Here is a 138,121-nt window from a genome sequence, read left to right on the forward strand (position 1 = left end):
AACGCAGAATATTTAACGGTGCAAGAATAAGTATGTCGTGTAAGACTAGAGATGATCTTCACGACCATAATTACGTCTTTATAAATAAGGATCAAGGATGTGCGGGAGTAGTTAGGATAAAACGTGCCTCGAGGAGTGGTAAAAGATGCTTATACTTGAGAAACGATGCGTTTTTCGCAATAAACTTTCAGTTCATTTACTTAAGCAACAAAGACGCTAAGTTAAGTGCCAGGTGTTTGTCATCAAATGATCAAAGGATCAGACCTTTTAAAGCCAGCTGTTAACATTGGCGTTTAAATACTTGATATTGCATGTTGTGCATCTTAGCCGAAAAGCTCTTTAACTTCTATTTTTAGTTTATTCAATATATATATAAGTAAGGGAAAACAAATAAGTTAAATGCATGGGCTTCACCCACAACTGCATGCATGAATAAGTGCAAATACAAATGACTGCATGCATGAATTTATATATATATTTTTCACTGGAAATTTTTTAAATCATACATAGTATGATTGAAATATAATACATCCAGTACTTTTTCCGTACTATAACCGTGGAAATTAGCCGGTATAGATATTGCATGTGGCTAAACTTTTATCATGATTATTTTCAGCTATCATCCATATGCTATTTTCGTAATATGAATTTAAAAAAAAATATTTCAAAAAAGTAGTTCCGAATCCTTCGTCTACCGCTCTCTTTTGTATCTAGCACGGTAGCCCAATCGCAGTCATGCACGCCGTAAAATACTGATGCAATATGAAAACTACAGTATAAACAAAAATACAACACTGCGGCTGCGGTTCGGTTGAGGTTAGGTCTTGCATGGTTTGGTCGCGGTCGACCGATAGAGACCGCAGATGACCGGAAGGGGGAATCGAAATAGGTACGTACAGCGCAAATGTTGCATGGCAAATGAAAATTTGTGACATGCATGGCAGTCAGGAGCGTAACTAGAGCGATAATTGGGGGGGGGGTGAATATTCATATATTCAGTTATGCCCGACGGATTTCTATTGTAAGCTATTGCAATTACAAAAGAAATCCGTAGGGCGGAACTGGATATATGAATATTCACCCGCCCCCCAATTATCGTTCTAGTTGCGCGACTGATGCCAGTGCTTATTGGTGATCTATGAAGATTTTGGTACGACTGTCTTAAAGTTGTTTTATGCCTTCATGTTACGTCATGATGTTAGCGAAGATCTTGCGTACATCCAGGCTCATTGCTTATTCAGGTGGTGTTGCTGCTATATGTGTGTAGTTTGAGTTTTACTGACAGAAAATGATGACAATTACTACATTTATGAAAAATTAAGTAAATATATCAAAAGACATCCTTGAATCCAGCATTTTATGACACTACAAAGATTTGAGAGAGACTAAGATAAACAGAGTAGAAATTATACCAGAAGCCTTACTCTGTGCATTTTCTTACTACGCCATTCTACGCCATCCTGGTGTGTGCAGGAACTTTGTACCCCCGTATGAAAAAGTTCCTGCACACACCAGGATTGCATGAGAAAGACACAAATTGGATACTAAGCGCCATAGTGTCTGCGTGTGCTCGCGTATTTGGCTTGCGTTAGGCCTGTCTCAGACGTGAAACTTTTCATGTGGCCGCGAATCAAATGCAACTGCCAGGGTGATGCTGTTCGATTTTAAAAAAGGCTTTTGACTTGATTGACCCTCACTTATTACTCCAGAAATTAAAAACGTACGATCTACCCCAATGCAATGGACAATTGACTGGATTAAAGATTTCTTGAGCTGCAGAAAACAGCGGGTCAAATTCAATCAAGATTGTTATTCTGAATGGGAACCAGTTACAGCAGGTGTCCCCCAAGGAACGAAACTCGGCCATTACTATTCACAAATTAATGATATTATTGAAGTTATATATTTTTATTTAACTTAGCTACATAGCTATATGTTCAAAACAAACATACTGAAATTTTTAAACATTTATCACGGTATAATCCAAATGGTTAACTGAAATTGTTTAAATTCCTTTCATCTTTATGATAATCATCTTTTCCGGCACCAAGGATTCAAACTAATTCCTGTAATGCGCCACGCAGCGGCCTCCAACTTTCCTGCAAAACACCTTCTCGCTCTCCTTCAAGTGTGACTTGACGCTCCGGATGACGCACATCGTATCATCATAAGAATCAGCAGTGCATAATGTATACGCACGTTTTTGAAGTACAAAATCTCTGTTGAAATATGTACATTGTATAATATTTTTTTTTTACTATGCACTTGTCAAATTGCTTAAATTGCAAAAGGCAATATTTAAATTTTAAATTTATACACATTTATATTTCATAGGTACAGTAATAATTATAGTGGCTAAAATATAGTGCTCTAATCAAGTCAATTATGAAAATCGATGACTACGAACAATGTCAAAAACACTATTCAGGGGGAGATTAAGTAGATGATAATATACGAGCATACCCGTTTCCGACACCATTCCCATCGTCAGCATTCAAAAACCTTTCATAGACTCGGTTTTCAGCATCTGTGAGTAGAATGATGCAGGTGACAACAAGCAGACTGATCTAAAATAAACATGAAAAACCATTTAAATGTTTTAAATTTCCTTTTGCTTAAGTTATAACCTTCCATCATTTTTTTCTGTAAGACCGATATTAAATTTTATTTGGAGGCACTCCATGCACTGATAAATTACCAGATGAATGAACAATAATGTTTAAGCTGAAATTCGTACACATATATGGCATTAAAATCTGTATGCAGCAATCATGAGCGTTTCGGTAGAGGAATTCATCCTGACCTGTAAACGTTTTTGAAACATTAATTTGATACGCGCGTGCTATTTGTTAATTGAGTTCCACCAAAAAGCAATGACAAGCAGATATATTCAGACTTATCGCAAACCTCAAAATGACTTCTTAATACGATTATATTCGGCACTAAATAATTATACCATGCAAAACAAATCAATTAACGGTAAATACCTTGAACATCTTTTAGATTTTGTATTGAATGTCTTCTCCTTTTCTTAGCGTGAAGTGAGCAGCAGTCTTCGTTGAAATGAAACTAATGGATGAGACGTGCTCTTTTATGATCCGAAAGATGTGTGGTTGCACCTGCAGACGTCAAATTCCACGGCAATTGCGCAAATAAAGCAAGAGATCCTTGTGTGCCATCACTATTTTATGAAGTGTTCTGTCAATGTGCACCAGAAAACGTCAAAAATGCACTTTGAGGAAAACAGGGTGCACGTGCGCATGTAAATAATTAATACATTATGAAGCTGAAAAGAACAAAATTATATGTGGGATCCTACCTCTTCCAGAGAATATATTATGTCATAATTATATCCGGCACAAAGGGAATGCCTCCCCCCCCGGCTCCGCCGTTCCTGGCACAATGGCGAGGTTTAATTTAAATACGTGGTCTTTAACGGCTAATAGCCTTAATCAATAACCAGTGCGACTGTGCGAGCACAATGGCTCCGTTTCAGGCTCCATTTCGAGTATTAAATTGAGTTTTTTGATAGGGTATTAATTGGGGGTAAGAATACATTTAATACATGTAGATTCTGATTCTATTTTTATAACAGCATCGCTGCTATTTCGCCGTTTAAAGATGTCAGTGGTCGTGTATGGTGCGTTGACACGTCGCACACGATTGAAGAATACGACCAAACACAGCGCGAATCATTTACATTAATTCGTGAGCACATTACACATATTACACGCTGATATGAGCTTTATAAGGTTATCATAATTTATATGAACAAAAGCTTTTAGTATAAGCGCGAATTCCAAAATGCAAGAATTCCAAACTGCGATGTGCTTCTGAATGTCGGACAACATTTAGGTTCACAACGCTCAGTCTGTACTTATAAAGCACAGCGTGCTCAGTGGCAGTGCTGTCTGAATACCGAACAACATTTAGGTTCCCAAGGCTTCTAAATGAGTTTGAACTGTAGTGTTTATGAACTGTAGTGTTCAATGGTTTATTTTAATATGTAGTTTTGTCACTTCTGTGAACATTGCTGGATGATCTTCTTCAGAGTACTGCTAACCCCCCCTCAAATAAAATCAGGAAGTTCCCTGCTACCTGTTAGCCCTCAAAAAATCAGGTCTGCACTCAACATTGAGGCCACGTTTACACTGTACCGTTTTCATAGAGTCCTCACGTTGTTTTCAATTCTCTGAAGAAAGGAAAACAAGACTAATCCTACTGAACAATATGAAAACGGTACAGTGAAAACGAGGCCTGAGATGTGGCGGAAATATAGTCCTGTGTGTACAGTAACCAACATTAGATTGATTTTTGAATTCGTTGTGCATCAATTCTTTAAATACCGTAAACTGATTTGATATGTACATTTAGGGTTGGCGTCGCCAATGTATGTTATGTATATGTTTAATACCCCAGAAGTTTCCTCGTGTATAGACATACAATCTGCGCTTTGATTTTTCAAAACATAAATCGACTTAACAGTAAGTTGAGTTTGGTAGTACAACCTGTTCGAAGTACAATACAGTAACGTGTAGATTCATATTTTCCAGAGAGAAAATTCAGTGTATTAAAAAGACAATGAAAAATGGCCAAATTTGGCGTTTCGGAAATACAAAGTCAACATTCAATTAGCAGGGGACTGCCGTGGTAGCAATGAGCATTTTGGGATACCTATCCCTAAAAAAACACAAGTAGCCAGAAAAATATCCATAAGTTGTCCTGTAGTTATCTATATCTTATCCATAGATGGACATGTCTCGTACCCTGAGATCCCATGGCGAAAACTGTGTTTTGTGTCGACGAAAAAAAATATTAGCAATTTAAGACACTGGCCCTATCGGCCAGTGTAATAAAACGGGCGTTAAAACGTACAAAATAAAAATAGTCATCATAATTCTATTTTTTGCAATTTTTTATGATTGTGAAAAGGTCTAATAACTATTACACGATAATCTAAAATTTACTAAGAGTGTTTAATTACATTCTACACTTCATTCGCGATTATATCATCATTTTTCATCATCAATAACGGAAGGAGAGAAACCAGCCTCAAGAATTGTGGAATTCTGGAATGCATCTTTTATTTTTAGTATTTTTTATACATCTCAACTTTAATGTCTTCCCAAGACCATTGTCATTATTGTATTTATTAATACCCACCAAATAGCTTTGAAATAGGTTTGTAAGGTTACTGCAGTCTGGCTTGCAGATTGGAAGATATCCCCGCTTATGTAGTGCATCAACTCTGCAAAAATGTTGATAAAGGTTAATCCATAAACAATTCCACAGAAAGATTTATCACATCAAAGCATTGTCATTGCAAACGCATGAGAGTGATTAGACACCAAAGTTGTTCACTGTTGCGTAATGGAGGTTCAGTATATACGCGGGAAAAGCATATTAAGAGAAATTAACTATATATATAGGCATAGAAGAATATAGGAATATGGTCCCCCTCAATTAACGTTCGATTGACGCCACTGCCAACTACAAGCGACATCATCAGACTAAATTCAGTTTAGCTATTTTATCTATTATTCTATCTATTAGTACATTTAAATTTAAGCATAAACAATAAACTATACAATTACAAACAGTTAAGAGTTAAGAGTTAAAATTAGCTATATATAAATTTCATGGTACACTAAACGTCTATTTAACAAGTAGATAACATCATGGATAATAACTATCCATGATAACATTGAAGCGTTGTCTGCATGTTCAATTATAGATACACGGATGGCGTCATTTGTGATAAGAAGAAAACTCAGTGGCCACGAGCCACCTGGGCGAGTAAAAAAATTAGAAAAATTCCGAAATTAAAAAGGCCAATAGTTTCCCCAATACTTGGAAAATGGTCAAAGTAGAAATTTCGCAAATATCACGCGCACATGATCTGTAGGATTGACGAAATGCTATTGGCTAGCTTAATGTGATTGGCTGATAAAATAAAACAAGATATTACTGATCAAATTCGCTAAAATTTTCTGTGACGTCATTCCGTGCGTCTGTCCTCTTATAGATCATGGCTCTCGACCAAAGAAATTGCTTGAATTCTTAACGTTATTATACAAATAATTATATACAAGTCCCTACTTCTTTATATACGCCCCTATATACTTATATCTCGTGTTTGCATAGCCGGACAAAATCGCAAGGTTTTCATATGGGGATTATTCTTGACAGGCACATCATATTATTCTTGAGTGCACATCAAGTAGCTATACTATAGTGATACATGTACAATTCTTCGCCATGGCAAACTAAACAAAGTAATCTCATGAGCTGGAGAGACCTAAGTCTTTATTCAATACTTTAAATGTTTAAATGGGTCAACACCTTATTATCCCCAAGCCGGCGCGGAGCGCCGTGCGAGGGTACAAATCCCGCCCGGAGATTAGGGGTTACACCCGGGTATTGTGACAGAACATAGCGAAATCCAAAGTTGTCCAAATTCTATGTCATGGACCGTAAAACATCAGCAACTTAAATGTCATTTTTTGCAGACTACTTTTTTTAAAAAAATGTTTCGTAAACACAATATGAAATGCAGATCAAATAAAATAATATAAAAACTGGAAAAAGATTAAAATATGATCAGAACTGGGGGAGGTTAAGCCGTGGACAACTCGTACTAATGGTCAGGTAAGAATGCATTTTATGAGCTTGGTATGTCGTTTTGCAAAGATCGACTGCAATCTCTGCATGATTTCAATAATCGAAAAACAGCATTCGACGTTTAGGGTTTGGAGATTTGAATTATTTTTGCTGTTTTGAAGGTTTAGCTATAGTGAAGTATAAAAACGAAGTCTATATGACAATAATTTCATGCAACGTAATGCAGTAGGTAAACGGTGATTTTATTTCACCTTCACGACTGTGTTTGTTTCCGAAAAATGTGAAGCATCAGCTATTATATTGAGGTTTGGCCTGCTCAGGAAAAAATCTGCTTCGTTTGAAGCAGATTTTGGGGGGCTGCTGCATTTTGGGGGGATTTGAGGGGCTGCTGCATGCATGTATTTCTATCAGGTGTCCCAGAAAAAAGTACTCCGGTTTGATTCATAACAGCTTCTAGCTAAACTAGCTAAGCTATTAAACTGAAATAACTTTCACTAGATAGAGGGAAGACTAACTTAGATTTTGATTTATTACAGTTGTGTTTTACTTAAAAATTTACGGAGATATCAATGTTCAATGGTAGCATATTAATTTTCTGGATGTGTCTAAATTATGCAAAAAACGCCGTATCAAATATTAATCAAGCTTTTCTCAACTGAAACGTGCACTATTAGCAGTAAATAAATGACACTTGACAAATTGTTTATTATATGAAACGAAGTATTATTATTTAATGAAGAAAAGATTACAGCCTTTTTGTAATTACACATAATTTATAACAGTATCAGCGCTATTGTTTTCGTTACGTTTTGTTCAAAAAATGTTGGATGCATGTCCCTGGGGAGTTGCATGTTGTGCCTTATGGAATTATGGTTTGAATGTGTTTTATTTGAGTTTATCCTGAATATGCGAAGATTAAGTAAAGATCAAAGAGTACGGGTGTGTTTATTTACTGCTAATAGTGCATGCTTCAGTTGAGAAAAGTTTGATTAATATTTGACACGGCGTTTTTTGCATAATTCAGTCACGCGCATGCGCAAACGTAACAATCGTCCAAAATGTGACAACATTGGAAGTAGCGAGTACCGTTTTGGAGTTGAAATTGGAAGTGGATAGGTAGGCGAAGTACCGAATTATATTTACTGTGTTATTATCATTTTCTGCAGTAGTTTTCTAATAATATTATTTAGTTTTTAGTTGTATAATGTTTCTGCTTTGTTTGGTGAGAGTTAAGGATTGTGATTAGAGTTTTTGATGTGAATATAGCCGCTATACTCCGCCATGTTTATTTACTTCTTACGAAAGTCACAATCTTAACGCTTTAAAATTTCCACCCTGCCAAACTGTAATACGTCATGTATTTTCGTATCGGTACTGGTAGTGGAAGTAGATCTTAACCTCCCTATTATTATGACTGGCCGCGGCAATCAGCAATATCGATGTCATTGTTTTTGAACTACTCGAGTAAGGTTTCAGCTAGACTAGTGCTTTTGCGCCGTGTCCTCGTATGTCAAGGAGGGTTAAAAATCGTTCGACAAGACCAGAGGGCAAAACATATATATCGAAAAATGCATGGCAGTTGGTCAACGTGGGAAATATCAGGGATATAGAGTCTACAGGCAACAGAGGCAGAGAAATACTTCTCAGCCTTAACCTCTGTAAAGATATGCTATACACGGGTTGCCATTAGGTGGATGAATTCCTCACAGATGTTCTTTTAAAGGTAGGATGTGTTACCCTTCCCCTTGTTTGCGTTACGGTTGATGGGTTGCGCTAGAAATGTATGGGCCAGGGATAGTTCTAATATTCCTAAAAGTAATTGCCGTTTTTTAGCGATCCAAACGATCTCATCAGAACCACGAGTTTACAAGCTACGACGCGTTAGCTCGACGTCGCTATAGTCAATTATTTCGCTAGAAATAAGCTACGGGCAATTAATTATGCTACCAGGACTATGACATAAACATACAACGTACTAATAACCTCCGATATCTAGCTGATATTGCAATTTCATATAAGCTATCAAACAGCTATCACAATGTCGCACCTTTCATGTCATCTGGAGAGGCCGTGAAAATGGCTCATTTGAAAGCGTCGTGGGACCACGAATTATGCATACCTATTGTCTCGCTTGTGGAGTTTCTCTGTTTTGCGATCTGGCTGCGTCGTGAATCGTAAACTCCTTAATTATTAACAGCATTACGGTTCGCTGAAAAACCGAGCCCATTTAGCTACCTACGGTAGCTCGAGTAATTAGAATTTTTCAAAATGACCACAAAATGAAGAGGTCGAAAGACGAAACATGTATAGTCGCATAGTTTATATTTTATTTCTTTAACTAAGATTTTAATTAATTCAAACATTCACTAACTAACATTATAATTTTTCATCAATCATTTCAAATGTAGAAAGCTAAACATACAGAATCGAACATGAAAATGAAAATATGGTTTGATATTTGCCGATTAATATTAAAATTGTACGACAAAACTCGCTTTTATTCAACATTATATGTTTAAGTGAGTCGATAGCTTTATATCATAATTATTATTCAAAAACAAATAATCACATGAAAGTGCATGAAAGAACCTTGCTTTCGATGACTTTGGACTCCGCTATATGTTCTGTCACAATTTTCGTGTGTAACTGCTGATCTCAGCATGGACGGAATATATTAGTATAATAATATATGCTGCAACTCTGCTTTTCTGCGCCATAATAATATAAATTATAATATACCTGTACATCATAGTATTCTCGTTGTTGTAATTCCAAAAGGATTTATGGAACTTTCTTGGATACGTAAACGCATGCAATTGTAGGCATACAATTGCGGCAACAATTACACAGAGCTAAAAAATGCATAACATAAAAGTTAATTCTAATATTCAAACTTAAGCAAAATAAATATATTCATCCGGCACATGCAACAGTGGTAGCTATATACTAAAGCGTATTCTCCATTGTGATGCCAAATACAAATTGTTGAAACATGTTTCTCTTAGCTTTGAGTAGTTTAAAACCTCCCTATTCAATATAAAGGAAAATCTTTTGACATCTTGAGAAACGGCCTTGTTTTCTGCCTTTTAACTACAGCATGCACATGCAATTGTCGCGTTTAGCAGAACGCTATATGATGCTAAATTTAATAAGCATAAATTTCAGTCCGTCCTAACTCGAAATACGAACAAGTTGAAAAAAAATTAAACACGCAAGGGTCCATAAGATGTATAAAAAATGAAGTGATATACATATCTATTTGCCCTCGTAAAATCTATTGTCTTTCAACTTTCCATCATGCACTTTCAACCACTCTAGTTTTATCGACATAATATCTATAACCTTGTTCTATCGTAAAAATCCTAAAAACTCTAGAGAATTACTTGATTAAAATTAAGCACAGCTTTTCAATTAGACGAAATTTTCGTTTGATTCTATTTTATTTCATTTTTTTACTCAGTATAGATGAAATTTACAAACACGAGACTCCGGAAAAACTAAACATATGTAGCTACTTTTTGGACGCATATATAAAAATACTTTGCTTTACGAAGGCTCATTCGACCATAAGCAGTTAAGCACGTAAAGCAGGTAGCTATACCTTAAACATCTCTTATCTTCTTCAGCAATTGTCTTTATCTCTTTCAACCGCGGCGATGTGCATGAAGAGGGAAAGAGAAAGTGAGCTGCTATTTTATATTGTCGCAGTTTGAAATTTTTTTAAAGAAGCACGCACGGTTGCAGCTGTAAACTTTTAAACTAAGAGCACTCGAGCATAACTACAGGGCTTTACGCTCACACTTACCTAAAAATGCTCTTATAATTATACATAGGCGACTGAAATGCTCTTATACATAGGTTTAAAGCGAGTAGTCCACGTGGGCAGTAAATAATTAATAGGCTATTATGGACAAAAACCTAGAGCTCATTGGGTGAACAAAGAAACTATTGTCAATTCCTTAGCAAAAATTTAGTTTAGTTAAATTAACCTTGTATTCCCTTTCAAAGACTAATATTCTCATAAGTATAACAGCAGAATTATTGAAGTTTTTCCATGCAGTTTCGTCGTAGAAGCTATTGCCATTAACACAATTCTCGTAGAATGTGCCGCTTTTTGTCTTTATATTATATATAGTATCCATGCACAAATGTATGTTTACAGAAAATCGGTAAACAAGAAAAGTCCAAATCGAGTGAACTTCACTCACGAGAAAAACTCGCAAAACACTATCAATGTGTTTTCAAATCCAATGATGAAGTGAGGAGCGAGCTGTGGTCAGCTATACGTACTTTACCGGTTAAATCATCACGCAAATTTAGCATTGCATCCAGCTATTCCATTTCCCTAGAATTAGTCATACCTCTTAATTTAAATGGGCCTTAATAATTGCAAACCGACAACGGTAACACAATGTTTAAAAAAGATTGGTCATAAAAGTGAACTTCTCTCATTGTCTCGCCAAAGCCTTAAAATATCATCACTAAACATGCAAGCTGCAAATTATGTATTTGAATGGATATAGTGGCACTACTATACACTTACTTCAGTGCCGTTATATATACATTAATACTTTAATTGCAGAACTGTTCAGAAATATATTCTGAAATTCAGAATATATTTGATTACCAGAAACTATAGTAATCTAATAAAAAATTATTCGCCAAATATTATTCGCTGGCAATGTGAATTTATTATATACATGCACAAGCGCCAGATATGAGGTATGCTGCAATTTCATTGGTTGGCTACTAGACAGATATTAGCTCATATATCTGTCTAGTAGAGACAGGCCCGGAGCTACGGGGGAGGGGGTTTAGGGGGGTGTCACACCCCCCCAGAAAGTTTATTCTTAGGTTTAGTCGGTAAAATTGCTATTTTAGTCGGCAGACAAACATACTGTTGACACTATAGACCGATCCAATATAAACTTGACAAAGTTTCATCTAGAGTGTAATCGGTACAAGTCCGTCGATCAGTCGGTTTAGATTACCTTACACCCTTCCCTGTAAAATATCCTGAGGACGGCCCTGAGTAGAGAAAGTAAACAAAATGGCTGAAAGATTTGGGGAGTTGAGTAAAATAGAAATCCAAGCTTTAGTTGATAATAGCGCACCAAAATGCACCGAAAGGGCGACAAAGTTTGTGTATATATCATAAAACAGTTCACTCTCGTCGTATATGGCAGCTCATATACGACTCGAGTTCGCAGAATAACTGTTAAATATATCGTTAATTAAATTAGTCAGTTCAACGACAATGATATTTCGGCTATTCATTTCAATTTTATACACATGGAAATATTTTTAAAGCATTTTAAATTATTTTTTTCGTAGTTTTCGGTAAGATATTTTCTTAAAAATGAGTGGCCGTTTAACATTTTACACTTAGCATTTGAAGTTTAAAATGAAAATTCGTTTATTTGTAAAATTCATGAAGGCATGTTTTTAAAACGACGTTATATGGGAATGGAAAAGAATGGACGATATGAATCGTACATTTGAAGTTCGATATCTTGCCAAAAAATAACCTGTGTCATTTAATGCTCTATATAACAACCGCCTAAAATATGTTCAGTAATATCACATTTATATATACTAAAAAAGCATTTGCTAGTGTTGGCAAGACAAACCCGACGCAAAAAGATAGAGCAATTAACATTGGATTATAATTTGATCATGATTGTCACGCCATGGGGCATTTTTCAACTCAATTTCAAGGCAATTTTCAAAGCAATAATATGGCCACTGAAATATTCTTAGACATACTGACTTCTCATTAAATAATTATGCAGATGTCAAATATCCAACGCCGGTAAAACAACGAGTCGTATTATACAAAATTCTTCTAATGATTTTTAGTAAAATTAAATTGAGGAATTTTTTATTAAATAACGCATCTGAAGCACTGCATGAATCGATATTCTTGCATGAACGCTCATCGCCTCGTTAAAGAACGCTGATCGCCTCCTCGTGAGATCAGAAACTTCATGCAACGTCAGCGAGCACCTGCTGACAAAGGAAAGTCTGTTTTATTGTATTGAAACAATATTTATAGTTGAAGACGCTTTATTAAATTGCCGACAAGCATAAATTAATAAACTAAAATATAGATATATGCATGGCTAGTGTTTTAAGCTTTGTAAAGTAACTTAAATCAGTCTGGTAATTAACAGACTGACGCGTGTGCACTCCATTCGCGCAATGTTAAGATATAATTATGTGAAAGCGCCTAGTCCTATAGCAAGGCGTCCTACGTCTCTCCAAGTATATTCATTACACATGCATGCATGCATTTAAACACGAGAACTGAAGAAAGCGAGTGTTATCAAAGCGAGTGTCGCCGGGTATCAATAAGTCATTTTGACCGATAAGAAATACTGATATGTCGGGAAATTGTCTTTATCGATACGGCATGTTTACAACTACTATAATCAGGGACTAATATTCAAGTTGACTCATTCAAGAGAGACGTAAAAGTGTTATTTTATGCTTGATACAAACGGCTCCTGACATTAATCTTCTCTGAGTCTAAGACCCGATGCAAGCATGAAGCATGCAGTGCGAAACTCGCGCACACACACTAAAAAATAACTTCTTATTTAGTTAGTAACTAACACAAGGTTTGTTCAATGAAATATCGGTTATAGATCTTTACAATAGGCCGATCGGTGATATTCCTTTGCAAGGTTGAGAAACTTGAGAGAAAGTGGTTTATTATGCAATACGGCACTTTGTTTAACAAAATATTCAACAGAAAGGGTTTTTTGTTCATGCCCATGCACGCTATAGTGGGGGCTTGGCTGCATCCTTCTGCCGGGAAACTCTTAAGGTCTGTTCACGCGATCCAATTTTGTTGGATCCAATTCACTTCTGACGTATGGAATATAGTCGGTTATCGATGAAGCAGTAGTGCTTTGGCTTCGGTGGATTTGCTGCTCATATACATTTCAAGACAACAGACTATAAAACATCCATCAGAAGTGAATTGGATCCAACAAAATTCGATGGTGTGAACAGACCTTTGGAATTCATAAGGCGAATATTGTTTGTTGTCGCTGAGTATATTTTCCACCTTTTCTACATTTTAGAAATAATTTCTTATAACAATAATACTTCATTTCCATTCCGTGGCATATCGGTGGAAGGGTTGAATAAATTATTACAACTTCAATCAGTCCCATCGCATTGTTGCATTGGTATAGGTTTGTATTCGAAAATATTATTTCGAGATCCATAACTGAAAGCGCGTTGTTAATGTGCTTTGCACTTTGATCTTGTAAACTTTCAAAACGGAAAAAAATGTATTAATACATTTCGAATGAAAATATAGTCATCATCAAGGAGACTCTTTATTAACTTTGCGAACCGATTATCGTAAATTAGCGACAATTTAATTAAATGGGTGTCGCTTGCGCACTAATTTCAATTCCACGCCCACCCACATAATTATATAGCGGCCTTTTAGTTTTTACAATACATATAGAGTGAAAATATAAAACGTTAAACAGCTATTGTATTGCTCAACGTTTTAGCCGCGTTTTCTCGACGAACTTATAAAGTCGCGCACATTCATGCATGCGAACATTTCGGTAGTTGATGAATTGACGTGTATAATAATTATACGAAACAAAAATAAGTAATTTCGCGTCTAAAGCCGGTTTTCCACTAGCCATATTTTTCGCGCGAATCGACATTTTACTTTTGTTCCAGAGCTCTCAACTGCGACCATCTGGAACAAATTGCTCAAATACAAAGGAATAACGTCGCTTTGCGCGAAAAATATTGCTAGTGGAAAACCGGCGGCTTAACATCTGTGCATGTCGTTGATTCACCGTGTATACCACTGTAAAAACTGAGCGGCCAACAGCTCAACTTTGCGTTTCCTTTCAAATACGTACTGGTCTTTTCACTAGCTTTGATATAAGCTGTCGAATAAAAACCGCCGCACACGAGAGCTATCAGCTGAGCTAACATATATAATTGAAAATACCCAAGTTTAGTGACATGCAATTCATGCTGTACTTGAAATCATGTGACCTTCTGCCTTCACTTATTCAAAGCATGCAATGATAAACAAATTATTAGATATTTAGGCCTTTGCGTTCGTGCGTGCCGGTACGTACGTGTATATGTATGAAAAACGCGACAGTGTAGATACTGAGAAGCTTACAAAAAAAGAAAATGATTAAATAGAATGCACGAGTTTATATAATAGAAGTGAATACATGTAAACAAGAAGGCTTGTTGTTTTTATCGAATCGGTGAATTTGATTACATTTTTCAGTCTTCAGCTCGGAATTTGTAATAAGCGCAGCGGCGCTTAATCGATCATTTACGGTAATTCAATTTCTGATTGTGTCCAAGTTCGTATGATAGAACTGCCTCGTGAGACTGATAATATTATTTAAAGTGACTGCTGAAAAAATTAGGAGCGTTCAGGAAAATTTATATGTGGAGTCAAAAAGACAAGATCTTGAACAAACCCTTAATCTCAGCTGAGCTAACGACCTCGCAAGGCAGTTGGCTCAGCCCGAAAAACATCCGCACACGTGAGAAACTTACCTCTCGAGGCGAATTTCTTGCGGAAAACTATCCGCACTCGAGAGTAACATGCTGAGCTAACAGCAACGCCGGCCCGCGTGTGGTCTTCTACTGAGTTAATAATACTCACGTGCATGTGCGGCGGGTTTTAGAGAAAGAAATTTAAACTATTAGAACTGTAATATGATATGCGACAATAAAACTTTAATGTTATATACTGGCTGTGATGAAATTCTCAATAGTTTTAATGTAACTGTTAACGTTTATTCGATCATTTACGTGCGCTGTATACAGGGTGTCTCAAAAAAAACGCAACACTTAAATATGCAAGAACATTAATACAGCTCTAAAGTGCACCTCTGGGAATTGAAAATGGCTCTTAATCCTTCATTTAAAATGCTAAAAGTCATTTTAACTGAAATGTGGTGCAAACCCGAACAATATTAATATTCTTGCATATTTAAGTGGTTGCGTGTTTTTTTTAGACACCCTGTATATATTTGAACAAAAAAGAAATACCCAAGGGAAGTAATTTCGATCATCAAAACGTTGCGAAAAGGCTGTTTCATTGATCCAGAGGTCGGCGCTTCAAACTGTGGCCAATGTGCAGGACAATGGAGATTTATAGTCGACATTGTTGAAGGCCATTATGACGTAAAATTTAGTAGACTATATGAGTGAGAGTTTGAATAAAAAGTCAAGATACCCAACTTATGTATTCACGAATATAACTTTTTTTTAAAGTAGGATTGAAATCTAGTCGAAATATCTGGATAAAACGTCGTTGAACGGAGGTCGTGGCGAATCGATCGCGGACACAGTTTAAGCAGATTGCCTTAACTAACCCTCTTACATCTCTCTTGGATGAGACAATTTTTATATTATGCACTAAATAGTTTTTTAAAATACCTTAAACTTAATGGATATATTAAAAATCCGCAACCATGGTATTCATTTCGCCAACATTATGTTGATGGCGTCTCGATGGAGTTAATTGCTCTGAACAGCGATATGGCATATTGTGTTTAAATTCGTAATGTGTTTGTTCAAGCAATTTGTTAATGTCAACGCAAAGTTGAATTGAAAACGTGTTTCAGGCTAAGGGGCTGTTTACATGAGCCCGGTTACCCGAGATTCAACGAACCGTGAGATGATTTTGAGGTATTGAAATAACAGATAACATGATCCTGGCAGTCATATAATCACCACAACAATAGCATGTGCTTGTTTGGTGTCATAAAGACTTATTTCAACACCTCAAAGTCCTCTAGCTCATGCTTCGTCGAATCTCGCGGGTAACCGGGCTTATGTAAACAGCCCCTAATAAGAATTTATAGGGTATTAGAATATAATCAGTTGGGATATTTGATATTGTGGTCGATTATATGAAAAGTTTTTAACTCTTCTCTTCAGGTTTTTGTTTGACTGAAATGTTAGAAAAGGATATAAAGCGAAAGGCATTTTAAAAACAATCTCCAAAAAGTTTTGTGGAAAAGCTTTATTGAGGCCCAGTTCTTCGATATGCAGCTTGGCTCACTGACTAGTGCGGTGTTGCTGTGTATTGTGAACATTTTCTTCATGATTTTTGGAACGCTTTTAAATTGTATGGTTATAATATCTCTATGGAAGACATCACAACTTCGAAAGAAATTATGCTACTATATGATCTTTGTGTTATCGTGCTTCGATCTGGCAGTCATCGTCATTACTCATCCGTGCTTGATAACATCTGTCATAGTTTTATCGTTGGCAAACTACAATAAGGAGTTCACGTTAACAGTTGGGTTTCTATGCATGCTTTTGTATAGTTTTTCACTGTTTGCACTGTTAACGATGAACATTGAACGGTTTTTTGGTATAGTTTACCCGATCTTTCATCGAACATCCATCACAAAGAGACGGCTCCTATACGTTTTAACATGTCAGATTATTATAGGGGCTACTTATTCCATATTAGCTTCGCACGAATTGGTGATAAGCTATCAATATTTGCCGACTATTGCCCTATCGCTCTTCTTCCTTGCGTTTGCTTGTTTGAACTGTAAGATGCTAGCAATTGTGCACTCACTACGGAGCAGCAGTTCAGATACTAGCGAAAAACTACTGTGTCTGCTTAAAAAGGCTTCAACATGTTCTTTAACAGTTCTGTGTTTATTTATATGCACTTCTCCAAACATTCTGTTGGGTATTTTATGCGTCTATTGGAAGAAGAGTCTTTACGACGAAGAAATACTGCCAATCAGTCATTGGACAGTCACCTTGATGTCCACAAATTCTACATTTAACTGTCTGATATTTTTTTGGAAAAATGCAATTCTTCGTCGAGAAGGAGTGAAGATATTAAAAGTGCATGTATATGCCTTCCGTTGAAGGTATATTTAATGCGTAACGTTGACAGTATACAACTTTGCGACAAAAAAACTATTTAAACAGAGACTGATAATGCATGATAATGATCGACTTTATTTAAACACGGTATATATATATATATATATATATATATATATATATATATATATATATATATATATATATATATATATATATACACCCGTTTGCAAAAACGTTGGCCGCAGATAGATATATAGATAGATACCCGAAATCTAATTAGAATTGCATATGTTGTGTAATTTGATTGAGATCCCATGCAAATGTATTCATATGCAATTCTACTTAGACTTCGAGTACTTATCTATCTATCTATCTGCGGCCAACGTTTTTGCAAATGGGTGTATATATATATGCATGAATAAGCAAATAGCTATCCACACCTTACAAGGTCTCGACCACAAACCACGATATAGCGTGTGCTGCAACGCACTGCATGTATTGCGTAGGGGAAATGACTTATAGTTTTAGTTCTTCCCCTAGCCAAAAGTATAAAGCCTGAGCACAGCTAGACAATGGTAGCACACAAATACTGAAGAAAGATAAGAAGGCTAAATCTATATATAGAGCCATACACCTGACGATCGATGCTAATTTAAGCTGACAGCACACATCAACATGGTGTTCCAACTACAGAGCTATTCGCTGTCCAAGTTACCAGTCAACCTATCCAACTATGTTACTCAGACGAGATAAGTTATTATAGTGGATAATGTCAATATACTTCGTTAAGTTTAAATTAATTACTATAGTTCATTAAAAGTTTGAAATTGCTCAACACTGTTCACATTAATTTTTTGGTTCGTTCTCACTGGCGAACGTAACAGTTTGTTTCCTGCGGAACTGTTCGTCTTACGTGTACAGATATGTATATTTACAATTTTTCAAGTGGAAGCTATATAGGCTCGCTCTGCGCATTCGGTTCTGCTCAAAACAATCTGAGTACTCTCTGGGTAAAACGCATGCAACTTTTGTTTGCACACAACACTGATGCCCCCGATTTCGGCTGAAAGGTTAACCTTTTCATACCATCATCCACATGCATGCAGGTAAATCAGCCTTAGGTCAGTAAAATCAATAAATTTAATATTTTTGAATTTGAGTAGCTAATTATCCTTTTAGCAACGGCAAACCTTCCGATGAGTATATAAAAAGGGCAAAGCAGGTGGCAAAGGAAGAATAAGGAAACATGCTTTAGTGGTGAAATTTAGGTCCAAATTATAATTTCGCAAAACATGCTCTTTGTGGTGACATTGTCGCATGAACTCATTTAATCAGTCGTCTACAGTTTTGTCTCAATCGATAGCCTAATGCAACACAATGTCATCATCATATATGTTTCATTGATTGAAATATATTTTTCATTTATTCCTCTCGACATTAGCCAGTTTTATCATTTCTTTGTTATAATTTATTTTTCATTTTACACAAAACTGTAATTTCATATTATCCCAAATTAACACTTGAGAAGTTTCACATGGACTTTGCCAGTTTCGTCCTGTGTATATTCAAATGATTGCAATAATCAATACATAAACCATCAAAGGCACTTGAAAACTCACTTCGAAAGGTATTAGACTATAAATCCAAGATTCGGCAGGCATAAATGTAATCTTTGTCTGACAAAACGTAATATATACTTTTGGCACAAAAAGTTGGGAACACTGTATCAAATTAATTTCCCTTTCTTTCTTCAATATTAACCACGATATTACTAGCAGTGCTATTGAAACACTGTTACAGCCATACGAACGATTCTGTTGCCCTTTTTTGACACCGTTTAGTTCTAGGTCTACCTGATACTCCTCTCTACGTCTCATCTACACTGGCAATCTAAATATGGCGTAGCTCTTAAAACATTTTATTGGTGGCCCCCTTAAGCCCATGTTACACGGTCAATTTTGCAACTTGCAATGCAATTCTAGAGATGATATGTAAATTAGGCAACCGCGAAACAATTCTAGAGATGAGAGATGTAAATTAGGCAACCGCGAAACTTTAATGTTTATTAGCTCCATGTACGCTAACATTTGAATACTCTGTACTAAATTAAATCTCTTAAAAGTAAGATTGCATTGCAAGTTGCAAGAAAAATTGCACCGTGTAACATAGCCTTTACTTTCGCGATTTTTGGTGATGGACTTCATCAACGTTGGATCAACTTTTGGACCAATTATTGAAAGAGTGTATTGATTGAGCTCAGATAGAGAAAAATTATTTGCCCGTGTACCAAACCGCGAAATTGAGACATCTGTACCTGTCTTTTTTTCCGAGAACTAACAAAAATAGCGGAGTGCTTTTTTCATTTTTTTTTTTATTGAACATTTCCGCTCTTCCTGAGTTGAGATTTCAACGGAATGGAATCATATACAATCGCCTGTTTCACACTGAATTGCGGACCCACTAAAGTTGCAATATCGATGTGAAATCATTTTCTACGGTACGCGGTGATGACAACGGACTGGGTGTCATAAATACCTCAGAGTCATTTTACTCAGACTCTCTATAAAGGTACACAAGGTGACCGCCTTAGGTGATAAAACTGAGCAATTGATTGTTAGTCATGTAGGTGTAGAGTTCTTGTTTTCGTCTGTGGGGGGGAGTCAAACTTTAGATACATGATATTTAGGTAGCAACACCTGACATTAGATACAATAATAAATAGGAATTTTCCTCTTGACATATAATTGCATCGGCAGTCATGGTTTATTGGTCAATAGGCGGATATAATATTTACCAATGATGATGACTATGTGGTTAGAAAAGCTAGTGAAAGGTAAAATAAACAAGCTGCCATGTATTTTATGATTTATGTTATCAATTTTTGTTATGATTTATGTTGTGTATTAGACCTTTTTATTACAAAGTTACAAACAAGCTATAAGTGTTCCAAACCGCATGCTTTAATTAGATAATATAAAAGTGTGAAAACATAATTGCATTTCTTTAATTAATAATACAAAATCAATAAGGATACAGAATGTGGTAGCTGCAGATCGAAATTTCGTATTTTGCAATTGCTTTTCCGAGTTGTTTGATATATTATTATATTCACTAATGATATCGTTTTATGTGTATATAAGGATGCCTTTTCAAAGATAAGGATGTCTTTTCATTGCTCTGATGCAATAATTACCTTCTGGAAAATTTTAGACCCCCCCCAGTAAGATATCTCGTGGGCAGCACTTTATAGCAAAAGTAACTTCCAGTAACTAGGACATAATAGAACAAATGGGGATAGACCATTATTTATGAAACACGAGAGCTATGATCAAACATGGATCCGTGTTGTTCTTTTATTATCCTTTTATAGATTTTTAACTTCGTGGCGAAATTTATCACATCTTTTACAATGTAAATGGACAATTATTCAAGGCTGTGAAAAAAGGTATCCGAGCTAAGAGTATGAGGCGACTCGTCAGTGAATTGAGACAGTGGAAACAACTCAAAGTAATACAAGATTTGGATGCATCTCCTAAGGTGCCAGAAAGTTATCAAAAGACCACAGCTAGTGGCGGAACAGGTTGTAATTCTATAATGGAATATTAAACTTTACACTTCCCTGCCAAATTAAACAGATCTTCGCTATAGATCTCTGTTTAGTCTGTTAGTTGGCCAAAATGGTTTCGCGGTTTTACGTGTAACCTACTCATTTTTGTGGAGCAATGGTACATGCTCTTGTTCATAAAAAAATGGCTCATGTTCAGCCGTTCAGCATAATGCACCTTGAACAATTAGGTTTCATCATTTAAATTAATGGCTGCTGAAGACTTGACCTTCTAAAATCATTATCTGATTGACCACATGGTGGGGTGGACTAGCATAATATACAGGATTTACCAGGAAAACTCTAGGGGGGGGGGCATACAGGGTGCCATTTACAGCTGAAACATGAGCAACAATCAATCATCAAGAAAACTGGGGTCCCAATCACCATAAACATGAGGGGAGCACTGGGAAATTCCACAAGCAAGGTTATAGAAACGTGTTTACAGAATTTACCAGAAAAACTCGTGGGGATCGAGGGGAAATACGGGGTAGAAAGAAAGTGACAAAGTGAAATATGGAAAAACTTATTTCAATGCTAAAAGATGAATCCACAGCACAAACGCTTACTCTGAAGGAGTTAAAACTATTGTAGAGATCCGGCAACTACCTCGTGTTTGAATAGGAAAGAAAAAAATTCCCTAAAATATAAAAGAAACTTTTCGAACTTTTTAGAAAACGTTTTTATTCCCAACCAAAACAAACGTGTCGAAAACGCGTTATAGCTAATAGCTTAATTTTATGCATAAAATGCAGCACAGACTAAGCTGAAATACAAACGAGTGAAAAACTGAAACTCATTGTTTAATCAACTCGTTTATATTTAGTCTCTCAACTTAGTTATTAACATGATACTTATCATCAGAGTTTGACATGCTCAAAAGTAGTAAAAATGCACAACATAGACATTATGCATAATGACGTATCTAGCCGTGGCACGGCGAAAAATTCAAACTTCAAAATTTCCCGTCGTGACTACTAAGACCAGAATTCCCTGCAGGAGTCACGTCTTGTTACGTCATTATGCATAAGGTCTATTGGCTTCCAGAGAGGTATGTACTAAATTAAAAAGATGGGCTTTAAAGAAAGGCAAACTTTTCTCAAAGAGAAAGCCTTTTAGTCAGAGCTTCCACTTGTCAGGAAATTTCCTGGGAAAAGAAAATATTGGCCTTTGGCAGGAAACATGCAAGGAAACATTTTTGAAAGGAAATTTGAAGGAAATTCAAGCTGGTTGCATTTAAGTCAATTTTAAAATAGTCAGGATGTAATTTCACTAGTTTGTCTTTATTTCTGCATATATTTCACTCCTTAGTTGACTACTGCACTATGCTGTAACTTGTCTTTCGCCCAATTTACAGTATAATTTCTGTTTTGAGGGGAACTGTTACCCTATTTGTTTTACGTGTGCCGCAATTTAGTATTCTCCCCCCGAGTCATAAAAGGAGATACTAGAAATACAGATATTTATGGATAAAACTGGCAGGAAAATTACAAGGAAATATCAAAGAAATTGGAAGGAATATGAAGGAAAAAGAGAGAAAAAGGAAATTCAGATTAACAGTAAGTGGAAGCACTGCTTTTAGTTTTTCCGAATGTGAATCCCATGAATACTGTAAAACGTGTGACAATGGAATTTAGCAATATGCGTCTATTTCCAGGAATTAGGTAGGAGTTCAGTCAAAAGTTTAAAAAGCATACGAATTTCAGCACAATATATTGCATATAGGGCTAAATATCGTACACACTTGTCAACCATGAAATAATCTCTATTATCTTAATAAAACGGGTGTTAAAACGTACAAAATAAAAAAAGTCATCGTAATTCTATTTTTTTGCAAACTTTTATGATCGTGAAAAGGTCTAACTACAGGGCCGTAGCTAGACCGCTTAATTGGGGGGGTGTATATTCATATATTCATGTTTATATACCATAGGAACAATAGCATACAAAAGAAATCATTCGGGCATAAGACGAATATATGAATATTCACCCCCCCCCCCAATTAAGCTTCTAGCTACGGCCCTGTCTAACTATTACACGTTTAATAATCTAAAATTTACTAAGAGTGTTTAATTACGTTCTACACGTCTATCGCCATTATATCATTATTGTTCACCACCAACGGAAGGAGAGAAACCAGCCTCAAATGTTTTTGAATTCTGGAATGCATATATTATTCTTAGTGTCTTTACGACATCTCACCTTTAATGACTTCTGAAGACCAGCCATGCTATTTTCATTAATATCCGACAAATAGTTATGAAATAGGTTTGTAGGACTACTGCAGTCTATCTTGCAGATTGGAAGATATATCCGCTTATGTTGTGCATCAACTCTGCAAAAATGTTGATAACGGTTAATCCATGAACAATTCCACAGGAGAATTTATTACACCGAAGCATTGCCATTTTAAACGCATGAAAGTTGTTCACCGTTGAGTAATGGAGGTTCAGTATATACGCGGGAAAGGCATATTAAAATTGAGCAACGTTTTGTGTCACTACCGTGGGCGTCATCGAAGTTAATTGAGGGAGGGATACCATATAAATTCACATATTCTGTTAACGTTCGATTGACGCCACTGCCCACTACAAGCGACATCATCAGACTAAATTCAGTTAAGCTATTTTATCTATTATACGTATAGTAAACCGAAAGTAAACAAATAGTTTGCCTATAACTTGGAAAATTGTCAAAGTAAAAATTTTGCAGATATCACGCGTACATGATCTATATGATTGTCGAAATGCTAGTGGCTAGCTTAAGACACGTGCTAAAATGTGATTGGCTGATAAAATAAAAAAAGATATTACTGATCAAATTCGCTAAAATTTTCTGTGACATCCATCTTTCCGTGCTTCCGTCCTCTTATAAATCATGGCTCTGGACCAAAGAAATTGCTTGAATTCTTAACGTTAGTATATATAAATTATATACGTACAAGCCCCTACTTCTTTATAATTATACGCCCCTATATACTTATATCTCGTGTTTGCATAGCCGGACAAAATCGCCATGTTTTCATATGAGGGGATTATTCTTGAGTGCACATCAAGTAGCTATAGTGATACATGCACAATCCTTCGCCATTGAAAACTAAACAATGTAATTTCATGAGCTGGAGAGACCCAAGTCTTTATTAAACACTTTAAATGTTTAAATGGGTCAACAGCTTATTATCCCCGAGCCAGCGCGGAGCGCCGTGTGAGGGTACAAATTCCGCCCGGTGATTAGGAGTTACGCCCGGGTATTGTAACAGAACATAACGGAATCCAAAGTTGTCCAAATTCTATGTCATGGACCGTGGACATTCAATGGTCATAGCACTTCTGCGCACGCGCAAAATTTGGACGAGCAAGGTCTGGTGATTAGCAACTTGCTGATTGACTCAGACAAAATGTTTGTATTTCAATGTAAAACATCAGCAACTTAAATATCATTTTTTGAAGACTACTTTTTTAAAAAAATGTTTCGTAAACACAATATGAAATGCGGATCAAATAAATTAAATGATATAAACACTCGGAAAGATTAAAATATGATCAGAACTGGGTAGGTTAAGCGGTGAACAACTCGTACTTTATAATCTTTGAAATGGTATAGGTAAGAATGCATTTTTTGAGCTTGGTATGTCGTTTTGCGAAGATCGACTGCAATCTCTGCATGATTTCAATAATCGAAAAACAGCATTCGACGTTTAGGGTTTGGAGATTTGAATTATTTTTGCTGTTTTGAAGGTTTAGCTATAGTGAAGTATAAAAACGAAGTCTATATGACAATAATTTCATGCAACGTAATGCAGCAGGTAAACGGTAATTTAATTTCATCTTTACGACTGTGTTTGTTTCCGAAAAATGTGAAGCATCAGCTATTATGTCTGGCTAGCTCAGGAAAAAATCTGCTTCGTTTGAAATGGCGAGGGGTTGCTGGATGCATGTCATTGTGTTTCCACCGTAGTCATAATTATTATTCGGAAACAAGTGGGAAACAATATATATCGAAAAATGCATGGCAGTTGGTCAACGTGGGAAATATCAGGGATATGGAGTCTACAGGCAACAGAGGCAGAGAAATACTTCTCAGCCTTAACCTGTGTAAAGATATGCTATACACGGGTTGCCATTAGGTGGATGAATTCCTCACAAAGTGTTCTTTTAAAGTGCCTATATCACTTGTGGGATCTTTACGGATTTGAATAGGGCTTGAAAAATTTGTTTATAAGTTCTACAACCTTTTTTGATATTATTAAATAGTTTCGAAAAAACGTCGGTTGGGGGGACTGGGACTCAGGAATGATTTGCAAACACGCCGTCTTCTAAAATGTAAACATGAAGAGTTTCACTGGCGATATAGTTTGCACTTTTCAAGAAAAAAATGCGGGAACGGTGCGTTGTGTATGGCTGTAGCAACTGGGCGAGTTTTTCTCAAAATATTTTACGCTATTGGAAGGTCGAAGTAAAATTCCAATATAGGCACTTTAAAGGTAGGATGTACCCTTCCCCTTGTTTGCGTTACGGTTGATGGGTTGCGCTAGAAATGGATGGGACAGGGATAGTTCTTATGTTCCTAAAGGTAGTTGCCGTTTTTTAGCGATCCAAACGATCGCATCAGAACCACGAGTTTACAATTTACGACGCGGTTAGCTCGACGTCGCTATAGTCAATTATTTCGCTAGAAATAAGCTACGGGCAATTAATTATGCTACCAGGACTTTGACATAAACATACAACGTACTAATAACCTCCGAAATCTAGCTGATATTGCAATTTCATATAAGCTATCAAACAGCTATCACAATGTCGCAGCTTTCATGTCATCGAGAGACCGTGAAAATGGCTCATTTGAAAGCGTCGTCAAGAATCACAACGCTGTCGTGGGACCACGAATTATGCATACCTATTGTCTCGCTTGTGGAGTTTCTTTGTTTTGCGATCTGGCTGCGTCGTGAATCGTAAACTCCTTAATTATTAACAGCATTACGGTTCGCTGAAAAACCGAGCCCATTTACGGTAACTGGAATTTTTCAAAATGACCACAAAATGAAGAGGTCGAAAGACGAAACATGTATAGTCGCATAGTTTATATTTATTTCCTTAACTAGGATTTTAATCAATTCAAACATTCACTAACTATAACGTTATAATTTTTCATCAATCATTTCAAATGTAGAAAGCTAAACATACATGCAGAATCGAACATAAAAATGAAAATATAGTTTGATATTTGCCGATTAATATTAAAATTGTACGACAAAACTCGCTTTTATTCAACATTATAATTTATGTTTAAGTGAGTCAATAACTTCATATCATAATTATTATTCAAAAACATATAATCACATGAAAGTGCATGAAAGAACCTTACTTTGGACGACTTTGGACTCCGCTATATGTTCTGTCACAATTTCCGTGTGTAACTACTGATCTCTGCATGGACGGAATTTATTAGTATAATAATAATATATGCTGCAACTGTGCTTTTCTACGCCATAATAATATACATTATAATATACCTGTACATCACAGTATTCTCGTTGTTGTAATTCCAAAAGGATTTATGGAGCTTTCTTGGATATGTAAACGCATGCAATTGTAGGCATACAATTGCGGCAACAATTACACGGAGCTAAAAAATGCATAACATAAAAGTTAATTCTAATATTCAAACTTAAGCAAAATAAATATATTCATCCGGCACATGCAACAGTGGTAGCTATATACTAAAGCGTATTCTCCATTGTGATGCCAAATAAAAATTGTTGAAACATGTTTTTTTTAGCTTTGAGTAGTTTAAAAACTCCCTATTCAATATAAAGGAAAATCTTTTGATATCTTGAGAAACGGCCTTGTTTTCTGCCTTTTAGCTACAGCATGCACAATTGTCGCGTTTAGCAGAACGCTATGTATGATGCTAAATTTAATAAGCATAAATTTCAGTCCGCGCTAACTCGAAATACGAACAAGTACAAAAAAAATTAAACACGCAAGGGTCCATAAGATGTATAAAAAATGAAGTGATATACATATCTATTTGCCCTCGTAAAATCTATTGTCTTTCAACTTTCCATCATGCACTTTCAACCACTCTAGTTTTATCGACATAATATCTATAACCTTGTTCTATCGTAAAAATCCTAAAAACTCTAGAGAATTACTTGATTAAAATTAAGTACAGCTTTTCAATTAAACGAAATTTTCGTTTGCTTCTATTTTATTTCATTTTTTTATTCAGTATAGATGAAATTTACAAACACGAGACTCCGAAAAAACTAAACATATGTAGCTACTTTTTGGACGCATATATAAAAATACTTTGCTTTACGAAGGCTTATTCGACCATAAGCAGTTATGCACGTAAAGCAGGTAGCTATACCTTAAACATCTCTTATCTTCTTCAGCAATTGTCTTTATCTCTTTCAACCGCGGCGATGTGCATGAAGAGGGAGAGAGAAAGAGAGCTGCTATTTTATATTGTCGCAGTTTGAAATTTTTTTAAAGAAGCACGCACGGTTGCAGCTGTAAACTTTTAAACTAAGAGCACTCGAGCATAACTACAGGGCTTTACGCTCACACTTACCTAAAAATGCTCTTATAATTATACATATAGGCGACTGAAATGCTCTTATACATAGGTTCAAAGCGAGTAGTCCACGTGGGCAGTAAATAATTAATAGGCTATTATGGACAAAAACCTAGAGCTCATTGGGTGAACAAAGAAACTATTGTCAATTCCTTAGCAAAAATTTAGTTTAGTTAAATTAACCTAGCTTGTATTCCCTTTCAAAGACTAATATTCTCATAAGTATAACAGCAGAATTATTTAAGCTTTTCCATGCAGCTTCGTCGTAGAAGCTATTGCCATTAAAACAATTCTCGCAAAAATGTGCTGCTTTTTGTCTTTATATTATATATAGTATCCATGCACAAATGTATATGTTTACAAAAAATCGGTAAACAAGGAAAGTCCAAATCCAATGATGAATTGAGGAGCGAGCTGTGGTCAGCTATACGTACTATACCGGTTAAATCATCACGCAAATTTAGCATTGCATCTAGCTATTCCATTTCCCTAGAATTAGTCATACCTCTTAATTTAAATGGGCCTTAATAATTGCAAACCAACAGCGGTAACACAATGTTAAAAAAGATTGGTCATAAAAGTGAACTTCTCTCATTGTCTCGCCAAACCGTCAAAATATCATCACTAAATATGCAAGCTGCAAATTATATATTTGAATGGATATCAGTGGCACTACTATACACTTACTTCAGTGCCGTTATATATACATTGATACTTTAATTGCAGAACTGTTCAGAAATATATTCTGAAATTCAGAATATATTTGATTACCAGAAACGATAGTAATCTAATAAAAAATCATTCGCCAAATATTATTCGCTGGCAATGTGAATTTATTATATTATATATATACACAAGCGCCAGATATGAGGTATGCTGGAATTTCATTGGTTGGCTACTAGACAGATATTAATATTAGCTCATATATCTGTCTACTAGAGAAAGTAAACAAAAAGGCTGAAAGATTTGGGGAGTTGAGTGAAATAGAAATCCAAGCTTTAGTTGATAATAGCACACCAAAATGCACCGAAAGGGCGACAAAGTTTGTGTATATAATAAAACAGTTCACTCTCCTTGTATATGGCAGCTCATGCATATACGACTCGAGTTCGCAGAATAACTGTTAAATATATCGTTAATTAAATTAGTCAGTTCAACGACAACGATATTTTGGCTATTCATTTCAATTTCATGCACATGGAAATATTTTTAAAGCATTTTAAATGATTTTTTTTCGTATTTTTCGGTAAGATACTTTCTTAAAAATGAGTGGCCGTTTAACATTTTACACTTAGCATTTGACGTTTAAAATGAAAATTCGTTTATTTGTAAAATTCATGAAGGCATGTTTTTAAAACGACGTTATATGGGAATGGAAAAGAATGGACGATATGAATCGTACATTTGAAGTTCGATATCTTGCCAAAAAATAACCTGTGTCACTTAATGCTGTATATAACAACCGCCTAAAATATGTTCAGTAATATCACATTTATATATACTAAAAAAACATTTGCTAGTGTTGGCAAGACAAACCCGACGCAAAAAGATAGAGCAATTAAAATTGGATTATAATTTGATCATGATTGTCACGCCATGGGGCATTTTTCAACTCAATTTCAAGGCAATTTTCAAAGCAATAATATGGCCACTGAAATATTGTTAGACATACTGACTTCTCATTAAATAATTATGCAGATGTCAAATATCCAAAGCCGGTAAAACAACGAGTCGTATTATACAAAATTCTTCTAATGATTTTTAGTAAAATTGAATTGAGGAATTTTTTATTAAATAACGCATCAGAAGCACTGCATGAATCGATATTCTTGCATGAACGCTCATCGCCTCGTTAAAGAACGCTGATCGCCTCCTCGTGAGATCAGAAACTTCATGCATCGTCAGCGAGCACCTGCTGACAAAGGAAAGTCTGTTTTATTGTATTGAAACAGTATTTATAGTTGAAGACGCTTTATTAAATTGCCAACAAGCATAAACTAATAAACTAAAATATAGATATATGCCTAGTGTTTTAAGCTTTGTAAAGTAACTTAAATCAGTCTGGTAATTAACAGACTGACGCGTGTGCACTCCATTCGCGCAATGTTAAGATATAATTATGTGAAAGCGCCTAGTCCTATAGCTAGGCGTCCTACGTCTCTCCAAGTATATTCATTACACATGCATGCATGCATTTAAACACGAGAACTGAAGAAAGCGAGTGTTATCAAAGCGAGTGTCGCCGGGTATCAATAAGTCATTTTGACCGATAAGAAATACTGATATGTCGGGAAATTATCTTTATCGATACGGCATGTTTACAACTACTGTAATCAGGGGCTAATATTCAAGTTGACTCATTCAAGAGAGACGTAAAAGTGTTATTTTATGCTTGATACAAACGGCTTCCGACATTAATCTTCTCTGAGTCTAAGACGCCATGCAAGCATGAAGTGCGAAACTCGCACACACACACTAAAAAATAACTTCTTATTTAGTAACTAACACTATAATTATAGGTTTGTTCAATGAAATATTGGACTATAGATCTTTACAATAGGCCGATCGGTGATATTCCTCTGCAAGGTTGAGAAACTTGAGAGAAAGTGGTTTATTATGCAATACGGCACTTTGTTTAACAAAATATTCAACAGAAAGGGTTTTTGTTCATGCCCATGCACGCTATAGTGGAAGCTTGGCTGCATCCTTCTGCCGGGAAACTCTTAAGGTCTGTTCACGCGATCCAATTTTGTTGGATCCAATTCACTTCTGACGTATGGAATATAGTCGGTTATCGATGAAGCAGTAGTGCTTTGACTTCGGTGGATTTTCTGCTCATATACATTACAAGACAACAGACTATAAAACATCCATCAGAAGTGAATTGAATCCAACAAAATTCGATGGTGTGAACAGACCTTTGGAATTCATAAGGCGAATATCGTTTGTTGTCGCTGAGTATATTTTCCAGCTGAGTATATTATTCTACATTTTAGAAATAATTTCTTATAACAATAATACTTCATTTCCATTCCGTGGCATATCGGTGGAAGGGCTGAATAAATTATTACAACTTCAATCAGTCCCATCGCATTGTTGCATTGGTAGGTTTGTATTCGAAAATATTATTTCGAGATCCGGCATAACTGAAAGCGCGTTGTTAATGTGCTTTGCACTTTGATCTTGTAAACTTTCAAAACGGAAAAAAATGTATTAATACATTTCGAATGAAAATATAGTCATCATCAAGGAGACTCTATTAACTTTGCGAACCGATTATCGTAAATTAGCGACAATTTAATTAAATGGGTGTCGCTTGCGCACTAATTTCAATTCCACGCCCACCCACATAATTATATAGCGGCCTTTTAGTTTTTACAATACATATAGAGTGAAAATATAAAACTTTAAGCAGCTATTGTATTGCTCAACGTTTTAGCCGCGTTTTCTCGACGAACTTATAAAGTCGCGCACATGAGTAAGCAAATAGCAATCCACACCTTACAATTAAGGTCTCGACCACAAACCACGATAGCGAGTGCTACAATGCATTAAGCACTGTACTGCGTACAGGAAAATAACTTAGTTTTAGTTCTTCCCTTAGCCAAGTGTAGTCTGAGCACAGCTAGACGGCAATGATAGCACACAAATACTGAAGAGAGACAAGAAGGATAAATCTATATAGAGCAATACACCTGACAATCAATGCTAATTTAAGCTGACAAGACACATCAACATGGTGTTCCAACTACAGAGCTATTTGGCGTATTCGCTGTCCAAGTTACCAGTGAACCTATCGAACTATGTTACTCAGAAAAGATAAGTTATTATAGTGGATAATGCGGTCAATATACTTCGTTAAGTTTAAATTACTATAGTTCATTAAAAGTCCAAAATTGCTCAACACTGTTCTCATTAATTTTTTTGGGTCGTTTTACCGGCGAACGTAGCAGTTTGTTGTTTCCTGCGGAATTTTGTCCATCGGTTCTGCTCATAATAATCTGAGGACTATCTGGTGTAAAAACACAACTTTAGTTTGCATAAGAAGGTGGCAAAGCAGGTAGCAAAGAAATCATAGCGAAACATTCTTTAGTGGTTAAATTTAGGTCCGAATTATAATTTCGTAAAACATGCTCTTTGTGGTGACATGGTCGCATGAACTCACTTAATCAGTCGTCATTGTTTTGTCCCAATATAGCCTTATGTCATCATCAATGCAATGTCATCATCATATAATGTTTCATTGATTGAAATATATATTTTCATTTATTCCTCTAAATATTAGCTTTTATCATTTCTTTTGGATAATTTATTTTTCATTTTATACACAACTGTAATTTATATTATCCCAAATTAACACTTGAGAAGATTCACTTAGACTTGGCAAGTTTTGTCGTCTGTACAAATGATTGCAAAAATCAATGCATAAACCATCAAAAGCACTTGAAAACGCACTTCGAAAGGTATTAGACTAAAGTTCCAAGATTCGGCAGGCATAAATGTAATCTTTATCTGACAAAACGTAATATATATTTATAGTTATTTTATATTTATACACTTAGGCCCAGTCCATGCACCAATATTAAGCTACTAGCTTTTCCTAACAGGGTTAAAAAGTTGGGAACACTGTATCAAAATTCTGTATCAAATTCATTTCCTTTTCTTTCTTCAATATTCACCACGATATTACTAGCAGTGCTAATGAAACACTGTTACAGGCATGCCAACGATTCTGTTGCCCTATTTTTTGATACCGCTTATTTCTACCCTTAAGCCCATGTTGCACGGTCATTTTTTCTTCCAACTTGCAATGCAATTCTACTTTTGAGAGAGGTAAATCAGGCAACCGCGAAACTTTAATGTTTATTACGCTCCATGTACGCTTACATTTGAATACTCTGTACAAATTTAAATCTTCTAAAAGTTGGATTGCATTGCAAGTTGCAAGAAAAATTGCACCGTGTAACATGGCCTTTACTTTCGCGATTTTTGGTGATGGACTTCATCAACGTTGGATCAACTTTTGGACCAATTATTCCAAGAGAATATTGATTGAGCTCAAATAGAGAAAAATTCTTTGCCCGTGTACCAAACCGTGAAATTGAGACATCTGTCCCTGTCTTTTTTTCCGATAACTAACAAAAATAGCGGAGTGCTTTTTTGATGATTTTTTTTATTGAACATTTTACGCTCTTTCTGAGGTGGGATTTCAAAGGGAATGGAATCATATATAATTGCCTGTTTCACACTCAATTGTGGACCCACTAAAGTTGCAATATCGACGTGAAATCATTTTCTACGGTATGCGGTGATTACAACGGACTGGGTGTCATAAATACCTCAGAGTCATTTTACTCAGACTCCCTATAAACGTACACAAGGTGACCGCCTTAGTTGATAAAACTGAGCAATTGATTGTTAGTCACGTAGGTGTAGAGTTTTTGTTTTCGTCTGGGTGTGTGTGTGTGGGGGGGGGGGTTGGTTAAACTTTAGATACATGATATTTAGGTAGCAAAACCTTCTGACATTAGATACAATAATAAATAGGAATTTTCGTCTTGATATATAGTTGCATCGGTAGTCATGGTTTATATGGTCGATAGGCGGAGATAGTATTTACAAATGATTATGACTATGTGGTTAGAAAAGCTAGTGAAAGGTTACCTTAAAGGTAAAATAAACCTCAAAGGTAAAATAAACAAGCTGGCATGCATTTTATGATTTATGTTATCAGTTTATGTTATGATTTATGTTGTGTGTTAGACCTTTTTATTACAAAGTTACAAACAAGCTATAAGTGTTTCAAACCGCATGCTTTAATTAGATAATATAAAAGTGTGAAAACATAATTGCATTTCTTTAATTAATAAATCTCTTCTTGATACGAAAGTGTTGAAGAGCAATAAATGTAGATGTAAATAAAAAAAATCGATAAGGATACAGAATGTGGTAGCATGCAGATCGAAATTTCGTATTTTGCAATTGCTTTTCCGAGTTGTTTGATATATTATTATATTCACCAATGATACCGTTTCATGTTTATATAAGGATGCCTTTTCAAAGATAAGGATGTCTTTTCATAGCTCTGATGCAATAATTACCTTCTGGAAAATTTTAGTACCCCCCCCCAGTAAGATATCTCGTCGGCAGCACTTTATAGCAAAAGTAACTTCCAGTACGAGGACATAATAGAACAAATGGGGATAGATCCATTATTTATGAAACACGAGCTGAATTAATCAAACATGGATATCGATCCGTGTTGTTCTTTTATTATCTTTTTATAGATTTTTAACTTTTTGGCGAAATTTATCACATCTTTCACAATGTAAATGGACAATTATTTAACGCTGTAAAAAAAGGTATCCGAGCTAAGAGTATGAGGCGACTCGGCAGTGAATTGAGACAGAGGAAACATCTCAAAGTAATACAAGATTTGGATGCATTTCCCAAGGTGCCAGAAAGTTATCAAAAGACCACAGCTAGTGGCGGAACAGGTTGTAATGCTCTAATGGAATATTAAACTTTACACTTCCCTGCCAAATTAGGCAGATCTTTGTTATAGATCTCTATTTAGTCTGTTAGTTGGCTAAAATAGTTTCGGAACTCTGAAGATGCAAACGTTGACTCATCATTACCCTGACCAAATCCATATCTTCTGATCTTCAGTTTATAAAGACCCGTTTACGTGTAACCTACTCATTTTTGTGGAGCAATGGTTCATGCTCAGCCTTTGTGATTTACTTGTGTGTTTAACTGGAATTTATATCCAGTTTCACCGAGTTCCAAAATAGCCATGGAGCAGCTGGCAGCATCTTGCAATAACTTATCAAAAATGTACTTGAAGATAAAATGTGGTATATTACTAATGACTAGGGAGAAAACTTTTAAAAAATTTAGTATAACACATAGTAACACTTCTGGTTTAAGCAATTAGGTTTTCTGTCTATGCTACTGAAATTTTCCTCATAGCTGGGGATAAATTTTATAAGGGTACCAGCTGTTTTTACACTACCAATTTATAAAAAATATGTATACCTCACACTGTAACACCACACTGAGGACATAGATGCATAATGCACCTTGGACAATTAGGTTTCATAATTTGAATTAATGGCTGCTGAAGACTTGACCTTGTAAAATCATTATCTGATTGTATGAACACATGGTGGACTAGCATAATATGGAGCATTTACCAGGAAAACTCAAATACGGGGTGCCATTTAAAGCTCAAACATGAGCAACAACCAATGATCAATGAAAATGGGGTCCCAATCAGCATAAATACGAGGGGTGCATTGGGAAATTCCCTGGTGTCACTGTGGGCCAATCTGCCTGAAGAGCAATTAGGCAAGATTTTAGAAACCTGTATATACAAATAATGTCAAAGTTTATTGACCTTCAATCTAATACTTGGTCTGTGACAATAAACAAATGTTTCCTCCTTGATCACCAATTGTTATACATTTATTTATTAAACTTATCTAAATTGTAATTCATCCGACCACTACGTACAGAATCCCTGAGAATTGAGTATGGTTGTGAATACTGTTTAATGAATATCCAATTCATGATGTAATGGTAATTAATAAAATGTGTATTTAACAAGTTCCTTTGCACAATCCCTTTCTAGTTTCTATCCTGACATTTCTCTTCATTGGGATATTGATCATCTCTGAGTTTCAATATTACCGGGCTACAGATATTCAATATAACTATGAAGTCGATGCTGATGCAGACAGGTATGTATTTTTTAACTTGTGTTGATTGCAAACTAAGTTGTTAATTTGCTTCCAAAAAGCAGATATTTGTATCTAAATAATATACCACTTGGCCGGTACTGTAGATATCTTAGCACAAAGCAATACTGGATATACACTATACTACACTATATATATAAACAGTCTTTTAAAAACATTTTGTTTTTATTTATGTAATTGTTATATTATATCTTGTTTTTGAATTAAAAACAGTATATCTGGTGGGTACCATATACCTATTATCTTTTAGTCGGTACAATGTGTAAAGTTGGCATGTTCATGCAGACTGAGCTTTTACTAATCATGCATGCACATGTAGAGAGGGTCAGCATGCAAATATTAAAGATTTAAATACATACAGTATGCCATGTTCAATGTGTAAAACTATTTTTTAAATTTATTTTACAGTAAACTACAGATCAATGTTGACATTACTATTGCTATGCAATGCCAAGGTACATATATGATAACTGTATAGGGCTGTGTACGGGTATCTTAAATATATATAACTAGTTATCTGAGAAGATAGGACTTGGTCCACCGATTTGGTTGGTTTAATTTTTTGTACTAGTGATGCCAAAAAAGCCATTTTGATCATGCTTTGCTAAAGTTGACTGGTCATTTTGCTTGCTGATATTTCAGGGTTTATTTTAATCCTTGCAATACATGGAACAGCACAGCTGTAGTGATGAATCTAGGGAAAGTCTACTGTGTGTCAAAAACCCTAAAGTTGGTTTAGAAAATGCTAAAATCTAAACAGAGCCCCGTGAAGGTCACTAATTTGCAATTTTTAAAATGCATTTGTTTTACAAAAAACAAGTATATAAGTAATCTTACTTGCAAAAAAAAGGTTTTCTTGTGTGGCTAAGACAAAGCTTTTTGTTCTTGATGAAAGTACCTATTTGGAAAATAATACTACCATGTTTTACACCAACAAAACGTCATTTCTAGTATTAGGTATCACTCAGACTTAGCCAGTACAGTAAGATCAAAGTTAAGAGTTATATGTACATGACTTAAATTTGCTGTAATTATCCATTTTTATGTACGAATGCTGAGAGAGAATATTGTTCCTGAACTGATGGTCCTTTTAGAAATCTTGTTAACCTTACTGCCAGTAGCTACACAATGTTAAAGTTAGAATTGGATATAAAAGATGATGTACAGTATGTTGTATACTGTAAGTATGTAATGAATAATTGACGATATTTTTCATAGATATTGGCGCTGACATCCTGGATTTATCAGGAGCAACAATTGAAGGGGAGAATATAAAAGAAGAAGCTGTAAGAAAATAATAACTTTGGATTGATTTTTTAGTTATTTCTCCCTATTCCTATGTTCTCCACTAGGCGAATTTTTTCGCGCGATCAGTTGAAGAGTAGGAAGCGATTCTACTTTTAGCGGCGAATTTTTTCGCAAACCAATCACCTCACGGGATTTCGGATATCGCTTCGTTGCGCGAATAAATTCGGCTAGGGGAGAACGGGCTTTAGATTACTCCGACACGTGCAGCACTTCATTTCACCACGAAGCTCTTCTTCTTTTCTTCTCCTATCAATCAACAGGCTGCTTTCCAGTTACACGTTTCTCGTATCCGCAATTCGTTCCTTTAGAATGACGGTTTTAGACGACACAAATTCATAAGCGTGCTCAATACGCGTGAAACAATACTCGTCGGTTTTGATCTGACAATTCTTGCCTGTTTCGTGTGTTCGCATCCCTGAAATTGTGAGGTTATATAGCTAACATGGACGCCGGAACGATCCGAGGGCAAAGTGGGCAGATTTTTGTGAAAGGGCACTCCTGTAGCAGCGCATTAATAATAAAGAGTGTTTGCAAAACATCGTCAGTTGAACTTCGTAACGACGTGTTTTCTCTTTCCAAGATAATTTCTGTGTCTTAGACGATTGCGTTATTCTTGATGCTCGTTTGTTGCACTTCTACTTCGGATATAGAATGTAATTAATCCTTTACTTGAAAGGGCATTTTTGCCCCCCTTGCACCTGCTGGTAAAAGGCAAGGGGGGCAGCTGCTCCTGCTTCCCCCCCTGTTCGGCGTCCCTGGAGGTTAATGGTATATATTGACAAGGGATAACAAATAATTACTATATGTTTACTCATTTCAGACTTTCTTTGAACTCGCAGAAAATCAAAAGGAATGGCTAAGGTTAGTTTATTTATTGAAACAGTTCAAAATATTATAGAATATAACCGTAAATTGCCGTCTACTGTACATGCATACAAGACGTACGTCATTTCGAAATGCTCTCCACAAAGAAAGCGGTTTGCTACCTCAAAGCCTAGTTGCAAGTTCACTGCGAGTTCTTGCATAAACGTTTTCATTGAATGAAGACCTTCGCTGCGAGATGGTCACTGCAATGCATACCTGAAGACGCTATACTTGCGCCTAAAGAGAGTCGTTGTTTTTCCGATCGTATACTGTTTGCACATGCATTTTTTGACTTTATAATTACTGCCAAATATTAGGAAATTCCAAGAGATGAAGTCAACGAAGGAAGGTTACAGAACAATCAACGAAATTGAACTGTTTGAAAGAAACATTCCCACAGCGATGCCACAGCGGTAAGACAGTTCTATATGCCTACCTGCAGACCTGTACCTAGTAGCTATATAGGGCTGCAGCGATCGACACCAATATTTGCCCCCGTTTATAAACCGTCATAAGAATGCTTTGCATGCCTGAAAATGTCGGAAAAAAGCTTTAGCAAGATGACTAAAGACGGTGTTACACTATGCAACTTTCCTTGCAACTTGCAATGCAATTCCACTCCTGAGGCATTTAGCTAAAGTTGACAAATACGAACATTTTTTAGGATCTGCTAACGCTTTCATCACATTTCGAACACTCTTTACAAAATTAACATTCCTCAAAATTTTAGCTAATTGCATTGCAAGTTGCAAGTAAAATTGCATAGTGTAACAGCGCCTTAACTGCAGGTTTTTATCAACGTTACCCGAACCTTACGAAACGTTAGTTTGTTTTCTGTCCTGCGCGGGCTGCGCCTGGTCGTGAATTGTATTTTTCGCAACATTCACGGTTTGATCGTTAAATTCGATTTCTAAAGGAATCATTTATGAATAGAACGATTGAGAAATCAAAGGAATGCATATTGAGGTTATGATGAACCTTACACTATATCTAACGTTTATCGGATGTTTTGTTGTGTAGGGATGATTTGTTGCAGAAATCTTCAAGTCAACCGGATAGTTGTCGATTTTTTGGTTCTTTCGCCGTGAATAAAGTGGCGGGAAACTTTCATGTAACTGTTGGGAAGTAAGTATACAATCAAAATGTTTTTCTGCATACCCCAAGAGATTCTCGGTTTTAGCTATATCAGTGCTAATATCATTAGCTTTATAGCGAATGCACAAGGACTTAGCAGGTTGATTGCATATATGGGGTGCCTCCTTTTGACTTATACCAGATTATCTCAGGAGAATTAACGACTACTCACACTAGCTTTCCTGAGTCCTGACGAAGGTCAGGGGCCGGTTGTTCGTACGGCGTTTAGCTTAAACGGTGGATAAGTTAAAAATGGAAAACCAAATTATCTATTTATTAAACAACTGAGATCAAAGATTTCGATGTAAATAGTGTAATTGTCATTGGAAGTACATATTAACTGCATAAAATGCAGGTTCGGTCATACAAAAGAGGCACGAGAGTATTTTTAAACTTCGGCTTATCCACCACTAAACGCCTTTCGAACAACCGGCCCCTGAACACCGCTGTCTAACTACTCTAGGCAGTTGTAATACCGTTTTAATTCGGCTGTTTTAATACATTCATAAAAGTAAATGTATGTATAAAATTGATTAACGTGCAGTTTAAAAAGAAACTTACCTGGCTACAGTGGAAGAATTTGAATATACTTCGGCGATATTGTACGATCTACACCTATATATTTCTTTTCATTTTGGAATAAATTAAAAAAAAAATCAATCGTCACCAATGGCTCAAATTTTGATTCGATTTTATGCCTCTATATAATGGAACAACAGGAAATATTATCAACTAGGCTACTTGTGACATAGCTAAATTTAAGGCTGCGTGGAAGTTATTTTTATCAGACGGAAAATGTCTTTACATTTTTGCTCAAAGACATACTTTGTCACTCCGTGACACTCTCTCTGGTCCTTTTTGAAACTATACTTATAAGCGATTAGTGATTAGTTTTGAAATCGGATTCAATTTGGCTTGAATGGTTTTATCGATTTAGTTATATAGAGTTTACTGCATGGTTGTCGCTATACTATATAATAATTATACTGAAAATCCAACTTCGTTTTTTTTTCATTCTATGCAGGTCCATACCACATCCAAGAGGTCACGCTCATTTAAGTGCCTTTGTACCTTCCAATGGTAAGTGCAGGGTTTCTTATCATTTTGCGTTTGCGAGGAATGTTTCTTGTTAACTGCACGTCTGCGTTTACCCAGGCTGAGCGAATTTACACGCATTTAACCGGCCAAAATTCGTTCTTTTTTATTTTCTCACCCAAATCTGTGATTCGTTCTGCAGGTTTTCGACGTTGCTATATATAACTTTTCCTGTTAAGAGATCCAAGGCCGAAACGGACGAAATTGATATATAATTTCCAAATTCATGTAACGAGGGTCTTCGCGGTTTGTTTGGAAGTGTTGAAGAAACTTTTTAGCGCAAGTTAGGTTTATTTTTACAGCTAGTTTATTTTGCGTAGGTCTGAGTAAGTATATTTACCCCACAAACGAGGCTTTGTATGTATAATATTTCCGTCACGCGACTGCTAATGATGCATAAAATTCGTTGGTAACGCGTTAAGCCCGCCGCACACGAGAGCTATCAGCTGAGCTAACGACCTCACGAGACCGTTAGCTCAGTTCGAAAACCATCCGCACACGAGAATCTTGCTTCCTGAGGCGGATTTCGCATGAAAACTATTCGCACACGAGAGAAACTTGCTTAGCTAACAGCCTCGCAAGGTATACTATAGCTCTCGTGCACGGCGGGCTTTACATTTCACTTTAACCTCGTTCGAAATCTGTGCTGAACTTCCCAGTTTTTGATCACAAAATTTACCAGCTTATTTTGTGTTTTAGAGTATAATTTTACACATCGTATTGATCACCTTTCTTTTGGACCTCGTGTGCCTGGAGTTATTAGCGCTCTGGATGGTGATATTCAAGTTACCCATAACAGTAAGTTTTTACCAATCGCATTATCTTGCATGCCTGACATGAAGGCACAGGCCAAACTGATAACAAACAGCTAGTTTTCTAAGCATTAACATTCGGGTCACCCACAATTATTCAGTGGTGATCTAAGTAAGGCAATAAAATATAGCAGGACGAATTATATTTTACGATCCCTTTAGCAATCTTAGTGACTAGGCGCCAGCTTTGTAAAACCGTTTACACTTTACAGTGGCTACATTTTGCATTGTTAAATTCTAGTTAACTCAGAAATAGATAACTCTGATTGGCCAATTCTGTCCTTAATTACAGTTATAAGTTAACTACACTTTTATACAACTGGCAGCGGCAGGTTCGCAGAGGCGCGAACCTTTGTATGCCTGCTATAAATCTAGCCCATCATTATCATGTGGTGTTCATTCAATGGTATTGCGTAAGCGATCGGCATGTGCAGAGTTTTCCAATGCAGTCTTTGTTCTTATGACTTGCTACAAAAATCAATTATTTATTTTTTTGAATTTAGATCTTCACACTTATCATTATTATATTAAGGTAAATTTGTGTTGTTTATTTTTTATGATATCGATTACAGTAAAAACGTCCTATATAGCTATATACGCCTGAGACGCCGTTTCCTTGCGCCATATGCAGTGCCAGTTAGTCTGTGACCAGAACAAACGGTTTTCTTCTTCGAGACTAATGCTGGTGTTTTAATAAATATTTTATAAAAGAGCATTCCTTAAAGTATTGTTTATTGAGTCAATATATGAAAACGAAAACAAGGGTATTGCATGTAAAAACAACTTGCATGCAGTATGTATCTTGTTAATTAATGTACATGTTGTCCATCTGCTTCAAATAGATCGTTCCTACAAGTATCAAAATGCTAAGTTGGCGAAATGAATTAAAGACAAACCAATACTCTGTAACACAGAGGGTGAGTAATGTATTTCCCACTATTTTCCACTGTTCTTCCTTTCTACCATTTGATGGCATAAAAGAATCAGCATGCATGTACTGAAATATAAGCAAGCGCGGGGAGAAGTAAACTGGTGAATTTACTCAATAACATACACCAGGAGAAGACGGTCGCTGTCGAAAATTGCCCGTGTGGCCAAGGTTTGATTTAAGCTCACATGAATAAAGAACCCTATTGTATCGCTCACCCGCTGTCTATAACCTTGCGTTAGTCGATATAATGTAGTTTATACTACATGAGAAGTGGCTATTGCTGTAAATGTCCAAAGACGTTGTGTTTAATCTTTAAAACTGTTGTAATCTGATCTCATTTTTTTAGTCTCGAAAAATTAATCATGCAGGAGGAAGCCACGGTGTTTCAGGTAAGGTTATTTTGATATTTCTGCAAATACTGTACAACTGTACCTAAAATCACTTTCCATACTTAAATAAGTGCATTTGGACATGTAGTTACTCTCATACATGTTCAATACTCCCGCAAGGATACCGACGGAAAAGATTATTCACTATCGGTAATTAGTATTTTTCGTTTCATGCATGAACTCCAACCTGAGCATGGACATTCACGCTCACTGAAAACATATCAATTCTTCCTCGTAAAAACTAAAAAGCTGCAGTATATTGTGAAATCATATCAATTCTTCGTTCTCGTAAAAGCCGCAGTATATAATTATTGTGAGATCATATCAATTCTTCGTTCTCGTAAAAGCTGCAGTATATTGTGAGATCATATCAATTCTTCGTTCTCGTAAAAGCCGCAGTATATAATTATTGTGAGATCATATCAATTCTTCGTTCTCGTAAAAGCTGCAGTATATTGTAAAATAATATCAAACAGTATTGGACAAACCTCTAAACTCTACATACAATACTCCCTGGCAGAATATCCTAGAAGACACCAGCCCATATATAGATGTAGTATGCAGTCTTGCACATTTATAAATGCAGTATAATTACTCTGAAAATGTAGTTGTTGGCAGTATCTTTGTATAAAGATGAAAATATTTAGTTCGCTTGTTGAATAAAACGATAGACTTGATTTCTATTTTGAACTTAACCACCGCTTATGGTAAACGGGCTTGATATAACGGCCCCTGATCGTGAAGTCCATGATAAGGACACACATGTTTAAAATTTAACTTGTTGAGGTTCGTGTGGTGGATAATTATATCATTCTTTTTTTTGTACAGGAGTGTTTTTTAAGTACGATCTTTCATCAATTTTGGTTCGGGTGAGGGAAGTTCATCGACCATTTTGGCAGTTCTTGGTCAGACTTTGTGGAATCGTCGGTGGAATTTTCGCAACATCTGGTAAGATGACATTATATTATTTGTTATTGCCATATCATTTTCGTATGTGTATAGCTATATTTTAAAGCTTCCATAAAATGTTACTCTTTCTTGCATCCAAGCAATCTCACATCGCGTAAAAGCGATCAATTCGAAATCGTAAATTGTTGAAAATGAAGCTATTATTTACTTCATTTGCATCACCTGTGTATTGGTTATTCATCGAATTTCCGAGATAATTATAGGAAGAAGCCTGGCAAATAGAATATGGTGTCAAATTCGGATAGCGTGTCAGTCAAGTGTAGTTCAGAAACGTTCTTCAATATACAAGAAAACTTCTTGATTACAACTCGACTATTGCGGAGATTTTCAATCGTTACTTTATCGACATACCCACAAAAACTCTCCTTGCCCGGTAAATATCAGGGATCAGCACGTGCATGTCTCCTCTGCAGCGAGTACCAATTTTGTAATTCCCCCCGTCATTGAAAAATTCCACCAATTAATTGAAATGGTGCACAAAAAAATGCTTTCACCCAATATCAGGATACTCCCAATTCTATTGGAACTGTTAGAAAAACTAATATATATCGTGCAATGAACAAATTTCTCGGTGATTTTTCTTTATAGGGTAGAAATGATATACTTTTATTCCTATAGCTACTAGTGATATAGGTCAAAATATCGCAGTGTTTTTGTATTTTCTAAAATTTTAAAATGAAATATCATTGATGGGTGAATTTCTTATAATTTCAGGCATGCTTCATTCACTTGTTGGATTTTTTGTGGAAAAGCTTTATTGCCAGTTTAGCAAAAACAAGGTAGCGTTTATTTTTTACGAATAATATGATGTTAATTTAATAACTCGGGTGGGTATCAAATAAGCCCATTTCGTTAAATATTCTATACACATTGTCTTGGAAATGCATGAAATATAAAAACTTTGCTGTTTACTAACTATATGAAATTGTAAATGGCATAACTATTTCCATATAAATTATACAAGGTATCAAACTTCATGAAGGTATATTTCTGTATGAAAACGGCTTTCAACTTTTCATACATTTCTTGATACCCATGATTCTACAGGGTGTATCAAAAAAATGTCCCAAATGTGAAATTTCAGTTTTTCAGGATATTTTGCAAAATTTGGCAAATTTTTGTGTTCCTAGAGATAGTTAAGACTTATCTGGTATGCCTAGGCCAAGTTTTGTTTTTCATTAACAAAATTACGTTACCGGGGGGGGGGTGGTTCCTTTCCACTGATATTGAGAGGGTTTGCGCGCGAAAATGTGAAGCTGAAATTGAGATATTATTTAGCTGTCTAAAAGTAGGAAAGCTTTTTAATAAACTGTCAAAGTTTCAGGAAAAATAATGCATACTGGAAGCAACGCGCGACCCCTAAAGGTGACAAATATTTCATTGCGCGCAGTGGATTAAATGCATCGTTGATTTTAGCGTGACCGATCTCATGCAAGACTTGGCAAATAAATAAATTAAAGCGAGAAACTGAACACAAAAACAAAGAGATTTATTCGTGATGTTAATCCTCAGCATGTCCACCATTTCATTCTAAGCAAACTGCGGCTTGTCTGAGCATACTGAAACACGGAACAGCGAACCATTTGTCTGTCCATTCGCCTAGATTTGCCGGTGGTAGCGTAGGTGATTTGCAAGAAAAAATTTCGAACGAAATGGATAATAGGAGGCAGGACAGACAAATGTGGTTCGCCGTTCAGTGTTTACCATGCTCAGACGAGCCGCAGTTTGCCTTAGAAATAAATGGTGGAAATGTTGAGGATTAACATCAAGAATAAAAATCTTGTTATTAAATCGCTTCGTCTTCTTGTTCAGTTTCTTGCTTTAATTTATTCATTTGCATGAGATCGGTCACGCTAAAATCAACGATGCATTTAATCCACTGCGCGCAATGAAATATTTGTCACTTTTAGGGGTCGCGCGTTGCTCCCAGTTTGCATTATTTTTCCTGAAACTTTGACAGTTTATTAAAAAGCTCTCCTACTTTTAGACAGCGAAATAATATCCCAATTTCAGCTTCACATTTTCGCGCGCAAGTCCTTTCAATATCAGTGGAAAGGAACCACCCCCCCCGGTAACATAATTTTGTTAATGAAAAACCAAACTTGGCCTAGGTATACCAGATAAGTCTTAACTATCTCTAGGAACACAAAAATTTGCCAAATTCTGCAAAATATCCTCAAAAACGGAAATTTTACATTTGGGACATTTTTTTTATACACCCTGTAGTTCAGAAGCTAAACATGCAGACATTACTGAATTAGTGCATCAAAGACTCATGTTTGTTTTTATTTTGGAAAAAGCGTATAATCATTCTTTTAATGACTCGGGGCCGGTTAAACTCTTCACATTTGGCATATAACTAGGGTTCAGCGTATGGCAGCGTCTTCAAATAACTTAGCATCAAATGTGGTATATACAACTGCCTAAAATAGACAAAACACTTCTCGACGTTTCTACCTGAGGCCTTCGACAGGAGAGTTCTCCTGCATGACGAAGGCCCTCAGGTCGAAATGTGGAGAAGTGTTTACACGACTCTTATTGGCCACTTCTGTCTTTAGCTACTGTTAAAAGTTAACTAGTCTCTTATACAACTGGCTCCTGACTGAAATTAGTAAAATTGCAAAATTGCATTGATATATACTCTCTCCTGTCAGAAGTGATTATCAGCATTTCTCATTGATTGTGTTATTAATTTTTGGATCTATAGGACTCAAAGTCAGCTCTTGCTGAAGATACTAAAGAATCGCCAATTTCCAGTCACCATATTGCAAATTCCAATGGCCTTAGTCACCAACCAGTAGTTTCGTAGCAAATTAACTCACATGCATCCATGCCCGATGCACAGCGCTGTATACGTTGAAATACGCAATCTCTTTGCTAAAGGAAATTAAGCTTATTCCAAAAGTCAAGCTTATTCTAGCGTGGTTATCGATGTTTTTATTAATATGGCATTCATGATCGCTTTTTTAATTACGATAAATAGAACAGTCTTCCTTGGAATACAACTGTTTGGTTAAACCATGTCTTTAGTTAAAATTGTCTTTGCGTGAAACGAGACCATAGCACGCAGGGCTCACTTTCGTGATAAATGTTTGATAAATGTCATTTCTGCATAGTCATCAAAATGTTGTTCACTCTTGCAGGAGGTTGTCCTGCAAGATGTACACATGCACCCGTGAGAAAAACAAACTAGACTTTCCGGATAGATCTGTTTCAATATTATCCATGCATCTGTTTCAATATTATTTAAATAATTTAATCAATAAATCTTTGTGCACAACGCCGTTTTATGACGAAATTTTCCGTAGTTCGTCCCTTCTCGTATTTATACGACCAGACGGATGATGCGTCTCGACGAAGTACCCATTCAAATTCGTCTTAATAGACGAGCTATCCGGATAACTTGTGTTGACGGCGCGGATTCGTCCGTTTGCCCGTGTTTACAAGCAGACAAACTAGAGACTTGCCCAAGGCCAAGTTCGTCTAGACTGTCACGGATGATCCGTCTCTGGTATAATTGGAGCCAATGTATTTCACAGGGTGCAGCACAACATTGTTCACTCTTGTTTTCAACAATTTACATCAACATAATGATTTTTCGCGTGTATTTTGGGTTAATTCTGTGCGTGATTTAGAATGTCATACTTAGGTATAAGTTATTAAAAATGACAGAAGGTTTAAAAATGTAAAGTCCTATTAGATTGCTCTTCCTCTCGTGCAGATGTATTCTTTTATGCTAGGGCGGAGGAAGGGGTCGGCAGTCTGGCGAGATCTGGTCATTTTTATTACTCGATCGGATGCACATAAACATCCCCACCTGATTTATATATAATAATTATCACATTTATACCAAGAGGAGGCAGCTAATTAGTTTTTTTGCAGCTTTGGTTATAAATATGTTATGTTATGTTTTTATTTGTCGTCGTCAAAAGTGTGTTTGGCGCGAAATATACTAGTATTTTAATACTCAGTGCTATATTTATAGTACTGCTATATATGTAGTATATTACACCAAGTATCATTAACATTTCCTGAATCAAAATGGCGTCGATGTATTGTGAAACATGCAAATTCAGTTATTTTTCGAAGATGAAATGCTCGAAAACTGCAGGTTTGTGAAGGTGAAAAGAAGTGAATTTAGACTTTATTTATCCTAATTTTCTATGGTGTTTTCAAGTGGTGCCTGAAGGGGGGCAACGAAAATCGTTTTTCTAAGTGACTTCGTGCCAGAGAATACGGCCTTAGCCTTAGGCCCTTAGGCTTAGTCGCAGTTTGCACAGGATTGAAGATTTAATATAACTATATAAGCGTGAATTCCAAAGGCAAAGTCTAAGACAAAGTGAACGTATCCTGCGGTTTATTTACATTTTGATCAATTGAACTGCTATAAAGTCTATATATACTTTTTAAAGTGCGATGTGCTTCTGAATTTCGCGATCGAACAACATTTAGGTTCGCAAGGCATCTAAATGAGTATGAACTGTATTGTTTATGTTCCGAAGCTTTATTTTGAAGACTGGCACATGCACGTCTTGTTGAAAATACGTTCTCCCGTGGATTTGCAATTAATGTACTTGTAAAGAGAAACATCCACTTATGTTCGCATGTAATTATAAATTTGAGTTTCCTCTTCGTGTCGCTGCTAAGATAAAATGAAATACAAATGCCCTCGCCGCTCTAAACTTCTTCCGGCGCCCCTGGAAATATTGAATTTATTTTATAATGACCGATATTTTCAAGCATTTTACTTGGATTTCCTCGTCAAAAAAGGAAGATTTCAACCGCAAAGAATTAAGACTATACTATTCGACTGGCAGTATAATGGATAGCAATTCCAATGAAGACAATAATTTATCGTAAATTACTGTCTTCATTGGCATTGCTATCTTACGAAAATCTTACGAAGACGGGGCCAGTTAAAACGTTCGAAAACCAGAGACAGTAGCACGAAAAAAGATAACATAGTATCTTCTAGTAGTTCCGATGAAGATACTAGTTCTGAGAGAGTGAAGACAGAAAAAATCTTTAGTTCTAAAAGACCCAAGATTGAAGACAGTGATTCTAACGATATGAGTCTGATAGATTTAATACAAAGACAAAGCAAGTTTAAAAAGTTGAAAGATGATCACTGTTCCAACAGGAAGCGCAAATATTTACTCATTACGATCCAGGTCTTCAAATAGGACAACAACTAAAAAAAAAGGTTGAATCTGAAGGAGACAATTGTAGTCCAAATGTTAAAGGAGATTACATTCAGTGCTAGTAGTTTTAAAAACTTCGATCTTTAAAAATAAATTTCAAAAGATCAAGTTTTTAAAACTACTGGCCATGACTGATTCAGAAGGGGATGGATGGTCATACAGAGCTGAATAGAAAGTACATCTACTTGAAAAGATCACAGATAATAAATCTAGGCAGAGCAAGCAACAGACTTGGTGCTGGAGCGGATAGTATAGTGGAACTTCGGATTCTAGAAGATCAAAAGCATCAGAACTAGAAACAACTGACATGGAATCTAACTCAGAAAGTAGTAACTTGGACAACAAACAAAAATGCTCAAAAACTTTTTTCAGGATCTGGATCAATTGTTGCTTCTTGAAGCTACAAGAAGAAATAATTGACCCTGATTCAGAAGAGGAAACATGCACCCCATCAAAACAACACAGAAAGACAACCGACAAACGTGATTGTAATGATTTAGCTCGTCTTTCATCAGTCACATCTCAAGATCGTGATCATAACCTCGTACCCAGAGTCTTTGATCGTGATAACAGCTCAGATGATGAAATGTCTGAAGTGTTTGATGTTCTTGGAAATGATAAAGAAATTAAACAAGCTGAAACGGAAATAAACAATAATGTTTATTCTAGATCTGTGCAAGTTGAAACTACCAGTGTTTCATTGTATAACGAAAAGACAGTTGAAAAAGACAGTGTTTCATTGGATAATGAATATAGCCAGAAGTGACCTACTTTAGTATTTTACTCTGTCTAATGTCACATGATTTTACTCATCAGTGGTAGAGTACTGTCAGTTAATAAGTTAACCTAACTATCTGTCCCGTGTCTTTTGTTAACCCATTAGCTTGCAATGCACCCGCGCTGAAGACAGCGCTGACCGCGAGATTCATGTCAGAGGTTAAACAGCTTGGAGCATTAGGCCCCGGCGATATCAAGTAAGAACTGCTGTCATTACAAGGTTCAACTTGAACAGTTTTGAGCAGTTCTGTAATAACTACTACAACGAAAAAAAAATTTTCAACGAACGTGTCTTGAAACAGAATCAGGCGTTTAGAAAGTGCACGGGAATTGGGAAATTATTTTCCTGGTAAGAAGAGTGCAGAAATGAAATGTAATGTGACCCTAGTTTATAATTGTGTATTATTTTTGCGGAATATTGATAAGTGAATTTATTGCTAAGAATAACGATGCTCTACATACATAGTGATCTTGAAGTAATTCTAGGCAACAGTAAAGACAGTTTTCTTAAAAGTCTTTTTCCCAACAAACAAGAAGCTAATAACTTTTTAGCAGCAGCAAAACTTGCATTTGATAGCATTGAAAGTAAATTCAAGGTAAACGATAAACATATCAGTTCTAAACAATTTTTCCTAGAGGTCCAGATCCCCCCTTAAATATACAGCTCATTTCTCATTGCAATGAACCTGATGACATTGTTGTTTAATATGTCCAATGTACAGCATCATTAACTGATTTAAACATTCCTGTTGTACGCCAGGTGACAACTCAGATCCATATATAATAATAATTCAACAAGAACACCTAACAAGAACTATCAAATCAATTACTTCATTCCAACTTTGTAAAATAGTATATATTTTAACCCCGGCTTGGACAGGGTTTTACAGTTTACTTCCTGTTTCAGTAATATATTGTATCATTTTTATAAGCCCAATAGACAGACCAATTTTAATAAAGTCATTTACATTAAGAACATAAATGCAGAAAAAATACAAAGCTGTGATAGAAAAACACATTGCATGCACATTTTTATGGCTTACGCTTTTTCGCCCCCGAATCGAGAAATTCCTGTTATTAAGCACCTGCAGTTACCAACAACCCTTCATAACATGAAATATTAGTGGCTTTACCTATAATTTGCGAGATAATTCGTTAAACAAAGGAATTTTATTTACAAATTTATATTCAAAGTATACATAATTTATACTGTACAAGAGTATACACAACAATAATGATTTGCTCCATAAATATTGTCCTCGCCCTAGGCCACACACGGGATACTAAACTGGCTGGTAATTGAGACTATATGCTACTTTTGACAAAGCAATGTAATCAAGTGCAGTACGTACTACTATGTTTTTCACACGTCAAATCAGCATAAATATACTGAGAAAGAATATAGAATACTACACTGTATGCAAGGATGTAAATCTCCTTTCTGATAAATATCGATCGTTGCCATTTTAGAGGTTGATTTTCATTCTCATATCAAGGCTCGCCTTAGACCACCGTAACGGCGAGTAAAATAGCTATAATTTCTGAGTTAATTATATCTCTAAATAGATTAAATATTTTCATAAATATTTGATAAATCTTGATACTGTTATAAATAAATTGTTGGGGGGAAATTTTAGAGTTTCCAATTTAAGGCAGTTCATCGATTCAATAGAGGCAATCGTCAGTTAGAAAGGAAAATGACACGTTCATGCATATTATTTCTATCGACTATATGTAACAGACGGGTTGGATTTTCCGTGAGAAATCCATTCACTATACTAAGCTGGTAATTTTGTGGGAGGGTAATTTTGCAGCAAATTCGCACTCCATTCGGTTTATAAACCCACGATATCGAGCATGAAAACGGTTCCGATTTCTAAGAATCGGCCATATATAGATTTCTACAATTAAGCAGCATCAATCATATCTAGTGATATCACTCCAATATTGTTCCAGGAAATCACCAAGATGTTCACATGCCTCTTCCAGACGTGGCTCGTCGAGTATCACATCCATCATGTCCTAGAAGTAAAAGAGAAGTATTTCAAGAATTTATTGATACGCAAACGAGTCTGAAAAAAACTGAAAATTGTCAAAAATTTTTTCTGCGGGTAAGAAATCTTAAAAATATTTCATCCATATAGCATCATGTTTAAAAAGGTCTGTTCACACAATCTGGTTCAATTAGTTTGACCACTGCATGTGAGAACACGGTGAATAGCAAATTAGTTTTGCATAGGGCGATCCAACATAACCGCAATTGCCTTCAATCAATCACCGCATGCAGATGCGTGACCCAATCCTAATTCAAATCTGACTACCATACCGCATCGGCTTGGACCAGTTTACTAGCTGCAAATATCTGGGTACTCGAGTTCTTCGATGCTTTCTGTCCCCGAAGTTTCATCAGTTTTTCCACCACCTATAAAAACGAATCGGGAATCGATCTTATAAAACAACCTTTGTTCACACCGATTTTACCCTTTCGATCACGGAAAATCCTTAAACTGGAGGGGAGTGCTTCATATTATATCCGTGTTCTTCACACGTATACTAGCTTCCTGTCAAATTGATTGTTTTCACCGTCTGTTAACACGAATATATGAATATTAGCCCACCCCCACTTAAGAATATTCAAGTCCGTGGCGCAGGCCAACGGACGCGTTGGTCTTAAACCGAGACGTGAATTCCCGTTTCAAGAAGTGCCAAATATCAAGAGGCGATGACCGACTACGTCTACTATATAGTTCTATGAACCGGATTGCGGTAATCGATTGAATAAAAATAATATTGCTGGAAATGATATCTGTTTTTGTCTTTGACGATCTTATCGACATAAAAAAGACTGGCGCTGGTACTAAATGCGACTTCTAATTCGCTTTGAATTCGCTGCAAATAAGACGATCAATATTTCTCATGGATCGTTCCAGTCTTTAGACTTTAGACTTTACACAGTTCACTGTGGCGTCTTGAGTAGGTGGATAATAAATTTCACCGATTTACGTCATTCAAATTTTTGCGGTTAGAGTGTATAGACACGTACGATTTCGTCGGATAGGCGTGCAGACGCTAAGATTAACTGCATAATTTATAAAATGTTTGTAAACCAAATTTCTAGTAAGTCGTGGTTGTCGCAATCGTGAGCAGTTCACCTTCAACGACGTAATTTGGAAAATGGCTGAGAAATGGCTGAGACGCCATGGAACATAGAAAATGGAAAATGTCTCGCGATCGTTACTGGGTTGTTGCTATCTTTTAAAATGTGTTAAATTATGCGGTCAAGTTCCACTTCACTGTTGGGATGGGAAAAATTCGATAACGAGACATTTTGCACCAAATGGAATCTATTTGCTCATATTATCTACATTAAAGCGGTGGAACTATTCCAAAAATAACCAAAGATTCCATGATTAAGAGCTAGTAGCTAATTAAGATTTGAGAAGACTACCTTTGGTATTATTTTGATGTAGACCACGATAGGCGTGAGCGCACTCTCGCTGATTTGTGAGGGATAATTAATTGACTTGCAGTCCAACACAACCAAGTGTTTCTTTTCATTCAGCAAACTGAATATCACATCTAGCTCTTCCTTCACTTCATCTGTAAAAAAGTTTGAATTAGAACAGAATTCCTCAGCTTGTTCCCAGGGAGTAAAGCTTTACGGTTAACTAAAAGGGAGGGAGCGTTTTTAATATATTCGACACGTGCTCCACCGACTGTCCTGAGAATACGAATGCACCCCCCCCCACTTCTAGTCACATGCACCACTGCTTGTTAGATGTATTGTACGGATCTTAAATGGGAAGCAAGTGATAAAATAGGACTGTAAAGCAACGAAATAATCGGGTCATGAAAAGTGGAAGGGCACTATAATACCAATATACATTTTTGCCGTGCTGTGGGGCCAAAGTCTGATTAAAATACTTTCCTCAGATTATGTTAGTGATTCCTTGAGGCTTGAGCGCTCAATTAGCTGAAACATCTTCAAAACATCGCTGCCTTTAGACTTATCCTCTGCAGAATAACAACTGTAGGGTCTCATATGTGCAACGTATAAGCTGCAAAGGGTATTTTCATGCATGATAGTCGTTCTTCTATGTTACATTTACTTGTTTTATCTTGGATTAATATCGCTACATACCGTTTTTGAGATTACTTTGTGTTTTTGGAGGACTCGGTGTTCTAAATGGCGTCACGGACAATGAATTTCCAAATCTCTCTGGCGTAATAGCTCCAAGTCCAATGAGAGGTTTCCGTTTCGCCAAACTGATGTCAGATTCACAACGATGAATGATCAATCTAACAAATTTTGAAAAAAATTAATTATGTTTTTCAATTCTGCACGGTCAAATTGGGTAGATAACATTATTTGGTTGTACTTAAGGTGGCGGTATAGCGACTACGACTCGTTTTTTTCGCGTCAAACTCTGTGCTGTTTGCCTACGCCACCTCACGAAACTCGTACTTGCAGTAGTCACTGTTAAAACTCCCTATTCTCTATACAAGCGGCAGCTTAATTTTTTCGCAAGTTTTTACTTATGATTGACGCAAAAATATTTGTGTATCATATTTGTCTAAACCAGGGCGATAGCTAGAGGCTGGCGGGTATTACGTATTCATATGTTCGTCTTTTGCCTGACTTATCTCATTGGAAAGCTACTGTTCTACGGTTTATAAACAAAAATATATGAATATTATTTACATATGCATCCCCCTCAATTATGCAATCTAGCTATGCCTTCGCACTAAGTGATGGAAATTTGCAAATGATATATACCTTTTTCCATCGTGTGTTTTCAGCGTGTATTTAACAAACGCAACGATGCATGGAATCACGTACCGATTAGATTTTGAATTTAGTAAATAGATTATTATTTTGACTTCAAAAAAATTTAGTTGAAAGCATTTGTGCCCATGCACATATTTTTCTTCTTTTACGGATAAAATACCGTAATCTCTTACCGTCCTTCAAAACGCCCTTTTAGATAATGGTACAAGGCTTTATGCATCATATCTGTAACCTGAAAAGATGACATGAATTATTTGAATTGCTTTCGTGATGACTGTATCAAACAAGTAGCTTTACTTTAACCAGCGCCCATATAACCGAAAATTGTTATTATGTAATTAATTGAAGACCTTTCTTTTTTTTCGAGAACTTTCTTTTTTTTCGAGTTTCGGATTTTTTGACAGAAATTAGTTACAAAAAGCGATATCTTCAGGCACTGTTGCAGACCACAAATTCAATAGAGCTATTCAACCGTATGTAGTAATTTATACACATTTGAACGTAATCAGTTAGCCCATATTTAAGTACCCAAGTAAATCTATTACGCTGGAAAACGTTACAAAAATATATGCATGTATTTTGCAATAGAATTTTGTTATTTGCCGTTATGTACTATGTAAAATGCAAATTAAGGATTCATAAATTATAGGCTTTTAAAATATCCCTTTTCTCATCTCTATTTCACAGTATTGGCTTGACCTACATCGGTAGACCCCGTATAATATATTCAGGGAAAAGGAAAATAATTATATAATGTATGAAGAATCACTTTTTTATTATTATTATAATTAATATCATCATGAATTTCTGGAAAATTCTATAGTGTATTCAAACACAAACCTCATATCCTTTAAGAGATGGACCGATAAATATGACTGGCCTTGTTTTTGGTGTGTCGTAGGTTGAAACAAAGCCTAAATCAGCCTAAAACATGGAAAATTCAAATAACATTAGAGTCACATAGGCATTTTTTGTAATTTCATATGCAAAATAACATGCATAACATAGTTTCGTGTTTAGAAAAATATCTGAACTATCGAACCAGTGGCGATGCCGATTCCCGTTGTCGGTTGGGTTGTACATGTTTCATCAACATATATTATAATGTCTGGGTATTTAACAAAAAGTAAGCATATCATTAAAAAAAGAAACGGATTTTAAAAATTTCATACCGATCAGATTTTTAATTTTTTACCGAACTGACTAAATAAAATGTAGTCAGTGGCGATTTGCATTTGCATGCGTATTATTTTATTAGGATAAATAACTAGCGCATCAAAGTATTTAATACTATGTATGTTTTGGCGACGGCAAGTTTGAAAGAAAAGACATGGAAGATTGTGATAATGATAAGTTCATTCTCGTAGATTTTTGTTTATTCTTAGACAAAACGGATTCAGCCGTACTTAGGAGCGGTAATTGGCCGATATCTGAGTAATATCAATTGCTTTTTATTGTATGATCTCAAAACAACCTAGGAAGGAACGTGCAAATTCTGTTGGAGACACTTTATTTTTTTCTGGTGCTTATGCTTTTGTCAAAATACTTCTAGTGATCACGTGCTCGTACGTTTCAGCCAATTAACGCTCACTATAGGGTTGTCGAAATCGAAACCAGTCTATATGGCATTCAATCGATTGTAATTACTATCTTTTATTTATGATTGGTTGTGAGAATTTTTGCTCTATATAGCTGACATTAGTTCAAAACCGAAATAAAGATATTTCAAAAGGGACTAAATTATTTTAACCAGCAAACTATTCTAATTTTTACACCTTCTCACAATCCCTCTCGCCATATTAGCCATCACATTACTATAATTTATCATACAATCCATTTTACAGCAATATGAACTAGCATTTCCTTTTCAGCTTAAGCGAACTGAAGCATATGCATTAATAAATATTTTACGAGAGCCTTAGCTGAACATCTTTGCACATAAAATTATTATGATAAGAATTCTACGTATTTTAGTTTAACGTGACTAGCTAACTCTGTTTCTGACGTAGATAAAACTGTTGTGTTAATTGATATTACAATATGAGGTTAAATGGGCATTCCCAACTTTTTTTTCTAGGCTGATGTGCATAAAATCGGTGTTGTTGTTTTACATCATTCTTACGATCAGGAAGGTAAATATTTGCTCCCAAAGCTTTTGAAAATTCGTATTTTTAGCACAGACAATCATGTATAAATTAATGCCGGATATACGCGGAGCAAAAAGTCAAAAAGAAAATGTGTTCGGACTGTGACTGTCCATGCAATTGCCTGTATAAACTGACTGTCTAATTGCCAATTGGTATATATATGTTTTGAAAGCTCATTTTCAATACAGCACGAAAACAAACTTAAAGTTGATGAACTACTACGAACTTGTGCTGCATATGATGATACGAGCTGCTAATCGCCAAATATTATCACATGCGCCTACATGCATATTTTTGTGTCTCGTTGCTCTATGGTTCAGCCCAATCATCTTCTCATTTTGCGATGACAAATTCATTTCACCACAAATGGACATTTCAAACCTAATTTTTACAAGAGCAATTGTTGCAAAGTTTATTAAGAAATTCATTCAATATATTCCTAGCGTGTATCAATGCTACCAGTTCTTTAGAATATCTACATGCATATATAGTACATATTCCATATTTAGTATATATAATATACATATTTAAACTTAAAAATTTCATTTAAATTTGAGGTGTAATATAATCATATACTATTCTCATTCAATCCTTTACTATATGCATATATTTTTAAGATAATCTTAACAAAATCCAGCTATTTTCATATATCGTATTTAATATATTGAATACGTTTTAGTATCTTCTTCGAACAGTATATTATTGTACAGCGCTCGGAACACTGACCAAGTTGGTTTCATAATCGTGAATTTACCTAACGGTATAGATGCGGATTGTTCGTCTAAAAGCTCCGATGGCCAAAGTATTTTGTTTGCAAATAAAGAAGCGGTTTGTTATTTGACAATAATAACAGATGTATTACCTTTGTAAATGCTCGAGAAGCTCTTCTTGTTATTTCTGTCGCTAACGACATCACGGGCACACTGATACTCGTTTAACGACGTCTTTACGCACAAGCTGATGCAAGCGAAATCCAGATACGATTTAATCTTCAAGACTATATCTCCCCGGACGCTTTGAATTCGTTCAAACCCAATTTCATCAATAGATGTCCTCTTAAATATTTTAGCAGTTTGCTGTCTCGCGAACGATCGCTACTTCCCCCACATTTGCATAACGTCATTCATTAACTGCCCGGCGTAATCACGTCAAATTAACATCGTTTCTCGCACATTTTCGTATGTTCTCGGTCAAATCCGTCGGTGCTTTTTGTTGGAATTCACGAGAAGTTCAGACCGCAAGATTCAAATCCCAATACAACTTTTGTATCAAAGAATAACGTCTAGTATTAAAATTAGAACGGTCTTCCGGGCAGCTGTTCCAATCTGGAACTGAAAACTTGTTAATATTCATTACAATGTTCATATGTCTGCTGTGAAAACCAATCAACACTGTTCTTGCATGCAAACTTTCATTAATATTCAAGTATGTATATAACATTCGGTTGTATATCATGATAATTCTCAATATATTTTACGGGGGCGACTGCGTGGTAGAATATAATACTCCTCCGCTAAATTGCAGGCTTGTACGCTATAAAAACTATTAACAGCTGTTTTATAATATATGCAAGAAAAAACATATACAAACCTAACCTTTTTTGCCTTCCAAACTATGGACAAAAATTTTAGTTGATCAATTGTGCGATATTTCGGATTTTTGAAACAGAGCTCACATCCACGGCATGCCATGCATGTATAACCCATTTCGCCGCTGTCAAAAATGTGCAAATCGCCCCTATAAGACCACGCAATTTGCAAAGATCGTTAAGGCGAGCGCCATGCAAATATTTTCTTTCAGTCACTATACAGATTACAGTGTTCGAACCCCAAACGCGTAAGATTGCATTTGCAGGAACTTATAAAATTAAATTTTTTTTTCACTGCATGGGGATCCTCGACATTCCCTCTATGATCCCCTCCATCACGATTTTTCTATTCATCCTCTTGGATAAATAGACAATTGGGATCATTTCATCCGCGGAGTTTGAAGTTGAGAGCTCTATATAACAGGGATAAAAGTAGGCCAGTTGATTTGAGCACACAACTTTCCGTGCAAGTTAAGACAAATTATCGATATACGCCAATGCTTATCTTCAATTATTTACTACTTTTCCAATTTTTTGTTTTCGGAAGTTTTGCCCACGGTCTGACGAGACAGTAATATGGATGTCATTATCGCTCGAATGATCTCTATTTTGACCATAAATTACGCCTACCAGTCGTTCACAGTCCCATAATTTGTGGTTATTTGTGGTTTGAAAAACACATTGTGTCCTATAGTCAGGTATTCGTACTATCATTGAAGGTACTGTTCTACACATGCAGTGTTTCAGATTTGAAATCATTTCATATATGAAATATTCTTGGCCGGTAAAAATTATAATTTTTTTATATGAAATGATTTCGCATATGCAATTTTCATATGTGAAGTGTTTCAATTCCACACAAGGTTTCATATAATTTTGTATTAAACATTTCATATTAAACATATTAAACAAATCGTTATGTGCAATTTTCGGAAGGGCATGGAGCTACACTATAATACAAATCTTACAAATCTTAAAGCTAACTTCTCAAAGCTAAGAATCTCCGCCATGCACTTTTGTTTTGTCAGAATATCTCTAACAGGCTAACTGTTATTTGAATTTGGTGTGGTTTCGATACTGACAACTCAAAAAGTTGTCTCTTCAAAACTTTAACCTTGAACTCGTCTTTGAATTCTGTTTGCGAAAGGGATTACGGGTTTCAAGCTATAACAAGCGCTTTTATAAATCCAAAAACTTTTGCAGTATAGAATAGCCAATTAGAACAGCTTAATGCATTTTTTTCTTGTTTGAATTTTCGATTTATTTTATAAGGAACAGTATTATTTTAAAAATCGCTCCTCAATTTTAAGATCAATTTCGACAGTATGTATTTTTTGTATTTTTATCCTCAACAAGTAGATAAGTTTTCATATCATTATATAGGTTCGTATACGTTGGTTCCGATGCGACCGTCCGGATTTTGCTCAGTACTTATTTTTGTACTTGCTGGCCATGCAGCCTAAAATGATGTTGTACTCATGAAGTGGATCCATATATAATTATATATTGGCATTAGACAGCGGGGCCGGGCCTTGCTAACGTTTTGCCTGGTAGAAAATACTACGCGAGTTTAAATCTTTTTCCACAAAATATCGGTTAATCTGGCGAAAAAAAATGGAATAAATTGCCAAGGCGGATATTAGATTTAAAAGCTTATCGTTATAAAAACGCAAGATTCCTATCAGCTGCTTATCTCTCGTACAGACAAATAAATGAAATCATTAATTCTTTAAGTGTGTAAAATATTTAAATATATCATGTCCGAATATCTTTTTGTTGTTAAATGCCCTTTGGCTTTGAAAATCAGCTGCTTCCTGTGTGTCATGCAGTTTGCTCGGGGCCGACGGATATGTGAAAGCTTTCTTGCTCACTATTTTTGTCCTCCAAAGAAATTTGGTTAATTCACATGCACATATTTCCGACATCAAATTCAATTCCCTTATACGGCCTTCTCATATCAGCAAAAGTTTTCTCGGTCAGCAAGGGAAATTTTCGGCAAATTTTCAAGCGAGATCTCGACTTATTAACAAATGATAGCATATAAACTTGATTGCTTTTACATGACACAAAATGTTCTTCCGCTTACCAGGATCTTGCTTGATAAAAGGCAAGATCTCGGCAAGCGGGGTAATATTTTCCTGATGTGAACGTATACTTTCCCGCTTGTCGAGGTGGGAACGGTTGTATCAAACTCAACTATATACATTTTGCAAGGATAAATCCTAGTTAATTCAGAAACATACGACTCTGCGTGATTGTCTTTAACTATATATACATGCAGTTAAAAGTTAACTTGTCTTTTACACAACAGGCCCATGATCAACTTCATTTGTACATGTCAACAACTTCGTTAATTTGTCACAAACTTCGGCAAACCAGGAATATAGGAACGTCCCAGCTGAAAACTTTACCTGGTTTGCGGGAGAATGTGGGATAAAGTTTCGCCATATTAACAGAACAAAACAATTTGGCTGGTGGGAAAATTTATCCATATTAACAGGCCTTAGTAAAGAGTACGTACAGATAATTGCAAACAGCATAATAAATCCCGGATATGTAAAACATGAATTGCGAAATATTGAACGTAATTAAGGTTTGTTGAAAATTAAGTCGCATTTGCTTTTCCGTGAATAAAACACTGACAATAACAATATATTATGTATTTACAACAAGTAGAACGCTATTTCTTGATTAAGTCATCCTTTGCTAATTAATAGATTAATAATTGAACATAGCTAACTAAACAATAATTGAATAGTAATAACATTGTAAAACACTCAACAGACGCCGGGAGCGGCAGCAGGAGCAACTGCACATTGTCGTGACCAGGTTCTGAAATTGGGTTACTATAATCACAGCAGATTTGTAAAACATTCTGAGAGATGATTTTTTACACAAGCCCGTGTCGTCAAAATACTTCAACCTATTGGTATTCAGTTGATGACGTGCCCCTGTTGAGAATTATGCACTTCTTAATACAGAATTTTTTATAAAAATGACGGGTAGATAACGGTTCTGGATCTAAAAAAAATATAAAAATACTTCAGCCTATCGGTATGTAGATGATGACGTGTTCGAACCATCAACGTGTCGGTTAACAAACGAACGCACTTACCGATTGTGCCACAGAGACTGCAGATGTTCTAACTTCAATAAAACACAGAATCACTTGAACATCAACGAGAGTCGTAATAAATTAATTTTGTAAGAAGAGATTAATCATCAATTGAAGGACATTTTTGAAAGAGACTCGGGAGTACTGGAATTATTGCTGTGACACAAGCCACGTTTACACTAGTACCGATTTATCGGCACTGCACTCCTAAAATGGGTACCCGTGCCCATTTCATTTGCGCCAGGCCTTTGTTTTGGAAGTCTGAACACTATAAAATTGGGCACGGGTATACTCATTTCTCCCGTGTTGTGCCAATAAATTCAGTTTAGTGTAAACGGGGCTTTAGGATCCCAACATGGGTTACTTCGGCCGCAACGCAATGTACTAACCAATATAAGATCATAGCAGGTTGCGAAAACGTTCTGAGAAAATATATCGTTCAGGGAGCCGTAAACGTGTGAACATGCAAGTACGATCGTACTATTGGACCAGGAACTGGTGAAGTATAGATTCAATCTTTCTCTCCAGGATGAAATTTCAAATATCTATGAACCTATATAGGCAATCTTGCGAACGGTTATGTTAAGATTGTCGTTTTTCTACATTTTCTCATCTGCAAGGACACTTAAAATGCATGTGCCGTGTTGCACATCTATGTCCTAATCTATGCCGCTGTAGCTGGCGAGAAGCTAGCGTTGCGTGCACCGTGCATGCATGCCACTGTCATTATAGTCGTTTTTTTATGTATGCTGGGCAAAGCCTAAACAAATAAATAAAAAATAAGTAATGCCCTAGAGAGAAACGCATTTAACGCAATGGTCTTACTATAGTCATGAATATATATTGTGTGCAAAACAAAGAAAATACACGACCTTCTGGCTTAAACTCATAGTATATGAATATTGATAATATTAAAATTTGCCTCTCACCACAATCTGACATGGCTTGCAAATCTTCTCAAGAATATAAGCACAAACAATTTAACTCCGTAGGTCGATAGAAAATAACCTTTAAGATAGTTGTGTGAAGTTTTATCACGATCTGGTGCGAAATGACGGAGCCTTAGCCATTTGAACTTGCTTCAGTTATGCATACTAATATTGAACATAATCTATACGGATTACTACGCTACAATTTTGAGTTGCTTCTAAATTTCTTTAAAATATAAAAATCAAAATTATAACTCCGTCAATCGATGGGGAATATCGCTAAGGATAGTTGTGCGAAGTTTAATCGCGATCTGATGCGAATTGACGGAGCCTTAGGCTTTTTTAAAGAGCGTCACCCCCTAACAACAACAACAACAACCACAACAACAACAACAACAACAACAACAACAACAAGAACAACAACAACAACAACAACAACAAAAACAACAACAACAACAACAACAACAACAACAACAAAAACAACAACAACAACAACAACAACAACAAGATTAGCCGCGTGTGGGGACCAGTTCCTGGTCCAAAAATTATTAAAAACACTCCAACGTATTGTTATGCAGTTGATGACGTCGCCTCTAAATAGACAGGTCTGACAGGATTAGTGAAAGGTTTCTATTACACAAAACCCACTCGCATATATTAGCTCCCCATGTGTTGGCCAAAACAAGGAGTAACGACGAGGGCAAACCCCAAGAAAAATGATCAAATGGAAAACATTGGTCCTTCGACGCGAACAAGAAATCAAAATTTGCTATGCTGTGGATTGTAGCCTTACCCTGTAATGAAGCTTATATATTCAGAACGCTTTGCCTAATTAAATGAATCCCGAGCCACACCACAAATTAAACCACTGACTAATGATGATTTGAGATATTTTTACAAAATTAACACACACAACTAATTATGCTTGTGAAACTTTATGATGAAGTGACTTGCAAATTTAACGTTTCATACGGATTAAATATTATTATTTAAGTATGGAGTAACAGTTGGTTTATCTAACACGAAAAGTCGAATCTATCAACGAATCTGAATTATCAAATATTATAATTTCCACACAATTCTGTCATTTTCATGTGTTAATTTACACTCAAAATAAACTTCGATCGTAAATCAATTTTCAGTTTAATTTCTTGGAGATCTATTAAGGCAAATTCATTTTCATCTGTCTTCGCATCAATAGACAAGCCAGCTTTGTTAAGCAAAACGGTAAAACGGTGTTTTGATTATGACGTAACCTTCGGAAAACTCCGTAAATGTCGTGCGATTCGAAGATTGAACAGTAAGAAGTTGCAGTAATTTATGTGCCGTGGCCGCGAGGGAGACTGCTGCCTAGAACCCCACCAAAAAAAATAATAATAAAAACAAAGCCGAATTTATGACCTTGTGTCTACCGACCCAAGGTAATAATTTTATCAAAATGGGAGATAACGTTTCTGGATCGGTTCCAACCATCAACTCTTTGGTTCACAGCCGAACGCACTAACCGATTGCCCCACAAAACTGCAGTTTTTAGGCTAAAAAAACGATAATCACTTGAACTTTGACCAGAGTCGTAATGAACTAACCTTGTAAGAAAAGATGATACACTTTAAAGAAAATACACATTAAAAACACTTCAGCGTACTTTTATAAAGTTGATGACATGGCTTCTGTTTAGAGTCGTACTTTTTTTAATATTGAGATATTTTTATCAAACAGTTTTATTAAAGTGCACTTTCAAAAAGACTTTTGAGTGCCGTAACGAGGATTCGAACCTGGGTTTTTGCGGCCACAATGCAATGTATACTAACCAGTATCAAGATATTTTTGTCAAAATGCTAGTAACGTTTCTGGATGGATTCAAACCATCAACCTTTCGGTTAACAGCCGAACGCGCTAACCGATTGCGACACAGAAACTGCAGTTTTTTAGGATTAAAAAAATCTATTGCACATTCACAAGAGTCTTAATAAACTAGTCTTGTAAGAAGAGATTACTCCCTAATTGATGGAGAGTGCTCTTTCCCCAACAGTTTTATTATAAATGCATTTTCAAAAAAACTTTTGATTACAGGTGTCATTGCCGTGACCAGGATTCCAACCGGGGTTATTGCGGCCACAACGCAATGTACTAACCACTATACGATCACAGCAGGTTACGAAAAAGCGATGAGAAATTTTTTTTAGAGATAGCCCGTAATCGTGTAAAAAATATTAAAAACTCTTCAAAGTATTTTTATATACAGTTGATGACATGGCTTTTGTTCAGAACCGTGGTCTTTTTAATATGGAAATGTTTTTATAAAAATTGAAGATAACGTTTCTGGATGGATTTGAACCATCATGCAACCTTTTGGTTAACAGCCGAACGCGCTAACCGATTGCGCCACAGAAACTGCAGTTTTATTAGGCTAAAAAAACGATAATCACTTAAACTTTGACCAGAGTCGTAATGAACTAACCTTGTAAGAAGAGATTATACACTCTAAAGAAATTACAGATTAAAAACACTTCAGCGTACTTTTATACAGTTGATGACATGGCTTCTGTTTAGAGTCGTACTTTTTTAATATTGAAATATTTTTATGAAACAGTTTTACTAAAGTGCACTTTCAAAAAGACTTTTGAGTGCCGTAACGAGGATTCGAACCTGGGTTATTACGGCCACAATGCAATGTACTAACCACTATCAAGATATTTTTATCAAAATGCTAGTTACCGTTTCTGGATGGATTCGAACAATCAACCTTTCGGTTAACAGCCGAACGCGCTAACCGATTGCGCCACAGAAACTGCAGTTTTTTTAGGCTTTAAAAAATCACATGCACATTCACAATAGTCGTAATAAACTAATCTTTTAAGAAGAGATTACTCCCTAATTGATGGAGAGTGCTCTTTCCCCAACAGTTTATTATAAATGCATTTTCAAAAAAACTTTTGATTACAGGTGCCATTGCCGTGACCAGGATTCGAACCTGGGTTATTGCGGCCACAACGCAATGTACTAACCACTATACGATCACAGCAGGTTACGAAAAAGCGATGAGAAAATTTTTTTCAAAGATAGCCCGTAATCGTGTAAAAAATATTAAAAAGACTTCAAAGTATTTTTATATGCAGTTGATGACATGGCTTTTGTTCAGAAGCGTGGGCCTTTTAATATGGAAATGTTTTTATAAAAATTGAAGATAACGTTTCTGGATGGATTTAAACCATCATCCTTTCGGTTAACAGCCGAACGCGCTAACCGATTGCGCCACAGAAACTGCAGTTCTATTAGGCTAAAAAAACGATAATCACTTGAACTTTGACCAGAGTCGTAATGAACTAACCTTGTAAGAAGAGATTATACACTTTAAAGAAATTACAGATTAAAAACACTTCAGCTAGCGTACTTTTATACAGTTGATGACATGGTTCCTTTTTAGAATCGTACTTTTTTAATATTGAAATATTTTTATCAAACAGTTTTATTAAAGTGCACTTTCAAAAAGACTTTTGAGTTCCGTAACGAGGATTCGAACCTGGGTTATTGCGGCCACAATGCAATGTACTAACCACTATCAAGATATTTTTTTCAAAATGTTAGTTACCGTTTCTGGATGGATTCGAACCATCAACCTTTCGGTTAACAGCCGAACGCGCTAACCGATTGCGCCACAGAAACTGCAGTTCTATTAGGCTTTAAAAAATCACATGCACATTCACAATAGTCGTAATAAACTAATCTTTTAAGAAGAGATTACTCCCTAATTGATGGAGAGTGCTCTTTCCCCAACAGTTTATTATAAATGCATTTTCAAAAAAACTTTTGATTACAGGTGCCATTGCCGTGACCAGGATTCGAACCTGGGTTATTGCGGCCACAACGCAATGTACTAACCACTCTACGATCACAGCAGGTTACGAAAAAGCGATGAGAAAATTTTTTTCAAAGATAGCCCGTAATCGTGTAAAAAATATAAAAAACTTCAAAGTATTTTTATATGCAGTTGATGACATGGCTTTTGTTCAGAAGCGTGGGCCTTTTAATATGGAAATGTTTTTATAAAAATTGAAGATAACGTTTCTGGATGGATTTGAACCATCAACCTTTCGGTTAACAGCCGAACGCGCTAACCGATTGCGCCACAGAAACTGCAGTTCTATTAGGCTAAAAAAACGATAATCACTTGAACTTTGACCAGAGTCGTAATGAACTAACCTTGTAAGAAGAGATTATACACTTTAAAGAAATTACAGATTAAAAACACTTCAGCTAGCGTACTTTTATACAGTTGATGACATGGTTCCTTTTTAGAATCGTACTTTTTTAATATTGAAATATTTTTATCAAACAGTTTCATTAAAGTGCACTTTCAAAAAGACTTTTGAGTGCCGTAACGAGGATTCGAACCTGGGTTATTGTGGCCACAATGCAATGTACTAACCACTATCAAGATATTTTTTTCAAATTGCTATATAGTTACCGTTTCTGGATGGATTCGAACCATCAACCTTTCGGTTAACAGCCGAACGCGCTAACCGATTGCGCCACAGAAACTGCAGTTTTTTTAGGCTTTAAAAAATCACATGCACATTCACAATAGTCGTAATAATCTAATCTTTTAAGAAGAGATTACTCCCTAATTGATGGAGAGTGCTCTTTCCCCAACAGTTTATTATAAATGCATTTTCAAAAAAACTTTTGATTACAGGTGCCATTGCCGTGACCAGGATTCGAACCTGGGTTATTGCGGCCACAACGCAATGTACTAACCACTATACGATCACAGCAGGTTACGAAAAAGCGATGAGAAAATTTTTTTGAAAGATAGCCCGTAATCGTGTAAAAAATATTAAAAAGACTTCAAAGTATTTTTATATGCAGTTGATGACATGGCTTTTGTTCAGAAGCGTGGGCCTTTTAATATGGAAATGTTTTTATAAAAATTGAAGATAACGTTTCTGGATGGATTTGAACCATCAACCTTTCGGTTAACAGCCGAACGCGCTAACCGATTGCGCCACAGAAACTGCAGTTCTATTAGGCTAAAAAAACGATAATCACTTGAACTTTGACCAGAGTCGTAATGAACTAACCTTGTAAGAAGAGATTATACACTTTAAAGAAATTACAGATTAAAAACACTTCAGCTAGCGTACTTTTATACAGTTGATGACATGGTTCCTTTTTAGAATCGTACTTTTTTAATATTGAAATATTTTTATCAAACAGTTTTATTAAAGTGCACTTTCAAAAAGACTTTTGAGTTCCGTAACGAGGATTCGAACCTGGGTTATTGCGGCCACAATGCAATGTACTAACCACTATCAAGATATTTTTTCAAAATGTTAGTTACCGTTTCTGGATGGATTCGAACCATCAACCTTTCGGTTAACAGCCGAACGCGCTAACCGATTGCGCCACAGAAACTGCAGTTTTTTTAGGCTTTAAAAAATCACATGCACATTCACAATAGTCGTAATAAACTAATCTTTTAAGAAGAGATTACTCCCTAATTGATGGAGAGTGCTCTTTCCCCAAAGTTTATTATAAATGCATTTTCAAAAAAACTTTTGATTACAGGTGCCATTGCCGTGACCAGGATTCGAACCTGGGTTATTGCGGCCACAACGCAATGTACTAACCACTATACGATCACAGCAGGTTACGAAAAAGCGATGAGAAAATTTTTTTCAAAGATAGCCCGTAATCGTGTAAAAAATATTAAAAAGACTTCAAAGTATTTTTATATGCAGTTGATGACATGGCTTTTGTTCAGAAGCGTGGGCCTTTTAATATGGAAATGTTTTTATAAAAATTGAAGATAACGTTTCTGGATGGATTTGAACCATCAACCTTTCGGTTAACAGCCGAACGCGCTAACCGATTGCGCCACAGAAACTGCAGTTCTATTAGGCTAAAAAAACGATAATCACTTGAACTTTGACCAGAGTCGTAATGAACTAACCTTGTAAGAAAGATTATACACTTTAAAGAAATTACAGATTAAAAACACTTCAGCTAGCGTACTTTTATACAGTTGATGACATGGTTCCTTTTTAGAATCGTACTTTTTTAATATTGAAATATTTTTATCAAACAGTTTTATTAAAGTGCACTTTCAAAAAGACTTTTGAGTGCCGTAACGAGGATTCGAACCTGGGTTATTGCGGCCACAATGCAATGTACTAACCACTATCAAGATATTTTTTTCAAAATGCTAGTTACCGTTTCTGGATGGATTCGAACCATCAACCTTTCGGTTAACAGCCGAACGCGCTAACCGATTGCGCCACAGAAACTGCAGTTTTTTAGGCTTTAAAAAATCACATGCACATTCACAATAGTCGTAATAAACTAATCTTTTAAGAAGAGATTACTCCCTAATTGATGGAGAGTGCTCTTTCCCCAACAGTTTATTATAAATGCATTTTCAAAAAAACTTTTGATTACAGGTGCCATTGCCGTGACCAGGATTCGAACCTGGGTTATTGCGGCCACAACGCAATGTACTAACCACTATACGATCACAGCAGGTTACGAAAAAGCGATGAGAAAATTTTTTTCAAAGATAGCCCGTAATCGTGTAAAAAATATTAAAAAGACTTCAAAGTATTTTTATATGCAGTTGATGACATGGCTTTTGTTCAGAAGCGTGGGCCTTTTAATATGGAAATGTTTTTATAAAAATTGAAGATAACGTTTCTGGATGGATTTGAACCATCAACCTTTCGGTTAACAGCCGAACGCGCTAACCGATTGCGCCACAGAAACTGCAGTTCTATTAGGCTAAAAAAACGATAATCACTTGAACTTTGACCAGAGTCGTAATGAACTAACCTTGTAAGAAGAGATTATACACTTTAAAGAAATTACAGATTAAAAACACTTCAGCTAGCGTACTTTTATACAGTTGATGACATGGTTCCTTTTTAGAATCGTACTTTTTTAATATTGAAATATTTTTATCAAACAGTTTTATTAAAGTGCACTTTCAAAAAGACTTTTGAGTGCCGTAACGAGGATTCGAACCTGGGTTATTGCGGCCACAATGCAATGTACTAACCACTATCAAGATATTTTTTTCAAATGCTAGTTACCGTTTCTGGATGGATTCGAACCATCAACCTTTCGGTTAACAGCCGAACGCGCTAACCGATTGCGCCACAGAAACTGCAGTTTTTTTAGGCTTTAAAAAATCACATGCACATTCACAATAGTCGTAATAACTAATCTTTTAAGAAGAGATTACTCCCTAATTGATGGAGAGTGCTCTTTCCCCAACAGTTTATTATAAATGCATTTTCAAAAAAACTTTTGATTACAGGTGCCATTGCCGTGACCAGGATTCGAACCTGGGTTATTGCGGCCACAACGCAATGTACTAACCACTATACGATCACAGCAGGTTACGAAAAAGCGATGAGAAAATTTTTTTCAAAGATAGCCCGTAATCGTGTAAAAAATATTAAAAAGACTTCAAAGTATTTTTATATGCAGTTGATGACATGGCTTTTGTTCAGAAGCGTGGGCCTTTTAATATGGAAATGTTTTTATAAAAATTGAAGATAACGTTTCTGGATGGATTTGAACCATCAACCTTTCGGTTAACAGCCGAACGCGCTAACCGATTGCGCCACAGAAACTGCAGTTCTATTAGGCTAAAAAAACGATAATCACTTGAACTTTGACCAGAGTCGTAATGAACTAACCTTGTAAGAAGAGATTATACACTTTAAAGAAATTACAGATTAAAAACACTTCAGCTAGCGTACTTTTATACAGTTGATGACATGGTTCCTTTTTAGAATCGTACTTTTTTAATATTGAAATATTTTTATCAAACAGTTTTATTAAAGTGCACTTTCAAAAAGACTTTTGAGTGCCGTAACGAGGATTCGAACCTGGGTTATTGCGGCCACAATGCAATGTACTAACCACTATCAAGATATTTTTTCAAAATGCTAGTTACCGTTTCTGGATGGATTCGAACCATCAACCTTTCGGTTAACAGCCGAACGCGCTAACCGATTGCGCCACAGAAACTGCAGTTTTTTTAGGCTTTAAAAAATCACATGCACATTCACAATAGTCGTAATAAACTAATCTTTTAAGAAGAGATTACTCCCTAATTGATGGAGAGTGCTCTTTCCCCAAAGTTTATTATAAATGCATTTTCAAAAAAACTTTTGATTACAGGTGCCATTGCCGTGACCAGGATTCGAACCTGGGTTATTGCGGCCACAACGCAATGTACTAACCACTATACGATCACAGCAGGTTACGAAAAAGCGATGAGAAAATTTTTTTCAAAGATAGCCCGTAATCGTGTAAAAAATATTAAAAAGACTTCAAAGTATTTTTATATGCAGTTGATGACATGGCTTTTGTTCAGAAGCGTGGGCCTTTTAATATGGAAATGTTTTTATAAAAATTGAAGATAACGTTTCTGGATGGATTTGAACCATCAACCTTTCGGTTAACAGCCGAACGCGCTAACCGATTGCGCCACAGAAACTGCAGTTCTATTAGGCTAAAAAAACGATAATCACTTGAACTTTGACCAGAGTCGTAATGAACTAACCTTGTAAAAAGAGATTATACACTTTAAAGAAATTACAGATTAAAAACACTTCAGCTAGCGTACTTTTATACAGTTGATGACATGGTTCCTTTTTAGAATCGTACTTTTTTAATATTGAAATATTTTTATCAAACAGTTTTATTAAAGTGCACTTTCAAAAAGACTTTTGAGTTCCGTAACGAGGATTCGAACCTGGGTTATTGCGGCCACAATGCAATGTACTAACCACTATCAAGATATTTTTTTCAAAATGCTAGTTACCGTTTCTGGATGGATTCGAACCATCAACCTTTCGGTTAACAGCCGAACGCGCTAACCGATTGCGCCACAGAAACTGCAGTTTTTTTAGGCTTTAAAAATCACATGCACATTCACAATAGTCGTAATAAACTAATCTTTTAAGAAGAGATTACTCCCTAATTGATGGAGAGTGCTCTTTCCCCAACAGTTTATTATAAATGCATTTTCAAAAAAACTTTTGATTACAGGTGCCATTGCCGTGACCAGGATTCGAACCTGGGTTATTGCGGCCACAACGCAATGTACTAACCACTATACGATCACAGCAGGTTACGAAAAAGCGATGAGAAAATTTTTTTCAAAGATAGCCCGTAATCGTGTAAAAAATATTAAAAAGACTTCAAAGTATTTTTATATGCAGTTGATGACATGGCTTTTGTTCAGAAGCGTGGGCCTTTTAATATGGAAATGTTTTTATAAAAATTGAAGATAACGTTTCTGGATGGATTTAACCATCAACCTTTCGGTTAACAGCCGAACGCGCTAACCGATTGCGCCACAGAAACTGCAGTTCTATTAGGCTAAAAAAACGATAATCACTTGAACTTTGACCAGAGTCGTAATGAACTAACCTTGTAAAAGAGATTATACACTTTAAAGAAATTACAGATTAAAAACACTTCAGCTAGCGTACTTTTATACAGTTGATGACATGGTTCCTTTTTAGAATCGTACTTTTTTAATATTGAAATATTTTTATCAAACAGTTTTATTAAAGTGCACTTTCAAAAAGACTTTTGAGTTCCGTAACGAGGATTCGAACCTGGGTTATTGCGGCCACAATGCAATGTACTAACCACTATCAAGATATTTTTTTCAAAATGCTAGTTACCGTTTCTGGATGGATTCGAACCATCAACCTTTCGGTTAACAGCCGAACGCGCTAACCGATTGCGCCACAGAAACTGCAGTTTTTTAGGCTTTAAAAAATCACATGCACATTCACAATAGTCGTAATAAACTAATCTTTTAAGAAGAGATTACTCCCTAATTGATGGAGAGTGCTCTTTCCCCAACAGTTTATTATAAATGCATTTTCAAAAAAACTTTTGATTACAGGTGCCATTGCCGTGACCAGGATTCGAACCTGGGTTATTGCGGCCACAACGCAATGTACTAACCACTATACGATCACAGCAGGTTACGAAAAAGCGATGAGAAAATTTTTTTCAAAGATAGCCCGTAATCGTGTAAAAAATATTAAAAAGACTTCAAAGTATTTTTATATGCAGTTGATGACATGGCTTTGGTTCAGAAGCGTGGGCCTTTTAATATGGAAATGTTTTTATAAAAATTGAAGATAACGTTTCTGGATGGATTTGAACCATAAACCTTTCGGTTAACAGCCGAACGCGCTAACCGATTGCGCCACAGAAACTGCAGTTCTATTAGGCTTTAAAAAATCACATGCACATTCACAATAGTCGTAATAAACTAATCTTTTAAGAAGAGATTACTCCCTAATTGATGGAGAGTGCTCTTTCTCCAACAGTTTATTATAAATGCATTTTCAAAAAAACTTTTGATTACAGGTGCCATTGCCGTGACCAGGATTCGAACCTGGGTTATTGCGGCCACAACGCAATGTACTAACCACTATACGATCACAGCAGGTTACGAAAAAGCGATGAGAAAATTTTTTTCAAAGATAGCCCGTAATCGTGTAAAAAATATTAAAAAGACTTCAAAGTATTTTTATATGCAGTTGATGACATGGCTTTTGTTCAGAAGCGTGGGCCTTTTAATATGGAAATGTTTTTATAAAAATTGAAGATAACGTTTCTGGATGGATTTGAACCATCAACCTTTCGGTTAACAGCCGAACGCGCTAACCGATTGCGCCACAGAAACTGCAGTTCTATTAGGCTAAAAAAACGATAATCACTTGAACTTTGACCAGAGTCGTAATGAACTAACCTTGTAAGAAGAGATTATACACTTTAAAGAAATTACAGATTAAAAACACTTCAGCTAGCGTACTTTTATACAGTTGATGACATGGTTCCTTTTTAGAATCGTACTTTTTTAATATTGAAATATTTTTATCAAACAGTTTCATTAAAGTGCACTTTCAAAAAGACTTTTGAGTGCCGTAACGAGGATTCGAACCTGGGTTATTGCGGCCACAATGCAATGTACTAACCACTATCAAGATATTTTTATCAAAATGCTAGTTACCGTTTCTGGATGGATTCGAACAATCAACCTTTCGGTTAACAGCCGAACGCGCTAACCGATTGCGCCACAGAAACTGCAGTTTTTTTAGGCTTTAAAAAATCACATGCACATTCACAATAGTCGTAATAAACTAATCTTTTAAGAAGAGATTACTCCCTAATTGATGGAGAGTGCTCTTTCCCCAACAGTTTATTATAAATGCATTTTCAAAAAAACTTTTGATTACAGGTGCCATTGCCGTGACCAGGATTCGAACCTGGGTTATTGCGGCCACAACGCAATGTACTAACCACTATACGATCACAGCAGGTTACGAAAAAGCGATGAGAAAATTTTTTTCAAAGATAGCCCGTAATCGTGTAAAAAATATTAAAAAGACTTCAAAGTATTTTTATATGCAGTTGATGACATGGCTTTTGTTCAGAAGCGTGGGCCTTTTAATATGGAAATTTTTATATAAAATTGAAGATAACGTTTCTGGATGGATTTAAACCATCATCCTTTCGGTTAATAGCCGAACGCGCTAACCGATTGCGCCACAGAAACTGCAGTTCTATTAGGCTAAAAAAACGATAATCACTTGAACTTTGACCAGAGTCGTAATGAACTAACCTTGTAAAAAGAGATTATACACTTTAAAGAAATTACAGATTAAAAACACTTCAGCTAGCGTACTTTTATACAGTTGATGACATGGTTCCTTTTTAGAATCGTACTTTTTTAATATTGAAATATTTTTATCAAACAGTTTTATTAAAGTGCACTTTCAAAAAGACTTTTGAGTTCCGTAACGCGAACGAGGATTCGAACCTGGGTTATTGCGGCCACAATGCAATGTACTAACCACTATCAAGATATTTTTTTCAAAATGTTAGTTACCGTTTCTGGATGGATTCGAACCATCAACCTTTCGGTTAACAGCCGAACGCGCTAACCGATTGCGCCACAGAACCTGCAGTTTTTTTAGGCTTTAAAAAATCACATGCACATTCACAATAGTCGTAATAAACTAATCTTTTAAGAAGAGATTACTCCCTAATTGATGGAGAGTGCTCTTTCCCCAAAAGTTTATTATAAATGCATTTTCAAAAAAACTTTTGATTACAGGTGCCATTACCGTGACAAGGATTCGAACCTGGGTTATTGCGGCCACAACGCAATGTACTAACCACTATACGATCACAGCAGGTTACGAAAAAGCGATGAGAAAATTTTTTTTCAAAGATAGCCCGTAATCGTTTAAAAAATATTAAAAAGACTTCAAAGTATTTTTATATGCAGTTGATGACATGGCTTTTGTTCAGAAGCGTGGGCCTTTTAATATGGAAATGTTTTTATAAAAATTGAAGATAACGTTTCTGGATGGATTTGAACCATCAACCTTTCGGTTAACAGCCGAACGCGCTAACCGATTGCTTCACAGAAACTGCAGTTCTATTAGGCTAAAAAAACGATAATCACTTGAACTTTGACCAGAGTCGTAATGAACTAACCTTGTAAGAAGAGATTATACACTTTAAAGAAATTACAGATTAAAAACACTTCAGCTAGCGTACTTTTATACAGTTGATGACATGGTTCCTTTTTAGAAGATCGTACTTTTTTAATATTGAAATATTTTTATCAAACAGTTTTATTAAAGTGCACTTTCAAAAAGACTTTTGAGTGCCGTAACGAGGATTCGAACCTGGGTTATTGCGGCCACAATGCAATGTACTAACCACTATCAAGATATTTTTTTCAAAATGCTAGTTACCGTTCCTGGATGGATTCGAACCATCAACCTTTCGGTTAACAGCCGAACGCGCTAACCGATTGCGCCACAGAAACTGCAGTTCTATTAGGCTTTAAAAAATCACATGCACATTCACAATAGTCGTAATAAACTAATCTTTTAAGAAGAGATTACTCCCTAATTGATGGAGAGTGCTCTTTCCCCAAAAGTTTATTATAAATGCATTTTCAAAAAAACTTTTGATTACAGGTGCCATTACCGTGACAAGGATTCGAACCTGGGTTATTGCGGCCACAACGCAATGTACTAACCACTATACGATCACAGCAGGTTACGAAAAAGCGATGAGAAAATTTTTTTTCAAAGATAGCCCGTAATCGTTTAAAAAATATTAAAAAGACTTCAAAGTATTTTTATATGCAGTTGATGACATGGCTTTTGTTCAGAAGCGTGGGCCTTTTAATATGGAAATGTTTTTATAAAAATTGAAGATGACGTTTCTGGATGGATTTGAACCATCAACCTTTCGGTTAACAGCCGAACGCGCTAACCGATTGCGCCACAGAAACTGCAGTTCTATTAGGCTAAAAAAACGATAATAACTTGAACTTTGACCAGAGTCGTAATGAACTAACCTTGTAAGAAGAGATTATACACTTTAAAGAAATTACAGATTAAAAACACTTCAGCTAGCGTACTTTTATACAGTTGATGACATGGTTCCTTTTTAGAATCGTACTTTTTTAATATTGAAATATTTTTATCAAACAGTTTTATTAAAGTGCACTTTCAAAAAGACTTTTGAGTTCCGTAACGAGGATTCGAACCTGGGTTATTGCGGCCACAATGCAATGTACTAACCACTATCAAGATATTTTTTTCAAAATGTTAGTTACCGTTTCTGGATGGATTCGAACCATCAACCTTTCGGTTAACAGCCGAACGCGCTAACCGATTGCGCCACAGAAACTGCAGTTCTATTAGGCTTTAAAAAATCACATGCACATTCACAATAGTCGTAATAAACTAATCTTTTAAGAAGAGATTACTCCCTAATTGATGGAGAGTGCTCTTTCCCCAACAGTTTATTATAAATGCATTTTCAAAAAAACTTTTGATTACAGGTGCCATTGCCGTGACCAGGATTCGAAACTGGCTTATTGCGGCCACAACGCAATGTACCAACCACTCTACGATCACAGCAGGTTACGAAAAAGCGATGAGAAAATTTTTTTCAAAGATAGCCCGTAATCGTGTAAAAAATATTAAAAAGACTTCAAAGTATTTTTATATGCAGTTGATGACATGGCTTTTGTTCAGAAGCGTGGGCCTTTTAATATGGAAATGTTTTTAAAAAATTGAAGATAACGTTTTCTGGATGGATTTGAACCATCAACCTTTCGGTTAACAGCCGAACGCGCTAACCGATTGCGCCACAGAAACTGCAGTTCTATTAGGCTAAAAAAACGATAATCACTTGAACTTTGACCAGAGTCGTAATGAACTAACCTTGTAAAAAGAGATTATACACTTTAAAGAAATTACAGATTAAAAACACTTCAGCTAGCGTACTTTTATACAGTTGATGACATGGTTCCTTTTTAGAATCGTACTTTTTTAATATTGAAATATTTTTATCAAACAGTTTTATTAAAGTGCACTTTCAAAAAGACTTTTGAGTCCGTAACGAGGATTCGAACCTGGGTTATTGCGGCCACAATGCAATGTACTAACCACTATCAAGATATTTTTTTCAAAATGTTACGTTTCTGGATGGATTCGAACCATCAACCTTTCGGTTAACAGCCGAACGCGCTAACCGATTGCGCCACAGAAACTGCAGTTTTTTTAGGCTTTAAAAAATCACATGCACATTCACAATAGTCGTAATAAACTAATCTTTTAAGAAGAGATTACTCCCTAATTGATGGAGAGTGCTCTTTCCCCAACAGTTTATTATAAATGCATTTTCAAAAACTTTTGATTACAGGTGCCATTGCCGTGACCAGGATTCGAACCTGGGTTATTGCGGCCACAACGCAATGTACTAACCACTATACGATCACAGCAGGTTACGAAAAAGCGATGAGAAAATTTTTTTCAAAGATAGCCCGTAATCGTTTAAAAAATATTAAAAAGACTTCAAAGTATTTTTATATGCAGTTGATGACATGGCTTTTGTTCAGAAGCGTGGGCCTTTTAATATGGAAATGTTTTTATAAAAATTGAAGATAACGTTTCTGGATGGATTTGAACCATCAACCTTTCGGTTAACAGCCGAACGCGCTAACCGATTGCGCCACAGAAACTGCAGTTCTATTAGGCTAAAAAAACGATAATCACTTGAACTTTGACCAGAGTCGTAATGAACTAACCTTGTAAAAGAGATTATACACTTTAAAGAAATTACAGATTAAAAACACTTCAGCTAGCGTACTTTTATACAGTTGATGACATGGTTCCTTTTTAGAATCGTACTTTTTTAATATTGAAATATTTTTATCAAACAGTTTTATTAAAGTGCACTTTCAAAAAGACTTTTGAGTGCCGTAACGAGGATTCGAACCTGGGTTATTGCGGCCACAATGCAATGTACTAACCACTATCAAGATATTTTTTTCAAAATGCTAGTTACCGTTTCTGGATGGATTCGAACCATCAACCTTTCGGTTAACAGCCGAACGCGCTAACCGATTGCGCCACAGAAACTGCAGTTTTTTAGGCTTTAAAAAATCACATGCACATTCACAATAGTCGTAATAAACTAATCTTTTAAGAAGAGATTACTCCCTAATTGATGGAGAGTGCTCTTTCCCCAACAGTTTATTATAAATGCATTTTCAAAAAAACTTTTGATTACAGGTGCCATTGCCGTGACCAGGATTCGAACCTGGGTTATTGCGGCCACAACGCAATGTACTAACCACTATACGATCACAGCAGGTTACGAAAAAGCGATGAGAAAATTTTTTTCAAAGATAGCCCGTAATCGTGTAAAAAATATTAAAAAGACTTCAAAGTATTTTTATATGCAGTTGATGACATGGCTTTTGTTCAGAAGCGTGGGCCTTTTAATATGGAAATGTTTTTATAAAAATTGAAGATAACGTTTCTGGATGGATTTGAACCATCAACCTTTCGGTTAACAGCCGAACGCGCTAACCGATTGCGCCACAGAAACTGCAGTTCTATTAGGCTAAAAAAACGATAATCACTTGAACTTTGACCAGAGTCGTAATGAACTAACCTTGTAAGAAGAGATTATACACTTTAAAGAAATTACAGATTAAAAACACTTCAGCTAGCGTACTTTTATACAGTTGATGACATGGTTCCTTTTTAGAATCGTACTTTTTTAATATTGAAATATTTTTATCAAACAGTTTTATTAAAGTGCACTTTCAAAAAGACTTTTGAGTGCCGTAACGAGGATTCGAACCTGGGTTATTGTGGCCACAATGCAATGTACTAACCATCAAGATATTTTTTTCAAATGCTATTAGTTACCGTTTCTGGATGGATTCGAACCATCAACCTTTCGGTTAACAGCCGAACGCGCTAACCGATTGCGCCACAGAAACTGCAGTTTTTTAGGCTTTAAAAAATCACATGCACATTCACAATAGTCGTAATAAATCTAATCTTTTAAGAAGAGATTACTCCCTAATTGATGGAGAGTGCTCTTTCCCCAACAGTTTATTATAAATGCATTTTCAAAAAAACTTTTGATTACAGGTGCCATTGCCGTGACCAGGATTCGAACCTGGGTTATTGCGGCCACAACGCAATGTACTAACCACTATACGATCACAGCAGGTTACGAAAAAGCGATGAGAAAATTTTTTTAAAAGATAGCCCGTAATCGTGTAAAATATTAAAAAGACTTCAAAGATATTTTTATACAGTTGATGACATGGCTTTTGTTCAGAAGCGTGGGCCTTTAATATGGAAATGTTTTTATAAAAATTGAAGATAACGTTTCTGGATGGATTTGAACCATCAACCTTTCGGTTAACAGCCGAACGCGCTAACCGATTGCGCCACAGAAACTGCAGTTCTATTAGGCTAAAAAAACGATAATCACTTGAACTTTGACCAGAGTCGTAATGAACTAACCTTGTAAGAAGAGATTATACACTTTAAAGAAATTACAGATTAAAAAACTTCAGCTAGCGTACTTTTATACAGTTGATGACATGGTTCCTTTTTAGAATCGTACTTTTTTAATATTGAAATATTTTTATCAAACAGTTTTATTAAAGTGCACTTTCAAAAAGACTTTTGAGTTCCGTAACGAGGATTCGAACCTGGGTTATTGCGGTCACAATGCAATGTACTAACCACTATCAAGATATTTTTTTCAAAATGCTAGTTACCGTTTCTGGATGGATTCGAACCATCAACCTTTCGGTTAACAGCCGAACGCGCTAACCGATTGCGCCACAGAAACTGCAGTTTTAGGCTTTAAAAAATCACATGCACATTCACAATAGTCGTAATAAACTAATCTTTTAAGAAGAGATTACTCCCTAATTGATGGAGAGTGCTCTTTCCCCAAAAGTTTATTATAAATGCATTTTCAAAAAAACTTTTGATTACAAGTGCCATTACCGTGACCAGGATTCGAACCTGGGTTATTGCGGCCACAACGCAATGTACTAACCACTATACGATCACAGCAGGTTACGAAAAAGCGATGAGAAAATTTTTTTCAAAGATAGCCCGTAATCGTTTAAAAAATATTAAAAAGACTTCAAAGTATTTTTATATGCAGTTGATGACATGGCTTTTGTTCAGAAGCGTGGGCCTTTTAATATGGAAATGTTTTTATAAAAATTGAAGATAACGTTTCTGGATGGATTTAAACCATCATCCTTTCGGTTAACAGCCGAACGCGCTAACCGATTGCGCCACAGAAACTGCAGTTCTACTAGGCTAAAAAAACGATAATCACTTGAACTTTGACCAGAGTCGTAATCAACTAACCTTGTAAGAAAAGATTATACACTTTAAAGAAATTACAGATTAAAAACACTTCAGCTAGCGTACTTTTATACAGTTGATGACATGGTTCCTTTTTAGAATCGTATTTTTTTAATATTGAAATATTTTTATCAAACAGTTTTATTAAAGTGCACTTTCAAAAAGACTTTTGAGTGCCGTAACGAGGATTCGAACCTGGGTTATTGCGATCACAATGCAATGTACTAACCACTATCAAGATATTTTTTTCAAAATGCTAGTTACCGTTTCTGGATGGATTCGAACCATCAACATTTCGGTTAACAGCCGAATGCGTTAACCGATTGCGCCACAGAAACTGCAGTTTTTTTAGGCTTTAAAAAATCACATGCACATTCACAATAGTGGTATAACTAATCTTTTAAGAAGAGATTACTCCTAATTGATGGAGAGTGCTCTTTCCCCAACAGTTTATTATAAATGCATTTTCAAAAAAACTTTTGATTACAGGTGCCATTGCCGTGACCAGGATTCGAACCTGGGTTATTGCGGCCACAACGCAATGTACTAACCACTATACGATCACAGCAGGTTACGAAAAAGCGATGAGAAAATTTTTTTCAAAGATAGCCCGTAATCGTGTAAAAAATATTAAAAAGACTTCAAAGTATTTTTATATGCAGTTGATGACATGGCTTTTGTTCAGAAGCGTGGGCCTTTTAATATGGAAATGTTTTTATAAAAATTGAAGATAACGTTCTGGATGGATTTGAACCATCAACCTTTCGGTTAACAGCCGAACGCGCTAACCGATTGCGCCACAGAAACTGCAGTTCTATTATGCTAAAAAAACGATAATCACTTGAACTTTGACCAGAGTCCTAATGAACTAACCTTGTAAGAAAAGATTATACACTTTAAAGAAATTACAGATTAAAAAACTTCAGCTAGCGTACTTTTATACAGTTGATGACATGGTTCCTTTTAGATCGTATTTTTTTTTAATATTGAAATATTTTTTATCAAACAGTTTTATAAAGTGCACTTCAAAAAGACTTTTGAGTGCCGTAACGAGATTCGAACCTGGGTTATTGCGCCAATGCAATGTACTAACCACTATCAAGATATTTTTTTCAAAATGCTAGTTACCGTTTCTGGATGGATTCGAACCATCAACCTTTCGGTTAACAGCCGAATGCGCTAACCGATTGCGCCACAGAAACTGCAGTTCTATTATGCTAAAAAAACGATAATCACTTGAACTTTGACCAGAGTCCTAATGAACTAACCTTGTAAGAAAAGATTAACACTTTAAAGAAATTACAGATTAAAAAACACTTCAGCTAGCGTACTTTTATACAGTTGATGACATGGTTCCTTTTTAGAATCGTATTTTTTTAATATTGAAATATTTTTATCAAACAGTTTTATTAAAGTGCACTTTCAAAAAGACTTTTGAGTGCCGTAACGAGGATTCGAACCTGGGTTATTGCGATCACAATGCAATGTACTAACCACTATCAAGATATTTTTTTCAAAATGCTAGTTACCGTTTCTGGATGGATTCGAACCATCAACCTTTCGGTTAACAGCCGAAGCGCTAACCGATTGCGCCACGAAACTGCAGTTTTTTTAGGCTTTAAAAATCACATGCACATTCACAATAGTCGTAATAAACTAATCTTTTAAGAAGAGATTACTCCCTAATTGATGGAGAGTGCTCTTTTCCCCAAGAGTTTTATTATAAATGCATTTTCAAAAAAACTTTTGATTACAGGTGCCATTGCCGTGACCAGGATTCGAACCTGGGTTATTGCGGCCACAACGCAATGTACTAACCACTATACGATCACAGCAGGTTACGAAAAAGCGATGAGAATTTTTTTTCAAAGATAGCCCGTAATCGTGTAAAAAATATAAAAAGACTTCAAAAGTTTTTTATATGCAGTTGATGACATGGCTTTTGTTCAGCAGCGTGGGCCTTTTAATATGGAAATGTTTTTATAAAAATTGAAGATAACGTTTCTGGATGGATTTGAACCATCAACCTTTCGGTTAACAGCCGAAGGCGCTAACCGATTGCGCCACAGAAACTGCAGTTCTATTAGGCTAAAAAAACGATAATCACTTGAACTTTGACCAGAGTCGTAATGAACTAACCTTGTAAGAAGAGATTATACACTTTAAAGAAATTACAGATTAAAAACACTTCAGCTAGCGTACTTTTATACAGTTGATGACATGGTTCCTTTTTAGAATCGTACTTTTTTAATATTGAAATATTTTTATCAAACAGTTTTATTAAAGTTCACTTTCAAAAAGACTTTTGAGTGCCGTAACGAGGATTCGAACCTGGGTTATTGCGGCCACAATGCAATGTACTAACCACTATCAAGATATTTTTTTCAAATTGCTATATAGTTACCGTTCCTGCATGGATGGATTCGAACCATCAACCTTTCGGTTAACACCCGAACGCGCTAACCGATTGCGCCATAGAAATTGCAGTTTTATTAGGCTTTAAAAAATCACATGCACATTCACAATAGTCGTAATAAACTAATCTTTTAAGAAGAGATTACTCCCTAATTGATGGAGAGTGCTCTTTCCCCAAGAGTTTATTATAAATGCATTTTCAAAAAAACTTTTGATTACAGGTGCCATTGCCGTGACCAGGATTCGAACCTGGGTTATTGCGGCCACAACGCAATGTACTAACCACTATACGATCACAGCAGGTTACGAAAAAGCGATGAGAAAATTTTTTTCAAAGATAGCCCGTAATCGTGTAAAAAATATTAAAAAGACTTCAAAGTATTTTTATATGCAGTTGATGACATGGCTTTTGTTCAGAAGCGTGGGCCTTTTAATATGGAAATGTTTTTATAAAAATTGAAGATAACGTTTCTGGATGGATTTAAACCATCATCCTTTCGGTTAACAGCCGAACGCGCTAACCGATTGCGCCACAGAAACTGCAGTTCTATTAGGCTAAAAAAACGATAATCACTTGAACTTTGACCAGAGTCGTAATGAACTAACCTTGTAAGAAGAGATTATACACTTTAAAGAAATTACAGATTAAAAACACTTCAGCTAGCGTACTTTTATACAGTTGATGACATGGTTCCTTTTTAGAATCGTACTTTTTTAATATTGAAATATTTTTATCAAACAGTTTTATTAAAGCGCACTTTCAAAAAGACTTTTGAGTGCCGTAACGAGGATTCGAACCTGTGTTATTGCGGCCACAATGCAATGTACTAACCACTATCAAGATATTTTTTTCAAATTGCTATATAGTTACCGTTCCTGCATGGATGGATTCGAACCATCAACCTTTCGGTTAACACCCGAACGCGCTAACCGATTGCGCCATAGAAATTGCAGTTTTATTAGGCTTTAAAAAATCACATGCACATTCACAATAGTCGTAATAAACTAATCTTTTAAGAAGAGATTACTCCCTAATTGATGGAGAGTGCTCTTTCCCCAAGAGTTTATTATAAATGCATTTTCAAAAAAACTTTTGATTACAGGTGCCATTGCCGTGACCAGGATTCGAACCTGGGTTATTGCGGCCACAACGCAATGTACTAACCACTATACGATCACAGCAGGTTACGAAAAAGCGATGAGAAAATTTTTTTCAAGATAGCCGTAATCGTGTAAAAAATATTAAAAAGACTTCAAGTATTTTTATATGCAGTTGATGACATGGCTTTTGTTCAGAAGCGTGGGCCTTTTAATATGGAAATGTTTTTATAAAAATTGAAGATAACGTTTCTGGATGGATTTAAACCATCATCCTTTCGGTTAACAGCCGAACGCGCTAACCGATTGCGCCACAGAAACTGCAGTTCTATTAGGCTAAAAAAACGATAATCACTTGAACTTTGACCAGAGTCGTAATGAACTAACCTTGTAAGAAGAGATTATACACTTTAAAGAAATTACAGATTAAAAACACTTCAGCTAGCGTACTTTTATACAGTTGATGACATGGTTCCTTTTTAGAATCGTATTTTTTATATTGAAATATTTTTATCAAACAGTTTTATTAAAGCGCACTTTCAAAAAGACTTTTGAGTGCCGTAACGAGGATTCGAACCTGTGTTATTGCGGCCACAATGCAATGTACTAACCCCTATCAAGATATTTTTTTCAAAATGCTAGTTACCGTTTCTGGATGGATTCGAACCATCAACCTTTCGGTTAACAGCCGAACGCGCTAACCGATTGCGCCACAGAAACTGCAGTTTTTTTAGGCTTTAAAAAATCACATGCACATTCACAATAGTCGTAATAAACTAATCTTTTAAGAAGAGATTACTCCCTAATTGATGGAGAGTGCTCTTTCCCTAACAGTTTATTATAAATGCATTTTCAAAAAAACTTTTGATTACAGGTGCCATTGCCGTGACCAGGATTCGAACCTGGGTTATTGCGGCCACAACGCAATATACTAACCACTATACGATCACAGCAGGTTACGAAAAAGGATGAGAAAATTTTTTTCAAAGATAGCCCGTGATCGTGTAAAAAATATTAAAAAGACTTCAAAGTATTTTTATATGCAGTTGATGACATGGCTTTTGTTCAGAAGCGTGGGCCTTTTAATATGGAAATTTTTTATAAAAATTGAAGATAACGTTTCTGGATGGATTTGAACCATCAACCTTTCGGTTAACAGCCGAACGCGCTAACCGATTGCGCCACAGAAACTGCATTCTATTAGGCTAAAAAAACGATAATCACTTGAACTTTGACCAGAGTCGTAATGAACTAACCTTGTAAGAAGAGATTATACACTTTAAAGAAATTACAGATTAAAAACACTTCAGCTAGCGTACTTTTATACAGTTGATGACATGGTTCCTTTTTAGAATCGTACTTTTTTAATATTGAAATATTTTTATCAAACAGTTTTATTAAAGTGCACTTTCAAAAGACTTTTGAGTGCCGTAACGAGGATTCGAACCTGGGTTATTGCGGCCACAATGCAATGTACTAACCACTATCAAGATATTTTTTCAAATGCTAGTTACCGTTCTGGATGGATTCGAACCATCAACCTTTCGGTTAACAGCCGAACGCGCTAACCGATTGCGCCACAGAAACTGCAGTTTTTTAGGCTTTAAAAAATCACATGCACATTCACAATAGTCGTAATAAACTAATCTTTTAAGAAGAGATTACTCCCTAATTGTTGGAGAGTGCTCTTTCCCCAACAGTTTATTATAAATGCATTTTCAAAAAACTTTTGATTACAGGTGCCATTGCCGTGACCAGGATTCGAACCTGGGTTATTGCGGCCACAACGCAATGTACTAACCACTATACGATCACAGCAGGTTACGAAAAAGCGATGAGAAAATTTTTTTCAAAGATAGCCCGTAATCGTGTAAAAATATTAAAAAGACTTCAAAGTATTTTTATATGCAGTTGATGACATGGCTTTTGTTCAGAAGCGTGGGCCTTTTAATATGGAAATGTTTTTATAAAATTGAAGATAACGTTTCTGGATGGATTTGAACCATCACCTTTCGGTTAACAGCCGAACGCGCTAACCGATTGCGCCACAGAAACTGCAGTTCTATTAGGCTAAAAAAACGATAATCACTTGAACTTTGACCAGAGTCGTAATGAACTAACCTTGTAAGAAAAGATTATACACTTTAAAGAAATTACAGATTAAAACACTTCAGCTAGCGTACTTTTATACAGTTGATGACATGGTTCCTTTTTAGAATCGTACTTTTTTAATATTGAAATATTTTTATCAAACAGTTTTATTAAAGTGCACTTTCAAAAAGACTTTTGAGTGCCGTAACGAGGATTCGAACCTGGGTTATTGCGGCCACAATGCAATGTACTAACCACTATCAAGATATTTTTTTCAAAATGCTAGTTACCGTTTCTGGATGGATTCGAACCATCAACCTTTCGGTTAACAGCCGAACGCGCTAACCGATTGCGCACAGAAACTGCAGTTTTTTAGGCTTTAAAAATCCATGCACATTCACAATAGTCGTAATAAACTAATCTTTTAAGAAGAGATTACTCCCTAATTGATGGAGAGTGCTCTTTCCCCAACAGTTTATTATAATGCATTTTCAAAAAAACTTTTGATTACAGGTGCCATTGCCGTGACCAGGATTCGAACCTGGGTTATTGCGGCCACAACGCAATGTACTAACCACTATACGATCACAGCAGGTTACGAAAAAGCGATGAGAAAATTTTTTTCAAAGATAGCCCGTAATCGTGTAAAAAATATTAAAAAGACTTCAAAGTATTTTTATATGCAGTTGATGACATGGCTTTTGTTCAGAAGCGTGGGCCTTTTAATATGGAAATGTTTTTATAAAAATTGAAGATAACGTTTCTGGATGGATTTGAACCATCAACCTTTCGGTTAACAGCCGAACGCGCTAACCGATTGCGCCACAGAAACTGCAGTTCTATTATGCTAAAAAACGATAATCACTTGAACTTTGACCAGAGTCGTAATGAACTAACCTTGTAAGAAGAGATATACACTTTAAAGAAATTACAGATTAAAAACACTTCAGCTAGCGTACTTTTATACAGTTGATGACATGGTTCCTTTTTAGAATCGTACTTTTTTAATATTGAAATATTTTTATCAAACAGTTTTATTAAAGTGCACTTTCAAAAAGACTTTTGAGTGCCGTAACGAGGATTCGAACCTGGGTTATTGCGGCCACAATGCAATGTACTAACCACTATCAAGATATTTTTTCAAAATGCTATAGTTACCGTTTCTGGATGGATTCGAACCATCAACCTTTCGGTTAACAGCCGAACGCGCTAACCGATTGCGCCACAGAAACTGCAGTTTTTTAGGCTTTAAAAAATCACATGCACATTCACAATAGTCGTAATAAACTAATCTTTTAAGAAGAGATTACTCCCTAATTGATGGAGAGTGCTCTTTCCCCAACAGTTTATTAAAATGCATTTTCAAAAAAACTTTTGATTACAGGTGCCATTGCCGTGACCAGGATTCGAACCTGGGTTATTGCGGCCACAACGCAATGTACTAACCACTATACGATCACAGCAGGTTACGAAAAAGCGATGAGAAAATTTTTTTCAAAGATAGCCCGTAATCGTGTAAAAATATTAAAAAGACTTCAAAGTATTTTATATGCAGTTGATGACATGGCTTTTGTTCAGAAGCGTGGGCCTTTTAATGGAAATGTTTTTATAAAAATTGAAGATAACGTTTCTGGATGGATTTGAACCATCAACCTTTCGGTTAACAGCCGAACGCGCTAACCGATTGCGCCACAGAAACTGCAGTTCTATTAGGCTAAAAAAACGATAATCACTTGAACTTTGACCAGAGTCGTAATGAACTAACCTTGTAAGAAGAGATTATACACTTTAAAGAAATTACAGATTAAAAACACTTCAGCTAGCGTACTTTTATACAGTTGATGACATGGTTCCTTTTTAGAATCGTACTTTTTTAATATTGAAATATTTTTATCAAACAGTTTTATTAAAGTGCACTTTCAAAAAGACTTTTGAGTGCCGTAACGAGGATTCGAACCTGGGTTATTGCGGCCACAATGCAATGTACTAACCACTATCAAGATATTTTTTTCAAAATGCTAGTTACCGTTTCTGGATGGATTCGAACCATCAACCTTTCGGTTAACAGCCGAACGCGCTAACCGATTGCGCCACAGAAACTGCAGTTTTTAGGCTTTAAAAATCACATGCACATTCACAATAGTCGTAATAAACTAATCTTTTAAGAAGAGATTACTCCCTAATTGATGGAGAGTGCTCTTTCCCCAAAGTTTATTATAAATGCATTTTCAAAAAAACTTTTGATTACAGGTGCCATTGCCGTGACCAGGATTCGAACCTGGGTTATTGCGGCCACAACGCAATGTACTAACCACTATACGATCACAGCAGGTTACGAAAAAGCGATGAGAAAATTTTTTTCAAAGATAGCCCGTAATCGTGTAAAAAATATTAAAAAGACTTCAAAGTATTTTTATATGCAGTTGATGACATGGCTTTTGTTCAGAAGCGTGGGCCTTTTAATATGGAAATGTTTTTATAAAAATTGAAGATAACGTTTCTGGATGGATTTGAACCATCAACCTTTCGGTTAACAGCCGAACGCGCTAACCGATTGCGCCACAGAAACTGCAGTTCTATTAGGCTAAAAAAACGATAATCACTTGAACTTTGACCAGAGTCGTAATGAACTAACCTTGTAAGAAGAGATTATACACTTTAAAGAAATTACAGATTAAAAACACTTCAGCTAGCGTACTTTTATACAGTTGATGACATGGTTCCTTTTAGAATCGTACTTTTTTAATATTGAAATATTTTTATCAAACAGTTTTATTAAAGTGCACTTTCAAAAAGACTTTTGAGTGCCGTAACGAGGATTCGAACCTGGGTTATTGCGGCCACAATGCAATGTACTAACCACTATCAAGATATTTTTTTCAAAATGCTAGTTACCGTTTCTGGATGGATTCGAACCATCAACCTTTCGGTTAACAGCCGAACGCGCTAACCGATTGCGCCACAGAAACTGCAGTTTTTTAGGCTTTAAAAAATCACATGCACATTCACATAGTCGTAATAAACTAATCTTTTAAGAAGAGATTACTCCCTAATTGATGGAGAGTGCTCTTTCCCCAACAGTTTATTATAAATGCATTTTCAAAAAAACTTTTGATTACAGGTGCCATTGCCGTGACCAGGATTCGAACCTGGGTTATTGCGGCCACAACGCAATGTACTAACCACTATACGATCACAGCAGGTTACGAAAAAGCGATGAGAAAATTTTTTTCAAAGATAGCCCGTAATCGTGTAAAAAATATTAAAAAGACTTCAAAGTATTTTTATATGCAGTTGATGACATGGCTTTTGTTCAGAAGCGTGGGCCTTTTAATATGGAAATGTTTTTATAAAAATTGAAGATAACGTTTCTGGATGGATTTGAACCATCAACCTTTCGGTTAACAGCCGAACGCGCTAACCGATTGCGCCACAGAAACTGCAGTTCTATTAGGCTAAAAAACGATAATCACTTGAACTTTGACCAGAGTCGTAATGAACTAACCTTGTAAGAAGAGATTATACACTTTAAAGAAATTACAGATTAAAAACACTTCAGCTAGCGTACTTTTATACAGTTGATGACATGGTTCCTTTTTAGAATCGTACTTTTTTAATATTGAAATATTTTTATCAAACAGTTTTATTAAAGTGCACTTTCAAAAAGACTTTTGAGTGCCGTAACGAGGATTCGAACCTGGGTTATTGCGGCCACAATGCAATGTACTAACCACTATCAAGATATTTTTTTCAAAATGCTAGTTACCGTTCTGGATGGATTCGAACCATCAACCTTTCGGTTAACAGCCGAACGCGCTAACCGATTGCGCCACAGAAACTGCAGTTTTAGGCTTTAAAAAATCACATGCACATTCACAATAGTCGTAATAAACTAATCTTTTAAGAAGAGATTACTCCCTAATTGATGGAGAGTGCTCTTTCCCCAACAGTTTATTATAAATGCATTTTCAAAAAAACTTTTGATTACAGGTGCCATTGCCGTGACCAGGATTCGAACCTGGGTTATTGCGGCCACAACGCAATGTACTAACCACTATACGATCACAGCAGGTTACGAAAAAGCGATGAGAAAATTTTTTTCAAAGATAGCCCGTAATCGTGTAAAAAATATTAAAAAGACTTCAAAGTATTTTTATATGCAGTTGATGACATGGCTTTTGTTCAGAAGCGTGGGCCTTTTAATATGGAAATGTTTTTATAAAAATTGAAGATAACGTTTCTGGATGGATTTGAACCATCAACCTTTCGGTTAACAGCCGAACGCGCTAACCGATTGCGCCACAGAAACTGCAGTTCTATTAGGCTAAAAAAACGATAATCACTTGAACTTTGACCAGAGTCGTAATGAACTAACCTTGTAAGAAGAGATTATACACTTTAAAGAAATTACACATTAAAAACACTTCAGCGTACTTTTATACAGTTGATGACATGGTTCTTTTAGAATCGTACTTTTTTAATATTGAAATTTTTTTCAAACAGTTTTATGAAATGCACTTTCAAAAAGACTTTTGAGTGCCGTACGAGGATTCGAACTGGGTTATTCGGCCACAACGCAATGTACTAACCACTATCAAGATATTTTTTCAAAATGCTAGTTACCGTTTCTGGATGGATTCGAACCATCAACCTTTCGGTTAACAGCCGAACGCGCTAACCGATTGCGCCACAGAAACTGCTGATTTTTTAGGCTTAAAAAATCACTGCACATTCACAAGAGTTGTAAAAACTAATCTTATAAGAAGAGATTACTCCCTAATTGATGGAGAGTGTTCTTGCCCCAACAGTTTTAATATAAATGCACTTTCAAAAAAACTTTTGATTACAGGTGTTATTGCTGTGACCAGGATTCGAATCTGGGTTATTGCGGCCACAACGCAATGTACTAACCTTGCACTATACGATCACAGCAGGTTACGGAAAAGCGATGAGAAAATATTTGTTAAAGATAGCCCGTAATCGTGTAAAAATTATTAAAAATACTTCAAAGTATATTTATATACAGTTGATGACACGGCTTTTGTTCAGAAGCGTGCGCTTTTTAAGATGGAAATATTTTTATAAAAATTAAATAAAACTTTTCTGGATGGATTCGAACCATCAACCTTTCGGTTAACAGCCGAACGCGCTAACCGATTGCGCCACAGCAACTACATGCAATTCTTTTAGGCTAAAAAAACGATAATCACTTAAACTTTGACCAGAGTCGTAATGAACTAACCTTGTAAGAAGAGATTATACACTTTAAAGAAATTACACATTAAAAACATTTCAGCGTACTTTTATACAGTTGATGACATGGCTTCTGTTTAGAGTCGTACTTTTTTTAATATTGAAATGTTTTTTCAAACAGTTTTATGAAAATGCACTTTCAAAAAGACTTTTGAGTAGAAGTGTTATTGCCGTGACGAGGATTCGAACTTGGGTTATTCCTGCCAAAAACGCAATGTACTAACCACTATCAAGATATTTTTATCAAAATGCTAGTTACCGTTTCTGGATGGATTCGAACCATCAACCTTTCGGTTAACAGCCGAACGCGCTAACCGATTGCGCCACAGAAACTGCAGTTTTTTTAGGCTTTAAAAAATCACATGCACATTCACAATAGTCGTAATAAACAAATCTTTTAAGTAGAGATTACTCCCTAATTGATGGAGAGTGCTCTTTCCCCAACAGTTTATTATAAATGCATTTTCAAAAAAACTTTTGATTACAGGCCATTGCCGTGACCAGGATTCGAACCTGGGTTATTGCGGCCACAACGCAATGTACTAACCACTATACGATCACAGCAGGTTGCGAAAAAGCGATGAGAAAATTTTTTTCAAAGATAGCCCGTAATCGTGTAAAAAATATTAAAAAGACTTCAAAGTATTTTTATATGCAGTTGATGACATGGCTTTTGTTCAGAAGCGTGGGCCTTTTAATATGGAAATGTTTTATAAAAATTGAAGATAACGTTTCTGGATGGATTTGAACCATCAACCTTTCGGTTAACAGCCGAACGCGCTAACCGATTGCTTCACAGAAACTGCAGTTCTATTAGGCTAAAAAAACGATAATCACTTGAACTTTGACCAGAGTCGTAATGAACTAACCTTGTAAGAAGAGATTATACACTTTAAAGAAATTACAGATTAAAAACACTTCAGCTAGCGTACTTTTATACAGTTGATGACATGGTTCCTTTTTAGAATCGTACTTTTTTAATATTGAAATATTTTTATCAAACAGTTTTATTAAAGTGCACTTTCAAAAAGACTTTTGAGTGCCGTAACGAGGATTCGGACCTGGGTTATTGCGGCCACAATGCAATGTACTAACCACTATCAAGATATTTTTTTCAAAATGCTAGTTACCGTTCTGGATGGATTCGAACCATCAACCTTTCGGTTAACAGCCGAACGCGCTAACCGATTGCGCCACAGAAACTGCAGTTTATTAGGCTTTAAAAAATCACATGCACATTCACAATAGTCGTAATAAACTAATCTTTTAAGAAGAGATTACTCCCTAATTGATGGAGAGTGCTCTTTCCCCAACAATTTATTATAAATGCATTTTCAAAAAAACTTTTGATTACAGGTGCCATTGCCGTGACCAGGATTCGAACCTGGGTTATTGCGGCCACAACGCAATGTACTAACCATTATACGATCACAGCAGGTTACGAAAAAGCGATGAGAAAATTTTTTTCAAAGATAGCCCGTAATCGTGTAAAAAATATTAAAAAGACTTCAAAGTATTTTTATATGCAGTTGATGACATGGCTTTTGTTCAGAAGCGTGGGCCTTTTAATATGGAAATGTTTTTATAAAAATTGAAGATAACGTTTCTGGATGGATTTGAACCATCAACCTTTCGGTTAACAGCCGAACGCGCTAACCGATTGCGCCACAGAAACTGCAGTTCTATTAGGCTAAAAAAACGATAATCACTTGAACTTTGACCAGAGTCGTAATGAACTAACCTTGTAAGAAGAGATTATACACTTTAAAGAAATTACACATTAAAAATACTTCAGCGTACTTTTATACAGTTGATGACATGACTTCTGTTTAGAATCGTACTTTTTTAATATTGAAATGTTTTTTTCAAACAGTTTTATGAAAATGCACTTTCAAAAAGACTTTTGAGTAGAAGTGTTATTACCGTGACGAGGATTCGAACTTGGGTTATTCCTGCCACAACGCAATGTACTAACCACTATCAAGATATTTTTATCAAAATGCTACTTACCGTTTCCGGATGGATTCGAACCATCAACCTTTTGGTAAACAGCCGAACGTGCTAACCGCGATTGCGCCACAGAAACTGCAGATTTTTTAGGCTTAAAAAAATGACTTGCACATTCACAAGAGTTGTAAAAAACTAATCTTATAAGAAGAGATTACTCCCTAATTGATGGAGAGTGTTCTTGCCCCAACAGTTTTAATGTAAATGCACTTTCAAAAAAACTTTTGATTATAGGTGTTATTGCCGTGAGCAGGATTCGAACCTTGGTTATTGCGGCCACAACGCAATGTACTAACCACTATACGATCACAGCATGTTACGGAAAAGCGATGAGAAAATATTAGCTAAAGATAGCCCGTAATCGTGTAAAAATTAATAAAAACACTTCAAAGTATATTTATACAGTTGATGACATGGCTTTTGTTCAGAAGCGTGCACTTTTTAAGATGGAAATATTTTTATAAAATTTGATGATAACGTTTCTGGATGGATTCGAACCATCGACCTTTCGGTTAACAGCCGAACGCGCTAACCGATTGCGCCACAGAAACTGCATCCAGTTCTTTTAGACTAAAAAAACGATAATCACTTAAACTTTGACCAGAGTCGTTATGAACTAACCTTGTAAGAAGAGATTATACATTTTAAAGTAATTACACATTAAAAACACTTCAGCGTACTTTTATACAATTGATGACATGGCTTCTGTTTAGAATCGTACTTTTTTTAATATTGAAATGTTTTTTTCAAACAGTTTTATGAAAATGCACTTTTAAAAAGACTTTTGAGTAGAAGTGTTATTGCCGTGACGAGGATTCGAACTTGGGTTATTCCTGCCACAACAAAATGTACTAACCACTATCAAGATATTTCTATCAAAATGCTAGTTACCGTTTCTGGATGGATTCGAACCATTAACCTTTCGGTTAACAGCCGAACGCACTAACCGATTGCGCCACAGAAACTGCAGATTTTTTAGGCTTAAAAAAATGACTTGCACATTCACAAGAGTTGTAAAAAACTAATTATAATAATCTCACTTTTTGCTCCGATTTGTATAACTTTTTTTTTTTTTTCTCTATATTATATATACAGGGTGTATCAAAAAAAAGGAGACCTTTAGAAATCAAGCTATTGTTAAAATTTGAATGCCTTTTCAATTGCATTTGCACATATGCGGAACCGTAGTGCGTTAAATATTGATGGCATGCATGCATACATATTAGAAAAAGGAGACCTTTAGAAAATGAATTGAAGTTTCTACACAAGATTGTCTGCTCCTGGGAATTTGAAAATAACTTTAATAGCATAAGGAAAAATAACGACCCAAAAATATTCAAATGACTAAGCACAAACGACTAAGCACAAAAGCAATAACATGCGTGGTAGATTGTTTTAGCTGTTCCTTTAAAACATGAACAAATATTTGTTCATTAATTTTTAACACTGCGCGCCAGTATTAGGGCTGTTCACATGAGTTAGATTGACTTTGAATCCGGAATGACTCAGCATCCCGTTTTACAAACCCTAGCTATTATTAAAATGTTTACATGAGTCAGGAATGAATTACAACTTGATCTAACACAGATTCACTTAACATTTCGATCCGAATTGAAAATTACTGATAAATTTAACATCAAAAGAACTGAATGTCATGGACCATGACCTCAAACGTGGCCTCCATTTCTCTCAACACAAACTTCCGTACGCTTGTGCATATCGCGAACTGCTTTTCTGATGACGGCATGCTGGGTATAAGTTAAGACTACAAAAACTCTTTGCTCTGAAATAAGTTGAACCATTTTTGTACTGGTAGTTTGCTTAGTCATTTGAATATTTTTGGGTCGTTATTTTTCCTTATGCTATTAAAGTTATTTTCAAATTCCCAGGAGCAGACAATCTTGTGTACAAACGTCAACTCATTTTCTAATGTATGCATGCATGCCATCAATATTTCACGCACTATGGTTCAGCATATGTGCAAATGCAATCATTTTGCAAAGGCATTCAAATTTTAACAATAGCTTGATTTCTAAAGGTCTCCTTTTTTTTGATACACCCTGTATTAGCTACTTTTCATGTGCTCTGACTTTTTCTCGCTCTCATACATTTTCTATATTATTGTCTGTCCCTAACTGTCCATCAGTTCTATAATTCTATTGTCCAAGCTTAATTATCTATAAATAGCAGTTATGTATATTACATCACCCTTTTTTTTAACAATATTAACATTTAACAAAACATAATTCAATCATATACTGAATGTCCAAATCTATCAGGTTTTCCTCTGACTCGGCTGGATCGTCGTGTCGGTATTTGATCTTGATGTCCAACATTTGTTGCTGCTGGTAGTGTGATGGTATTGTTCCTCTTTTCATGACGTTTTCTCTCATTATCGTCATCACTGTCCGTATCATCCTTTGGCTTTGGTATGCGTTTAAACTGTGACACATTTCGTGTGATAACGTGTCCGTTCTTGCTTCTTGCTTTAACCTGTGAATGCGATCTGTGTGTGACTACGAATGGAACGTTGTTGTAATTCGCAGTCAATTTGTTCTGCTTGTTCTGACGAACTAAGATATAGTCTCTTATATAATTTCACTCTCTTTTACGTTTCTTTTTTCATTCGCATATTCTTTGTTGTATCGCTGTCTCTCCATTTCATTCTTTTTAGCAATATTGTGTTTGTTAACAATGTTCCGCTTTTTCAATTCTGGAAGCTTTCCTTTCACTGTACGGTTAAATAGTAATTCCGCTGGTGGAACTTTCGTGGAAGAGTGTGGTGTTGTCCTGTCCTGTACTGTAACAAGAAACGATGTAGCTCTTGCTGCCAGGGTCTTCTTTCAATGTGAGCGGTTCGTAGCGTTTTTCTAAGGGGCTGCATGAATCTTTTCGCTTCGGCATTGCCCTGGGGCCATTTAGGTGTTGAATGGATATCTTTAATTCCAAGAGCTGTCAAATAACGATTATATTCTGCACTATTGAAAGGCGGTCCATTGTCTGTCTTGATAGTTGTTGGGATGCCATGACGAGCGAACATTTGATCTAATTTGGGTATGACCGCAGAAGCTTTTGTCGAGCGTACTACTTCCACTTCGGGATATCTGGAATAGCGATCAATTGCGACCAGAAGGTATTCTCCTGAAGGAAGTGGTCCGTAGAAATCCAAATGTATCATTTCCCATGGTCCCTTTGGCATTGTTGTCGTTGATATTGGTTCTTGTGGTGGTGCTTTACCCACTGCTTGACAAGGAATGCACTTCTCGATTGTTGCTTGTACCATTTTATCAATATTCGGAAACCAAATCTTTTCTCGGATTAATGATTTCGTTTTGGTAATGCCAAGATGAGTTTCGTGTGCAATGTCAATCGCACGTTGCTGTAGCGATTCTGGTATCACTATACGAGAACCACGAAGAACCACGCCCTTTGTTGTCACAGTAAGTTCGTCTTTTACTTGTTTATAAGGCTTGACTACCTCATAGTGCCACTTGTTGAGCTTTATAGCTGCCCGAACTCCTCGTGAGGTTTTGTCCTTGTTCGTTGCTTCTTCGATTTCCTCTATCGTCAGTGCTTTCGGAACACTGGAGCGAGCAATAAAGTTTATGTGCTTCTCTGTTATTTTCTGCTGTTTGTAGCTTTTTCCTGTTGGGTGGCGCGATAGATAATCAGCCGGATTGTTAGCTCCTGGCTTGTATCTTACTTGAAAAGCATAAGGTTGTAAGCGTAACACCCAACGTTCTATTCTTGCTGATGTTTTGGAGTTTCTGTTGCCGTAGATTACTTCTAGTGGTTTATGGTCTGTGATTAGAACGAATTCGTTTCCGTACAGGTATAGATGAAAATATTCCACTCCCCAAATAATAGCCAGCGCCTCTCTCTCGGTTTGGGAGTATCTTTGTTCGACTTCTGTTAATGCTCTACTCGCATATGCCACTACTTTCTCGTCGTCTTTTCCTTTGTTTCTCTGCGAAAGGATTGCTGATATGCCGACTGGACTCGCATCAACCGTTACCAGTGTCTCTTTATTTTTGTCAAAATATGCCATGCACGATGCTGAAGCTAAGGTGGAAGTTAACGTGTTGTACGCGTTCTGATGAATGTCGGTCCACACGAAAGGTGTATTTTTCTTCGTTAATTGGCGCAATGGAGCTGTAATGGTTGCAAATTTCGGAATGTACTTGGCACTGTAGTTTGCCATGCCGAGGAGACTTCTTACTTCAGAAATGGTTTTGGGTACCGGCGCGTTCTTTAAAGCTTCTACACGTTTGGGGTCAGGTTTGCTGCCGTCTTTGGAAAATACTTGTCCGAAAAATTCCAGTTTGTCACTCAAGAAGCTACACTTAGCTTGGTTCAAGCGTAGTCCTTTGTCGGAGATTCGTTTTAGACATTTATTCAAGTTTGTGTTATGTTCTTTCTGTGTTTTGCCATATACTAAAATGTCATAAGCTATATTCTTTACTCCGAGTAATCCTTGCAATTGGGTTTGTAAAGTGTACTGGAAAATCTCAGCAGCTGCATTGGTGCCATAGTTCAGCCTTTTGTATCTGAAAAGACCGATGTGTGTACTGAATGTAGTAATGTAACGACTGTCCTCGTGTAGTTCTAGCTGATGATAGGCCTGTGTAAGGTCTAATTTGGAAAAACACGTTGCTCCATTTAACTCAAAGCTGATGTCCTCAACTGTTGGAATAGGGTGTCGTACCCGTTTTATAGCTTCGTTGGCAGCGCGCATATCGACGCATATACGAACATCCCCGTTCTTTTTCGGTACTGCTACAATTGGCGACACCCAAGGTGTAGGTTGGTTTTCTGGTACCCGTTCAATAATATCGTCTTTCTCTAGTTGTTCTATCGCGTTCTGGACCTTCTGACGTATGTGATAGGGAATTCGGCGTTGTGGCTGTGCTCGGGGTGTTGTTGTTTTATCAACGTTTAATTTGATTTTCTCTTGCTTGAGTTTACCCAACCCGTGGAAAACTTTTGAATGTTTATTTAGAATATTTTGGAGTTCACGATCTTTTGTTTCAGTTACTTTGTTAAGATGAAAACTTACCAGGCCAAGTTCCTCTGCCGTTGTTGCTGATATTAGATTTCCGCTGTCTGTCGTTTCTGCGACGTAAAAAGTTGCCACTGCAACTCGACGGCGAGTCTCAATAGCTTCCTCAAACTTGCCAATGAACTTTACTGGCTTGCTAGCAGTATACGCAAACGCTTTTGTGTTCGTTTTCTTTAATTCTATTCCTGGTATTTTCTCATAATTTTTTATGTACCTCGGTCGATGACATTGATCGTTGCGCCTGTGTCTACGGTAGCTTTGAACGATTTGTATTTCTGTTTCGGTTTCATTTCATGTTGAAAAGCTTTTGTCTGACGTTGCATCTTTCCTCGACACACTCGAGCAAAATGGTTGAGCTTTTGACATTTCCGACATTCTTTATCTTTAGCTGGGCATTGTCCTTCATGAGGATACGTACCACCGCAATTGTGACACGTTTTCGATGTTGTTTTCGATGATACTTTGTTAACACGATCTGTATTTGTGTCTTTTGATTCGATGTCTCGCGCTTGAAATGTACTCATCTCGGCACGGCGACCATCGATGAGTATTAACTTCAAATCATATGTTGGGTCTCTTAATGCCTTTTTTCGAATCCGTGAAGATGAACCTGCCGTAATAATTTGTTGTTCGATTTCGAAATCTGCGTTGTGGAAAGAACAAGTCTGTGCTAATGTCCGTAGTCGTGTATGGAATTGATCAAGGGTTTCGTTCGGTTCTTGTTTCGCTTGTCTAAAGCGGTAAACTGCGTATCGGCGATTTTCTTGCGGTTGGAAGTATTCGTGAAGCTTTGTTTTCGCGGCTTCGTAATCAGTTGCTTCTCCCGTATCAGGTATTTGTCTAAATATCTCGCGAACCCGTTTGCCAGCTTGATATAATAGCAATGCGCGTTTTCTTTTCTCATCCGTAATCCTACTAGCGGGGATGAACATCTCGAAATCTTGGATCCAAATGTTCCAGCGCGTGCCTAAGCTTTCGCCAACATCGGGGTCTGGATTAAACTCTGGCAATGGTTGTAGTGAAACCGATTGCGTATTTACTGTGATATTTTCTTGTGGCTTGGCTTGTCCTTCAGCCATTCTCGTCATCAATATAATGATCTCACTCCTTGCTCCGATTTGTATAACTGTATATTTTGTTTCTCTATATTATATATATTAGCTACTTTTCATGTGCTCTGACTTTTTCTCGCTCTCATACACTTTCTATATTATTGTCTGTCCCTAACTGTCCATCAGTTCTAATTCTATTGTCCAAGCTTAATTATCTATAGATAGAAGTTATGTATATTACACTAATCTTATAAGAAGACGTTACTCCCTAATTGATGGAGAGTGTTCTTGCCCCAACAGTTTTAATATAAATGCACTTTCAAAAAAACTTTTGATTACAGGTGATATTGCCGTGACCAGGATTCGAACCTGGGTTATTGCGGCCACAACGCAATGTACTGACCACTATACGATCACAGCAGGTTACGGAAAAGCGATGAGAAAATATTTGCTAAACATAGCCCGTAATCGTGTAAAAATTATTAAAAACACTTCGAAGTATATTTATACAGTTGATGACATGGCTTTTGTTCAGAAGCGTGCGTTTTTTAAGATGGAAATATTTTTATAAAAATTGAAGATAACGTTTCTGGATGAATTCGAACCATCGACCTTTCGATTAACAGCCGAACGCGCTAACCGATTGCGCCACAGAAACTGCATGCAGTTCTTTTAGGTTAAAAAATCGATAATGACTTAAACTTTGACCAGAGTCGTAATGAACTAACCTTGTAAGAAGAGATTATACACTTTAAAGAAATTACACATTAAAAACACTTCAGCGTACTTTTATACAGTTGATGACATGGCTTCTGTTTAGAATCGTACTTTTTTAATATTGAAATGTTTTTTTTCAAACAGTTTTATTAAAATGCACTTTCAAAAAGACTTTTGAGTAGAAGTGTTATTGCCGTGACGAAGATTCGAACCGTTGGGTTATTCCGGCCAAAACGCAATGTACTAACCACTATAAAGATATTTTTATCAAAAAGTTAGTTACCTTTTCCGGATGGATTCGAACTATCAACCTTTCGGTTAACAGCCGACTTCGCTAACCGATTGCGCGACAGAAACTGCAGATTTTTTAGGCTTAAAAAAATGACTTGCACATTCACAAGAGGTGTAATAAACTAATCTTATAAGAAGAGGTTACTCCCTAATTGATGGAGAGTGCTCTTGCCCCAACAGTTTCAATATAAATTCACTTTCAAAAAAAATTTTGATTATACAGGTGTTAACTTATTGCCGGGACCAGGATTCGAACCTGGGTTATTGCGGCCACAACGCAATGTACTGACCACTGTACGATCACCGCAAGTTACGAAAAAGCGATGACAAAATATTTTCTAAAGACAGCCCGTAATCGTGTAAAAATAATAAAAACACTTCAAAGTATTTTTATATACAGTTGATGACATGGCTTTTGTTCCGAAGCGTGCGCTTTTTAATATGGAAATATTTTGATAAATTGAAGATAACGTTTCTGGATGGATTCGAACCATCAACCTTTCGGTTAACAGCCGAACGCGCTAACCGATTGCGTCACAGAAACTGCAGTTCTTTTAGGCTAAAAAAAACCGATAATCACTTGAACTTTGACCAGAGTCGTAATGATCTAACCTTGTAAGAAGAGATTATACACTTTAAAGAAATTACACATTAAAAACACTTCAGCGTACTTTTATACAGTTGATGACATGGCTTCTGTTTAGAATCGTACTTTTTTAATATTGAAATGTTTTTTTCAAACAGTTTTATTAAAATGCACTTTCAAAAAGACTTTTGAGTAGAAGTGTTATTGGCGTGACGAAGATTCGAACTTGGGTTATTCCGGCCACAACACAATGTACTAACCACTATAAAGATATTTTTATCAAAAAGCTTGCTACCTTTTCTGGACCGATTAGATTAATAAGATTAAACATTTGCAATGTTACAACTAAACTTTATAGAAGAAGCGACGAATGTGTAACACATAATATTCCTGGAAACGTATTCAGTTCCTTAACAGAAGGCTTGTAAAGCCGGTTATATCATTTTCGCCGAATCGAATGATATTTCGTGCGCTTCAAGATTTCTGTTAGCGTTCAGTGCATGCAATTATGTCATTAAGGTCAAATTTCAAGTCATAAACTGAAAAAGATTTCTTTCAAAAATTTATTGTTTTTTGAATGCCGCGGTGATGCAATGGTTAGAATCCATGCTTTAGTACTTTTGCTGTTTCCATAAAGCCAAAGTTCAACGCGCGCACAAACATGCAACGTCTCTAGCCATATATACATTAAAACAGCATTACGTATAGACTGATTGCATAGTTGTTGTGTGGTCATTGGGATAGATACGAAGCAACCTGATAATAGTAGCAAAATTAATAACTGCATATCTATAGTATGCAATGATTAAAACCCTTATATAGTTGTGTTAACAATGGAATAAATGTAAATAACTATTAAACTACATCGCAATAATTGTATCAACAATAGACATAGATCTTTTGAAGCGCTTGATCGTGGACGCCGACGTTCACCGGCCGAGGGCGATCCGAATAAAACACTTCGCAACTTTCGGCAAAGTCAGATGCATGCACCAAGCACTGAAGCACATGTATAATCAGGTATCTTATGTTTGGTTATATAATTTGATTTCCCTCGACTAGCTCCTCGAATCTGAAACGTGGAACGCGAAAAAGCTCAAATTGTACTAATGATAGAGATTGTATGCAAGTAATGAAAAAAATAGAACCACAAGAAAGTCGCCCAATGAACATTATAATATTGCTCACTGAAATTTAGCGTAGCTAAACTTTGATAGGCACAAAACACAAGCCATACTATCTGTTCAAAATAATCAGGATCATGTGACAAATATAACAAACCAGAAATTATAATTGATATTATACCATTCAACTATATATATAAGCTTTCTGGATATTAAACTATAGCATAAGCAATGAAAGACACGGTCTACAAATTGCGTGTTTTACGTGGTAAAATTTTAGCGCTATGTTTTTACCAAGTTTGTGCAGTCCTTGCGCACACTGGCACAAGCCCAATTGGTAAAATTGTCTCGAAGATGATGTGGGTTAATTTTTTGTTATAATGGTGAGTATAAACTCCCGTGTGCGTGCGTTTGGGATTGTCGTGTCTATATGGGCGACTGCACTGCTATATGCTTTGCAGAAAAAATTGTGCGCGTTTTTGACAGTTTCCGCTGTTTTTATAAGGGCAGTACATGTAAAAAATTGTGCACCTTTGCGCCGGGATGGAGTATTAAGTTGCTTTTCAGGGCGGAAATCTTGACGTTTGGATTATGGAACGCAGGCCTTCGACCCCATATTCAACTAACAAAAACTAACTTTTTTTCATGCAGTGTAGTGCAGATAGCGTATAATATTATTCAGATAACATGCTAGCTATATAGCCTATATTCTACTGTTAAAGTTTTGGCAGATGCTCTAAAATATGGAAGGAGATAAAGTATTTCATTATGAAATATTTAGAGATATTTTGTGACCACCAAGAATTTTTAGTTAAATAAGATTTGACATAGAGCTCATATTTTTCCCACAGGTCAAATCTTTTCAATAACATACATAAATATTGCGTCAATTTTAAGTAAAAAATTGAAAATAAAAAACTCAAAATAAAAAGAATATATAACTATAGTCTAAAAAGCGATCGATATGGCAGAGAAACGGCGAGTTTATATATAGCATACCGATGGTGATTTTCTACCAACCCATTTTCAAACTTCGACACGCACTGGCGAAAATTGGTTAAATGCACTTTGTTGAAAATAGCTATTGTGAAAGAGTGTAATACAGGGTGTCCCAAAAAAATGTCCCCTCTATTGAAATCAAGCCTTTGTTCGAATCTGATTGCCTTAATATTATGATAAACCCAGTTGAAAGCAAGACGCTTTATTTGAATGCCTCAACCTAATAAATATGCTATTTACACACTACTGCGTTGATCATGCATTCAAATTCCAACAAAAGCTTCATTTCAATAGCGGGGACTTTTTTTTGGGACACCCTGTATAGCGTATATAAAAGTTGATATAATATAACAGGAAACTCGCACACGATCTTTTAACGCATTAATTAGTTGTTTTTGCCAAAATGGATCGTGAAATGCATGGGTATAAACGCGAAAGTAGTTTGGTCATGCCAAATTACTTAATGTATATACGAGAATGTGCGTATTTATTATATCTATATAAGTATTTGCATAACAAATACCAGATATCTCTCGTTATAATTAGTTGAATTATATTTGCATCTCAGATATGTTGCTTACTATGTGTATAGAATTTAATTGCTGTAATAAATTTTAAACTATATGTCTTCTCACACGCACTATAGAAATAGGTACATTTATAATTGCGAAAAAGCATTTTGGGGCCTGCATGTTGACCCAGGTGATGGGTTTCTGGCAGTGCAAGTTGGCAAATCATCAAGGGCGTTGGCAAATCATCACGGCTCTACCAAAACGTTTTCACGGTTTTACCAAAACGTTTTTACGGCCAAAGCAAAACGTTTTTACAGCTCTACCAAAATGTTTTCACGGATCGGTCAAAACCTTTTCCCGGATCGATGAAAACGTTTTCACGTTTTGAACAAACCGTTTAAACGCTTAGCGTTTAAAATTTTTAAACGGCAACCGTTTTTGATTTTCACGGATAGAAAACGGATAGCAAACGGTATTTCAGCCCGTTTTTTCAAACCGTTAATGTATGTTTTCCCGTGGAGGGTCACATTTATGTTTTTAGCTGTGGTAATTAATTTTAATTCCTTCTTGTTATCTAGCGGTGGATTATGGAAGTGGTTCCTTGCAATGGATTATATGCATGCCTTGTTAGGGTGAAATTATTAGCTAACTTCATTACTTCAATTCGAGTTATGGAAATTTATTCGCCGCAATAATTGGGGTTGGGAACTGTGAGTGAGGGTTTAAAAGACTCACCATTCGCGGTTCACACGGGATAAAGAGTGATAAAGAGAGTCTTTAGAACTGTGAAAGATTTTTAAATTCGTGAGATAACGTTAATTGTCGTAATAAACTGGGAAGCACAGGAACGTATAAAACTGCGTTCCTGTGGTTCATTTTACAACTTTTCCCATCGTGTTTCGATCACTTCATTTCACTTCTAAATTAAATTAATCTGCTTAAGACTATCCCCTCCACTTTAGTAGTAAAAACGTGACCGGACGATTATTATATCAAGTATCAACAAAAAACCTACCATATACGGGAAGATATATTTGTAGAGACTATATTCTCACAATTTCAACAGGGCAAAACTGAAAAGATACAAGGTTCTTTATTCATATATTCAGTTCCACCCTGACGGGTTTCGTTTGTAAGCCATTCCATTCACTTAAAACAGAAATCTGTCCGCCAGAATTGAATATATGGCATGAGTATCGGTATAGTTCTTTCGAATTCCTATCAGCTTATTTTAATCTTCTTCGGGTAATATGAAAGTATTAGTCCTCTTTTTTAAACGGAAATGCGGGGGATAATGAAAGGCCAATTGTTCAAGGTCACATGCGGGGGGTGTGTGTGTAAATTTACTCACGTAGTACTCAGTACTGACGAACCAGAGATTTCTTTTTAAGCTATTGCACTCACAAAAGACATCCGTCGGGCAGAACTGAATATATATGAATAAACACACCCACAATTATCGTTCTAGTTTCGGTTCTGCCATCCGCATCGACAAAATAAGGCAGTACAAATTTGAGTGGACGCGGAACACGTTCGATAAGGAGTTTACTACAAGACAGGCGGAACAAGATCGAGAAATTCAAGAAATGAGCTAGGTGACGTATCTGAATTGTTAAATTTGTTTCTTTTCATGTGGATATGGGTTATTTAGAACACAATCTAACTGACAAAAGATTTTTATGTTTTGTGGGTATAAGGTCTATAACAAAGGAGCGGGAGGGCAAAGATAATTTTCCGACAAACTTAAATCAAATGTTTCTTAAAAACTGGAAGAAATACAGTGTGTATGATTCGTATCCAACTTTCACAAGCTGCTGTGTATAAAATACTAAAGTAAACGATATAATCTTTATATGTCAACAAAGATTGGCTTATTTAGTTTGGGATTATACCGTTCTTATATCGACAATGGTGTAAAAATCAACCATATTTTTAAATATATTTTGCATCATTACACGCCAAATTTTGATTCGAATTTTTTTTATACACCCTGTATATCAATTCATTTCTTATATAACATTGATGCAATGCCTTATCGTGGGATGTACAGGGTGTCCCAAAAAATGTCCCCAAATACAGTACGACAAATCATTCTTTAATATGCACGGGAATTAAATTTTACAAAAACGGTTTTATTCGTCAAAGTCTTACTTTGTCTTTGATTAATAAAGCAATTTATTCGCCAAAGACAAAGTAATTAATCGTGATGATGGATCAGAAGCAACCCGATTTTACAAATGAATGGTTTTCTGTTCATATTACATGAATTAACTGATTTAACTTTTTAAAAAGCTATGGCCATACCATTCAATGTTTTCCCTAATTCATTCCACACAAATAGTTGTTCGTTTGTGCTTGTGGCGTACTGCATTTGTAACCAGGGTTGCTATAGATTACTCAATAAATAGACAAATATTATTACCCTAATCTTTGTTGTCTTTGTTTCAAACAATGAAATCAAAGGCCAACCAAAACAATGTTTGGCTTCTTTTTTCATAAATCTGGCAACCCTGCATGTTTGTACTCGGATCGAGCTGCTTGATTATACGAGACACACACATGTTGAATCCAGTTTCTATAAGTGTCGTTTTCATCCTTGTCATCTAATTACAATGTACTTATATTGGTGTACTGTTACATGCTCCCCTCACTTAAGTTTTCTTCCCCGATAACACGTATTTTTACATATTTTTACACATCAATGATTTTTACTTAATTGTAAGCATAACGTTCGGGAGGACGTATGTTTTGCCAAAGTTGATAACCATGGTATATAGCTTGTCTTAAGGTTGATGAACTACCATAACTTTTTCTTCGTTCAAACGCACGCGATAGGTCTTCCCTATTCGCTTCGGCGTTTCACCAAACGGTCTGACCTATTGCATACGGCTTCTTGTTATTATTGGTTGACCTTACCTTATCTAAGTGCTCTCTAGCTAGCTGCCTAACATTCTGGGGCCGGTTGTATATAGTTAACTTTAACTATGATTAGCGCCAATCACTGTAGTTAAATTCTTAACTATGATTAGTTACAGTAACTACACGACTTAACTGCGTTGCACAAAACGTAGTTAGTCGGATGATTAACTAATCACGTAGTTAACTTGCGTGGAGCTTGCGTGGGGTTGTTAAACAGAGAAATAGCATGGAGTATTTCAAAATTATTCACCGCTATTATTGATTTTGAACAAGACTGTGGCCTCGTATTTACAAAAATTGAGAGTATTTTGATCTAAAATATTGTTAAAAATGCAATAAAACAAGGGAAAAGTTCAAAATAATTCAACGAAACGGCGCTCTTAATATAAAAAGGTCTCTTTGAGTCAAAATACCGGTTGCAATTGAAGATGGAGATGGCTAATCTTTGCTAGGATTGTAATTTGGCATCGACACGTCTCCCGAAGCAAAAATATACTCCTTTGCTGCCCAAATAAATAAAGGCATATTGAAAGTTTACAAGCTTCGACGGGGCCCTTTCTGAGTGGATAACGTTTGACAACCTTGGTATGTGTTGATTTTAATGTTTTCTTACTCTTGAAAAGCTCAAGAATCAAGACGCCATTTTTAACTATGTTTTGAAAAGTTAACGATACCCTTAATTGAGGATAGTTAACTTTAACTAGATTTTAACTACAGTAGTTAACGCTAACTACGTTTTTATACAACTGGCTTAACTTCGTGATTAAAGTTAACTACGTTTTAGCTACAGTTGGGTGGTTAAAAAGTAGTTAAACGTAGTTAAGAGTTTTATACAACCGGCCCCGGAAGGTTATTGCGGACTTTCTGTGCGTACTCTGTTGAGTGCTATAGGATTCCCAGTTGTTACACCGGATTCTAGTTTCAGAAAAATGCGAGGTGTTTTTTCGAATACGAGTTTGTACGTGGGACCCAGTAGATTCATCTTTGCTTGTATTAGTTAAAGCCTGATTCTCATATGTCACCGACGGTCGGTGTTGTACAGAGTGCATGAGTAAATAAACTGACACCTTTGAAACTCAAATTAGCTGTGAACTTATGGCTGGAATATGACAATTCCCATGTACATACAATCAACAAAAACGATTTGATAAAACTGTTCTTTTGTATTTACAGAGCTTAGAATGCATTTTAACTCCAATGGGAACAAACTTTATGTTTTAGGTTAATTAATATGATATGCTTCGTATACCCATGAAATATTTTAGGCAACTTCTGTCACATTAAAGCCGCTATGCGGCTAATTTGAATTTCAATTTTTTTGGACTCACCCTGTATTGTTTGTGGTCGTTAACGAAGAAAAAAAGTGATCACCGACAATAGACACTGCCCACCGTCGGTGACATAATATGAGAATCAGGCTTAACCAGCACCGTAGAACGAGAACGAACGAATATACAAGTATGCGTGCTAATGTTTTCCTTGAATTTATGAAAAGCTGGTTTGTTTGCATACCATGCATTTAACATTCACAGCGAAGGCGTTAAACGAACGCAAAGTCTCATTACTGAAGGAAACAATCGTTAAAACACAGTTTCCCATCGGCCAACAACGCTAAATCCGTAGAATAGCCAGTGGCGTAGCCAGCCCGACAATTTAGTCATGCTATGCTAATATTTTGGTGTTCATCGACTGTGAAAACAATGAATTTCTAAAGAAATGAATAATGATAATAACATAAAATTTGCATAGCATGACTAAATCGTCAGGCTGGCTACGCCACTGAGAATAGCAAGCTCTTATTGGACAAACGTTTAATAACGTCCGGTTTAATCTATTCGCACGCAAGTTGCCAGCTTGGAGAACTGAACGTTTGCTTGCTTACGTACGTACGGAACGAACATGGAATTTGCTTGCATGATATGTTATAACTCTGGACCTGTGCCCGTGGTATTTCAGTATATTTCACAACTCGGGAAACGGTATATACATTAGCTTACTCACTAACTCTCTAAGATCGTCGTGCATGTATAGCTCTGCCGCAGTGGCGTAGCCAGCCTGACGATTTAGTCATGCTATGCAAATTTTATGTTATTATCATTATTCATTTCTTTAGAAACTCATTGTTTTCACAGTCAATGATCACCAAAATATTAGCATAGCATGACTAAATTGCCGGGCTGGCTACGCCACTGGCTCTGTGCGAATGTACCCCGGCCAGTTTTAAACCAAAGTACTTGCTTGGATATATTACGAAAATATTTCTATTCTCGAAAGTATACTGAATATTTTGGAATTCTTAAATCTGATCGTGAATCAAATGATATTACTAGGCTGTACATGTAGCGATAACAAATCGATATCTCACAGGAAGTTAAACGATAAACGATATGCGCATATGAACATTTACATATATTATACAAATGCTGTGAATCAGAATTCAACTTCGTTACATAACTGAATTTACGTTCGTTTAACGCCTTCGGTGAATATTACTATCAGAACGGCACGGTACCCGTGGCTTTTTCATCCGCGCCCGGCATTTGTTTTGGTAGCCTGAGCACTACTAAAATTGGACACGGGTATATACCCATTTCAGCCATATCGGCCGTGCCAATAAATTGAGTATAGTTTAAACGGGGCTTTAGTGTTTTATGTTACCAAACAAAGACCGGGCACGGATGAAATGGAGGCGGATGCCCATATTAGTCGTGCCATGCAAATAGATGTGGTGTGAACATGGCTATAGACTAATTCAGCCTCGCCCTAATCCGGCGAAACCCGCAAAAATGTATTTGCATGCCGCAAAATAAAGTTCTCAGGCTTCGGTTGTGTGAAAGCTGGATAGATATAAATTTAATGAATGCATATATAAATATACCATCATATTGTGTTATCCCGGCTTCAAAGCGATGAACGGCAATCATTTGTGAATACATAAAGACGACGATACATTTGCAATTAAATGTGAAAAACTTCATTTGAAAAGCAAAAACTGTAAGTATTTGTGTTGAATAACCGGTTAAATCTTAAAGGAAATTTAAGTTTTTCAGTGTGGAAATCTGAAACGACTAAAGTTTAAGCATAGCTTACTATAGCCATGCATGCATAGGCAACAGAGATGAAAATATATTAAATGGGTAAAAACCTATATCATATTTAGTAGCTACTTTTTTCCGCAGTGGATGTAAGTTCGTAAAAATTAAACCAACTAGCTACATCTATTCGCAACAGAACGGTGCCAGACATTCTTCATTTGATTCAAAAGTTTCGAGTTGTACGATTTTGCATCATTTTTAGGCCTCAAATTTATTATTTATTTATTATTTATTTACAATATTTATGCGTATAATTTATACAGATTAAATAATAATGCGTGATCATACACATTCTAATTGTTATATCATTATATCATTATATCATTGTATATTAATATATATATATATATATATATATATATATATATATATTTGTTGGTATAAGAATATTAAAGATGATCCTAATTATTTCCATTCATTATAACTTTTAAAGAATGGCTTGAATAATGATATAACATTTGGATTGTTGGAATTTCAATGTCTACGATCAGGCATTACATACACATAAATGTTGTACACCCTCTATATATTTTTTTTTCTAAGGGTCTTAATTTCAAGTAGAATCATACACACTTCAAATTCAAGCCAGAAAAAGTAAAAGGAAAAATTAGTCGATTATCGGTTCTCTGGCAGGAATCGAACCAATAAATCACCTTTCATTTATCCTCACCTATTCCCGGGTTTACCCACTTATACACATTCACCAAGGGTGCTCAAGTCATTGGCAAGGACATTGCACCGGCATCGCAAAAGCGTAGGTGCCGGAGGACCGATAGTTGACTCATTTTTCCTTCACTGAACTGTTCCTGGCTTGAATTTGAAGTGTGTATAATTCCACTCGAAATTAAGACCCATTAAAACCCGTACAATTCGCATGCATCGAGTGAATTGCCAAAAATCACAACAAATATACATAGCCTATATATATAACTTCACCGCAAACGTATCAATTACGTTGAAATATCTTGATTTTTTCTTTTTTATAATAAATTATATACAATTCATTTTTTCCAGTAGAAACATACTAACGTCTCCATTATACTGCCTGTCCTTCAACATGCTATTTTCTCGCTAAACCTGCTTGCCTAATAAGCTAAAGTGGAAGCGGCTTACATGTGCTTTCAACGACCGACGGAATTTTCCTTTTCGATCCGCGCACGATTATTGTAGCGGCTTTCAGTTCGATTGAACAATAACAAGGACTTTTTTGGTTAATTGTGGTTAGTTATATAACGCGGTATAACTAGTTTCGATTTGAGACAGGTGGCTAAAGGTTTGCACAATCATGTTTTTCGCCCAGTTGGTTACGTCATTCGTCGAAAAAAATTGTAATAATAATTATAAGTTGTAAAATTCGTGGTTTCAAATAACACATCCAGCTGTTCGAACATCTCGGTTTATGCATCGTTCGCCTCGACAAAGCGGGACTGCGGTTTTTGTAAGTTTATTCATTTATATGTTACTTGGTCAAGACTATTAAATTGTTGTCTGTAGAATATATCCCCGAATTTGTTTCTTCGAACTTTACATCGCGTCGTCGTTTCAAAATTCGAAACATGCATATAATTATATAGCTTGCGCCGCGGCCGTGTATTTTACTATTTTCTGTTTTATGTACAAGGTCATTTACAGCAATGGATAATGAGGTTTCGGCAGAATGCAAAATTACACGGATTAATCATTCAAATTCAAAGTTCCTTGTCAACAATGATATTTCAGTAACAACAGAAGCCTTAAATATGAAGTTAAGATCGTTCTGCGCAACGGTTCTCCTAGCAATGCAGGGCTATCTCTATAAAAATTTGCCCAAACTTCGCATGTTTACAATTTTAAGCACATACCTAAACTCTAAGATATGTTTATTTAGAAGCGGGCTATAAACTATAAAGAGTATGGTCTGTATGGATATTAACATAGCCATTGTACCCGTTAAAAAGTTCAAATGTAAACAAACCGCCTTTGTTCACATACGGACTTAATTCCACCTTAAGCGGCCAATTATAACAGAGCCTCTTGTACACGAGAGCTATAATTATATATCCGCAGAGCTAGCTAGAAATCACTCGTGAACATTAGGTTTTGTGGGCGTTTGTTGAATAATGTTGAATAAATCAGGTAGGTATCCTAAAAAATGTAGTGAAATCAAACATCGCATTGAACCTGCGTTCTTACACCTCTAGGAATCGTGTGAATGGCGAAATTTTACGGGCGGCTAAATAAATTAACAAATAAATACAGTGTTTTTTTTTCCTTTAAACAAATATCCGTGGTTCGGTGGCGGCGCAAGATAAAAAAATCGCAGGGGGGGGGGCAATTCGGGGCGAAGAAATGTTTCGGGGGGGGGAGCGTTACCCTAAACCCCCTCCGGTAGCTGCAGCATTGCGTCAGTTGAGGATGATTTAACATTCGTCTCTTCCGAACTTCACCCTACGTGATGTTCAGTAAACTGATTAACTTATGATCTATTCTGCAGGATATTGAAAAGATGAAGTTTACAGAGTTTACCACGTTTACAGCTGTGTTCCTCTCCACATTGATACTAAAAGTTGAAACCAGTAATTGCTCGAGAAGTGAGTAATGAACTAGAAACACATGCATGCATGCAGCAACCCTCGCTATTTCAATTCCCTTAGCTAACCTGACCTAAACTTTAATTATGAAATGACACAGAACTCAAATCAGTCTATATTATAATTATTTTACCAAGTATATTTACCATCATTAGCTACGAAAATAATCATAAAGCCGGCTAGTGTAAACATTGGCCGTTCAATTTTGCTTTATAAAAAGTATACAAAAACATACTCACATAACACTGAGGTAAACTTTTCCCGTTTTCTGTTACAATAATAATATAAACTCGTATTTTGTTACTCTTCCAGCTTGAATAACTGCAATTAATTTCAATCTTTAAGGCTTCAAAAAAATTAAACCATGGTTAAATTCAATAGGACAATTCAATCTTTACGTACATGCAAAGCGTTAAATATTTTTGAATATTTAGACAATTGACTCTAATGCCTGTATTGTAAAAGCTCACTTACGCTCAAATTCAATGAGTTGAAGATTTCACAAGTAAAAATAATCCAACGCCCATTAAATAGAAATTGGATGATTGCCAGATAACTTTAATAAAAAAGCCATCCCTTCAGGTATATAAACCTGCATGGTTTTGATTTACTATTTAACTCCGATTAAGATGCATACAGTCAGTGCTACATCTATGAATAGCATTAAGTTATTGTTGTTCAGCATAAGTGTGGGAGAGGGCTCAGAGGCGAGAGAAAATTAGCTTAAAAATCGCCAGCTTATTACGTTACAAGATAATAAGGCGAAAATAAACAGATTTTAGTTGCTTGAAGGAAACGGTTATTCTTCGAATTCCCTGGTCATATTTTGGCTATATATCAAGAAGTATTGATAAATTTGTACTCTTTTTTGCCAAAAGGCAAATCGTTAGCATTTCTGTCGTTGATCCTTAGCATTCATCATAATTTATTTCAACGTTTTCATCATATTTTAACGTTTTTATTTCTATAACTATAACTATAAGTTTATATTGCAAGATTGTTGTGTTCATTGGTGCATCCATCAAAGAGCAACGTATATAAATATTGCGGACTCATTGGCCGAAATATTTGGCGAAGGCATATGAGTATCTCTCCCCCCCCCCTGACATAACGAACTTTCTTGGTCACCTCAAAGTTTATTTAAAGGGATTGACTGGGGAATCATGAACTTCGATGAAATATATATTTTTTAGATTTCCCCTAAATACGTATTATGTAACATTATCACATGGATTATTCATTCCAGGATGTGATAGCAATTTTACCATTCGCTTGCATGGGTAGCTCTTTTTCCGCTGCGTTTACGTTTGCAATTGATAAAGATCTGTTTTCTATTTTAGCTATAAAATGCCTGAAAGACCTTCCTTTCTATAAAATTCGTTTGATTGGAGAGTGGTTGGTAATCGATTGTTCTGTTAATACAAGTGACAACGTAACTCTTTGGCATGGTAACAGCCAAATGAATACCGACAACAACAGAGTAACCATGGTTTCGAGAAATGTCTTCAACTTGACAAATCTAACGCAAGCCATGGCGAACGAGGAGTACACATGTAGGGCTTGTGGGCGCAACGCTTGTGGTACCAAATCTCTCAGAATCTTCCTTCTATCAGGTAAGGCTTGTCATTGAACCGACTCTTATGGGTGTATACAATATATACAGGGGTGTATATATACAGGGGTGTATACATGGGGGTGTATATTATACACTTAATGTATGCTTCCGAGGGACTTAGTGAGTTTACACAGAACCTATATAACAAAATACTATATACGCTTTATGCGAAAACAGAGGCTAATTAAATCCGCCCACGCAAAGAAACATAAACAATGTCCTTAACATTTAGTTTTAGTTTTAGAATGTTTCAATAGCCTATATAGTTGTGGCTGAACAGAATATAATACGGTTTTACTATTTTTAGAACCAAATGCTTATGCAAATAGTAAAGAAAATTTTTAGTCGCCTCTTATAAATATTTTAGTTGGTCAATATATTGATGTCACAGTGGAAGTGATTAAACATTTACCGTTTTTAGAACCAAAGGCTTACGCGGTTCCAGTAATAAGGAAACACCCGGATTATTCCATATATGATATTGGAGGCAGTGTTGAGTTGCAATGTCATGTTGAAGAAGCCTCCAACAAGTATAGATTTAAATGGAGAAAAGTCGGGTCCAGCAGAATAATTAAAGAAGACAGGAAATTGCGCCTAAATTCATTATCCGAAAGTGACACGGGGACATATGAATGTGAATTAAGTCGTTTTGCTGTGCGTTATATAACCCATATGGCCGTGAATATATCTGTGAAAGGTAAGGTTTTATAATTTTCTATTTCTGTCCAACATTTGGAATGTTCAATGAACATCTCTAACAAACAATTAAATATTGTTTAACTGTGTGAGTGAAGCAAGAAGAGCGTTTCACAGCGGGCCTGTTGAGAAAAACCGGCCCGCTGTGAAATGCAATCGAACCGCTGTGGAAAATTTGAACAAAACCGCAAAACCAAACCAACGTGCGGTGAAAACCTCTCAAAGGCTAAAAGAATGTTAAAAATAAAAAACATACCAGAAAACTTCTTAGTTTGGATTTTTTACGCCTTTTTCCCCTGTCAATACGTTGTTATTTTAATCGATTTGCCGTGATTTAGTTGCTATGGTATAATTTTAGACAATATTTGCCAAATTATCTTGTTGACGTATTTAAATTCTAAAATGGCTTGAGTTTATAGTTTTATAGTTTATTTATTAAATTTGTTGTATTTTTTGTGTTTCATAAAGTCAATAAAGTCAGGGTTAAAAAATAAACACGTTATTTACCGGCAGCTTCGGTCCGAGTGCCCTCGGTCTCAAAAGGCCGGTAGTGCTATATATAGCTATATATATATGTGTGTTATTATCGGCAGAAGAAAGAGCTTTATCTCGAAAAATTAGTTTATGAAGTTCTCTTTCTATTCCGTTACCATTTCATGCAGTTTCGACCTGAATATTCGCAATATCTCTTTTTTTTTTCAAAGTCTATATTATGGAAATACTCTAGTAATTGTAGTATATGACTGCTAGTTAGAAATATTATAGAAGTTTATCATATCCATATAGTGAGGATTGAGGAAACAGTATGGGTATAGCATATCTGAATAGTATGGATTTTGAAAAAGAAACGTGATATATTTAAACGCTTTTAGATCTATAGCTAGAACGACAAAATTAAAACTAATTAAAATAATATTTTATAGCCCCACAGGCTTCAGTAGTTCGCATAGATGATGCGCGCACTGTCTTTCGTCAGAAAAAAGGAGAAACTTTCTCTCTATCGTACGAAGTGTTATCCTATCCAGCTTCTGATATTTACTGGTGGAAATCTGAAGATGGGGAGATGTGGGAAGTTATAGCCCAATGTTTGCCGTTAGGAAGTTGCGAAGTTTACGAGGCGAATCATAATATAACAAAGAAAAGTTTTAAGATAAAGGATCTTGAATTTCCTCAGCACAATCTCTTTTACAAATGCAACGCAAGTAACGCATATGGAAATGATTCAAAAATGTTTCAACTACAAGTCCACGGTAAATAAAAGATATATTGTATTTCATTTTCTTGCTCATTTTTTCAAGATTTGATTATAAAAACACAGATGTAATTTTAACATGCATGACAGAAGATTGCAGTGGCACAAACTATCACAAAACAAATTATAACAAAAGAACTTGATGTTTAAAGGACATTATTGTGAAACATTATTCAGAAAGAAAAAAAAGTCGACAAAACGCCACAAATACCATATTTTTTCCATAGTGGAACGAAGTAAAACCGTCTATGTTCAAGGTGGCTTCGAATAAACATACATTGTATACGTGAAGACTCATTCTGACGAAATCAATAATAATTATAGTCAGCAGCGTCCCTAGCTCGATAAGTGCATAGCGGGGCAGGGACATATTCATATATGCGTGTTCTATTTCTATTTTTATTACTATAAATCTCTTCACAGTGGCACCCGTGATAATAAATATGCAGGAGAGAATGATATTTACGAAAGGAATGTTAATAAATTGTACCGTGAACGAAGTTAACCCACCCGAGATTGACTACACCTGGTATTCATGCTACACCCGCAATTGCGATGACAAGGATTGGAAATTTGAAAGTAAAACATCGTCCTTACGACTTGATCGTCTGCTAAAACCTGAGATGACGTATCGATGCACAGCACAAAATGCTGCTGGAAAAGCATCTAAGAAAGTGACCGTGTTCAACATTGAAAGTAAGAAACCAAAATAATTTACCATCCTCTTAAATATACGATGTGAAATATTTTTTTCAGTAGTTGCAAAGCAAAAATGGCTCTTACTGTGCACGTCAGTAAAACAAGGAATTAGGAGCCACAATTCATCATATTAATTGGAAGCCAAAAATTGAAAATTCTTCTGATCAACAAAAGCATTACTTCTACTTTGGTGTATATGCATAAAAAGGTCTAAAAATAAAAAAAATATTTAGCACTTACAACTCTATGTGATAAACTTCGAGGTAGTACAACTCATGATTGTTTAAAAATCCAAAAAATAATACAGTTTAATTTCGTTTCTATAGAACTTCAAGTTACTTTGAGCAAGGTATCATCTGTCATTCCAATAGTTGTTCCTGTTGCCATAGTATCCTTGATCATTTTGATCTTGGTTTGCATATATTTATACAAGAGATACTATCATGAAAGTGGCACCGTAAAGACGTCAACTGCTCTTACGGAACATGAAACGTTTAAACTCACGTAGCTTAAGAGAAATGTGTTTCGTCAAATATGAATTTAAAAAAGAGTTTTGGTTACAGTGGGGCTGCGCTATGGTATTAATAGTCTACCAAAGCAGGCCAAGGAAGCAAAATCTTTAGGTATCTTTAAAATATGATAAAATATTGTAACTATACTGAGTCAGACATCGATTATTCCTATTTTTTATCTTCTTTAATACTTACATGTTTATTCGTTTATATTATAGTACTATTTTTATTACTTGTATACATATGTATATTCTTAATCTATTGTAATTGTGTGACGCCCCTCACGAAAACCATCGACAGATGACGAGGGTAGCGTAATTTTATAAAGTTTTATTGATTGATTGATGACAAATGAACATTATATTCTGACTTTCTGGTCTAAACTAATCTTTTATACTAACGAAAAACGACAAAGGGAATTTTTTTCCTAGTTTGCTTTTATTTGTTGACGTTGTATACACATCTAAGAACCGTTTGTGTGCTGAAAGCTTTACATGAAGGCAAGGGAATAGAATCGGGTACAATTCGCAGTAAAAATAGCCCAGGTTTGCTATAGGGCCGTTCGTAATATTTTTATACAGCAAAGATGTAGGAAGATGCTGAAATTCGGTGCAACTTGCTAACGCGGTGTCACGATAGCTGGTGCAGATCGATTTCTCCAGATCTTCGGAAATAATCATAATAGGCCGGTGTATGTGTATATGATGTGTTACTACAACCTATACCTGTACCCGTCTGGGTTGCACGCTTCCTGTGCCCTGGTTGAAGGCATTGCATGCGTTTTATGTTTCGCTTCAGGCAGTTTAACATAATTATCAGAAGGAATACAGGCTGGTGAGGTGCATAGTGGTTCAGTTTTTAGTTCCGATTATAAGTCAGATATCAGCCCTGTTCACACTACATTTGATTTATTGGCACGGCACGGCTAAAATGGGTACTCGTGCCCATTTTATCCGTGCCCGGCCTTTGTTTTGGTAGCGTGAAAACTAATGAAGCCCCGTTTACACTACACTGAATTTATCGGCACGGCACGGCTAAAATTGGTACCCGTGCTCAATTTTAATAGTGTTCAGGCTACCAAAACAAAGGCCGAGAACAGATGAAATGGGCACGGGTACCCATTTTAGCCGTGCCGTGCCAATAAATTGAGTGTGGTGTAAACGGGGCTATAATGTGGACCTATACGAGCCGGATCTAATGTGGCTATTTACCGATGCCCGCCCGCAACGAGCAGGCACGTGCAATTTAAGGTACCTAATTATCAATAATATGCTAATAATATACTTTCCCATAAAAATATTCTTTATCGATAAGGTACTTGAGCATCTCGAGTTATCCTGACATTTTCAGTTGTTAAAGGTCGATAAAATTCATGATGTTTTCCACGTGGACAAACATGACTTCTTACTTTAGGGTTACATAGAAAGAAACTTATAATGTTTCAGTATCACTGCAAATTTTTCACCGTAGCAAAGGGTGATTTCAGCTAGAAGCTATAATTTGATCTTGTCTATATATACATGCGTCGATGTGTCCAAAAGCCTAAACACTGAAATGAAAATCATACGTGACAGGACGATAATTATTTCAACACCTACGTGCTACAGGAAGAAATAGAATATGAAAATCATACGTGACAGGATGATAATTACGTCAAAACCTACGAAACTAAACCATTTCAAAATCAAAATATCTTTAATGTGTTATAAATTATACGCTACGTGATTATTTTTCATTGCATTTTCGTATGAGAAGAAAATTCAAGTCGTGTTGGGTGTAGACACAGCGGAAAAACGAGAGAATTGATTTCAACGACAACGTATTTGATTTAACAACTTTAATTTGATAATAAAAAACCAAATAAGGCCGGACACGAACGGGACGAAGTCCCATGCTAGGTGTCAGCCCAAAATACAAAATAACAGTAGTAAGTTAAATAAAATTAAAAGTATATAAACTATGACATGAACACGTCCTATACAACGAGTAAGTACACGTCAAATCTGGATCAAATATCTTAGAAAGAAGGTCCTTATAAATCTTAGTTTATCGGTAAAATTTTGCACTATTCACATTGACGATGGGCTACAGCGAAACGTTGTAAAATAACACTTAGTCACTTACCGCGATATATTCTAATTCTGAAGTAATTTCATGCTCTGTTTTGTATTCTTGCGTCCAAGCTTCAAGGCTTTTTATATTGAACAAAACGTGGGCTCGGGGTTAACCGCTTTTACAATAAAATTTTTTTATAAAGAAAGCAAGAACAATTGAAATGATAAACATGTGCTTGAGACTCAAGCTACTTGATACTGTAATGATATAGAATATTAATTTACATCAAGACAATTTATATTAATTTAGCTCAGTCTGAATGTGTAATATGTTTAATGCGCGGGGAAAATATATCATCGCTGAAAAATAATACGTGATCTAGATCATTCTATTCAAACCCGTAACTTTAGCCACGCCATTGGCCAAAGAGAATAAAAGTTGACGTATCGAAAATATGTGAAGAAGTATAGATAAGAGGGGAGTTAAACTGCCGTCTGGAGACTTGTTCGGCTGACCCCTTACGAAAAAAACACATGTGAAAACCACATGTGGAATCACATGTGACTCACATGTAAAATTGGAACAATTTAATCACATGTGGTTCACATGTGGTTGTACCACATGTGGTTCACATATGAATCACATGTGGTTGTACCACATGTGGATCTAAGGAAACCACATGCAATTCACATGTTACTCAGTTTCGACCTTCACATGTGGATCACATGTAGTTCACATGTGACCCACACAAACTACTTCATGACACCTTATCTTGTTTGTTATGCAATTATCATGCACAGAAAATGCCTTAAATAAATCACTCGTACACACTATTACAGGGTGAAGCAAATTAATGCGCACATATATTAATAACCATATTACAAAATGAAGTGAAACATTTGACTATGTTAAAGAGTAAAAGATACATCTATAAATATAAAATAAAATGAATTATAATACTATAATTTATTTAGTCACCCTACTGTCCTTAATTGTTGCTAAGATTTTTCTGATTCTTTCTTCGGCTTTCCATTGACAGCCTAAACTCTTTGCACTCTTGTGCAATAACAGCTTTTATAATTGTATCATTTGCTTGAGGAAATTTCATGTCGACAAAAGCTGTAAAAAATATAAAAAGGATGTCAATTAATAGCAATTGCAGTTCATCACAAACAATAAATAATTTACAGTCAAATATAAATTGAATGGCTACAAAACATAACATTAACTGGAAAATGAGAATGTTATCTCCTGTATACAGAAACATTAATAAAATAACAATCCGTTCTTCTGAGAACTGCTGTTGTTCATGGTCAATAGTGAATAAGGTTGTGCAGACCTAGGGAATGGCTTAGGCAACGAAGGGGCTTGAATCTTAGGAAAAGATGCTAACTTTGGTGGTGTACATATTTTCTTGGTTTCACAAAGTGCTGCTAAAACTGCCCCTTTAAAGTCTTAAATCAATCTGGCCATGTTGCTCAGTTGGTAGTACCAATCTGTTTCTGTGAGGCTTTCAGACCCAGTCAGGATATACAAAATATTTGAAATATCATATGTAAAAATACATTAATTTCTTCTAAATTAGGTGTTTAGAAAAACAAAATGTTGCTATACTGTATACAGAATATTGCTACTGTTTATAAGAATCCAAAGGTTATTGAATTAACTGGGGCACAAGTTAAGGCGCAAGGGGTATTCTTTAATTTAGACCATATTGTGTACCGGTATATACCAAATGGTAATATGTTTCAAACCTTTATATTCTTCTTTGGTTTCTTATTGTCAGCACTGGTCACATCTAATCTCCTCTTTTTGGCTTTATTATCATCACTGTTATTATCACTGTTATCCTCCAACTGCTCAATTCAAGCTAAGTTTTCATCAACTCATTCTTGCTATCTTTGAAAAAACACAAATACTCACATAGAAAATTTATATATAGAGTACAGTACTGTTTGGTTTTTTTGACAATAAGAAGATAGCGTATAATTACTAAGACGGCCGAAAATTAAGATGGCCGACAAAGCGAATATATTTTTGAAAATTAAGAAAGGCTTGGAACCCCAACTAACCGTAAAATCATGATTTGCTGAAAAAATTATTGGTTTATTAAAACTGTAAAAATTTACGAGAAATTTCCCTGCCAATAAGGGAAGAAACTTTCTTCGTTTTGAATTATAAATTTCAATTCTCGACACAGAAGACTATGCACTTAAAACTCGTTTGCACGCCTACTGCGGGTAACTGTTTCTCGAATTAATGAACACTAGCACTATGTATAAGCTGCATATGGTAGGTTTCTCACTACCATAGCAGCTGAACTATACTTCTCACTAAATTTAGCGTTCCAAATGGAAACGAAAGCATACAGTAACGTCTTGTGCATGATTATTGATACTGCAATGGTATCAATAGTATCCTGGTCATGGCTGCATGATGTTCCATTTTGTGCGTACATTAACTCCTATTCAGTAATTAGTACGCAAGTTAATTACAGGATATATTCTGTAGGATATAGAAAGAAGTTGAGTCCAGCAATTGTTCAACTTGTGAGTAACAAATTTTACACAACTTTATCTGTCATATATACCGCTTACAATATATGTCTTGATATTTCTTGTACCATTGGACCCTTGAAATATCACTTGGCTACATATATATCTCATTTCGCAACGTGTTAATCTTGTATATAGTCTCATTAAGACTATAATCATTGTACCTATAACAAAAAATCGGCTTCTATTTCAGCTATAAAATGCTTGGGTACCTCTATCCGACATATAATTTTCGTTTGATTGGAGAATGGTTGGTAATCAATTGTACTGTTAATACAAGTGACAACGTAACTCTTTGGCATGGTAACAGCCAAGTGACCACTGAAAACAACAGAGCAACCATGGTTTCTAAAAATGTCTTCAATTTGACAATTCTAACGCAAGCTATGGCGAACGAAGAGTACACATGTAGGGTTTGTGGGCGGAACGTTTCTGGTACCAAATCCCTTAGAATCTTCATTCTATCTGGTAGAGCTTGTCCTCGAATTAACTGTAACTAAAATTAAGATGGTGGATGAATAAATTTTACTAGAGTGCATGCATTGCTGTCGAAAAGTTGTTCAAAAGGGCAAATTTAAGGGTCTTACTAGAAATGCATGCATGCAACACTCCCTTGCCACTTCAAACGAAGCATGAAATCTCAATTTAGTGGAAAGCTGATGTTTCTATTTTACAGATACAAATACTGACATGAAACTATTAAAATCTTCCCTTTGATTCCGCATTTCACCATTAATATTCATAACATTTCACAAGATATTGTGCAAAATGACGCTTAAATTGTAGACGTTCTCTTGAAATACAAACATTTTGGCTTAGCCAATCAGCAAGTTGCTGTTTACCAGTCGTTTTCAGGGAAAGTATTGCACTGTAAGCCAATGGCGAATCCAGGCCAAGTCGGAATAAATTACTGCGGCACTACGGATTTTAATGTAAAAATAGTCAGTCTTTAGAAATCAATAACAATAATGTTGTTATTATAAGGTATTTTGAATTTGACCGTGGAGGCAAAGTTACGTTGCTTTAAAATTTCAGGCAATTTGGCAGTGTTTTTTATTGTAACCCTTCAGTTCGCATAACTTGATAATAAAGCATATAAATCTTCAAGAGTTATGGTATATTCTTTCAATTTCTTTGGATTATTTTGATAGAGTAGGCTGGCAGATTCGGTAGTTGAACAAAAAATGGATATAATGGATTTTTTGAGAACCAAAGGCTTATCCAATTCCAGAAATAAGGAAAACCCCCAGTCTATATTTTATATGACATTCGAAGCACTGTTGAGTTGGAATGTCATGTTGAAAAAGTTACCAATCCGTATAAATTTGAATGGATCGTTAGGTTTATCCCGTGTGGGGATGGGGTGGAACACAAGTAGCGCAAAAATCACTTCCGACTGTGACAAGGCTAAAAATAGCAGAACTGGCATATTGAATCTGTCACTCCTCCCTTAGAGATGAACTAAGCGCTAATTAAAAATCTCCCATATTTTGGGAGATTTTTTAATGTCACATGACCAGCCTTGACTTTGCCGCAGGGTCTTTGCCGCAGCGTGGGCCTTGGAGCGTAGGTGAAAGAGCCTGGCTTGCGAGGTTGCCCTCTATCCACTTCGTTTTACTCGACTATCATCGAGAAGAGCATCATTAAAACTAATCGACATACTTTTCAATGTATTTTGTGTAATATTATAGAAATCCCATGCAAATGTAATCATATGCAATTCTAATTAGACTTCGAGTATCTATCTATCTATCTATTTGCGGCCAACGTTTTTGCAAATGGGTGTATATATATATATATATATATTAATATATATATACCGTCCTCCGTCAAAAGAAAGGTGACACTTTTTATTGCCATATAGCTTGTCTTCTAATAACGTGTAAAATTATGGCCAAATTTCCGAGTTCAAAATGTGTTACAAAATTTAGGTTAACGCATAGTTGAGTATACCAACAATAAGTAAACGGTCATTTACCTAGTATGCGCGATGTATTTATATATTGATAAAGGAATTGTCATGTAAATGTTATTGGTATACGAATATTACAAAGAAAACCTTCAATATAGACGATCTTGAATTTACACGGGATAATCTTTTCTACAAGTGTAACGCGAGAAAGACGAAAATTTGTTTCTGAACAAGGTGGAATAAATTTCGATAGGCATAGCCATGGAAATACAACAGTCACAGTTTCAAACATGTTGCTGTTTATGTTGCCTGACTTTGATATCGTCAGAAATATATGTTTTTGGAATTATGAGAATCATGAGAGCGATAGGATCATTTACTAATTTATTTAATTTATACTCTTACATGTAGTGGGGCACAAAATTTGCGCCCGCGATTTGATACGCTGATTTGCCCGCATTTTGGGCTATGGATAGAATAGTAAATTATTTACGCGCCAACCTGTGTCGTGACAGAAAGTGTATAAGTGCACAAAGGTGAATGCCAATTGAAACATCAATACAATATTTGCAGTAAACATCAATACAATATACATGCAGTAAGTATAGTCCATCAATACATAAGGAAGGCATCATCACGATATTCATCTTTCCCTGCCTCTATCGCATGTTAGATGAAGATTCATTTGGATATGGAAGTTATAATTGTTCATGCGATAACTAATAATTCTTTTTTTAAGCTGCAATGCTAAATTTTAGACGATGCTCGAAACGTAAATATACCAAAATATTTTGCTAATATTACAATGCGATATAAATTTAATATCTTCAGTCAAACATATTTCCAACGTTAATTTATATTCAATCAGTTCTTAGGCCCGTTTAAGACGCTGGTCTTTTCATATGCCGAACATAATTTTTTTGAATTTATTAATTTGCATTTAATTTGGCAGGTGATAAGTTAAAACCAGCCTTATATATACGCATATAAAAGAACATATTTTTTTCCTATAATGGATAACCGCAGTACATGGTTACAAGAATTGATCGAGCCTGTATAATATATTTTTTATTATATTGTCATTTGAAAGTCATCAAGATATATTTTTAGCTACGTATATTATGTATGTGACTTTTGCAGAAACTAGAGTAGAGCAGGTGTATTTGCTTTTTGTATGTACATGCAGTTCACTGTTACTTCTTTCATTATTTTATTATAATAGTCATTTGAAAGTCGTCAAAGACATAATATTTTTTACGTGTGCATGTATGTGACTTTCCCAGTGGCTAGAGCAAGTGTTCTTTTTTTTTTTGTATATATGCCTATACACCGTTCAATATTACTTTCATACGCATTGTACGCCTGTATATCGGGTTTAATAGACACGAGAAGGACCTCGTATTAATAAAAAAAACTCAAACATGAGGTGACAGTCTGACAGAATTCAAATGAGATATATTCTACATCCTAACTCGTTTGTTTCGAAAAGGATTATAAATTTGTTTGATTTTTGTTTGTTCGTATCGCATGCTTTGTCGGAAAAAGCGTAAAATAATGCAGGATTTCTGTCTCAAATGTTTTTTAATTAAGAATGTTCATCTGTAAATTTAAACTTTAGTTTACACAGTTCTCCAAAATTTGAGAAAAAACAATCCTGAAATCAAACCTTGCAGTACTTTGAAAACTAATACCGAAAAAGAAGCGAGAATTCGAGAATTTTATATTTATTAGAGTTTTACTGGGGGCAAAGAAAAGTTATGCATTAGCCATTATATGGTTTTATTAACTTATTGAATTGTATTGTTCCGTATATAATTTATGAATATATGCAAAAAAAAATTGTTTTTAAAGAAGCGAAAATTTTCCCAGGATTTCTACTCGAAAGAAAGACAACTTTTTAGAAATAAAAGCTTTCATAACGGTTGATTATAGGCACATTTTTCTCGGAGGCGAACCAATAATTATTGTATTCGACACGACCTTCAAACGACCTGAGGCTGAGCAGATAATAAATTATTGAGATTGTCTGGTCTGTGCTTTTGTCAGCGTAGACGCGCAATCTAGGCATAGCCCTTTTTTTTAATTTTATGGTCTGTTAACACGGTCCAATTTCGTCGGATCCAATTTACTTCTGACGGATGTTTTACAGTCCGTTGACTTGCAATTTATACGCGAAAAATTCAGCTAGAATTTATGCTGTACTGCTTTACTAATAACAAACTACATACCATACGTCAGATTAAGTGAAATGGATTCGACACAGTTGGACCATGTGAACGGGCTTTTGCATGACGAGTATGGAATATTAATCACAGTACACTAAGGAAACAGACGGCGGAAACTTGGCCTGAAAGCGCGAACCATGTTTAGGTCGAGTGCAAGAGCGTATACAGGCGGCGGTGCATGTGTTATTTGTTTGTTGTATATGAACACTACGTAAATATCACCAACTGTATAATATCAAACATTGCTCTGTTTTCAAACATTGTACTGCAGCTAGTACTAAAATCATGTATGATTTCACTTTGATATTATGTAAACGTCAAGATAATAATTATCATATTAATATATATATATATATATATATATATATATATATATATATATATATATATATATATATATATATATATATATATATTAATCTACAGGATATAAAAAAGATGAAGTTTACAACGTTTACAACTTTTACCGTTGTTGTCTTTTTTGGATTGATACGAGAAGCCCAAACCAGAAATTGTTCGGAATGTGAGTAATTATTATGTATTTGCTAATGGAATCAAACGCTTGTAATTTATTCCGTGCAATTGAATGCTTAATACGTATGGCTTAATAAGAGCTTAAGCAAGTCACGTTTTTGACATCACTGACGGCATGAGTATCGTCAGAAGAATGTGTCAAAGATTGTGATAAGTGAAAAACAAAAAATTACTTCCGGTCAAAGCACCTGTTATCAAAAACGTCACTTGCTTGAGTTCACTGATGAACTCATCCCGTACATATCAGTAACGGAGCCAGCCTGGTAACTTAATATTGATTGACTGTGAAAACAATTGATAAGTTTCTTAGAAAACGAATAATTATAAATCTTTTTCGGACGAAATCGTCAGGTTGGCTCCCTACGTTACTGGCTCATATATCCTTATAATAATAATTGTTTTGTGATTCGATACCCGTCATCATCGAAAAAATTATCGGCGTAGTTCTGATTCGCTGTCGAAAATTACGTATACGAACTCGGGTATTTTTCTACCTCATTGAGTTGTCCCGGCTTCGGTTTTTTTCTAATTTCCATCGATGCATACATTAACAATATAACATTGGAATCAGAAATATGCCTACGACATTACTAAAAGCGTTGTTAAATTTTCAAGCAAACCGGATCTAGAGTAACTCAGAATAAATACCAGAGCTCTAACTTTGATTTACGTTGAAATATTCTCTAGGAATGAACAGTGGCGTAGGCGGCCTGGCAATTTTATGCCGCTATGTAAATCTCGAGTTATTATAATAATTCCGTTCTTGAAAAATTTATTGTTTTCACAGTAAATGAACACCAAAATATTGGCATAGCGGGACAAATCGTCAGGCTCGCTAGGCTACTGCATGCGAATGAATAACCAATTACGTTGTTATGAAGGTATGTTGAGTTAGAAATTTGACCGCCGTGTAATCAATTCTGATTTACCCTGCATGAATTCACCTCTGCTCTAAAGCGTAACCTATATATGCGTTATAGAAGCGGTAATTCTAGCAACGACTTCTTTTTATTTGAATGTTTCACCTAGCAATTGAAGAATCTCAACTGGCTTCGTTGAATTTTTCAATACACTCCCCTAATAAAATGTATTATAAATTTTAGCATGATTCAAATAATTATAATTAATCTTATGACTTATTCCATGACTTTGATTGCGTTCAAAGAATAGACGGAATAAATCTATTGGACAATTTTTGTAATTAATAAAATTTTTCAGTTTCTATTGCAGCTATACAATGTTCAGCGCGTGACTTCTCGAGTGTTACTGTTCGCTTAGCTGGAGAATGGATAGTGATCAATTGCACAGTTAATACAACTGACAACGTGGCCCTTTGGTTTGGTGATAAACCTTATCTTAAAAGGGTAACCATGGTTTCCAAAAATGTATACAACTTGACAAACCTAACCCAAGATATGGCGTGGAAATATTACACCTGCAAGGTCTGTGGGCGTAATGTTTGTGGCGATAAACGTGTTTTCGTTAAAGCTGTTCATTTAAAATTTGAACTAAAAACTGGCGGTTGTTCATTGTACCTGATGCTTCTGTTACCTTCTTGTTCCTGTCTCTCTGCGTGTCTTAACAACGGCATAAAGATTTCGTGCTTTGTATTTACCATGTATTGACATAATCGTTCAGTTTTATTAAGGCGCTCCAAGTAAACTTTTAAACCAAAAAAACAAAGTATTTTTTACACAAATTCTCTAAACCGTCAACTTGCATTCGTCTTTTGGCCTTATATCCAGGTTAGCTTTACAGCAAGACAGCGCGTCGACAGTGGGCCCAATGAATTATGATATATTATTGCATGGTAGAGCAAACTATACCAGTGCAAGTGATATAGAAGCCTATAGTTAATACTTAAGCGCCTCTTTTTTCTTATAAAGTCATGCATATTCTGCATGCAGGTGTCTGTCATCGATCCTTGAGCTGCCAGCAAAAGATTTTTAACTCGGGTAATCCGGGACAGAAGGTGAGAATGGTGCACAAAAAGGCAATAAGCAAATGAAAGCCCCAGGCAAAGATATTTGTTTTTATGAAAGGAATAAGAGAAAATCAAGATTGAAAATCGCGATCTTTTGAAAACCGCCAATATTGTAGGCTAGCTAGTCCTTGCAAAAACAAGCAAAAAAGCTCCGAAAATCAAATCGATTTGGAACTAACTATTGACAGATACCTCAGCATTTCTCTAATAATTATTATCTAATTTATTTTGTTGTAAAATAGTTTATATATAATCTTGCTCACTAATTAAGAGATAAAATGTATAAAGCTAAGGCTATTTAACAACCCATTGGGAAAGTGTATACTAAAATTTTGCAAAATATTACATTTCTAAAATAAACTTCTGAATACTCGGCCTTGGATGGCCCTAATAGTGCCGAGGTAATTTCATTCCCCCAAAATCGATATCAAATGCCAGAAGTTTGGAGACTCCATTCAGTTTTTGAAGTTTATGTTCAGCTTATCTAGAATTGTATAGGAATTGGTAGTTGTAAATATGTATGCTTTACTTTTAGAACCAAAAGCCTATGCTGTTCCCGTGATTAGGAAAAAACCAGATTATTCTTTACATCTTATTGGAAGCAAGGTTGACTTGGAATGCTATGTCGAAAATGTACGCAACAGATACAGATTTGAATGGACGAAAGTGAGTTCAGGGAAGATTATCTCAAGAAGTAGCAAATTGCGTTTGACATTATCTTCGACAAGTGACGCGGGGACATACAAATGTGAAATAAGTCGTGCTGCAGTGCGCTATGCCACTTCCAAGTTGGTGGATGTGAAAGGTAATTTCCCACTATAATTCGTATAATTTTAATCATAGATGTAAAATTCGAGGCTCTATAAAAGTTCACAACAAGTTTTAAACTAAAAACTTCATTACCAACGTGCTTCTGAAATTATAGTAGCCACTATAAGCATGAAAGCGATAGCCTTCGTTCCATACAAAAATTTTATGTCAAAGACAAGGCGCATCTGTTTGCTTGCAAAAGCTCCACAGATGCTTCAAACTAACTCAAAATTACATTTTGTCACTCCTCTTCAAGAAAAAAGAGGGTAGTGTATTCCATCATAATAGCTCCAGATCTATCATAATAGCTCGCATAAGCCATGCATGCATGTCGCCGCCAAACGGGCGTCTCGACAATTAAATTTGGAGCTATTTACAGCGCTTAGCGTAATGAATAAATATAATTGTGAAAAACTAAATTTTATTCTTCCGAAAACTTTAACACATGTTAAGCCAATCAGTTCATCCGCTACATTGCTAAATTATTATATTTGAACAAACTATGAACTACTTCTTGACGTACCGCCCGTGAAGAGATGGGCCAAATAATTATCGAGATGATACCGCTTAGGCATGGTTTATACGTTGAATTTCCGTGGGATTTAATTCATTGAATTTAATGTTTGTAATTACTCAACGCAATTTCAACGGAAGTGGCATGCTTGGTTAAATTCGGTTTACACGTCAAATTTAATCCGTCGAATTTAATTACTTAGCCTGCGAATTAGGTAAATTTAGGGTGCACTGCCTTACGAAGTAAACAGGGCAGTTGTTACAAGAGCAAGATCGTTTTGAAGCAGTTTTTGAAAATAAGAAGGTCTGAAGGAAAAGGCGACAAAGGCTCACAAAAGAAACAAGGTTACAAGTAGACGCAGGTCCAAATGGTCTCGGTCTAATCCGTTTACAAGGAAACAGCAAGGATTGAGCCTGCGACGCCTAATGCTCGTCGAGAAAAATATTCCAAAATCGACAGAAGCCTTGGCCATTTGATGGGCGTGCGAAAAGTGCTACATGTACCTAATCGAGAGTAAGTCCAACGTGGAAACCGACTATCAACCACTGCTTTCGATATTCAACAACCCCAACAGCAGACCACGAATGAGAATCGAGCAATGGTTGCTGTAACTTCAGCAATTCGATTTTGAGTTGAAATTCTGCCTTGGAAAAAGCAACCCAGCAGACTACGTGTCAAGGCATACAATATCGTGAGGGCGAAGAAGGCGAGAACTCTGCAAAGGCTCGAGATTTGGTCATCCGTAGTATCCAGGAGGCAAAGAAATCAAGAAAGAAACCCATAACGACCCAGAGCTAAGGAAACCGCTCTGACTCCCTGCTGCATACAAGCAGGGAGTCAGAGAGTGTGTAAAACTGACAAAGATCTAAAGGAGTATGCCCAAGTTCTTCAAGAGATTAGCTATATTGACGGACTGACCATGGTTATACCATATACACCTCAGCAGACTTCTGCGGACCATTTACGACAGGAGAAATGGCACCGGTAGTCTTATACGCCTACTCAAAGTATACAGAAGTGGAATTTATATCCGCACGTCAGCAGCAGCTATACTCTACCTGATTTTAAACGGATCTTTGCCACACACGGGATATACCAGAAAGGGTTCACTTATCGGAAAATAAACGGAACCATGATATCAACTAGAAGAGTAACAGACGGAAGATTGATTACCCAAAACCGGTCCTTCTTCAAGCGAATCGAAAAACCCCAGAACATGCTACACAGGGAGAGTTAGACCCTTTATCTGATGACGAAGAACAACCAGAAAGAGACTCAAGTACCTATCTTATACCAGATAATCCCGCAAGGGGACCAGCGCGGAGGCGCCGATTGTTAAATCCAGATTAGGGCGAGAGATCAGACGACCCATGCACATGGATGAAGGACTATGAATGATAAGTTTACATATATTATAGATACTAAGAACGAACAGAACTCAAAGTAGTTATCGTTGATATTATATTGTTACGTTACAACTATCCGAAGGAAGGAAGGGAGGAGTGTAGTGTTCCTGTTAATATAGACCTGTATGCTTGAAAGGCATTTGGTAAGCGGGAGTATAACAAAAATAGAAACGTTCTATGAACGTATGTTTGATTGTGAGAAACATAGGTTATGAAATGAATAAACGTTTAAAGAGTTTTACGAGAGAATACCGATTTTATAGTTACCAAACACAAAGCGCAAATGCTTAGGAACAATCAGTCACACAGCATAACCGCATGCAGTTGCACCTGCACCACTAAGAGCATGCACATGCCCCCTAAAAAATCAGTGCATGACGAAGAACATAGTGTACAAGGCTAATGTCTCCACTAGCAATACAAAGAACACAAAGCACTACATCGACATGATGCAAACATGTTTAAAGAGCGATACAGGAATCTGAGATACAACAGGTATTCAAATGAAACTGAACTTTCGAAATATTAATGGAAACATTATTGGAAGTTTAAACCTAACATGGTCAATTGTAAAAGATGTAATCTACATTTGGAAGAGAATCTTTGCATTTTAAAAGTCAAAGGATAAGGCCATTTTGTTAGTAAAGAAAAAATCTGAATTAGTTTCTATGTGCACGTAGAAGAGAATGTTTCAGGCCGATACGTCATACGAAAAAATATTAGGAATGCATGCGCAAATAAGGGGGAATTTCGTTTTAGACCAATCAGCATATTTGTTTACATTTTAGCCAATAAGAATGCATAAATTGTTACATCATTTGCGATTTATACATGACGTATTAAAAATTTCAGAATTCTGATTGGCCGTGGCTCTAAAATGCAAACAAATATGCGGATTTGTTCAAAACGAAATTCCTCCTTGTTATGCATGAATTGTTTGAATACCCACCCACCGACGTTACAAACTACATTTTGGTAAGCAATATTTTTATTTCTGCTCTATTCATAGGGTATTTAAGCACTCTTAATTTCGTAAACAAATAAGACCATATATATATATATATATATATATATATATATATATATATATATATATATATATATAATATATATATAATATATATATATATATATATACAGTAGTCCCCCGCTAACTCGAACTCGCTTAACTCGAACTCCTCGCTAACTCGAACTAAATCCAATTCCCCTTGAATTTGATAGTGTTTTTTATAGTTATTTACTCCGCTTAACTCGAACTCGCTTAACTCGAACTCCTCGCTAATTCGAACAAATTTTGTTTCCCCTTGGTCAAATATATCCGGTTAACTCGAACTTTGGTTTCGAATCATAGATCAGCAAACTTTAAAATGTGAGAAGATAGAATTTTGACAACTGGAAACTATCAAAATAACAACAAGTTAATCAGTGTATAATTGTATATAAATGCTTATAAATTTTAAAAGATTTTGTGTGGTGCTACGGTCGTTATTGATCTAACTTTTTTAGTTCCTTTTGTATTCTTTCGATCTTTTTAATTTAAAACGTCGTCCACTCTCGCTGACCATTCATATTGGGAGGCCTGGTATCCCTTGAAGAATGATTCGATTGGATTTTATATCTTATTGTATTACTTATATAATAAACGTAATCTGACACCAACTCCGGTTAACTCGAACCCCCGGTAACTCGAACAATTTTTCTTTCCCCTTGGGAGTTCGAGTTAGCGAGGGACTACTGACTGTATATATATATATATATATATATATATATATATATATATTAATATATATATATATATATATATATATATATATAAATATTATATATATAATATATATATATATATATATATATATATATATATATATATATATATATATATATATATATATATATATATATATATATGGTCTTATTTGTTTACGAAATTAAGATATATATATTCATATCAGTGTGTTTCTAATACAGTTATGAGATGTTTGGTTAACATCCAATCAAAGCCTATTCGCCTAGTTGGAGAGTGGTTGGTGGTCAATTGCTCGTTGAATTTTCGACACAATGTCACTCTCTGGTTTGGTAACCAACCAGTGACTAATAGAAGCAAGAATATGATAATGGCTTCGAAGAATGTCTTCAACTTGACAAATCTAAAGCCAGCAATGGTGAAAAAGGAGTACACATGCAGAATCTCCGGGCATAATATTTGCGACAGGAAAAAAGTTGTAATCAAACTTGAGACAGGAAAAATCAAAACTAAAAAACGAAAAAATGAGGATGTCTCTACTAGAAAGATAGTAAAGGGCATTGCTGTCAAAAATCGAAAACCTTTTAAAATTACGTTTTGCGTTGAAGTGCTCTGCCTGTCTGCCAGACGATTTTCTTGTTCTCGAGAGTCGATGGCCGTGTTTTTTTACAAGGAAATCAATTGAGGGGCGAAGCAAGATAGGTCAATCGTAACCCTGGATGTTTTAGCCTTGATGTTAATTGTTTTGCTTCATTTTCCACAAATATAACAATTAAATTACATAGCTAACGACATGGGCATTTCACAAAATTTCCTTCATTTACATGGATCATTTTTTCCCGTAAAAGTGGTGGTATTGCCAGTTTTCAATAATTGCATCGTTAAAACTTCTTTGTTTTCTCGCACGATGACATGATCTGTAATACTGATACTACTTAAAATTAATGGAATAAACACTTTTTTGTTTTTCAGAACCTAAGGCCTATGCAATTCCTGAAATACGAAAATATCCGAACTTATTTGAATATGACGTTGGAAACACTGTTGTGTTGGATTGCTATGTTGCCAATGCTACCGATCAGTATACGTTCAAATGGCGCAAATTGAACTCAAGGAAGATTATTTCAAATGAGAGGATACTGCGCTTGGAGTCATTATCGAGAAATAAAGCGGGAACGTATGAATGTGAATTAGGTCGTTTGGTAGTGCATCATACAGCTTACAAAACCGTAAATATAAATGTCAAAGGTAAATTTTAGTTGGATTCGCTTATAGCGAAAAATGCTGCTGGTAGCGCAACTGAGAAAGTGAAGGTTTTCAGCACCGAGAGTAAGAAACATATAGTAATGAATTCTTTCATTTGGGTGTATTGTTTTGTTTTGTAAGTAGATTCTCCGTTCGATCAGCTCTTATTTTTGGCCCTTGATCTCCTTCTCTTTTTCAAACCATCATTCTTTTTCACAGATAGAAAACCTTGTGGTATAGTTCAAGTTCGCATAAAAATACAGTTTTACTTCACTTAGAATCTGAAGAGACTTCATCAACCCTGAAATCAACTGTGATTGCAGTGCTTGTTCCAGTTGGCTTTGTATCTTTAATCATTGTGACATTGTCGTGTTTTGTGTTGTACAAAAGACGGAAACTTTATGGCGGATTTTACCTCCTCTCGTTTCCACCGTTACCAGATTTCATGGAGATGATTGATGAAAATGAGAATATTAAAGACGAAATTCAGAGATTGCCCTTTTTACCTGAATGGGAGTTTCCAAGGGATAGAATACGGTTTGGTAAGTTTTTAATACAGGAATAGTCCCCGAATGCGGAAATTAATGGGGGAATGGGGAAATGTGGGAATGGTAGAATGCAGGAATGGGGGAGTGGAGGAACAGGGACCCTTGGCAATGCGGGAATGGGAGAATACAAGAATGGGGAGATGCGGGTATGGGGGAATGCGAGAATGGGGGAATAGGGACCTTGAACAGGGAATGGGCCAGTGGGGGGAGGGGGGAACTGGTGAACGGTGAAACTGGTATGGATAATATGTACTAACAGTTGTTCCTTTTAGGCTCAAGACTGTTACTATTAGGTTAGCTGCTCAATGAGTCCATAGTTCTACTGTTACCCTGTTCCCTGGTTCTTCATTCCTTTGTTCCTCCCCTTCCCCTGTTCCCCCATTCTTTGGTTCCCCCATTCCCAATATTTATGGACGATACCACATTCTCTGAAATCATTGATATAAAAAATCACACGTCAGGTAATGTCATTGGCAACGCTACAAGGAACATGAGCCAAGTTGCGAAGTTCACTAGGGAACAAAAAAAAATGGAATTAAACTTGAAAAAGTGTAAAGAAATGCTCATCGATTTAAGAAGGAATAAAACTGTCATACCACCGGTGAACATGAAAATTGATAACCACACGATTGAAAGGGTTAGTACATATAAACTATTGGGTCTTTGGATTGATGATGATATGATGTTGAAGACAAATACAGAGAAGATAGTAAAAAAGGTTGCTAAACGACTATTCCTTCTTAAAGTATTAAAATCAAATGGTGCAATTCCTGATGAATTAAAAAAATTTTACATCACAGTCATCAGACCAATCCTGGAATATGGAGCTCAGGTATGGCATGGAGGGATTACTAAGGAACAGTGTCGAGATATTGAACGGATTCAAAAACGAGCATTGAGGATAATTTACAAGAATGATGATTATGATGAGAATCTTCATATTGCAGAAATAGAAAGTTTGGAGAATCGGAGAGACCGCATGTGCATAGACCTAATTAAGGATATGTCGAATGTAGACCACAAACTGCATGAGTTACCTCCAAAGAAAATTGGAGAAATTAGAAAGAGGGAAACAAGACTAAATAGTCAAAAGTACTATAATTATAAGGCAAATACAGAACGATTTAAGAACAGCCCAATTACTTATGCAATCTTAAAGTATAATGAATTTTTATCTTAGGTTTAGTAATCTTCTTGTAGTATATATAGCTTTAATGTAGTCTTTTATTGTTATCATAGTTTAAAATTAATATAGACTTGTTATTGTAATGCACATAACAATTTAGCTGGTAGTAGCTACTAGAACTGTGTATTTTATCCAATAATAATAATAGTAATAATAAAAAAAAATAATTCCCCGGTTCCCCCGATCACTCGTTCACCGGCTTCACCGTGAAAAATTTTTGGAGTGTTTTTGAACAGGTATATAAATGGGTAGATTTTGTATTTTAAGCATGCAAGTATTTTGTAAGATTAATAATCTGGATTTATCAACGAATGTATGACACCTCTTTGAATTTATTCGTCAACTTCGTTAAAACTATTTTGATTGGGACAGCGGCGTAGCCAGAACAATAATTGGGGGGGGGGCATATTCATATATTCGTGATACGCAGGATTAATTTCTTTTCAAATCAATTGTCTTTACAGTCTGTTTACATGAATATATGAATATGGACCCCCCCCCCCAATTACTGATGCTGGCTACGCCACTGGATTGGGAAAGCATTTACTTTCAAAGTTGCATCTGTTTAAAAAGGAATTGAATTTTCTCTCTTATATGTATATTTCCACGACTGAAATTCTATAATATCCGTTTCTGCTGAATGATCGAAGTCGTATAAGTAAAATCCTAAATCAGGAACAATTATAAAGTCAGTTGACTCTCGAGCTATCAAATTAACTATAATCATAATTGTGCTACGAATAGTGATTTCTATTTCTGCAAAAAAACGCATTGAATAAACTCATTTCGAAATCTATAAATTCACCCGGCATAGATATGATTGAAAGCTGATTCACAAATTTGCATAGGTTTATGCAAATGTGGTCAAAGGTGATCGAATTTCAAAGTAGCATTAAATTCTCACGCACATTTGCGCATTAGAAAATTTTCATCCGGTGTCTGTGCGAAGGCTCTTTTTCGTTTGTAAAAGTGTTTTTTAGAGAAATTCGGCCGAACAGTTTTAATATACGTGTGCATCACAACCCCAATTATAGCATTTATAGTTTAGATGGCTTTGGAATGCAATACTATTGGCCAGGGGTCTACGGTCTTATTCGTGCGAGGGAATCATAAATTCAAAAACGAAAAGCAACTAGAAGAAATGTTTTTCTAATATTTTAGAATATTTTTGAACCTTTTACCAAAATTTAATGAACAAAAACTGATGATATTTTAAATAATTTCCTGTAAATAGTAATTTCCTGTAAGTGGGATAGTCGCATTATTTTATAGCAAAATATTGTTATCTATGTATGGTATGATTATATTACTTATATTCGTTAAAATATATATATGTATATATATATATATTTTATATATATATATATATATATATATATATATATATATATATATATATATATATATATATATTTACAATGAAATAATAGTTAATTAATTTGGTATACGTGATTTTAGAAAGATTACGCTCCCTACTTATCGACATATTCGCTAGAGTAAAAATGTAGCTACTTTCCAACGCAAAAATTCAGTTATCGTGGTAACATTGAAGCTTTCCCGTATTACAAAACCTTTTTTCGTCTGATATTGCATTTTTGTTCTCAAGGCAAAACAGTAAATTTGAAGCCAAGTTTAAGTTTTGTGCAATTTTAGTCAGTAAACTTGGTGCTGGACAGTTTGGAGTAGTTTGGTTAGGAGAAGCAACTGGCATATCTACATTCCATCCAAGGGAAATATTGCGACAAAAACAAGGACGAAGAAGATTCCTATTCTTTAATCGCCCGTTCAGAAGGAATAAATTCGTCCATTGTAAGGAAATAACAAATGTTGCAGTAAAAAGAATCAAAGGTTAATCTGCCTATAAATTATTAGGCGTTTCGAATAAAGCTGAATTTTTTATTTAACATTATAATTATGGAAGTGTTTTTTGATTTCTTTAAACGTGATTCTCATTTAACAGATGATTATGTTCCAAGCGATGTTGTTGACATAAAATCTGAGCTGAAGATATTAATTCATGTTGGTGAACACGAAAATATTGTGAACATACTGGGCGCCTGTACGAAAGGTGAGATGATGCCGTGTTACAAATTTACGTAAGTAAACTTCAAACCTTTGTTCATCGAAAAAAATGGTTCAATTTCAAACTGATTAATTTAACAGTTGTCTGCAGGTCCAGTCCGTGGCTATTGCAAAAATTGCAGATATTGGGACGATTAATAATATCAATTTTCCATTAAATCATATTTTTGAACAGGGAAAAGTTCAAACTTTTGGATCATTATGGAATACTGTCCACATGGCAATCTTCGAGAATTTTTAAGACAAAGCCGAGATATATACAGCTTAGAGGCGGCTTGCTTAGTGGAAGACCTCTCGCAAAGCTTAGGCCCAAAAAATTTGACGTATTTTGCTTTGCAAATTGCAAAAGGAATGGCATTTTTAATTTCTCGCAAGGTATTTTTTTTCTTGAATTCGTTAACCTTTAACAAGCAATGTTATGTTCCAAATAGAATGTTTGATACACGTTAGACCCAGTATTGATATGCAGAGAACGTTTCCTTTCGCAATTGACTGTTGAGTGACGTAAGAAGCCAATCCGCAGCTCCCTCACGACGACGGACGCGCATAGGAGGGTTGCGGACGGATAATAATTGACATCCAAAGCTTTTGCCCTCCCCTACAAAATATTTAACATTTGAGGACTGTTCTTGCATTAGTGGTCTAGGCTCCCCCAAAGAGGAAAAATACAATGCTTTGATATCCTTGATCTTGAGACATCAATTTTTAAGAAAAATATCTAGGTTAGGCATCTTTTTCGCATAATATGAATTGGAATTACGGGGCCATAGCCCTATAAATACCGAACGCTATGCTTTGATTAGTAAAATTCTACCTCAAAAAGTAGCGCACGCCGCCAAATATTTTTAATGTGCGCCGATCTAAAAAATGAAAAATGTTTTATCTTCAGTGAGGACACTCTTACCAAAAAACATGGGAAAAAATAGATTACTAGAATACAGAAATACACTTCAATTTATGCGAATTCATACGAACGCTTTAGGCGTGTTCCGATTGCATTACACTAGTTGATCCTAACTTTAATAACTTTTTTTAAATATCGAAGATAATTCATCGAGACCTTGCTGCACGAAATATCCTCATTGGTAATGAATACATAGCCAAGGTTGGTGACTTTGGATTAGCAAGAGATGTGGAAAAATATCATCATTATTTAAAGAAATCGACGGTATGTATCCAACGCGTACGACGGTATGTATCCAATCAAGTTGATAGTCAAATGTGTAGTTTTGCACTTATAGGCAAAATAAACTAATTTGTAACTTACCATGCATTCACAATTGAAAAAAATATGTAGTGTAAAAAGTGCCTCACACATAGACTCGTTACGTGTACACGAAAAAAAATTGTTAGACGTTAAGATCTCACACATAATGAGTTTGAGTATGAATGGGCTTTTACAATACAGGAGCTGATAATATTGCGTTATACATGAATAAGCATAATATTGCATTATACATGAGTGCATATGAAGTTGAATCAAAGCTGGTTCAAATGAGTAAAATAAGCA

The 138,121-nt window shown here is 35.8% G+C and overlaps 4 protein-coding genes and 98 non-coding genes across 104 annotated transcripts; 2 read left to right on the plus strand and 100 right to left on the minus strand.

The window, feature by feature from the left end:
* Positions 1-4,978: 4,978 nt before the first annotated feature.
* Positions 4,979-27,542, minus strand: LOC114534009. Of its 2 annotated transcripts, none has more exons than XM_028555649.1 (3): positions 27,470-27,542; positions 26,610-26,722; positions 4,979-5,248 (listed from the first exon to the last, which is right to left on the minus strand). In XM_028555649.1, the coding sequence occupies exons 1-3, from the start codon at positions 27,476-27,478 to the stop codon at positions 5,053-5,055; spliced, it is 318 nt and encodes a 105-aa protein (XP_028411450.1). In that variant the 5' UTR covers positions 27,479-27,542; the 3' UTR covers positions 4,979-5,052. The 2 variants fall into 2 exon arrangements, 1 of the variants encoding a protein (XP_028411450.1); XR_003688108.1 differs by lacking the exon at positions 4,979-5,248 and adding an exon at positions 23,379-23,432.
* Positions 27,543-33,928: 6,386 nt separating this feature from the next.
* Positions 33,929-46,781, plus strand: LOC114533994 (endoplasmic reticulum-Golgi intermediate compartment protein 2-like). Of its 2 annotated transcripts, none has more exons than XM_028555633.1 (15): positions 33,929-34,173; positions 35,310-35,418; positions 35,845-35,891; positions 36,655-36,722; positions 37,565-37,605; positions 37,926-38,021; positions 38,629-38,733; positions 39,767-39,822; positions 40,537-40,635; positions 41,153-41,181; positions 41,492-41,566; positions 41,927-41,969; positions 42,798-42,917; positions 43,653-43,717; positions 45,646-46,778. In XM_028555633.1, the coding sequence occupies exons 1-15, from the start codon at positions 34,056-34,058 to the stop codon at positions 45,745-45,747; spliced, it is 1,173 nt and encodes a 390-aa protein (XP_028411434.1). In that variant the 5' UTR covers positions 33,929-34,055; the 3' UTR covers positions 45,748-46,778. The 2 variants fall into 2 exon arrangements, with proteins under 2 accessions (XP_028411434.1, XP_028411432.1); XM_028555631.1 differs by having other exon boundaries at positions 34,080-35,026; positions 45,646-46,781.
* A 3,309-nt stretch (positions 46,782-50,090) lies between these two features.
* LOC114534010 (voltage-dependent L-type calcium channel subunit beta-4-like) lies at positions 50,091-57,162 on the minus strand. The gene is made up of 7 exons (XM_028555651.1): positions 56,715-57,162; positions 54,546-54,629; positions 53,879-53,937; positions 53,058-53,215; positions 52,365-52,516; positions 51,243-51,338; positions 50,091-50,938 (listed from the first exon to the last, which is right to left on the minus strand). The coding sequence occupies exons 1-7, from the start codon at positions 56,763-56,765 to the stop codon at positions 50,834-50,836; spliced, it is 705 nt and encodes a 234-aa protein (XP_028411452.1). The 5' UTR covers positions 56,766-57,162; the 3' UTR covers positions 50,091-50,833.
* Positions 57,163-63,329: 6,167 nt separating this feature from the next.
* Trnan-guu lies at positions 63,330-63,403 on the minus strand. The gene has a single exon. It is a non-coding gene; the product is annotated as a tRNA-Asn (tRNA).
* A 398-nt stretch (positions 63,404-63,801) lies between these two features.
* Trnan-guu lies at positions 63,802-63,879 on the minus strand. Its single transcript has one exon. It is a non-coding gene; the product is annotated as a tRNA-Asn (tRNA).
* Positions 63,880-64,202: 323 nt separating this feature from the next.
* On the minus strand, positions 64,203-64,276 carry Trnan-guu. The gene has a single exon. It is a non-coding gene; the product is annotated as a tRNA-Asn (tRNA).
* Positions 64,277-64,437: 161 nt separating this feature from the next.
* Positions 64,438-64,509, minus strand: Trnah-gug. Its single transcript has one exon. It is a non-coding gene; the product is annotated as a tRNA-His (tRNA).
* Positions 64,510-64,675: 166 nt separating this feature from the next.
* Trnan-guu lies at positions 64,676-64,749 on the minus strand. Its single transcript has one exon. It is a non-coding gene; the product is annotated as a tRNA-Asn (tRNA).
* Positions 64,750-65,076: 327 nt separating this feature from the next.
* Positions 65,077-65,150, minus strand: Trnan-guu. The gene has a single exon. It is a non-coding gene; the product is annotated as a tRNA-Asn (tRNA).
* A 161-nt stretch (positions 65,151-65,311) lies between these two features.
* Trnah-gug lies at positions 65,312-65,383 on the minus strand. The gene has a single exon. It is a non-coding gene; the product is annotated as a tRNA-His (tRNA).
* A 164-nt stretch (positions 65,384-65,547) lies between these two features.
* On the minus strand, positions 65,548-65,621 carry Trnan-guu. Its single transcript has one exon. It is a non-coding gene; the product is annotated as a tRNA-Asn (tRNA).
* A 331-nt stretch (positions 65,622-65,952) lies between these two features.
* On the minus strand, positions 65,953-66,026 carry Trnan-guu. The gene has a single exon. It is a non-coding gene; the product is annotated as a tRNA-Asn (tRNA).
* A 161-nt stretch (positions 66,027-66,187) lies between these two features.
* Positions 66,188-66,259, minus strand: Trnah-gug. Its single transcript has one exon. It is a non-coding gene; the product is annotated as a tRNA-His (tRNA).
* A 166-nt stretch (positions 66,260-66,425) lies between these two features.
* Positions 66,426-66,499, minus strand: Trnan-guu. The gene has a single exon. It is a non-coding gene; the product is annotated as a tRNA-Asn (tRNA).
* Positions 66,500-66,825: 326 nt separating this feature from the next.
* Positions 66,826-66,899, minus strand: Trnan-guu. The gene has a single exon. It is a non-coding gene; the product is annotated as a tRNA-Asn (tRNA).
* Positions 66,900-67,059: 160 nt separating this feature from the next.
* On the minus strand, positions 67,060-67,131 carry Trnah-gug. Its single transcript has one exon. It is a non-coding gene; the product is annotated as a tRNA-His (tRNA).
* Positions 67,132-67,297: 166 nt separating this feature from the next.
* On the minus strand, positions 67,298-67,371 carry Trnan-guu. Its single transcript has one exon. It is a non-coding gene; the product is annotated as a tRNA-Asn (tRNA).
* Positions 67,372-67,697: 326 nt separating this feature from the next.
* On the minus strand, positions 67,698-67,771 carry Trnan-guu. Its single transcript has one exon. It is a non-coding gene; the product is annotated as a tRNA-Asn (tRNA).
* Positions 67,772-67,931: 160 nt separating this feature from the next.
* On the minus strand, positions 67,932-68,003 carry Trnah-gug. The gene has a single exon. It is a non-coding gene; the product is annotated as a tRNA-His (tRNA).
* A 166-nt stretch (positions 68,004-68,169) lies between these two features.
* On the minus strand, positions 68,170-68,243 carry Trnan-guu. Its single transcript has one exon. It is a non-coding gene; the product is annotated as a tRNA-Asn (tRNA).
* A 326-nt stretch (positions 68,244-68,569) lies between these two features.
* Positions 68,570-68,643, minus strand: Trnan-guu. The gene has a single exon. It is a non-coding gene; the product is annotated as a tRNA-Asn (tRNA).
* Positions 68,644-68,803: 160 nt separating this feature from the next.
* Trnah-gug lies at positions 68,804-68,875 on the minus strand. Its single transcript has one exon. It is a non-coding gene; the product is annotated as a tRNA-His (tRNA).
* A 166-nt stretch (positions 68,876-69,041) lies between these two features.
* Positions 69,042-69,115, minus strand: Trnan-guu. Its single transcript has one exon. It is a non-coding gene; the product is annotated as a tRNA-Asn (tRNA).
* Positions 69,116-69,441: 326 nt separating this feature from the next.
* Positions 69,442-69,515, minus strand: Trnan-guu. The gene has a single exon. It is a non-coding gene; the product is annotated as a tRNA-Asn (tRNA).
* A 160-nt stretch (positions 69,516-69,675) lies between these two features.
* Trnah-gug lies at positions 69,676-69,747 on the minus strand. The gene has a single exon. It is a non-coding gene; the product is annotated as a tRNA-His (tRNA).
* Positions 69,748-69,913: 166 nt separating this feature from the next.
* Positions 69,914-69,987, minus strand: Trnan-guu. Its single transcript has one exon. It is a non-coding gene; the product is annotated as a tRNA-Asn (tRNA).
* A 327-nt stretch (positions 69,988-70,314) lies between these two features.
* Positions 70,315-70,388, minus strand: Trnan-guu. Its single transcript has one exon. It is a non-coding gene; the product is annotated as a tRNA-Asn (tRNA).
* Positions 70,389-70,548: 160 nt separating this feature from the next.
* Trnah-gug lies at positions 70,549-70,620 on the minus strand. The gene has a single exon. It is a non-coding gene; the product is annotated as a tRNA-His (tRNA).
* Positions 70,621-70,786: 166 nt separating this feature from the next.
* On the minus strand, positions 70,787-70,859 carry Trnan-guu. Its single transcript has one exon. It is a non-coding gene; the product is annotated as a tRNA-Asn (tRNA).
* Positions 70,860-71,185: 326 nt separating this feature from the next.
* Positions 71,186-71,259, minus strand: Trnan-guu. The gene has a single exon. It is a non-coding gene; the product is annotated as a tRNA-Asn (tRNA).
* A 160-nt stretch (positions 71,260-71,419) lies between these two features.
* Positions 71,420-71,491, minus strand: Trnah-gug. The gene has a single exon. It is a non-coding gene; the product is annotated as a tRNA-His (tRNA).
* A 166-nt stretch (positions 71,492-71,657) lies between these two features.
* Positions 71,658-71,731, minus strand: Trnan-guu. The gene has a single exon. It is a non-coding gene; the product is annotated as a tRNA-Asn (tRNA).
* Positions 71,732-71,892: 161 nt separating this feature from the next.
* Trnah-gug lies at positions 71,893-71,964 on the minus strand. The gene has a single exon. It is a non-coding gene; the product is annotated as a tRNA-His (tRNA).
* Positions 71,965-72,130: 166 nt separating this feature from the next.
* Positions 72,131-72,204, minus strand: Trnan-guu. The gene has a single exon. It is a non-coding gene; the product is annotated as a tRNA-Asn (tRNA).
* Positions 72,205-72,531: 327 nt separating this feature from the next.
* Positions 72,532-72,605, minus strand: Trnan-guu. Its single transcript has one exon. It is a non-coding gene; the product is annotated as a tRNA-Asn (tRNA).
* Positions 72,606-72,766: 161 nt separating this feature from the next.
* Trnah-gug lies at positions 72,767-72,838 on the minus strand. Its single transcript has one exon. It is a non-coding gene; the product is annotated as a tRNA-His (tRNA).
* A 165-nt stretch (positions 72,839-73,003) lies between these two features.
* On the minus strand, positions 73,004-73,077 carry Trnan-auu. Its single transcript has one exon. It is a non-coding gene; the product is annotated as a tRNA-Asn (tRNA).
* A 333-nt stretch (positions 73,078-73,410) lies between these two features.
* Trnan-guu lies at positions 73,411-73,484 on the minus strand. Its single transcript has one exon. It is a non-coding gene; the product is annotated as a tRNA-Asn (tRNA).
* Positions 73,485-73,884: 400 nt separating this feature from the next.
* Trnan-guu lies at positions 73,885-73,958 on the minus strand. The gene has a single exon. It is a non-coding gene; the product is annotated as a tRNA-Asn (tRNA).
* A 329-nt stretch (positions 73,959-74,287) lies between these two features.
* Positions 74,288-74,361, minus strand: Trnan-guu. Its single transcript has one exon. It is a non-coding gene; the product is annotated as a tRNA-Asn (tRNA).
* Positions 74,362-74,761: 400 nt separating this feature from the next.
* Positions 74,762-74,835, minus strand: Trnan-guu. Its single transcript has one exon. It is a non-coding gene; the product is annotated as a tRNA-Asn (tRNA).
* A 327-nt stretch (positions 74,836-75,162) lies between these two features.
* Trnan-guu lies at positions 75,163-75,236 on the minus strand. Its single transcript has one exon. It is a non-coding gene; the product is annotated as a tRNA-Asn (tRNA).
* Positions 75,237-75,635: 399 nt separating this feature from the next.
* Positions 75,636-75,709, minus strand: Trnan-guu. Its single transcript has one exon. It is a non-coding gene; the product is annotated as a tRNA-Asn (tRNA).
* Positions 75,710-76,030: 321 nt separating this feature from the next.
* Positions 76,031-76,104, minus strand: Trnan-guu. The gene has a single exon. It is a non-coding gene; the product is annotated as a tRNA-Asn (tRNA).
* Positions 76,105-76,263: 159 nt separating this feature from the next.
* Trnah-gug lies at positions 76,264-76,335 on the minus strand. Its single transcript has one exon. It is a non-coding gene; the product is annotated as a tRNA-His (tRNA).
* A 166-nt stretch (positions 76,336-76,501) lies between these two features.
* Trnan-guu lies at positions 76,502-76,575 on the minus strand. The gene has a single exon. It is a non-coding gene; the product is annotated as a tRNA-Asn (tRNA).
* Positions 76,576-76,901: 326 nt separating this feature from the next.
* Trnan-guu lies at positions 76,902-76,975 on the minus strand. Its single transcript has one exon. It is a non-coding gene; the product is annotated as a tRNA-Asn (tRNA).
* Positions 76,976-77,135: 160 nt separating this feature from the next.
* On the minus strand, positions 77,136-77,207 carry Trnah-gug. The gene has a single exon. It is a non-coding gene; the product is annotated as a tRNA-His (tRNA).
* Positions 77,208-77,373: 166 nt separating this feature from the next.
* Trnan-guu lies at positions 77,374-77,447 on the minus strand. Its single transcript has one exon. It is a non-coding gene; the product is annotated as a tRNA-Asn (tRNA).
* A 326-nt stretch (positions 77,448-77,773) lies between these two features.
* On the minus strand, positions 77,774-77,847 carry Trnan-guu. Its single transcript has one exon. It is a non-coding gene; the product is annotated as a tRNA-Asn (tRNA).
* A 161-nt stretch (positions 77,848-78,008) lies between these two features.
* On the minus strand, positions 78,009-78,080 carry Trnah-gug. The gene has a single exon. It is a non-coding gene; the product is annotated as a tRNA-His (tRNA).
* A 162-nt stretch (positions 78,081-78,242) lies between these two features.
* Positions 78,243-78,316, minus strand: Trnan-guu. The gene has a single exon. It is a non-coding gene; the product is annotated as a tRNA-Asn (tRNA).
* A 326-nt stretch (positions 78,317-78,642) lies between these two features.
* On the minus strand, positions 78,643-78,716 carry Trnan-guu. The gene has a single exon. It is a non-coding gene; the product is annotated as a tRNA-Asn (tRNA).
* Positions 78,717-78,874: 158 nt separating this feature from the next.
* On the minus strand, positions 78,875-78,946 carry Trnah-gug. The gene has a single exon. It is a non-coding gene; the product is annotated as a tRNA-His (tRNA).
* A 166-nt stretch (positions 78,947-79,112) lies between these two features.
* Trnan-guu lies at positions 79,113-79,186 on the minus strand. Its single transcript has one exon. It is a non-coding gene; the product is annotated as a tRNA-Asn (tRNA).
* A 327-nt stretch (positions 79,187-79,513) lies between these two features.
* Positions 79,514-79,587, minus strand: Trnan-guu. The gene has a single exon. It is a non-coding gene; the product is annotated as a tRNA-Asn (tRNA).
* A 158-nt stretch (positions 79,588-79,745) lies between these two features.
* Trnah-gug lies at positions 79,746-79,817 on the minus strand. Its single transcript has one exon. It is a non-coding gene; the product is annotated as a tRNA-His (tRNA).
* Positions 79,818-79,983: 166 nt separating this feature from the next.
* Trnan-guu lies at positions 79,984-80,056 on the minus strand. Its single transcript has one exon. It is a non-coding gene; the product is annotated as a tRNA-Asn (tRNA).
* Positions 80,057-80,377: 321 nt separating this feature from the next.
* Positions 80,378-80,451, minus strand: Trnan-guu. The gene has a single exon. It is a non-coding gene; the product is annotated as a tRNA-Asn (tRNA).
* A 327-nt stretch (positions 80,452-80,778) lies between these two features.
* Positions 80,779-80,850, minus strand: Trnan-guu. Its single transcript has one exon. It is a non-coding gene; the product is annotated as a tRNA-Asn (tRNA).
* Positions 80,851-81,012: 162 nt separating this feature from the next.
* Trnah-gug lies at positions 81,013-81,084 on the minus strand. The gene has a single exon. It is a non-coding gene; the product is annotated as a tRNA-His (tRNA).
* Positions 81,085-81,248: 164 nt separating this feature from the next.
* On the minus strand, positions 81,249-81,322 carry Trnan-guu. The gene has a single exon. It is a non-coding gene; the product is annotated as a tRNA-Asn (tRNA).
* A 570-nt stretch (positions 81,323-81,892) lies between these two features.
* Trnah-gug lies at positions 81,893-81,964 on the minus strand. The gene has a single exon. It is a non-coding gene; the product is annotated as a tRNA-His (tRNA).
* Positions 81,965-82,130: 166 nt separating this feature from the next.
* Trnan-guu lies at positions 82,131-82,204 on the minus strand. Its single transcript has one exon. It is a non-coding gene; the product is annotated as a tRNA-Asn (tRNA).
* A 570-nt stretch (positions 82,205-82,774) lies between these two features.
* On the minus strand, positions 82,775-82,846 carry Trnah-gug. Its single transcript has one exon. It is a non-coding gene; the product is annotated as a tRNA-His (tRNA).
* A 163-nt stretch (positions 82,847-83,009) lies between these two features.
* Positions 83,010-83,083, minus strand: Trnan-guu. Its single transcript has one exon. It is a non-coding gene; the product is annotated as a tRNA-Asn (tRNA).
* Positions 83,084-83,408: 325 nt separating this feature from the next.
* On the minus strand, positions 83,409-83,482 carry Trnan-guu. Its single transcript has one exon. It is a non-coding gene; the product is annotated as a tRNA-Asn (tRNA).
* Positions 83,483-83,643: 161 nt separating this feature from the next.
* Trnah-gug lies at positions 83,644-83,715 on the minus strand. Its single transcript has one exon. It is a non-coding gene; the product is annotated as a tRNA-His (tRNA).
* A 164-nt stretch (positions 83,716-83,879) lies between these two features.
* On the minus strand, positions 83,880-83,953 carry Trnan-guu. Its single transcript has one exon. It is a non-coding gene; the product is annotated as a tRNA-Asn (tRNA).
* A 323-nt stretch (positions 83,954-84,276) lies between these two features.
* On the minus strand, positions 84,277-84,349 carry Trnan-guu. Its single transcript has one exon. It is a non-coding gene; the product is annotated as a tRNA-Asn (tRNA).
* A 159-nt stretch (positions 84,350-84,508) lies between these two features.
* On the minus strand, positions 84,509-84,580 carry Trnah-gug. Its single transcript has one exon. It is a non-coding gene; the product is annotated as a tRNA-His (tRNA).
* A 164-nt stretch (positions 84,581-84,744) lies between these two features.
* Positions 84,745-84,817, minus strand: Trnan-guu. The gene has a single exon. It is a non-coding gene; the product is annotated as a tRNA-Asn (tRNA).
* A 326-nt stretch (positions 84,818-85,143) lies between these two features.
* On the minus strand, positions 85,144-85,216 carry Trnan-guu. The gene has a single exon. It is a non-coding gene; the product is annotated as a tRNA-Asn (tRNA).
* A 157-nt stretch (positions 85,217-85,373) lies between these two features.
* On the minus strand, positions 85,374-85,445 carry Trnah-gug. The gene has a single exon. It is a non-coding gene; the product is annotated as a tRNA-His (tRNA).
* Positions 85,446-85,611: 166 nt separating this feature from the next.
* On the minus strand, positions 85,612-85,685 carry Trnan-guu. The gene has a single exon. It is a non-coding gene; the product is annotated as a tRNA-Asn (tRNA).
* Positions 85,686-86,011: 326 nt separating this feature from the next.
* Positions 86,012-86,085, minus strand: Trnan-guu. The gene has a single exon. It is a non-coding gene; the product is annotated as a tRNA-Asn (tRNA).
* Positions 86,086-86,244: 159 nt separating this feature from the next.
* On the minus strand, positions 86,245-86,316 carry Trnah-gug. The gene has a single exon. It is a non-coding gene; the product is annotated as a tRNA-His (tRNA).
* A 162-nt stretch (positions 86,317-86,478) lies between these two features.
* On the minus strand, positions 86,479-86,552 carry Trnan-guu. The gene has a single exon. It is a non-coding gene; the product is annotated as a tRNA-Asn (tRNA).
* Positions 86,553-86,879: 327 nt separating this feature from the next.
* Trnan-guu lies at positions 86,880-86,953 on the minus strand. The gene has a single exon. It is a non-coding gene; the product is annotated as a tRNA-Asn (tRNA).
* A 157-nt stretch (positions 86,954-87,110) lies between these two features.
* On the minus strand, positions 87,111-87,182 carry Trnah-gug. Its single transcript has one exon. It is a non-coding gene; the product is annotated as a tRNA-His (tRNA).
* Positions 87,183-87,348: 166 nt separating this feature from the next.
* On the minus strand, positions 87,349-87,422 carry Trnan-guu. The gene has a single exon. It is a non-coding gene; the product is annotated as a tRNA-Asn (tRNA).
* Positions 87,423-87,748: 326 nt separating this feature from the next.
* Positions 87,749-87,822, minus strand: Trnan-guu. The gene has a single exon. It is a non-coding gene; the product is annotated as a tRNA-Asn (tRNA).
* Positions 87,823-87,981: 159 nt separating this feature from the next.
* Trnah-gug lies at positions 87,982-88,053 on the minus strand. The gene has a single exon. It is a non-coding gene; the product is annotated as a tRNA-His (tRNA).
* A 166-nt stretch (positions 88,054-88,219) lies between these two features.
* On the minus strand, positions 88,220-88,293 carry Trnan-guu. Its single transcript has one exon. It is a non-coding gene; the product is annotated as a tRNA-Asn (tRNA).
* Positions 88,294-88,619: 326 nt separating this feature from the next.
* Trnan-guu lies at positions 88,620-88,692 on the minus strand. Its single transcript has one exon. It is a non-coding gene; the product is annotated as a tRNA-Asn (tRNA).
* A 158-nt stretch (positions 88,693-88,850) lies between these two features.
* On the minus strand, positions 88,851-88,922 carry Trnah-gug. The gene has a single exon. It is a non-coding gene; the product is annotated as a tRNA-His (tRNA).
* Positions 88,923-89,088: 166 nt separating this feature from the next.
* On the minus strand, positions 89,089-89,162 carry Trnan-guu. Its single transcript has one exon. It is a non-coding gene; the product is annotated as a tRNA-Asn (tRNA).
* Positions 89,163-89,476: 314 nt separating this feature from the next.
* Trnan-guu lies at positions 89,477-89,550 on the minus strand. The gene has a single exon. It is a non-coding gene; the product is annotated as a tRNA-Asn (tRNA).
* Positions 89,551-89,951: 401 nt separating this feature from the next.
* Trnan-guu lies at positions 89,952-90,025 on the minus strand. Its single transcript has one exon. It is a non-coding gene; the product is annotated as a tRNA-Asn (tRNA).
* A 340-nt stretch (positions 90,026-90,365) lies between these two features.
* Positions 90,366-90,439, minus strand: Trnan-guu. Its single transcript has one exon. It is a non-coding gene; the product is annotated as a tRNA-Asn (tRNA).
* A 159-nt stretch (positions 90,440-90,598) lies between these two features.
* Trnah-gug lies at positions 90,599-90,670 on the minus strand. The gene has a single exon. It is a non-coding gene; the product is annotated as a tRNA-His (tRNA).
* A 165-nt stretch (positions 90,671-90,835) lies between these two features.
* Positions 90,836-90,909, minus strand: Trnan-guu. The gene has a single exon. It is a non-coding gene; the product is annotated as a tRNA-Asn (tRNA).
* A 327-nt stretch (positions 90,910-91,236) lies between these two features.
* Trnan-guu lies at positions 91,237-91,309 on the minus strand. Its single transcript has one exon. It is a non-coding gene; the product is annotated as a tRNA-Asn (tRNA).
* Positions 91,310-91,469: 160 nt separating this feature from the next.
* Positions 91,470-91,541, minus strand: Trnah-gug. Its single transcript has one exon. It is a non-coding gene; the product is annotated as a tRNA-His (tRNA).
* Positions 91,542-91,707: 166 nt separating this feature from the next.
* Positions 91,708-91,781, minus strand: Trnan-guu. Its single transcript has one exon. It is a non-coding gene; the product is annotated as a tRNA-Asn (tRNA).
* Positions 91,782-92,590: 809 nt separating this feature from the next.
* On the minus strand, positions 92,591-92,664 carry Trnan-guu. The gene has a single exon. It is a non-coding gene; the product is annotated as a tRNA-Asn (tRNA).
* Positions 92,665-93,004: 340 nt separating this feature from the next.
* On the minus strand, positions 93,005-93,078 carry Trnan-guu. Its single transcript has one exon. It is a non-coding gene; the product is annotated as a tRNA-Asn (tRNA).
* Positions 93,079-98,572: 5,494 nt separating this feature from the next.
* On the minus strand, positions 98,573-98,644 carry Trnah-gug. Its single transcript has one exon. It is a non-coding gene; the product is annotated as a tRNA-His (tRNA).
* Positions 98,645-98,808: 164 nt separating this feature from the next.
* Positions 98,809-98,882, minus strand: Trnan-guu. The gene has a single exon. It is a non-coding gene; the product is annotated as a tRNA-Asn (tRNA).
* Positions 98,883-99,467: 585 nt separating this feature from the next.
* Trnah-gug lies at positions 99,468-99,539 on the minus strand. Its single transcript has one exon. It is a non-coding gene; the product is annotated as a tRNA-His (tRNA).
* Positions 99,540-99,702: 163 nt separating this feature from the next.
* Trnan-guu lies at positions 99,703-99,776 on the minus strand. The gene has a single exon. It is a non-coding gene; the product is annotated as a tRNA-Asn (tRNA).
* Positions 99,777-105,945: 6,169 nt separating this feature from the next.
* LOC114534000 (hemicentin-1-like) lies at positions 105,946-116,000 on the plus strand. Its single transcript, XM_028555639.1, has 7 exons — positions 105,946-105,957; positions 110,941-111,037; positions 112,378-112,650; positions 113,074-113,349; positions 114,272-114,598; positions 115,024-115,296; positions 115,626-116,000. Exons 2-7 carry the CDS (start codon positions 110,953-110,955, stop codon positions 115,805-115,807), a joined length of 1,416 nt encoding a protein of 471 aa, XP_028411440.1. The 5' UTR covers positions 105,946-105,957; positions 110,941-110,952; the 3' UTR covers positions 115,808-116,000.
* Positions 116,001-138,121: the final 22,121 nt, after the last annotated feature.

This window comes from Dendronephthya gigantea, unplaced genomic scaffold (genome assembly GCF_004324835.1).
Source record: "Dendronephthya gigantea isolate DGI-Jeju-01 unplaced genomic scaffold, DenGig_1.0 000096F, whole genome shotgun sequence".
In the NCBI taxonomy this organism is placed as follows: domain Eukaryota; kingdom Metazoa; phylum Cnidaria; class Anthozoa; order Malacalcyonacea; family Nephtheidae; genus Dendronephthya; species Dendronephthya gigantea.

Coding starts and splice junctions, on each gene's coding strand:
- LOC114533994 (XM_028555631.1), top strand. CDS start 34,834: ATGAACACATGGTGGACTAGCATAATATGGAGCATTTACCAGGAAAAC. Junction 35,892..36,654: donor TATTGCTATGCAATGCCAAG/GTACATATATGA, acceptor TATTTTTCATAG/ATATTGGCGCTGACATCCTG. Junction 41,970..42,797: donor AGGAAGCCACGGTGTTTCAG/GTAAGGTTATTT, acceptor TTTTTTGTACAG/GAGTGTTTTTTAAGTACGAT.
- LOC114534000 (XM_028555639.1), top strand. CDS start 110,953: ATGAAGTTTACAGAGTTTACCACGTTTACAGCTGTGTTCCTCTCCACA. Junction 112,651..113,073: donor CAGAATCTTCCTTCTATCAG/GTAAGGCTTGTC, acceptor TACCGTTTTTAG/AACCAAAGGCTTACGCGGTT. Junction 113,350..114,271: donor CGTGAATATATCTGTGAAAG/GTAAGGTTTTAT, acceptor AATATTTTATAG/CCCCACAGGCTTCAGTAGTT.
- LOC114534010 (XM_028555651.1), bottom strand. CDS start 56,765: ATGTCGTTAGCGACAGAAATAACAAGAAGAGCTTCTCGAGCATTTACA. Junction 53,938..54,545: donor CATCTCTTAAAGGATATGAG/GTTTGTGTTTGA, acceptor TCATCTTTTCAG/GTTACAGATATGATGCATAA. Junction 51,339..52,364: donor ACATCAAAATAATACCAAAG/GTAGTCTTCTCA, acceptor TCGTTTTTATAG/GTGGTGGAAAAACTGATGAA.
- LOC114534009 (XM_028555649.1), bottom strand. Junction 5,249..26,609: donor GAGAATACTGTGATGTACAG/GTATATTATAAT, acceptor ACATTTTTGCAG/AGTTGATGCACTACATAAGC.